Source organism: Molothrus aeneus, chromosome 7 (genome assembly GCF_037042795.1).
Source record: "Molothrus aeneus isolate 106 chromosome 7, BPBGC_Maene_1.0, whole genome shotgun sequence".
Classification (NCBI taxonomy): Eukaryota; Metazoa; Chordata; class Aves; order Passeriformes; family Icteridae; genus Molothrus; species Molothrus aeneus.
This window is the reverse complement of record NC_089652.1, coordinates 38,439,231-38,577,177: the sequence shown is the minus strand read 5'-3', so window position 1 is coordinate 38,577,177 and position 137,947 is coordinate 38,439,231. Positions and strand designations below refer to the sequence as shown.

Here is a 137,947-nt window from a genome sequence, read left to right as displayed (position 1 = left end):
TGCCATCACATGATGTTGTTATTCCTGATCTGTCTCCTGTTAATCTCCTCCCACTGTGTTTCTGATGTTTGCCTGTGGCTGCCCTGGGCAGGACTGGGTGCCCACAGAGCCCTGTGCTCCTGGGAAGCTGCTGAGGGCAGTTTGCAAAGCTCCAAGTGTATTCCTTTGGATTCCTCCAAGGACGCGGTCGCAGCTTCGTGCCTGATCCCCTGGGCTTGAATTGAGGCTTTTGGGAGCAGGGGCTGCAGGGTCCTGCATGGGAGGAGACCATGGACTGATGTGAGAGCTCTGAGATCCATTGAAAGAACCCAACCTACAGCAGCCCAGAACCTCGGCTGCTCAGAGGAGCACGCAGGGCCTCAGCCTGGACGTAACCCGCTCAGCTCGCTGTGTGCTGGTGAGGTCTGGGCTATGTTTGAGACAAGCACTTCTCTCTCAAATCTAGCTGGAATTGTCCAGTGACACCTAAAGTTGCTTGGGGATGGATAACTAGACAAGCAGACAGCTCTTGCCCACAGTGTTTTCTTAGAATGATCTTCATCAGTGAGCAAAGTGGCACCTCAGGCAAGCAAAGCTGCACCAAAATTTTGCAGTTGTAAAGGATCAAAGGAGCTCTCATCCATATGAGAACTCAATGGGTCTGGAACTATATCTAAAGGAAGCAATTTAAATAAGTAGTTGTAAATACAAATGCAGCCTACTTAAGGTTATGCATGTGTGAATATTTAAGCCTGTATAATATTTAGACATGTTAATAAAATGTTGACATTCCCATTGTCAAGAACAGGAAGATGTTCCCAATAATGCTGGATGAGGAAAGAGAGGAACTACAAGGACAAGCTGTGAGAAATAAACTGCTCACACACTGCCTTGAGCAAAGCTGATGTGACGTCCCCAGGGAATTGGCACTGCTCCTGTTCTGGATCCCAAGTTTTACCAGTCCTGATCCCAGCCCTTGTGACCAGTTTCCTCACTGAAATTGGTACCTGGTGTTCCTCCTCAGGTTGTGAGTGAGGGCTGTGCTCAAGTGCTTTTCTTTCATATCCCTTTTTCAGATTTAAACACTTACATAACTAAAGACAATAGTCTGTTAATGATCAAAACAGTTACTTTTAACCCTTTTCTGGTATTTATTTTTTTAGCCTCTTAGAGGTAGCCTGTGGAGCACAAGGATCGTCAAAAATCTATTAGGGATGTGAACCTCCATTGTTTTTCTAACCACAGCCAGAATGACATTATCTTCTGAGATTAGCAAACTTGTAAATGTATTATTTCTTAATTATCCTACTGCCAAATGCTCTAATGCTGCTCTAATTCTTCTCGTAGGTCTTGTGTAGGCCAGGCAGATGCAGAAATTGTTAGCTTTTACCATTTATTTTTTGTCACTCAAGACCCAGTGGAGTCGGGCTGTGGTTCCAGGTGCTGTTCAGAGGTTTTCAGGGTTGAAGAATCCCCAGTTTAGGGAGAAAGGGGCAGATTTTTAGAGCTGAAAGTTACTGGAGCCTTCAGAGCCCAGCTGTTAATACCACACGAGTTTGTTGTTGACGATGTGGATGTCTGTACCTGCTGATGCCAGAGCTTCCCCTCTACTGGGTGGTGTCAGGGCTCTGTCCAGTAACACAAAACACGAGATCTCTGCCAGGACAGGAGAGCTGGGCTGTGCTCCCAGGGACAGGGAGCACCCCTCTCTCTGCTGAGCAGGGTGGAGACAGCCCCTCCATGGGCAGCAGGGCTCTGCATTTACTGCTCGGGGTTTGCAATGCTGGGAGTGTAATGGAGCCCAGAGCTGTAGGCATTGAACCACAGAGCACAGACAGCAGCACATCTCTGGGCCTCTGCCATCAGCATCTCAATGCAACGTGAACAGCAGTGGCTCTTGCTAGGTTGGGGATATCTCGTGTGGAGCCCCTGTGCAAATCTGAACTTGTCCCACCTCCTTCTGCAGCCCCTGACATATTGGCGTTTTAAAAGCTTTGTGGCAGTTCAGGAGGTTACTGGCACCTGAGGAAAGAAAAATGATATGTACCATGCTTTTAAAAAAGCACTCTCTGAATTTAAAAAAAGATGGCTTTTTCATATTGTTTGGATGAACTCCCCCTGCCCTGTAATATTTCAGACTCCAGGGAACTGTTCTTAATATACACTTTAATTTTTTCCCTTTTATAAACTCTAGTATTCACACCCTGAGGCACCCATCTCATTAGCTTTCCATTTAGGAATACACGCATACATTTCCTATTCTTATTGTATTTCCAGAAATAACACTGTTAATATTTTATATTTCAGCGTGTGGTGGCTTTGAATAGCGCACGTCTCTTTTTATTATTATCAGTTAATACAATTACACATCAGTAGCAGGTGTCCCATACATCCCAGTTTCCTTGGCAATGTCAGCTTTGTTGGGACACAATTTGCTTGTGGCTTCTAAAGCCTTGGCAAGCAAGTCCTGCCTGGAGGTGTGAAACCCGTGGGGTGCACAGAGCCCCACCCAGGGCTGGGGGGCTGCGTGTGCCCGGCTGCTGGGGCTCCTGCTCCCTGGCATCAGCTGCAAGTGCCCCCCAATTCCCTGTTTGCCATGGCTGCACACACCCTGTGTGCCTGTGCCCGGCTGCTGGGGCTCCTGCTCCCTGGCATCAGCTGCAAGTGCCCCCCGATTCCCTGTTTGCCATGTCTGCACACACCCTGTGTGCCTGTGCCCGGCTGCTGGGGCTGCTGCTCCCTGGCATCAGCTGCAAGTGCCCCTCAGATCCCTGTTTGCCATGGCTGCCCAACCCCTGTGTGTGTGTGTGTGCCCGGCTGCTGGGGCTCCTGCTCCCTGGCATCAGCTGCCAGCAGGCCCAGTGCCCCTCAGATCCCTGTTTGCCATGGCTGCCCAACCCCTGTGTGTGTGTGTGCCCGGCTGCTGGGGCTGCTGCTCCCTGGTATGTGCTGCCAGCAGGCCCAGTGCCCCCCAGTGCCCTGTTTGCTGTGCCTGCCCAAGCCCTGCGTGTGAGTCCAGTGCTGGGCAGGGCCTGGCAGGGTCACGCTCTGCCCAGAACCAGCTGCAGCAGCTCTGTCCTGCAGATGGGAATGGCTACAACATCCATCCCTTACCCTCTTCCTAGTCCTGGCACACAGGGAAGAGTTTGAGCAGGTGAACTAGAGTTTGTATTGAGAAATTGTGGGTGAATACAAGTATATTTGAGAAAAACCACTTTTTTTCAATAAAAAGTGCACTACTTTTTAGTAGTTGTTGGATAGACATTTCCATACAGTCATTGACTTGAAAAACCCGGTTAGTTTTGTAACACAGACTTCTATGTTCCTGTTGAGTTTGTAAAATATTTAAATCCAAGGGAATTATTATCCTATTAACCCAAATGGGATTTTTGTGTTTAACTTCTATTACTTTTGAGAAAAAATGATTGAATCCTTACTTTTCTGTGGGAGATTGGGTCTTTAACTTTTTTTTTCTTCTACATCTCCCTCCCATTTTCTTTAAAATATTTTCTTTTTTGTGCGTGTCAGAACGGCAGGGAGTTGCTCAGGCAGGAGACACAGATCAGCATGTGCTGCTTCCATCTGAAGTATGAATGGCTGAGTTACTAAAGAGGCTGCCCTGCTGGCATTGAAAGTCACGAGTTTTCTATGTTAATCTTGTAGTGATCTCAGTTTGACTAGTTCTAGAGGAGATAAAAAGCAATGATCTTGTGTGGGGAAATAAAAAGCTTGCCAAATCTAAACAAAATCTTCTTCCTTGTTTGATGATGTGTCTATTAGGAACTGGACTGAGACCAATATCCCTACTGAAGGGCTGGTGTTGCAATCCTGCTGTTTCTTCAGCATGTGACTTCTTATGACTTAATCACCTTTTACATCTGCTTTGCTTTTTCTCTTTTTCAGAACACACTAGAAAGGCATAGCTCTAAAGTGGCCATTTCTCTAGAAACAGAATTACTTTGGTCACCAACTTATTCTCTGGCTGCAGCCCTTATTTTAAAAATGTGAAGGAAAAATGTCATAGTTGACGTGGTTTAAATCCAAATTTGCAATTGAGAGGCATTTTTCCCTCTCTGTGCCTTGTGGCTTCCATCTGGAAGAACCAAGAGGTATCTCTGACTTGCCATAAATGGGATAACTCTCAATTCTATATTCAGCAAGACCCTGAGCAGAGGAGATGGTGATGACGCAGGGAGGGGAAGGAGAGGAGAGGATAGAGCTGGTTTGGGCAGTGGATCAGCGTGGTTATGTGAACATGCCCATTTCTCCGTGTGCTCTGGGGCTGTCTTGGCTCCCAGCTGTCTCCCTCTCCTGAGCAAATGTGAGCAGCTGAGGTGACTGAGCAGTGCTGTGGGCAGGCAGCCCGTGCTGGTCCCGTACAGCGCCGTGCTCATCCTCGCCAGAGCTTGTTTCCTGCTTCCCACTGCCTGCTTGGGCTCTGCCTGGCTGACCCAACAGCTGCTGGGCTTGTCCTGTGGTCCACGGGCACCTTCAGTAGCCTGACATGGAGCTTTGCTAGCCAATGGCAATGTGCTTGGCACTTGTATGGTTTTTGGTGCACATCATGTGCACAGCCTAACACGGAGCTCAGGCAGCCTGTGCTGGCCCCACTGGGAAACGTGGAATGGTGCTTTGTGCCTCTGGCTCACTGGGATCTCCAACCTGCTTTGTACAACAACCTGTGGGAACCGTGGCACAAATGTGGGGAGACTCACTGCGTGTTTTCTTCTTTTATGCCTGAGATTTTGTAAATACTGAATTCCTTTAAATACTATTTGAATCTCTAGTTGTCTCATAATCCCATTTTGCCGTTTGTGATCATGCAGCCCTGACCTGCAGCTGTTGTGTTCCTGTGATCCCACCATGAACGGGCTGGCTCTGTTCTGCTGTGGGCTTCCATGCTAGCCAAATTTTGTGGTTCTTCTTTTTTGTGGCTTTTTTCTACCATGTACAATCTTCACTTGTGATGTTATTTTTCTTGAAGAGACCCCCTAATTTTTTTTCCCAGGGATTATTAGAATCAGTTGTGAACAATTTGAAGAAGAAAACAAAAACTGCAAACCATAGAATAAATAAGGAAAGATGAGCAGAAGTGACTCGGAGATTAATTAAACTCTGTGAGATACCAGAAGAGTATTTAGATTGTGTCATTTTATATGGTTGAAAAAATGAGCTAGAAAACATCAGAGTGGGATCTCAGAGGATTTTCCTTTTATGCCTTCACTTATGACAAACAGTACTGGCTTTATCACACAGTTATTGGGAACTTTAGCTTAGAACTTGGATTCTACAAGCTTAGTATGTCTGTGTGGCACGGAGTGATCTGAGCCCTGGGTAGTCATTTCTGACACCGTTCCTCCCAGGATTTTGTGTCCTTTTGGTTCCTTGTGCACGTTTTCCTCTGTTTCCAAAGCTGAGCCTGCCCCTGCTCGACCTTTGCCAGCACAGCCAGCTGCCCTGTGCTCCTGGTACCCAGCTGAGGAGCTTGATGCCGCCTCTTGTGTCTGTTTATAAAAAGTCATTGCTGCTTCAAGAGGAAAGCTCACATGGTGCTGTGGTATTCTGCATTGTTCTGTCTTTTTAAAAGAGTTGTATCTGTAACATGAGGTGAATGGTAAATACGTTATTGCTATTCAGATGTTACAGTGAAAGAACTAATTTATTACTTTAATTAGTTTCTAGTGCACTGTACATTATTGTAATATTCAATATTGAAAAAATGAACTGAAAAAAGGTGTGTATGCATTCTGTTCAGCACAGCAATTTAATAATTCACTTGGCAAAACCTCCTCTAATAATGCATGAACTGTGAAATGTACTTGAAATGCCATTTGTAATTAAAAACTTTCAGAGCCTCATGTTGGCAGTACTTGTACTGCTAAAATGAAAACGGTTTTGTGGAACAGGCAATGGGAGAGCCAGGTTTCAGTGTATTTTCAATATTAGTTTAACTACTAGGATTTTTTAATACTTAAATAAAATATTTACTGTTGACACAGTAAAATATGCCCTTCTGATTTTGAACTGATAGGAACGGAAGAATGCAATCAAGAACACATTAAATGTTTTTGGTGGAGTTTGTGGTCCCAGATTGCTGCTGTAGTGAAGCAGAATTATTGTTTGGGAGGTTTTGTGCTCTCCAGACCCGCATGATCCCTCCTCTGGAGATAAAATCACGATGAATGCAGCAGGCTTTCTTGGCACTCTTCAATTGTGGGAACGCTGGCAGTTCAGCATCAGGTGGTCCCTCCTGGCCAGCAGAGCCCCAAAGGCCAGGAGCTGCTCCCTGCAGAGCTTGCCCAGCCCTGGCGCTGTCCCAGGGCAGGAAATGCAGGTCAGGCTCTGCTCTGTCCTGTCTGACCTCGAGCCAGAGTGCAGACCCTCATTTCTAACCTGCCACCACCTGGACAGGACTGGTTTGGGAACCTCCTGCCACATCCTGAGGGTGTGGATTCCCCTGCCTGGTGCACAAAGTGATCTGGAGCTGTCAGACTAGAACTGCTCTCTAGCACAGAGGATTTTAATGTTCAAATGTGGTTTAAAAAGTGAAATATGATGGTATTTGAATCACCTGGTTAATGTCTAATTTTTGTTACTTCTTACACTTCACTCTACCTCTGCTCTGTTAAGAACATTTTATCCTATATGATTTCAACTCTTGTTCCTGGAAAAGCCATGGCATAAGGCCAGCCTACAGAATCACAGTCACATATACATATTTTGCATGTATTGCTTTTCTGTTTTTTACCAATGTTCCTTGTTTTGTTTTGTTTTATTGGGTTTTTGGGGGGGGGGTTTCTTGGAATTATGTCCTTTTTTGTCACAATTATAATTTTTTTTTAAGGAAATTATTCTTATTTTGCCCTAATGAAAAGGCATGGAGGGAGCAGGGATAAATCTAAACTAATTTCATGTGCTGAATACAGAAAATAATAAGTGAGTATTGTGAACAAGTATGGTACAGTGAAACTCTCCTCTGGTATCCTTGTTACCCATTTTTCTGATTGGCCTTGGGCTCATACATTTGAAAATGAAAAAGTAGATTCAGAATTGAAATTTGAAAAATGGAAAGCATGTTCTACCCTCTGAGTAAATATATGTGTTAGTAGTGATTTAGGGCAGAGTAGGGAGCATTGTAGGAGTGGAGATACCCACTGAGTTACTGGCCCATCTCTTCTGTCTGGGGAACACTAGTGTGTGATTAATGCTTTGTCAGCTTAGTGAAGTTCTGAATTTGGTGCTTGGTTGTGCTCATTTGTTTGCACATAAGCTGTCAGAAACCTAGATTGTGCCCCAGTATTGATTTCTGACTTGGATCAAAAGGCTGTAAGGAAAGCTCTGCATGGAAGCAGCGCCAGAAGGTGACCATGGCACGCCACAAGGGCAGGGTGTCACACGCACCACGCAGACTGCTGTCAATGAAATGGGTTAACAGGGAGGCTTGAGATCATCTCAGGACAGATTAGTGTCTGTGTCTGCTACTGCTTCAGCGTGGTTTGCTTCCTTCAGTCATTTGCCATCGTCCCACACTCCCTGCAGGCTTTGCTCTGTTCTCCATGGGCATTTCCAGGCACTGGTTTCCCCGAAGCATCAGGGAAATGCAGCTTTTGTTGAGACCAGTTTGTGGCCTTGCCATAATAATGGCTGCAATCAGACCAATCAAACAACCAAACAAGTCCCTGGTTAATAGATAAATGAATGTCCAGGGAAGACCTCTAAAGGATTGGGAGAGTTCTCAGGCATGGGGGGAGCTGAGGCTGCATCATGAACTGCACCCAGCGGCATTGACCTCAGCATTGGAGAGCATTTGAAAGGAGTGGGAAGCAGGATGTAGGGAAATCCAGGCTTACAAAAAGCAATTTTTTTGTTACATAATCTGACTGTTACCTCATATCAGTTGAGAAAATCTGTGCTATTATTACAGAAGTTTAAAGCTCCTTCAAATGCTCCTGCAGCTTATCCCAGCTCCAATCTGAGTATGCTTTTTGCAGATTTCACTTACTGTTTGGTTGTTGTCAGATTTTAAATCCTTTCTCTATATATGGTTTTGCTTCAGCCTGTTTCAAAAGCAAGGTAGAAAAGGATTGCATGTTCTTCTGACTCATTTTCAAAGCATTTCTTTTTGAGTTCATTAGCGTGGCAAGTGAAGGGTAACTGAAACAATTTAGCATTTTATTTTAGATTTTTAAACCACTAAACTGCACGAGCAAGCTGCTGGCAAAATTGCTACATGAAGATTTCAATTTCGACAGCCCTGGTGTCACAAGTTTCAAGTGTGTGGGAAGTTTGATCCGGGTGTTGCAGCAGAGGCTGAAGGGACCTCTCCAGACCCCGAGGTCACCCCCGCCCAGGCAGGGTGAGGTACAGCTGGTGACTGTGTGGAATCCAGTTTAAACAACCTCCTTGGCCAGCATGTTCACCCAGCCTCTCAGCAGGGAAGTGATGAATGCATTGGAACTTCAGGTGTTTCAGTCTGTGCCTGTTTCCCCCCACCGTCACTGGGCACCTCTGGAAGAGCCTGGCTCTGTCCTCTTTGCACCCTCTGCATTTTCAGGTTGTTTTCATGTTATCACTTTGCCTGCACCTCCATGAGAAGCCACAGCATTGTTCAATGTATTGCAAAGAAAAAAGTATAATTGTTATTTTAGCAAGAAGCAGGGCAAGCATGGCATTGTTCAGAGATGCAGCTCTCTGAGAACCTTGGACCATGGGGAGTGCTGGATTTCTAAACAGAACATCTTTTATAAGCACAAACCAGAAGAATTAATAATCTGCACACACAGCCAGTGAAATGCAGTAAAGGTGGAAAAATTATAAGCATTTTCATATTTTTGTATAAAGTGCTGTAGTGTAGAAAACCAGCTGAAAAATGGCTGCAATGCTTGCTCCTTAGAGGAAGGCAGAGTTCTGTTAGTGCTTGACAAATCCATTACAAAAGGAGCTGGCAAGCCAACAAAAAGGAGACATCATTGATCCCGTAGAAAGCATCGTGAAAAGGATGAGCACACAACTGCTTGTGACAGCCCCGAGGTGGATGGGGCCACCCTGGCTGGACACTGCAGATGAGTCCCTGCCCATGGCCAGGAATGGGGACAAGCTGTCTCCTTTAACCAGCACAGTGTGGATGGTGTCAGGAGTGGATTTTTGGCACGCTGGGCTGGGTGGTGTGTGCCACCCCAGTAGGTTTGTTAGGAAGTGTGGCAGGCCCTGCACAGGGGGTGCGGGGAGCGTGGCCCTGTCCTGCTGTGCTGGGCAGCACTGCCTCTCTTCCCATAAAGGAGGGGAGTGTGCAGGACCCCACGGGCTCTGAGCAGGGCTCCCAGACTGGGCTGCACCATCTGTGCTGACAGAGGCGATGTCCCTGTCCCTGCAGTGAGCCCTGGGTGTGAGCAGGGAGCTGTTGCAGGAGTGCCTGTGCTAAGGGCTGCAAATGCACTCTGCCCTGTGACTCTGTCTCCATCCCTTCACAGGTTCTAAGTGCTGAACAGAGATGTGAGTTACTGAGATGGCTTTAGCAATTTTGCCCAAAACCTTTTCATATGTAATTTCATTGCATATTGTGCTATCAATTGGGAGGTGCACATGAACGTGCAGAAAGGTGGTGCTTGCTAAATGGTTGTGTTGCTGATAAGATTATAAAACTTACTTTGTAAGGGGATTGCATGAGTTTCTTCCCAGTCTCAGCTTGGCAGGATCAGTGTTACACAGTCTGCTGCAGGACTGTCTCTTCAACTGTTTCTTCCAGGTTCTACAGTGGAAAGCACAGCAGGAAGAAGCTGCTAAACTAGAAGCTGATGTAGCTGCCAGAAGAAAAGAAAAGGAAGATGAGAGAGAAAGGCTGCAGAGAGAACAGGAAACCATCCGTAGAGCTCAGGATAAAGAGAAAGTATGAGAAACTTTTATACATTTTTGCATATATTAATGTGTACCATTGCTTCTAAAATCTATAGCTGTTCTCATAGCACATGTACTCTTTTAAAGTATTATGTATTGATGTAGAGATGGGCAAATGATTAGTCAGGTCTTTCCCCTGTCCATTTCAGCTCTAAAGCTGCCTGATCTGACACACCAGTTATGTTACTCTATTGCACTTCTTACAAAAAAAGCCTCAGCAAGTCAGAGCGTCTGTGTCACAGAAGAAGCACGGAGGCACGGCAGTCTGGCTGCACGGGTGTGTGCTTCGAGCAGCCCCAGGAACTGCCAGTGCTGCAGCTGTGTGCTGCAATGCAGCAGGGGAGCCCGGCAGCACTGTGCGTGCAGCGCAGCACAGCTGCAGGGGCACCCCTGGGGGACAGTGCTCCCAGGGCTTGGGCGCTGGCTCCTTGGGAAATGGCTGGGATGCGCCTTAACAGAAACTCAGAAATGCCCCGTAGTGAATGGAATGCTTTAGAAAACCAAGCTGTGTCACAAGTATTTGGCTTGGCCTTTTTACCTAAGCGAGATGGCAGAAATCCGTGTGGTTGTTTCACTGAGCTTTTACCTCTGAGTCCAGTGGCACAGCGAGGGACATTTAGTGAGGGTTGCTGCTTAGGTCACCAGTGGCTTTGCTGCTGCTTCTCTTTTTGTTCCAGCTCCTCCTGTGTATTTGTGTATTTGCCTTTGTACACATGGTGTTGTAGTGGCACGTGGCTCTGACACCACAGGGAAGAAAGAGCTTTAGGGAGCCAGTGCTGACCCAACCACCACCAATATTCATTTTATCTGTAAATATTCTGGTTGTGCAAACTTTTCTCTTGCCGTGTGTAATGTCTAGATAGAGCAGCCCTCTGCCTATGCACAGATGGAATAGCAGCTGTTTGGGGTCAGCAGTCATTGGAGTATTTTACATCCTAGATACTTAAAAAGGCTGATAACCTTATACTGCAGCTGCTTTTCTGGGGAATGCAAGCAGAATGGAAGTGGTGGTCTTCAAATTGTGGTGGAAAAATATATTCAAATTAGTGTTCGGAGTCTGATTTTACTACTTTTGTTGTGGGAGCTCCACACCCTATTGCTCTCCTAGTAAATATTCTGTTAGCTTGTAGTGCTCTAAAATAGAAATTTTATTCTAAAAGGATCAAAATTGGAATCTCTAACTTAACGCTTCTCTTGCTTGCTTTGTTCTCACTGTCTGGGCTTTGGAATGAGTGTTATTTTGTTTGCTGTATTTTGTCAAACTCTAGCTGAAAAAATACTGGGCTGAGAAAGAGCTCAAGTGGCAAGAACAGGAGGAAAGAGATCTACAACAACTGGAAGAATTGAGAAAATTAATGGCTGAACAAGCTGCCAAAGACAGAGAAAGGTAAAAGAAATTAAATGTGAATGCCTTTAGTATCAATAGGATCTTCTTATAATCTAATTTGCTTTGATCTTCTGACTTTCATTTTTAGAATAAATTGAGGATAATATATTTTTTTCCTTCCTGTTTGGCAAATGCTTCAAACTATCTAGTAAGGTTGCATCCTAGGTGACTGTATCCTAGATGCAATTTATTTCAGTTTGAATCAATTAATTAACATCCATCAAAATTTCAGACCATTGTAAGCACCAAACTGTCATAAAATGTTGCTGAGTAATAAGACCTTCTATATTTCACTTTGCATAATGATTTATGATCAGGTTTGGTTTGTTTGAGGGGCAAGTGCAAGGAACACATTAACAAACTCAAAGATATTTATTGTTATCTTAGGGAGTCCTAAATTGCTCATCTAGTTGTAGATGCTCTTGACCTGTTTGATGGGATTTAGGACTTGAGCCTGCTCAGGCTTGAATTGCCAAGTCTTTGTTGCACAATGTGACCTTTCACAGCCCGTTGAAGAAATACTGAATTTCATAGAGGAATCCCTCTGGCAGAGGAACATAAAAACCCCTTCATGTAGTCTGGTTATAACTGCTCTTATAAAAGCATAGGCTGACTCTTTTTACATAGAGGAAGCCACCAAGTTGTGTGGACCAAAAGTGCAATTAAAATAGGATTAATGTGCCATTGGCATTAGAATATTAAATTTGGTCATAAGAATTCTGTGGGAAACACTACTTGAGTATTACTTTGTTAGGACACCTTTCTGATAACTTTATTTAAATGTCTGTGTCCTTATGCTACAAATAAGTCTCTACCTTTCCTTAGACATGCCTGCAGTGGTTTTAGCTTGTAGGAGAAGGAACACATGTATTTGAATTACTGGGAGGAAATAATCACCCCTTCAGGCTATTGTGAACGAGAAGTCAGTAAATGTTGTGCATTCTGTCACTCAGAACTGACCTACTGTACAAAATGAAACATTTCACTGTCCAGGCTCAGGTGCACATGTGGCATTGTCATGTCCAGTGCAGCACTGCAAATCTGACAGTGTCCTGGCATGTGCCACCTGCCAGAGCACAGAAACTGGGTCTGAGTCTTTGCAGAACACCCATGAAACATGGCACAGGCTGGTACCACAGTTCTGATCCAACACATTTTCAGGGTCCTTTGGAACAGGAAAAAATGGGCTGACTGACTACTCCAAGTACAGGAGATGGCCTGGATAGTGCATAGAGTTTCTAATACAATAGAATATTTTTTTAAAACTCTGCTATTATCCTGAATTGCTTTTAATCAAACTAAATTAATTTAAAATTAACTAATTTGGTTTGTTTATGAAAAAGAACGCTATTGTCACAGAGTCACTATGGTGTCCTGTTTATTCAGGTCTTAGTTTGTAATTGCAATAGGCAGGGCTCTGACCAGGTCAAAGTAGGGGATTAAAGGCACCTGAAACCAAGTATAAAAAAGTATTGGAAGGGCGTTCCGACTTAGGAACATGATGTGCAGTTGAGGATGTATTTCCAAGGTGTCTGCCTTCCCTGGGTGTGGATTTCATTGCTGTGCCATTGCCTGCTGACAATGAGCTCCATCTTTGATAAGGCTGGCTGTGCTCTCTGCAGCCTGTGGAGGATCACAGCACAGCCTCAGAACAGGAGCCTTGTGGTGCCTGGCTCTGCCCCTGCTCCCTGGCTGCTCCCTGGCTGCAATCAGTCGGGGTCACCTGGACTGGTTCAAACTGGGCACAGAAAGGCCTCAGGATGCTTCAGTTCAGCACTGCTTTGTATTCTCCTGGGCAGGAAAACTGCCAGAGGCACACAAAGTGTTTGACCTTAGGCCTGGCCAAGTGCTCCCCAGTCTTCCTTCTTGGCTTGGCACAAAAGCTTCCAGAGTATTTAATTTTATGTTTGATAACTCTGGAGTATTTTAAAACATGTTATCACAACAGTCAGCTCAAGCAGAGTGAAAGGATTTCAGTATATATAGTTTGTCATTAAAAAAAATAAATGAAGATCTGCTTTTTATTAAATGTTCTCCATATAAAAAGAAGATTAGGCTTTTTCCCTGGCACAGAATGACCACTGAGCACTGCTGCTGTGGCATTTCTCTGCCTAAACTACACTGGATGGTCTGAGAAACTGGAAGCCTCTTGGGGGTACCCTCAGGCAGCCTTGTACCACACTCTTGGGATAAATCTGTTTGTCCTGCTAATTGTGATTGGGTTAAAGACACAGAGGTCTTCACTAGCCACCAGCAGAACTATAGGTTTAGTTCTGATTATTGCAGTTTATAGCAAAAGTTTTATACTCCTTTGAGCTTACTAAAATTTGGAGACTAAAAAAATAACAATACATGTTTTATTGTAGTTGAAGCAGCTGTCTTGTCTCAATTTCTCTAAAGGCAAGTTCAGATCTGAAGGGCAAAAGGAGGGTAATTCTCCAAATTCAAAGCATGGCATTGGCAACTCCTGTAGAAGGACTAAAAGTGACATCCCAACAAAAATCTATAGCTCACATAAGGAACAGACTCTGCACAATAGTCTAAAAATGCCTGCAGTGAAAGTTGGAGCAGCACGGTAGTGCTGTGGGTAAAGTTCTGGAGTTACTGGTGTCAACCTCCGGCTTTTTCCTTTGAAAGAAGGGTGCAAGTCTCAAGTTTTTTTTTTCCTTTTTCCAGTGACAAGACTGGGAGTGAGGTGTTTCTTTTAATGGAAAGGGTTATAGGAAAGATTTCTTCTGCCATACACAGATGTGAGAGAACATTTCTTCTTGGCAAAGAAAATGGGGGAGAAAAAAAGAGTACCAGGGCTATATAAAGCATGCTAGAGAAAATCTGCGGTCTAGACATGGAATCTGAAAGGTTAGCCAAGTTGTTTAAAAGAACAACTGACCAGCCAAAACCCACCCAGAAACAAATCAAAAAGCACAACTCCCCAAACTCCTCTTGCCCAAAGAACCCAAACCAAAGAACTCCAACAAAAAGAACACACTGGAATGAAAAAGCACCCTTGTGTTTCTGAGGTGTCTGGATGAACCAGCACGGCCTCACAAGGTGTGTCTGGAGAAGCTGAGGCAGTTTTTGAGCTGAAGGGCAGCACGGAAAGCGGCACCGTGACTGCCCAGCGTTTCCCTGTGCTCGGCAGGGTGCAGTTCCGACGAGCCCTGCTGGAGAAGCGGCTGCTGCAGAAGAAGGAGCTGGCGCTGCTCCAGGCCCGGCAGCAGCAGCAGAAGGAGAAGCGCCTGGAAGCACTCCGGCAGCAGGTGGGCTGGCCCTGCCCGCGCTGCAGTCAGCGCGGGCAGAGATAAAAGAACAATCTCTCAAAAGCAAGTAAGGGAACAAGGTAAAAGGCACTTTAGGGCTGACCAACAGTAAGCCTCTCCTGTTATAAATCCTGTGTCCTTTCTAGCTCTGACAACAGGAACATTATGACATTAAAGTGTACTGTAGGAGCTGCTGATATCTGAGAGGAGATAGAGGTGGTTTTTTTTCTGGGTTGGATGTGATTTTTCTTCTGTGATTTTTTTTGTGTTTTGTTTGTTTTAATAACCTTAAGTCTGCCTTGAGTCTAAGGCAAGATCTATGAGTAATTTATATTCTTTTTAAATTCTGGAAACTTGCACACCTTGGATGACTTTTCTTTAGAGATATTTGAGTCTCTGAAACTTTTGCACATTACTTTTAAAAAGACACACTTATTTTAGTAAGTAAAATGCTTACTAATGCTTCTAATGTCATAGTAAAAGTAGTGCTAGAGTTATTTTTTTATAGTGCTGATTTTTGAAAGAGTAATTTTGTCTTAATTTACATTTTTGTACGTAATCTCCTTGTTTTTTCCTCCAAAGAGGCTGGTTGGTAGTCATGATCTGTTGAGCTCTTCCCACTGAGTCAATTCTCTTGCCAGAGTAGAAAATGCTTCTAGAGGGGCCTTTGCCTGGATGTTGATGTTCCCACTTCATTATACTTCTCTGATCAACATCTGTTCTTTGTTTCACACTAATGAAATGCTGCTTCATCAAGTATGTACAATGTTTGTATGGGGAGGAGGGAAAGATCTTTACTAAAGTCATTTGGCCTCTAGATTTGGGCAGTAAATAAAATACAGAGGTGGTATTTTATTAAAGAGATGGACAAAAAAATATCGTACGCAATTTAAAGTATTTTTTTCTGGTTTTAGCCATTCTTCATGTGGTCTTCTGACTTTAGCTATTTTGCTCATGCATCTTTCTGTATTTCCAAAGTAGTATTAGCCTGTATCTGAATATTTTAACACAAAGAAAGTAAGCAATGAAAAATATTAACTCTGGCACAATACAGTGTCTGGGAGTCTTTGATATTGATCTAGCCACAGGAAATTGCACAGTTAAAAGAGATGCACTTCAGAAAAAAACAGAGTTGTATTATTTGGGGCATATAACTCAATGCTGTTGCCTGTGACTCTGTAAAATTGTGAATTATCACCTTGAACACCTTTGTTTCCATTGAAAGAAAAAGAAGAAAGTCTGGAATTGTGGGTATTGCAGAATTTTTGAGGCTGCTGGAGCCTTGTGGAGACCAGGTTGGACACTGGAGCTCATGCCAGTGCCTGTTGGAGAGCTCAGGATGCTGTTGCTTCTCCCTCACACACCCTTCTTGTGCCCAGGCTGTCGCTGTGCTGCTGTTACAGGGTCACTGCAGAGACTGTGAATGATGGTGTTGTCAAAGGGTGTGCTCCTGACAGTGACCTTAGCTCTGCACAGACAGAGAAATTGTGACGTTCATACTGTGTCCTCAGGTTGCCATTGTTGCAAAATTAGATCCTGCCAGAGCAGTGGCTGACACGGTGGCGTCAAAAGCTCGGATGGGCATTGGAGCCAAGGAGGAGTTTGAGCTGCAGCAGCCCCTGTTCAGGTTGCACACCTACAGTGAGGAGCAGGTAAGGGTCTGTAACCGTGCTGTGTAAATGAATGAGGAACTGAACTGGCTGTACTCGTGTTTCAGGGCACTCAGGTTGCTGAGGAGGCTGCTCCCTCAATTTCAAATGAACTCAAGGAACATCTTGATATCTTTAAATTCCCTCACTGTTCCCTATCTGCTCAGTCAATGTGTTTGCAATTATTCCCACTCTGGAATTTCAAAATTATTTATGAAAAGAGAAGAGCTGTGGTACAATTCCAATCCCTGTTGCACACCATGCAACAGGGATTGGAAAGAGGCTTACAAATTTTGTCAGATAAACTTCTGACAAATTCCAGAAGTAAATTTCCCTCAGATTAATTGTTGTTCTGACAAATGGAAGTGGCACTGCCATGTAAGCACAAGGCGAGGCGACACTGTGAGAAAAATCACAAAGGCATTTGAAGCACTTGGGTTCTGTAGGAACAGCCAGGAGGAGATTGTGCTTCACTTGGGGCTGTGTGTGTGCAGAACATGGGGAAAGGCAGCAGCTCCTCAGGGAGCTTTTTGGCTTCTATTGATCATTGCTGTGGTTTTTTTAACAGGTCATTTCTGACCCCAGGCTCCGTGTTGAGCTCGCTCTCCGAGAAGCTGGACTGCTTAAAACACTTTATGCGAGAGAGGTTTTGTCAAAACTTCCACCACCGAAGCTTCCAAGAAGAGACATGGAATCTACAGCTTTTAAAATGTAGAGCACGTCTCATCTGAGGGGCAGAGCAGCAGCAGGAGTCTGGTCTGGCCCACGATATGCAAGCCCTAAATTCCCTTTGGCTGTCCTAGAACTGCTCAGTCCCTGTGTGTGCAGCCATTCTAAAGCACGCCCAGCCTTTCTGAGCTGGGAGCACCATGTTACACCTGCCTGGTGTGGGTCTGGAGAGGCTGGGCTGTGTGCTGTTCATGGGATTGCCCATGTCCCTTTGACTGCGAGCTGGGACACCTTGCTCAAGGACTCCTGCACATAGCCCAGACCAATCTGATGTGCAGCACCTCGAGTAGGAATTATTGGGATTTAATTGGCAGCAGAAGTCCAAAATAGCTTAGCACAGCAATTACTTTAGATTTTATTATGTTACATGAATAAATCCCACAATTTTCTTTCCAAGTTTCTTGAGAATTTGATTTTTTTAGTTATAAAATCTTCATTGCCGTGAATGTTTCTAATATTCCTTGATTATGATAAGATGAAACTTTAACCATTGTCTATATTTAGAAGGCAACTTGCTGCATCATATTTTCTGCAAACTATTCATTCAATTTCATATTGCAGATTAGTTTTTCAGAATAAATTATAAATAGAGCTGGGATCTTTCTTTATTTTCTGGTGTGACAGACTCCTGAGAGTGAGCACAGGGGCAGCCCAGGAGCAGCATAATCCCAGTGCTGCAGCTGAGTTTAGTGGGGAAATGCTGCAGAGCCTGCCCTGAGCTGGGGCAGTGATGTCTTCTGGACTCAGCCTTGGTGTGCTTGTGCTAAAATTACAATTCTGTGTATATTTGTGCTTTTTATTTTGGTATCTCCTTTGGGGTAACTCGTTATTTTTAAAGCACACTTGGCCACCTCACAGCTGGCTATTACTGTGGGGATATTCCCTGGATATTCCTGTGGGGAGACCAGCAGTGTTCTGCTGTGGGGAACAGACTGGCTGTGAGACAATTCCCAGAAAGGCATCATCCCAAAACTAGGCAGTTGATTTTTTTTCCCCCTTGCCTTTAAAAGCAGATCTACAAGATAAAAAAATTTGCACCACTGAAATTGAGATTATAGTTGTCATATTTTATAAATACCAAGATGTTAATGAAAAAGAAAGTTTAAAGGGAACAGGCATTGGTTTTGAAATAGTGGGCACAGATTTTTTGGCTGAGACTTGTGGTTGTTTTCATGTCTGTAATGTCTCAGGGTAGAGACTGAGTAGAAGTCTATAGAAGTCTGGGCTACCTCAGTGCAACGGTAAGTCGGGGCCTTTAGTGATACAGTGAGGCCAGAATGAGGATTTTTTGAGGGGAGTTTCACAAAATAGTGGAGCATGGAGAGCATGCAGGTCAGTAAAAGGGTGTTTCACACAGCTGCTCATGCCAGGAGAGCTCTGCAGACCCCTTGGCTGGTCACAAATATGGATTAATTTTCATGTTATTTACCTAGGTTTTGTCTTTCTGCCCAAAGCAAAGGGATCTCCTTCCTGGAAGATGGCTGCTGACAGGAGTGACCCTAACAGGACAGTCCTTTACGGCGGCTGGAGCCAGGGGTGAGGAATCTGCAGCTCTGTTCCACAGCCTGAGCTCGCTGCCAGTGCAGATGGTGTCCGCTGGCCCCGGGCACGCCGGGCCCGCAGCTCTGCCGCTCCGGAGCGGGCGCCGTGAGCCGGGCCGGGCCCCGTGCTGGTGCCGCCACCTCAGTCCGTGCGGGTGAGCCCCAGGCGCTTGCGGATGAAGGCGGCGATCAGGCGCTGCGGCCGCTGCTGGTACTCCCACAGCACTTCGTGGGACGCCCGGATCTGGTCGCCCTCCAGCCGGTCCAGGAGCGTCACGCACACGACAGCGGCTGCGGGGGAACGGAGCACGGTCAGCTCCTGGCCCGGCCCGCCGGGCCCCGGGCGGAGCGGGCCCTCCTGGCCGGCCCTCACGGCCGGAGCCGGGAGCCGCGGCTCCGCTGCCCCCAAACCCTGAGGGGCTGCGGCAGCACGGCCGGGACGGGGCCCGGAGGGGCGTGAAGGGAGCAAGCCGTTGGTTTGTCCGGCACGCACTCAGGTCTCCTAATGCACACCTGGGTTTTACTGAACTATCAAATTTGCTTTAGTGTTCTTTTCTAGATAAAATCATTAAGGATGTGTGTTTGGCCCTCTGACACAGAACAGGACCCTTAGAGGGGGTTTAGCCCATGTGTGGGGAGGAGGTGGAGGCGACAAGACTCACCTTTGAGGCCACACAGTCCACACAGGGCAGCGAATGCACTGGACTCCATCTCAATATTCCTCACACCGGCCTCATAAGCCCTCCTTAAGTACTCCAACTTTTTTTCACTGGAAAAAGAGCATAATGCACCATCTAATCTCCCCTGACCTGGAAAGGAAGCAGAGAACTGTCACTGTTGGCCTTGCATGGTGTCGTGGAGCACAGCTGGAAATGGGAAGTCCAGCAGTGCCCACATTCTATCTGAGGCCCACAAAGCTTTCCTGTGAGCAGCTGGTTAATTTGTATTCCCCTCAGCGTTAAAGCCAGCGAGATGTGTCTCTGTGTACGGGAAAGAATGACTCAGGTTTCAACATTGGTAAAAGGTGGAGTCGGCCCTCAGGTGGGAGGTACCAGCGGATGCTGTGCTCTGTGGGGACAGGCCATTGCTGCATAGGAGCTGTGAAGGTCTGCCAGGTTAAACCCCAAAAATGCCAGCTGGCTGCAGAAGAGGTGCAACAAGCTGTGCAGAATGGGAACACTGAGGAGAGGAGGAAACCCCTTTAATGTGTGTTCAATTTTTCTGCAGGGGCTGCTGTGGATGGAAGCTGGAGCTGCTTGCAGAGGCATTCCTGGTGCGGGCAGCACCGGTGTGGTCGGGGAGCTGGTCCCAGGGCACTGGTGCTCCCCTACTGCAGCTCCAGGTACCGCTGCAGGCAGGACTAACACTGTTCAGTGAGGGCAGCCATCCTGACCTTCTCCTCTAACCCCTGCGGGGGCTCTGGCTGTCCTGCTGTGCGCTCAGAGCAGACCTGTGCCCCGTGCAGCTCCTCCTCTCACACTGTCTGAAGCCCTGGGGCAGGCAAATGCTTACCTATGGCTGGCCAGCCTGGGCCGCCCTTCAGTTTATTGCTGCTCCTACTTTAATCCTCTCAAATGGCTTTTTGTTTAAATAAAATATGGACTTGAGCAATACACAGATGGCTGGATCTGCAAGCAGATCTAAAGGTTTATAAATAGTGCTCAGATTATTAATTCTTCATTTATTACGTTTCATCTACTCTGCAATCAGCATTTAATTTTGCAAAGGAAATGGTTCCAGAGTAACCAAAGTTTGTTTATAGAAATCTCACAGGCAACCTAATGTTTTCCTAGTGTTTGGTAGTTCTGAAGTGACAGTCTTGCTGTAGGGGAGCAGCTTGGCGGCAAACTCAGCAAGGTGCAAGCAGTGGTACTGTGTGTTCTGAGGGTGCCTCCTGCTCTGCCTGGGCCCCCCAGCACCATGTGGGTCTCTGCCTGCAGCCCTTCTGGGGCCTGGGTTCCCTGCACAGCTTTGTCCATGGAAGAGTGGAAAGACTTGGCATTATGTGTGCTGAGGAAGGACAGACAATGCTGGTTTTACCTTCATAGAAGTCGTAGGTGCACATGGTGTGGCCAATGAGTGTGGGGAAGTCGGGAATGTCCCGGCTGCAGGCGAGCAGCTCCTCCGCAAGGTCCTTGTCCAGCTCGGTGCTCCGCACCACCACATCATCCAGCACCACCTGCTCAAAACGTGGCTGGAAGGAGGAGTCCACGGCCGTGTCAGTGATCACAACAGACCCAGCCTCGATCCCTGTGGAAATGGAAGCTGAGCTTGCCAGAGCTCATAACACCTGTGTCCTGCTGCGAAACCTCAGCACGACAGGAACATCTCAATAGATCTATGTGTGCTTGCAGGGTTCTTCTTCTCAGCAAGTAAAAAAGATGTCAGAGAATAATTGAAATTCATGAAGTAGCACAGATGAACAAGTAAAATGTACAGAATCAGCACAAGGTAAGTGATTGTGAGAATGTGCTGAGTGACAGGAGTTTAGCTGCTTCTGGCTTGCAGAGATCCTGTACCCCCTACCAGCTTGTGCAGGGATGGGCAGCACCACTGCCTCAGCAAGAGACATGGATTCATTTGGGTCACCTCTAATCCATGTTTTCTGTTTGGAAAGTGACACATGGCTGTAGTGGAATCAAGGCCTTTGTACACTCTGAGGATGTGCACTCTGCCAAACCAGTCGCCACAAGTTCTCTGGGTTTGACCCAAAACAAAATACCATGATGGATATTTAGAGACCTGGAAAAATGCTAAAGTTCAGAGCTGCATGACCTATTGCTGAGAGTTCTTTTTAATAATAGCTGTTTTGCTCTGGAGAAAGACCATGAATCGCTTACCTAAGCCCCCAGAAGTACCGATGCGTATAATAGTAACGTCCCGGCATTTTGCGTGGTGCAGCAGTTTGATCAGCTCATGAAGCATAATGGAAATGGAAGGGATGCCCATTCCATGCTGTTGGAAGGAGAGAAAAGAGAAACATCAGTCCCCACGAGGCTGTGCAGGTGACAGGTACATGACTGCCACAAGCTCAGGGTTATGCTGTGGTCTCTTCTGCTGCGGCCACTTCTGCTGATGATGACAACAGCAATTTTTTTGAGGGGGAAGAGACATTTTGGGCTCTTTTTAGTCTGTGCAGGTGAGGTGTCTAGCCTCTTTTCCTCCCCTCGATGCTTTAAAGGTTCTTCAATTAGTAGAGCTAGTGTTCATCCCTGGGGACCCTGTGTGGGCACACGGATTGTGCCTGTCCTTCAAGGAAGGTCCACAAATGCATCCCAACATCTGAATGCTCCCAGACCTTCCCCATGCATTGCCAATGCTTACACCATGTAAGTGTGACTTGCACTTTGTTGTGTCCTGCTTATGCTCTAGGAGTAGTGAATTTCAGCAAGAACAACCTGAGCCTTCACTTCTCCATGTGCCTTCCAGCCTCTCCTCTCCCCACACTGGAGCATCTCTGCAACATTGCTGGACACAATGTGCAATGGAAGGGTTTGTGTCCCTTGCTGAGGACAGGCTTCAGGGTCAGGTGTTTGCTGCGTGCCTTGCAGGCTGCCTGTCCCTCTTCCTGGCTGACATTCCCTGCCCTGCTGCCCTTCTGTCCCCAGCCCCTGCCTGGCTCCCCACTGCTGGCCCCGGCTTGTTCCCATCCTCCACAGACAGTGCTGCCCCACTCCCATCTCTTCTGCTGCTCCCCAGAGCTGGCAGATGTTCTGCAGGCCTGGAGCTGCTGGGGCTTCTGCTGCATTTGCCCAGTGCTTGTTGCTTGGTCATCTGTCTTCTGCTCCATTGCTAGACCAACATCCTTTTCTTAGCTTTACTTTTAAGTACAAAAAGTATTTGGTGCTGTGGAGTTTGTTTTTTCCTCTTGAAAGTGCCTCATATTTTTTTGGTTTTGCTATCATCTTCAAAAACCTGAAGGAAGCACGTATGGAAGCACCATTGATTAAGGTACACAGCCTGTTTTTGTGTTGCTTTGTCTCCTTTCTCTTTGCTGTGAGAGCAATGCTCTGTTTGCCTAGTATCATGTTTTAAATATGAGACCTTTTAGCATGTTGTTATTCTGGAACATCAGCCTGGCTTATTCACCGATGCCTAAAAAATTAATTCTCATTGTAAATATTCAGAGCTGGAATCTGTGTTCATGCCCCTGTATGTTTGAGCTCAGTTATGTTTCTAAGCAACTTGCAGAAATGTGATGTTGGCAGCAGCTCTGCATGATGCTTCTCAGGGTGGCCGTGTGCTCTGCCCCGTGTCCCCTTCTGCACTGACCAAAGCTGGTGCATGGCCACAAGCTCGGTGAGGGTTTGCTTCTGGCTGTGTCACTGCTGCTGCCAGGCTGGGGAACAGCAAATCTTGTGGCAGTTCTCCCCCTTGGATCCTCTCAGATTGATTCCCTCGCGCTTCATTCCCTTGGTCAGGATTGGTTTGGTTTTTTCAGAGGGATGAAACACGAGCTTTGTTGTGTGAGTGATTCCATCTGCTGTGAATCACACTTCAGACTAATCTTGTGCCTGAAGAAATGGTGTCAGGACCAAACTTTTGGGTGTGAGTGCTCCCCAGCACAGCCTGTGTTTGCTTTTTCCTTTGTTCAGTGCCAAAAATCCTACTCTGAAAGATTAATTAATAATAAGGCCAGCTATTTCTTTTAGAGCTGGTATCAATGTAATGCTCCCAGCAGCGTTTCATAGTTAGGTGTGGTGAGAAGTGGTTTTGCCTCCCAAACTGAGCTGAGCAGAACATGTGCATGTCTGTTGTTGATGTGGCCCTTTCTCAAGTGGAGAGTGCAGGTGCTGGGGAATGCTATTCAAACAGGAGCAGCTTTGCCACGGCTGAGGTTGCACTGGTGGTAGTGGCTGAACAGTGACGAGAGGAAAAAGCTCTGCTGGTGGGTGCTGGGGGAGGCGAGGGCACGTGAGGGAGAGGTCGTGCCAGCCCCGTCCCTGTGCCGTGGGACCGTGCCAGCAGCAGCCCCGGGGCCCCGAGAGCGCACGGAACTCACGCTGATGGAGAGCACGGGCCCTGCCCGGTACATGGCGTAGCGGTCCGACCCCGCGCAGATGTCAGCCACGTCCTCGCCGGCAGCCGCCAGCCCCAGCTCCCGCTGCATGAACTGCGCAAACGCCCGCATCCTGTTGGGGCTGCCGCCGACGCAGACAAACTGGAACGAAGCACCAGCGTGTTGGTACTTGGCTACAACAGGCACCCCCAGTCAGCCCGAATGTGGCGGTGGTGGCTTGCCAGGAACATCTTCCCAGAGAAAGCAGCAGATGCCACTTCCTCACCATCAATCAAGGGATATTGGAACACCTGAGGGTCATGAAACCCAGGTTTTCACTCTGGCAGGGTGGTGACTACCCTGGGCCGAGGCAGCCATACAGCTGCACATACTTGGGTATCAGTCCTAGACAAGAAAATCTAAAATAATTTCACAAATTTGAGCTGGTAGTATCACCACTGATAGCAAAGCAAACCCAGATGTTGGAGGAGCTCATTGGTTAATTTATTCTATGAACAATGCTGACTGCAATTAGTGAGCACTGCTGATGGCACAGAGGCCATAAAGTCAGGGAGTAAAAAGGACAAATTTTACATATTAAAGGAAAATATGCTCGCTGAGGGTAGGAGGAGGGTGAGAGTGCAGCTGCCAGGGCAGTGCTGATCCTGCTGCCAGGGTGCAGGGCACAGGAGCCCACGCTGTGCAAGGCTGCTCGAGCCCTGGGCACTGAGGCTCTTCTCCCACACAACTAGGGAAAGACTCTGGTTTGAAATTAAAGAGGATGCCATCGTGACAAGTCAGTTTTGACAGCAGGTCTCAGCCAAAACTGATAGGACATTGTCTTTCCCTTGTCTCCAGTAGATGATGATCAAGATTCTTGGACAAATGCCTCTTCTGTCTGTCCTCCAAGACGGGGCCAATATTAAATCAGGTTTTACAGAGCTACAGGTTTTTAAAAGGATAATTTTCTGTTGTGATTTCTGCCCCAAACAAACAAGAAAATCTAAACAAACAAACAAGGACAGACAACCTCCTTGCCCAGACTGCTTTGGCTGCAGAGCCCCTTAGCTGAGCAGCCAGAACCCACCCCACAGGAGCTTTGGCAGCAACGGGGCCCAGCATGGGCTGGTAACACCATGGGATGCACAGCTGCAGAGCCTGTGCAGGGGGGAGCTGCTGCCTTGCTTTTGGACCTGCTCTTTACCTTTATGTCCCCAAACATTGCTGGCAGGTTGTGCGTCTTCGTTCCCAAGTCCAAGTGGTACAGGACATCCTCCTCCATCAGGTCCAGATGTGGGTTTTTAACAAGGACAAGCCCACTCCTGCAGGGAGACAACGAGGAGATAGGTTGGGGCACCAGGCAGTGCCCACAGGGAGGGGGACAGGCAGAAGTGGGGCACAGGGCAGCGTGGAAGCTCCACAGCCCTGGTGTTGGACAAGGGACAAGCCAGCTGTGTGTGGTGTTTGGGGCAGCTGTCTTTCTGCTCCAGGTAACCTCTTTGACATGTCTGTTATTATATCTATGTATTTGGCAAAAAATATGTCTCAGTATTTATCGATTTTTTTCAATGGCTACCTTAGCTCTTTCCTTCATAGGGTTTTGCCAGCAATGCCCAGGGGTGATATACTGTGCTATTTTCTATGTGAAAGTTTATTAAGCTCTTAGCAAATCAGGATTTCACACTTGTCCCAAATAACTGCCTGGCAGGGTGAGTGCAGACACTGCAGGCAGCCAGAGGCCAGCTTGCTGTCCCTTTCCACCTGCTCTAAGAGATGGGAAGCAACTAAAAGTGCAGGTTGCTCTTATGAGGCTTAAATGAAACCCGGAGAACGTTTTTCTTCTCTTATTAAAACAGATTCAGATGTTCCCGCTACTCACCCCGAGTAACCTGTTGTTTCAGTCATAGCGGCTCCGCCAGAGTCAGCTGAAAGCGATACCCTGCCTGTAAAAAGGTAAGGAAAACACTGCCTGTGTTCTCAGCTGTCGAGGTTTAGAGCTCAGAAGAGGTTTCAAGGGGCTCTGCAGGGGGTTAAATACCTCCAGTGCTTTGTGCAGCTCCCAAGGTCAACAGTGGCCAGTCCCCACCGCCCGCTCCTGTGTGCCAAGGTTCCTCCTGGGCTGCGTGGTTCCTCCCAGACTGGCTTTTTGGGCAGGTGCGTCACCAATAACCTTGACTGACAGCCCTGGGGCTGGGCCAGTGACCTGCTGGCCCTCTGGTGATGTTGTGCCCTCTGGCCGGCGGGGAGGGCACCGGGCACGTGGCTGCACATGTGCACCCTGGGGAGATGGTTTGTCCGAGCTGGATGTTGCCGTGCTCCCACCTCGGGCTGTGTTTCCTTGGCCCTGGGGACTGAAGGACACTGATAGCCTGGCCACTGCTGCTGGCCTGGACACTTCTGCCAGCTGAGCCATTCTCTGGCCCCAGTAGGTGCAAATCCAAAACGTCCCTGCATTTCTCTGGGGTGCACAAAACTGGAATTTGGCCTGTAGGCAACCTCCAGTCCTGCTCAGAACAGCTGCTGGACCACCAAGCTGGCCTGGGGAGGCTAATTTCACTCTCAGCAATGCCCAGGCAGCACTCACTGTCGGCTCTCATGGTCCACCCAGCCCTGTCTTGGTGCAGGAGCCTGTCAGAACAGTGCTCTGTGTGCCAGGGACAGCCTTGCACAGCTCCCTGGGACAGGGCAGTCCAGGGCAGCCAGAGTGCTTGTGGCACTGTGGGACGAGCGTGTGATGCTCCTGCAGGAGCAGGAGGACACTGGAGATACTGGTCCTGCTTCCTGTCCCGACGACAGGAGACACTGCCCTGGAAGATATTTCAGGCAGCTGCTGGAGGGGCAGAATCTGGCATTTGGCCAGAGGCCAGGCTGTTGGCCTCTGGGAATTGTCAATGGAAGCTCTGATAATTAGAGAAGTGATAGGTAATTAATTATTGGGTGAAAGCACATTGTGTGGGGCTCACTTGCACCCTGCATTCAGGCAGTGACGCGGTCCTGCTTTCCTAATGGGGAAGGACAGAAATTGTTGTAACTGAGGAAGTCTTTCCCTGAGCAAATGCCCATTTTGCTACCCAAATTTACTTTAAATTGCAAAACCCTGGATAAAAATAAGCAAACACTGCAAGCCAGTGGCCTGGGAACATGCAAACTGGGTACCTTGCCCAAGATAGGGTCAGGATAGCTCTGAGAAGGGGAAGGAACTGAGCTCTCAGGGATATTTCAGGCTTGCTGGAGTCATACCAAGGCCGGCTGGAAGGATTTCTCTGCTCTGATGAAGTTCTCCCTCCTTGGATGCTGTTCACATATGCCTGCCAAAAATGACTCATTACTGATGCTCCATAGCGCTCCTGAAGAATGAGGATCTGGAGACTCTTCTCCCTTTCAGAAAGCACCAGATTTCTGTGAGGGGTACAGAAAAAGATTCCTTGGGGCTGCACACACTTTCTGCCTGCTGAAGTCACTTGGTGTGATTGTGCTGGGGTTTCAGGGGCACAGCAGATTGTGCAGTGGGCTCCATGCAGAGCTTCCAGTCGTGTCCAGTGAGAGTTACCTGATCTGAGGAACAGAAGCAGAAGGTTTGCTGCTGTTTGCCAGAGGTGGCTGTTAGTGCTCTGGGGGAGGTGGGATCAGGCTGAGGCTTCCTGTGGATTCTCCTCCTTCTCTGGTCTTATTTGGTTGGAGGAACATGAGGCCCTGGCCCTGCACCCACCTCCAGCACGGCTGAGCAGGGCTTTCATCAGGGATGAAAGGGTTCAGCAGGGTGGATGGATGTGTGGGCAGATGGACAGACAGCTGGACACCTGAGTGGCTCTGCGGCAGGGCATGAGTGTTCCCACGTGCTGCCTGGGCTGGTAAAGGCAGTGCTTCCATGTCTCCCTTTCTCTGCCTCCCTTCCATGGAAGAGTATTTCTGGGCATACGTGGAAGGTCCACACCTGCATGATTCAAACCATCCCATGATAAAATAATTTTCCCAAGCACGTGGACAAATTCTTAAATATTTTCTTATGAACAATAGTGTTCCAGCACAACCAGCTGGGACATCCCTGCCTGGTGGTGAGCAAAGCCCCTGCCCTGCTGCAGCCTCTGCCCCTGGTGTCCTCTCTGCCAGGCAGGGACCTCCCCTGTGCTGGCAAAAGGGGCTAGATTTTGGAGGGTGCTCCTGCTGAGTGAGCAGGGACAGAGTCCCCTGGCGCCACAGCTCTCTCTGGAGTGTCAGGCTGAGAACTGGTGGGCAAGCAATGTTCCTACAGTGTTTGTCCCTGCTGTGCCCAAGGTAAAAGGAGCCAGGGCGTTCTGTTTAAGTAAACATGATTGCACCAAGGGAAATGGTTGGATTGTGCTTTTGACTTCCCAGAAGTGACGTTTAAGAGAAGGGACAGCAGCCATCACCATGGCCATTCAAGTTTCAGGGCCCAGTCTGTCTGGCTCAGGTCAGCTCCCTGCCTGGCCAGTATGAGCAGTCCTCACCTTTGGTTCCTGTGTCTGTGATTATTTTTCCCATGGTTGTTCTTCTTTGGGATGGCTTTCAGTAAATCCTAAACTGAAGTGTGGCTGTTCTTTTCCTACCTCTCCTGCTTTCCACAGCAGAGGCTGCAGAATGGAATGGAATGGAACAGAATAGAATAGAAAATAGAATAGAATAGAGAATAGAATAGAATAGAATAGAATAGAATAGAATAGAATAGAATAGAATAGAATAGAATAATGGATAGGATAAAATACTAAAATAAAATGCTTTCAGTTGAAAGAGATCTGCAGTACTGACCTAGCTCAGCTGCCTGCCTGTTTCTCTTCCTGTGGGGAGGTGGGGATGGTGAGAAGCAAAGAGCACTGCCCCAAGTGAGTGTTCGTGCCTGATTCAGAGCTAAATCCAGCCTCTCCAAGTGCCAGGCAGTGGAGCTGTTACCATATGTGCTAGAGGATGACAAATAAAGCACGATGAAGTATACGGCAGAATAACATATGGCAGCGTAGACAGGCTCTCGGCAAGGGAAGAGATGGGGAGAGCCAGCGCTCCCCGCGCCCATCCGACGCCTCTTGTCATGTTAAATGCTATTTTAGAGCAGACAGCGATGGCAGCCTGTGCGCGGCAGGGAGCTCGCACCCGCCGTGTCCTGCCAGGCTCTGCAGCCTTGCTCCCTGCGGGCCCCGGCAGCTCCTTCTCCACTCGGCTCGTCTCTGCCTCCCTCCCGCCGTGCTGCTGCTGCTGCTGCAGCTCCCCGGAGCTGCTGCTGGATGAGAAATGCCAGCAGCCCGCAGCTCAGCGCTGGCTGCGGCCGCCGGCTCGGGCTGGGCAGGAGGAGCAGGTGGTGCCCGTCGCAGGAGGGAGCTCCTCCACCGCCACCCCGGCAGGACATGCGAGCCTGTGCTCATATAGCCTCATGGTTCTGCTGCGATAGCAGGGAGCTGAGGAACATTCACAGTCCGGGGAATGTCCTGTGCGTTCCTCTAGCGATGAGTGCTGGCAGTCGGCATGAGGGAGCAGCAGCAGCACCGCGGATTGTTTTACCTGACAGGAGGAAGGCCATGTGCCAGCAGCACAAAGATTTCCTTACCCGGCATGTTCTGTGGAGCCAGGAAAGCAAAATGTGGATTTTTATCAGCTGTTTGCTCTGGCTCCATGTTTTGCATTGTTTATTATTGGTATAAAGCTGCTCTTGGCATTGCGAGCAGACAGTAAAACACTCCCCAAAGGAAGCAGGCTCCTCAAACCCTCGGGGCACTTGAGTAACTGCAGCTTGTCAGGACATGTTTCCCTTGAGGGGAGGCACTACCTCAAAGCCATTTATTTCAGGCAGAAATCAGCTGCCTGACCTGTGTCACTGTTCAGGATTTATTCAGGAGCTGCTGATCTGCCAGTCCGTGTCACTCCACAGGCGGGGCTGAGAGTGCTGTTGCTCCGCTGCAGGAATGTTCCTTAGAGTTGCGGACAAGTCACTCTTCCCACCATTCCCTCTCTGCAGCCCTGCCATGGCAGGTGGGATTCACTCTGGGAGCAGGCAGGGATGTGCCTGCCCTGCCCCAGGGCAGCTGGGGGGCTGTGCCCACGCTCTGGGCGCCCTGCCCTGCTGGGCTGCCCAGGAGGTGAGGACACTAGGCTGTCACACACGTCTGCCCTTGCAGGTTCAAGGAGCACCAGGCTGGCCCCGCACAAGCCTTGGGAAAAGGGTTCTGCTTAGGTTTAAACCCAGTTTTTGGCTGGGATTGGTGCTGGCTTGCTGCTGACTTGCTGCAGGAGCAGCGGTCCTGTCCTGGCTTTGCCTGGCTCCACATGGATTGCTGCTGCCCATCCTGGACAGACACCTTCCCTGGCCCCACATGGATCCACTTCAGCAGGAAATGTTGCTTCTGGCATCTTGCTTCTCCCAAGGCTGAGTTCCTTTTGTGCCTGCAGGCAGGATGAAATGGGTGAGAAGGAAAATGAACAGAGGGGCAGTTTGGCTACAGGGACCTCTCATCCGCTCTGGGGTAGGTTCCCCTTTGCCTTCCTCCATGCTGCTTTTTGTTCCCTTCACACTGCAGGGGTGGGTGAGCTGCTCCAACCCTTCCCACCCCACGGGGATGGGTGAGCTACTGCCTGCTGGGAGTGCGCACAGAGGTTTGTGTGAATGCCCAGTTTGCTGTGACCGAGCAGGGGTGCGGCTCCAGAGACTGGCTGTGGTGGGAGCAGACACAGAATCAGAACCTGCAACCTCTCTGCTTGCCCCCTTCCTGCCCAGTGCTTCTCTGCTCTCCAGATGGTGCCTGGGGTTTTTTCTTAATTTTTCTTTTATTTTTCTTGCACGGGTATTTTTATCCTTTTGTCTTTCACTCTTTGGGCTTGTGGGCGCCTGTTGCAGCCGCTGGTGCCTGTGGGTGCAGGCAGGAGGGAGGGCTGGGAGGAGATTTCGGCCACAATAAGGCAAATGATGCAAGGCCTGAGCACAGTTCATGAAGCCATGCTGCTTGTCAAGCCCAATCACGTCTCAGAAACAGGACAAGGAACAATTTCTCATTAGGAAACATGTGGAGGCTTGTGTGGCTGAGCCCCAGTGCTGTGCCCCCCAAGCTGCCCTCCTTCCCGTGTGCCCCACACGGATGGAGTGCCCACAGCTGGTGCAGGGCTGGAGCATGGCAGGACGTGGTCCTCAGCCCTGGAACTGTGGGGTCTTGGTGGCAGCTGCTGCATCACCTCACGTGCTGGATTTGCCAGGATCTGAGCTCACTGAGCACGGCTGTTCAGACACTTTTCTGCACTCCATGGGGGATTAGGGGCTTCCATGCAAGGGCAGACATACACTGGCCCCACTATTTCAAAATGAAGCATCCAGACCCTACTTTATCCAACTTTATTGTGATGGAAACAGCTAAAGGGAAAAAATGCTGGTTCCAAAGGAGGCACTTAGTTCTGCTGGTGCTGGCTGTGCATCTCAGTGCCCTGTGGAAATACATGGAAGACCCCAGCAAAACCATCCCTGCCTTTCCTCCCTCTTCCCTGCACCCAGGTAAACCAAGAAGGCTTGAAGTCTGGAGTTTTTTTCCTTTTTCAAATGATTCCTTTCCTTTTCCCTGTGATTATCATATTTTTTGTCCCTGTGTCCTTTCTTCTTCTTCTCCAGGAAGGCTGGAGAGGGAGAGTTTGCTCTGCACCCCTCCCTGACGTGCTGTCATGCTCTACCAACATGGGAGACTGAGCCCCCAGGCACTGGGCCAGCACAGGGCAGGCAGAGACCATGGAGCTGGAGACAGGTGGGAGAAGCCTGATAGGGATTAAAAATAATCACATGAAAATCAAAGTGGTCTCTTGCAGCCTTCAAGACAGGTCCCTGCCTTTCTCTGCAGCTCTGAGGACCAAGGACCTTGATGCAAGCAAGGGATCTGGCACCTCTTCACCAAGGTTTTTAAGGTTTAAAACCACCGTGCTCAGGTGTGCACACTGTGGGGCAGGGCTGGCTGGGATGGCACTGCTGGCTGTGCTGCCAGAGGAGATGCTCAGCAGGAGCATCTCTGTGCTGGGCCCCCTCGCTGGGCTGAGGGCTCCTGTGGGTGCCCAGTGGGCTCTGTGTAGGACAGCCCAGCTCCTTCCTTAGCCTGCCAGTGGTGGTACTGCCTCGCTGCTCGATGCCACAGCTGTTCTAGCTACGCTGCATCTCTAATATGCAATAATAGTGTGCATTTTCCTTGTGTGGAAAGGTCAGGATCAGAAGCAAAGCCCTGCAGTGGAAGGCAGGCCTCTCCAGCATCCTGCATGGGAATGCAAAAGCACTTCATGTCAGCAGTGCTTGCACTGGTCTGCAGAGTGTAGGAAGAGATTCTAAAATACCTTAATTGTGATTTAAATTACGGGCACAGCGCATGAATCTCTGTCAGATCTGGAGCACATAAACCTCTGCCCATCGGCAGAGGGATGTGCAGTGCTGCACATGGGGCTGGGCAGGGATCCCCTTCAGCTCCCAGGCCCCTCCTGGTGCCCGGAGGCTCCGGGTGGATGTCTGTGTGTCCCCGAGCCGGGCACTCGGAGGGGAGGCAGCTGCTGTCACCCCATCCCTGCTGCCCAGCCCCAGCGCTGACTGGCAGCAATTCCTGCGGTGCCCGCCTGAGTGCCCAGTGAAAAGCGATGGCTAACGAGGGAATTAATTAATTAATTCTGCATCCCGATTACCGGGAGTTAATTTTCAGAGAATATTTCCAGGCGCCTTTGAGCGTCTCCGGCTCGAGACTGGAAGGAAGGAGACAGGTGCCACCTTGTGTGGAAACGTTTCTCCATGCAGCGGGCACAGACAGAATTCCTTTTCCCCTTTTCTTTTTGGTGGCGTCGTTGCAAACCCCGCCCTCGAGCAGCCCCTGCCAGCTGTTGAAAGGCGCGCAGCAGCTCGGAGCCCTCGCAGGGGGGTGACAGAGGACGCTGCTCGCTCAGTTACAGCCAGCGAAACCCCAAGGAACAGGAGGGGCTGCCAGAGGCTGCACACGACCTGGGAACGTGCGCTGGCGCCCAGAGACCCCGGTGTCCTGGGCTGGTCCCAGTGTGGGCAGCAGGGGAGGGGGGGATTCTGCCCCTGTGCTCAGGTGAGAGCGCACCTGCAGAGCTGCCCCAGCCCTGGGCTCCCACAGCAGAGGGACCTGGAGCTGCTGCAGGGCTGGAGCCCCTCTGCTCTGGGGCCAGGCTGGGAGAGCTGGGAATGCTCCCCTGGAGAAGGGAAGGCTCCAGGCAGAGCTCAGAGCCCCCTCCAGGGCCCAAAGGGGCTTCAAGAGAGCTGGGGACAAACTTTTTAGCAGAGCCTGTTGTTATAGGACAAGGTGTAAACTAAAAGAGGAGAGAGATTCAGATTAGAGATTAGGAAGAAGTTCTTGGCTCTGAGGGTGGGGAGGCCCTGGCACAGGGTGCCCAGAGAAGCTGTGGCTGCCCCATTCCTGGAAATGTTTACACAGACATGTCCCTGGCTCCCATCCCCTCGCCCAGCTCTCCCTGTGCTCTGGAGCTGAGCTGTGGCAGCAGCACCCTGCTATGTGCCACACCACATTCCAGCCATGGCTTATCCCACAGGAGAGCTGTGCTCCCAGAAAGGACCTGCAGGTCAGCAGCCAGCTGGATCGCACTGGGCTCACCCAGGGAGGAGGACACGAGTCAGGCTGTACCTTCAGCTGTGCCAGTCTCAGAAGAGCTGAAGAAATCTGGGCCCTCCCAAAGTGTTTATTTAAATACAACAGCATCTCATGGCGCACTCTGGCTATGCTGGGCTGTCAGCCCTCTGATACACTGCTACGTTATTTTGGTCACTTCCAGTATGGACAGACATTCTCCCCCTGTCCCTTTCCAGCTGTCCAGAAGCATCACAGTGAGCAGTCTTCAGTTCCCTGTCTCGAGTCAGATGATGAAATACTTGTCTTCCCCGAACCAGCCTCTTAATTGCTACTGGAGAGGAAAATAAACTTGATGCCGGCTTTAGGAGAAGAAAATGCTAAGAACTGTCCTCACTACGGCTGCTGTCCTCAGCTTGTCCTCCCTACCAGCTGCTCAGGCCCTGTCTCTTGCTGCTCTGACCCCACTCCGTGTGCTGTGGAGGCATCAGAGTCCTGGTCTCTGCTGGAAGGAATCAGGCTGAGACCATGCATCCAGCACCTCCCTCCTGGGTCTGCAGCCCACTCCTGTCTCCTGTGTCTGCTCTCAGGGTGGAAGAGCACATGTCAAGGCTGCTCCAAAGTACTCAGTATGGTTTTCCAGCTCAGAACCTGGCCACTGTCTCCAAGCAGAAGCAGCCTGTCACAGAGAGGTGCAGGTGATGAGACCCTCCTGAGCCCACATGAGATGGGGAGTCTTGAGAGACAAGTGGAAGATGAAGATGGTGGTGGCTGAGATGGCTGCTGGCCCCTGCTTTGCTCCTGCAGAGGTGAGGGCTCCCTCAGTTCAACTCCAGGAAGAGAGATCTGAAGACTGGCTCAAAAATCTGCAGGCTAAAAAATGGGATTTTTTTCTGTATTGTCTGACTGAGCCTTTGGTGTCAGCATCTCGAGGTGCTTGCTGTGGCGCTAAGGGTCAGAAGCGTCTCTTCGTGTTCTGCACAGCCCCTGAGGTGTCCAGTGTGACCAGGACCTATGGCTTTGGGATAACCCTAAGCCACTGAGGCCAGGCTGGGAGCCGCTGCTGTCCTCCTGCTGTGTCCTGGTGCAGGTGGATCAAAGCAGCCCTCTGAGGTTACCCTGGCAAAGGGCAGATAGAACCGGAGCAGGAGGAAGAGGCTCCTTGGTAACAGCTGAAGGTGCTTTAAGCCTCCTCAAAAGCCAGGAACATCTTTATTGGACAGCTGTGGGGCTGGGGCTTTCTGCCCCCGAATCCTCTCGCCCTTCTCCCTGCTGGGAGCAGGAGCACCCCCGCGCACCGCGGGCTCCGGGGAGGCGGCGAGGGACGGGCGCCGTGCGGCTCCGTGTGGGCACGGCGCGCTGTGCCTGCTCGCCACCTTTCCTCTCGGGCCGCTTTTGTGGGCTGACAGCCGGGGCTGTGGAGGCAGCGGCAGGAGCGTCCACATGCACGCCCTGGCACAGGCGGGACTGAACCGGGCACTTGGAACCACCCTCAGCTGCTGCCGGTGGCTGGAGCCGTGGCAGGCTGGTGACTGAGCCCTGTCCTTCTCTTTCCTCCTCTCCACCACATGGAGAGTTCGACAAACTCTCCACGGCCCTTGGAGTGCCGGCACTCGGGGTGCAGCCGGCAGCGGGAGCCCTCCCGGAGCCCAGCGGGATGTGCCGGTGCCGGTGCCGGTGCCGGCCGCCCCCGAGCTCCTCTGCTCGCCCGCTGCCGCCCAGCCGGGGACGGCGCCCGCTCGCCCGCCCGGCCCCGAGCGAGCCAGGGAAGGCTTTGGGAGCCTGCAGCTGGGGCTGGCAAGGGGACGCGAACAACATGTGTTACAAGCCCTGGAACTAAAATATTTTGCTGCTATAAATGTTAGCAACGAGAGCTCTCGTTACATTTAAATGCCAGATGACAGAAGCAGAGGCCAAAAAAAGCTCCTTCCCAGCCAAGCAGAAGGAGAGGGGGCGAGTGCGCCGCCGGGGCCGGCGGGACACAGGGCTGGCGCTGGGGACACCCGCTGTGGGCAGGAGAGGGCACGGGGACAGCCTGGCTGCCGTGCCTCGATGGAAAAGGGACTGCTGGTGCAGTGCTCAGCGTGATGGGCACGGCACCGGGCAGGGCGCTGAGAGCGGCACCGAGCTGGGGCAGGTGACACCAGGGGAGTCACCAGCACCCAGGGGAGTCACCAGCACCCAGGGGAGTCACCAGCACCCAAGGGAGTCACCAGCACCCAAGGTCGGCGGGAGCCGCCACGGTGGCCCAGGGCACAGCTCCTCCGATCCCGCGTTTGGCGTGTGACATGGAAATGAGCTTGCCAGCATTTCCACCCTGATCCCCCGCGCCTGGTGACTCTGGGGTGAGAGTTCCCATGGGCAGAGCCTTGGCTTGCAAAGGCTCCCCCCTCAGCTGAGGAATATTTTTCATCGTTTATGTTTCAGCATAATTTCAATAAATTCCAGTTGGCTGTTCCTGAATAACACCCAGAGCAGAAAGGAACTGTGCAGCCTTGTGAAGTGAATCTTTGCAATTAGAGAACTCAAGCACTTTTTGGTGGGTGTTTTGCTGAAAACAAAGCGCTCCATGTGATGGGCTTGGAAAGCACAGGACTAATTACCAGTGCTATTTTAAAAAATGGTATGAAAATAAGTTATGCTGCTAATGCTCAGATGCAAGAACATGGTCTGCTTAATTTAATAATACTGTGTAATTTGTGTAGAACCAAATTGGTAGCAATTATACATTATTGTTAATTACTCAGAGCTGGGTTCTCCTCGCTGTGCTGAATTGCACCTGGCTCCCCAATGCCCCCAAGTCCACGGGGTCTGTGATGTAAAGATGCACACAAGGAAAGGACCTGAAAAAGGAGAACTGTGGAAGGTGCTTGGGCTGAGGCCCTCTCCAGAGCTGCTGGGACAGCAGGCATGTCCCGGTGCTGTCCTCACACTCCCGGAGTGTCCTGGGGGAGTCAGTGGGAGCTGTGCATGCCGTGGAGCTGTTGGGACAGGCCTCACCGGCTGCTCCGGCAGCCCCAGCGCGGCTCCGTCTGTTGACTCACACGCCTGACTCACAGACGCCTGATGAAATACATGTACTCCCAGTCACATTCATCACAGCTAAATATTAGAACAAGCTCTTTAATTTCAAACCCGAGTGCTTCCTGGGGTTTTCTCAGCAGCTGTGCTCGGGCCAGTTGCTGCGCTGGGAGGGGCGGTGATGCAACTTCTCTACGCTGCAACTGCCAGGTTTGCTTGTTTGCATGCATATATACAGATATATATTTAGAAATTTCCTCAAGGCAGAAGAAAATAATTCATGACAAGCAGCAGCTTGGAAGGTCACCTGGATTATTATTTCTGTACCACAGCTCACCTCAAGCATATAAGCAAAGTCTTTATGTGCTGATGTTAATAATGCTAAAGAGTTAAAATCCTCAGCAGCTCTGAAGGCAATTATCAGGCTGGCTTTGTCATGCACAGCCTCATTTTGTGTGCTGCAACTAAATTGTATTTTACTGTGTATTTTAGAAGGGATAACAGTGTTTGTTAGAGGTGTTTTTTGCCGTTGGGCTCCATCTGTGCCCAGGGCCCTCCCCATGCGGTGCTGCTGGCCTGGGCCGGACCCCAGCCCCGCCTCTGTTGGTCTGGGGCAGTGCTCACTGCTCAGCAGAGCTGAAAAGGCAGGCCAGAGTGAGATGGTTTTACCAAATGAGGGGCCTGGACTGGAGTCCAGCAGCCCCCTCTTTGAAACCTTTCCTCCATGGCATCTTTCAGCTGCGTGAGCTGTTTCTACACTCCCAAAGCATTGCAAAGTGGTCTGACTTGAAATCCCAGCTGCTCCAGAGAGAGGCAGAATTTATGAAGAACCAAGGCAGTTCAAGTTACCATGGAAATTGTTTCAAAACAGAGAAGCCTGATTTTGCTATGCTTGCTGTCTTGGGAGGGTTTTCTGTGTGGAAGGATGACAGGGTGAACCTGCCCCATAGCTCAAGGTGTGCTCTGTGTGTGCTGTGTTCTGGGGCCCACAGACTTCTGAAGACCACAGTATTTGCATAACATTAATGTGTCTATTCTGATGTCTGTGGGTGGCAATTTGTGCCCGAAGTGCTCCTTTCACATGGACATGCCATTATTACACCCAATTAATGCAAACATTGTCCAGGAAGAAGTTCCAGACTGTTCCCCAGCACGGAAAAAGCCACACGAGGTTCTCCTGCTGGGAACTGGAAGACCCCAAGTTTAACCCCACTCCTTGCAAAGCTGTGCAAAGTCAGCTGTGTATGAATACCCCCATCAGATCCACTCCACCTTTCCTTGGGGGACTGTAAAATACCTGACAAGCCAGATGCTTTACCACCCTCACTGTGCCAGCATGGCATCTGAGGCACAGAGACAGCCCCGTGATCCTCCCCAGATCTCAGAACTGGCACTACTGGCTCTGAGATGGCACTGCCAGCCACTAACCCAAACACTTTGTCATCATATCCCTCTCAGACTGCAGCCTTGGTTTTCTCCCCAAATAACATTATTACAGATAAAATTCTACTTACAGCTGGATTTTCCTATCAACAATCATGTTACCTATAAAAAAGATAATTGAAAAAAACCTGCAGTGTTTGTAAAGCAAATTTATTTGTTGGGATGATGATGATGATAAATAAGAAGTGGCATTCAAAAGAACAGAAAAATAGCCCTGTTTATAGATGATGCTGAGATTACTTCAGTAACTTAATTATTCCCTCTGCTTCACTATTAATTAGAAATCAGTGGCATGTAAACTGTACGTGATCCAGCTACAGGAGGCTGTGGGCAGGAGCTGCCTAATTCCAGTTCCCAGCACTGGTTCTCCTCATGGCTGTGAATGAGCACTTAGCAACAGCTGTCCCTTGGTGAGCCATGCGTGGGTTACTCAATGACAGGTTCCAAAATTCTTATTCTTCTACCAGATGTAAAGCAGAAACTTTTCCATGCAAAGTGCTCCTAACCCATGCGGCTCCTCGTGTCTCCTGGGAGCCCTGCAGGCTTTAGTGAGGGGTGGCTCTCAGCCCAGCAGTGTCACCCTTTCCTGGGAGCTCGGGTAACCACATGGGCTACCACTGTCAAAAGTGCTTTAGGCTGCAAATAAGCAGGTGGGTGTTCAGAAGTGTTGGCTGCCAACACCACCTGTGGGGCCTCAAGGGAAACTTGGCACTTCTGGAAATGTAGCTGTTTGGTTAAATTTTGAAAAGCTGTATTAGATACCCAATCTTTAGTCTTCTCTTTTGGAAAATGGTCCTCGTTAGAGCTGTATTTTCTCCTGAGGAACACCTACACTTGAGCTACTTGAATGTCACATTCAGCTACTTGGCAGTACACTGTGGAAAATCACTGGCCTTGTGCTGTTGAGCCAAATGTAGACCTATTTGTATTTTTAAGGGAATTAGTATTCTTTTCTCTGTTTAAAACGTTCCTATTACTCATAGTGAGTCAAATCCTGGCCCCGTTTGGAGGGCTGTGCATAAATGGGCTGTATGCACAAAGGAGGTTCATTGGGAGCACTTTCCGAACCCTCTGTCCACCTGCCTTTTCCCGAGGGAACGAGCACTCGCCTGCTGCCCTGGCAGCAGCGCTGCGATTGCCACCCGTGCTGTCCCAGCCTGACTGTGCCATGTCTCCATGGCTCCTGTTCTACCCCTCTGAGCTCCTCACCTCCTGCCTTGCAGATGCTCATTCTGCTGCTTGGGAAGCACTGCCTGTGTGGAGGAAAAGCACAGCCACGTCCCTTGGGACATGGGAGCAGAATCAGGTTGGAAAAGACCCCTGAGACCATCGAGTCTGACCTGTGCCCGATGCCCACCTTGTCACTCCAACCAGAGCACTGAGTGCCACGTCCAGCCGTGCCTGGAGCACCTCCAGGGATGGGCCTCCAAACCTCCCTGGGCAGCCCCTGCCAACGTCTAAAGGACTTTGGAGTGGTCTCTCCTAAGGACACCCCTGCCTGGGGCTCCCCAGCTGCAGGAGGTGGTTCGGGCAGTCTTGGGGCTCGCTGCCATCCCTGGGACAGCGCCTGTGGCTGTCCCTGCACAGCCCCTGGTGCCTGGCCAGGAGGAGGCCTGTGCGGGCTGCAGTGGGTGCTGCAGCCTGCAGTGCTCATGAGCATGCACCAGAGCAGAGCAGTGCTGCAGCAGTGCCCAGGAACAGACACAGCCTGGCCCGGGGGCACGGGCAGGGTGAGGCTCAGGGACTGTGAGGACAGCCCTGCTGACCCTGAGGGAACGTGACAGCTGAGAGAGAGGGGCCACCCAGTCTGACCGCTGGGCTATGGCACTTCCCGGTGCCTCCCAGTGCCTCCCAGATTCTCCCCAGAGCCTCCCAGTGCTTCCCAGTGCCTCCCAGAGCCTTCCCAGAGCCTCCCAGTGCCTCCCCAGTGCCTCCCAGAGCCTCCCAGTGCCTCCCAGTGCCGCCTAGAGCCTCCCCAGTGCCTCCCAGAGCCTTCCCAGAGCCTCCCAGTGCCTCCCCAGAACCTCCCAGTGCTTCCCAGAGCCTCCCAGTGCCTCCCAGTGCCTCTCCAGAGCCTCCCAGTGCCTCTCCAAAGCCTCCCAGTGCTTCCCAGAACCTCTCAGTGCCTCCCCAGAGCCTCCCAGTGCCTCCCAGAGCCTCCCAGTGTCTCCCCAGTGCCTCCCAGTGCCGCCTAGAGCCTCCCCAGTGCCTCCCAGTGCCTCCCCAGTGCCTCCCAGTGCCTCCCCAGAGCCTCCCAGTGCTTCCCAGTGCCTCCCACTGCCTCTCCAGAGCCTTCCAGTGCCTCCCAGAGCCTCCCGGGGCATCCCCCAGTGCCCTGGGGAGGCACAGAGCAGTGCTGGGGCGCACAGCCTGGGCCATGGGGCTGGGCAGAACGTACGTGGAGCATCAGGTCAGTCATATTTGGGAATTTCTCATGTACTTGGTCTGTTCAGGATCGTTTGGACTTATTTAAAATGTAGGATGTCATGTCCTTGATCCATCATGTCATAATGTAAGAGCTCTGCTGTCAGTAATTAGATGCAGTTATTCTGGAAATCTGCTTCCTTTTCCTGCTTAGGAAGAATCCTGTGCCTTTCCAGGAACTTCAGTGAGGTTGGCTTGCTGCAGCTGGCACAGGGACACTGGCTCCACCCCGAGTCAATGCGTTTGCATCATGGTGACCTTAACATGCCTGAAGGTGTCCCTGCCCATGGCAGGGGCTGGAACAAGATGGGCTCCAAGATCCCTCCCAACCCAAACCGCTCTGGGATCCTGGGACTTGGAATATGACTGGAGTACCACACTTGGAAGAATAGATGATTTTGGGGAATTAATTCAGGCGGATGAGGGAGGGTTAAAACTTCAAGATGGAAGAAGACACCTTCAACTTTAAAAATTATGATGTGACAATAACTACTTTATGATTAATTTGGTGTGAAAATTGAGGTAAATATTTTTTTAATAAAATTTAGCACATCAGTCTTTTACCAGGATATCTGCAGTCTGGCTCAGCCCTGGAGGCACCTCTGGGTGCTCTGTCCAGCACAGCAGGGCCAGGAGCTCCTGGAGCTGAGCAGGGGCCTGGAGCATCTCTGTGCCCAGGAGAGGCTGAGGGAGCTGGGGCTGCTCAGCCTGGAGAGGAGCCCCAGGGAGAGGGGCCTCAGCCCTGGCTGCCCCTGTCTGTCCCCGTGTGTCCGTCTGTCCCCCTGTCCCCGTCTGTCCCCATGTGCAGGGAGGTTGGAGCAGGCCCAGGCTCTGCTCCGTGCCCAGCTCCGGCCCCAGAGCCGCGGGCAGGGCTGAACCCCGGAGCTCCCGGCACAGCAGGCAGAGCCCCTGCCCCGAGCAGAGCCCGGGCAGGGCTGGAGTCTCCTCCCGGGGCCATCCCAGAGCCAGCCGGACACAGCCCGGACACTGCTGTGCCCCGGGCTCTGGAGTGGCACCGGTGACCCCATGGGCTCTGCCGGCCCGGACCAGCCGGGACCAGGCCCTGAGGGCCGCCCACCATGCCTGGATACTTCTGTGCCTCGGTCCGCTACTCGGGACGGGCTTTCCGTTCCATCGAGCCCGAGCCCGAGCCCGAACCCGAACCCGAACCCGAACCCGAACCCGAACCCGAACCCGACCCCGACCCCGAACCGGACCCCGACCCCGACCCGACTCCGACCCCGAGCCCGAGCCCGAGCCCGAGCCCGAGCCCGAGCCCGAGCCCGAGCCCGAGCCCGAGCCCGAACCCGAACCCGAGCCCGAGCCCGAGCCCGAGCCCGAACCCGCCGTGTCCCCGCGGCGCCGGCAGGGGGCGCTGGGCGGGGCGGCGGGCGGAAGTGACGCTCGGCCATTGCCGGTGCGGGCGCTGCCCCGCCCGCGCTCCTTTGTCAGCGGAGCCGCCGCCGCCCGCGGCCGCCCCCGGCCCCGCCGGCCCGAGCGGGGCAGCGCCGCAGCACGGCCCGCGCCGCCAGCTCCCTACGGCTCCGTCCCGCCCCGTCGCGCCGGCCCAGCGGGTGAGTCCGTGCCGCCGGAGCAGGTCGGTCCCGCCGGCGGGAGGGTTGGCGGGGGCGGCGCCGCGGGGTCCCGGTCCGGGCGGGGGGCGCACAAAGGCCCCGCGGAGCCGCGGCCGCGCTCGGAGGGCGCAGCATCGCCGCGGTGCCGCGCGGCGGGCAGGGCTGCGGCTTCCCTTCTCCCTGCTCTCATTAACGTGCGGTGTTTTGGCCGGGCAGAGTGAATTTCCCTGCCCGTGGCTGCCGTGCGGCTGCGGGAGCTCCCCGGGTGGGCGGCGCGGAGCGCGGCGAGCTCCCCGTGGGTGTGCTGCCGCTGCCCACGGCAGTGCGCTGGAAGCCCGAGGGTTGATGGGCATAGCCGAGGTGCAGGCCAAAGTCCCTGGTGCCGGTCATCTGCTAAAGGGGCTGCTGCCGCGGCCAGAGCCGCCGGAGCGGCTCCTGAGCCCGGGGCCGCAGCCAGCCCGCCCTGGGCCCGGGGGCAGGAGCGGCAGGAGGGGCAGGAGGGGCTGGCTCCTGCCGGGACTCGGCCTGCCCGGCAGCACGGCCCTGGGCACACAGCCGCTCTCAGCCCGCTCAGGTGTGCGTGCTGACCTGGCGGCTCTGGAGCCACATGCTGCTCTGTGAAATCTGGCCGTGAATCTAGGAGGGGAAGCTGCCCAGGCAATTCTATTAAAAGTGCTAAAACAACTTTAGTTTCTCGCAGTATTTTTACATAAATTGAAACTAAGCCGCTTTGTTTTCCAGTAATTGAGAGAGCAGCTCAGCTTCATCCGGTTCTCCAAGAGCTGGGGTTCACGTAGGTGTGCTGGAGGCACCAGTGCCTCAGGATGGTGTTACTGGTGGGAACTTCCACGTTCTGGACTGAGCTGCAGAACTGGCACGTTTGTACAAAACCACGTTTTACAACGATGCATTGAGTTCTCAGAAGAGAACAGATTCTTTTTCCAAATCTCGTGTGTTTTTATGGTCTGCATTGAAGCCCAGCTTCTCCTTGAAGAAGACTCCTGTGGCTATAGCAGTTAGCTGTGGGCAATGACAAGTCTATTTTTAAACTTTCACTTTTCTTTTGTTTCCTGTAATACGATCTTTGCTGTGATCCTCATACTCATCTTCAGAGGGAGGGTGGTGACCTGGAATGCAGCAGGCACTTTGCAAATACTCTCGGAGCCCTGTCCTTGAAGGGCTGGAGCTGTTTGAAGAGTGCTGGGGTGCCTTGCAATTGAAATGGGAAAGCTGGAGTCCTGGCTGTGGAGAGCTCTCAAGTGCACGGCTGGGCCCTTTGATGGCCGAAACCTTTTTTTTTTTTTTGAGGAGGAGGTGTTAGAGATCTGTTTTAAGGGAACAAAAAGTTCCTGTATGCCCTGTGCTCTCCCCAGGAGGTGTTAAGTGTGTGCAGTGGTTTCAGAGGTTTGCCTTCCCTCGGGATTTGTTTGCTGGGATAAGGCCTGCATTCCTCTGTTTCAGGGGGCCATGTGTGCTCCTGGCCCAGTGGCACAGGACTTGGGAGTGGTTCCTGACTGTAACCCTTTGCCTCTTTGTCTCCTCACACTGGGTGAGAGGTGTGTTTTGTTCTGTCTTCGTGATGGGACAAACTTTTAGTTCACACTTCAGCCTCCTCAGTCTGTAAATAATCAGCTCTTACAGGCCTAAATCATGGTTAGGACAGAATTATATCAGGTGAAGCTGTTATTTAAACAAAACAACTCGAGGGGAGGAAAAGCCCCTTCATATGTTTTCACTTTTAAGTCTTATAATGTGTTTCAAAGTTTCAAGCTGGGAAAGGGAAATCCTACTGACCTGGTGCTGATGATGTTTCCAGAGGTGTTGCTGATATTCACTGCCCAGGAACCATTGTTAACTGTTTTCTTATTTTTTATTAGGAAACAAATTTAGAAAATTATTTATTAGAAAAATATTTTAGTTGCAGAGCTGTGAAGTTTGTTGCCTCATGTTTATATTCTGTAGAGAGTAGGATGGCTGTGTTAGTTACTGACAAAATTGGTGAAAACCCAGATAGTGTGTGCAGAGGTTCAGCCTTGCCCTCCATGGGCACCACTCAGAAAGTGATTTTGGGCACATCGTGTTCCTGGAGCTTGCAATTCAACACGCTTTGAGACGTGAGAATTTTATTGTATGCCTTAGTGGCTGAACATTTGATATTCTGGTGGTTGTTCACGCTCTTCTCTTAACACGTATGAAGTTGGTTGCATTCTTTCTGCTGAGGTGACCTGCTGAAGATCACCTCTATCACTGAGTAGAAAGATCCTTTTGCAGGAGAATGCAAGTGTGTGGAGGAGCTGAGGTGAAAGGGGAGGGCTAAATATAGCCATTTCCTGCAGAACTTATCTGCTTTTGAGGCTGGCTTTCCAAATGGAACTGGAGTCCTCCAAGCCCTCGGTGAGGGTAGGAAGGGAACATGGGCGGGGGAAAGAACACCCGTGGGGTGTTGTGAGTGGGTTGTGTTTGTGGTTTTTGTTTTTTCCAGCCAGCTGGTACTCTGAAGTCATGCTTAAATTTAATGAAAGCCCGATGCTAAAATAGGATCTAGGGACAGCCGTTGTGAAATAATTAGGCACCCGTTCAGCCCTTCTTGTCCCTGCCAAAAAAAAAGCTACTTGAATTCATTTAAATTCTTGGTATTGGAACTCTCAAATGGGCATCTTGATACCTGATCTAGTGTGTATAAGCAGGTTGAAAACTTGTCCTGCTCACCTGTGCATCTGTCAGGAGCTACAGCAGATTGCAGTGGTGGTGTTGAACATGGGTGATTGCTGCTCTGTGTGTGAGGATTCAGGGATATCACAGAGCTGGGTGACGGGCTGGCCTCAGCCAGGGTGTGCACGTGGCTCAGGGGATGGATTAGTTACTTTAGGACCTGAAGGTAGTCAAGACTGAGAGTTTAAGAGCATCTTAGGTACAGAGATACCCAGTGCTATCAAGATCCTCACCTTCTGAGCACTGCTATGGACAAGTTCTGTGGCCACATGTTGTGAGTGTAAGGCATTTATATCCTGTACATATCTGTAAAAAAAATCAGGAATGATGGTGTTTTCTAGCAATGTTGGAAAGCTGAATTCACATGTGTTTGAAAACTGTTCTGGGATCATGAATTTATCAAATGTTGTTGACTACAAAATGTAAGGAATTCCATGGAAATGCTTTCAAGGAATTCCTTTTTTCCCCACTATGTTTGCAGCCAGAACATGGTTTTGGAGTAATGCTTTCAAAAGTGTAGCAGTACAGTCCAATAACATTAAGTGGTTGTAGTGCAATAGTTTTCTGTGTTACATTGGACCATGAGTGTGCACCTGACCCAGTCTCAGGTGATGGTTATGCCCTCCTTACCATGTGGTCTTCTGGAATTGCGTGTGTACAGTGCTCGCAGGTTCCTATTTCACAGTGAGTTGCAGCTGTGGATTGAGGTTGTTCAGAGCACACTCCCAGATTTCTGCTCTGGTGAGAAGATCCACAGGGAACGAGCTGCAGTTATGAAGCAGCGTTGGAGCACACCTTTGCCATGAAGTGCATGGTGCTGTTTCCTGGAAGGAGCCTGAGGAGTGTGCCCGTGCTCCCAGTGCAGTAAGTCCGCAGCTCTTCCTTTGTGCGGGAGAAAGCAGCACTGCAGTTCCAGTGCCCGTGTTCTCTGCTGGCAGTTCACATGCTGCTGTTCCCCTGGAAGGCCAGAGCCATGATCCATCTGCTCCTGAATACTGGGCATCAGGAGCTGGGTCAGTGTGGCAGGCGGTGCAGATCCCTCTTTTGCTGTGCTCCTGCCCTCCAGGCAGCGCCTTGCCCTGCTGGCTGCCCCAGTGCTGGCTGTGCCTGGCCCCATGCTGGGCTTCTTGGACACAGGGTTCTGCCAGCGCTGCTGGGAACGTGCCTTGCCTTCCTTGTGCTGCAAACTGGCGTGCCACCAGCTCTGAAACACCTCTCAAGCCCCCCAGATCAAGGTCCCTTATCCCAAGGGATGGACTTCTGTTTGATTACAAAGGCATTGTAAGTCCCTAAGCAATTGGGATAATCAATATCCTTCAGCTCTGCAGTTTCTTCAAGCTTGGCACCTGTTTTAGCTTTACAGGACGTTGGCTCAGCCTGGTTTTGCAAAGCTGGGTGAGGTGGTGTGTAAATAAACTGACTTGCTGAGGGGAGAAATGCTTGAAAGAAGATACTGTAGAGATCTTAAAGTCACAATTGATGTGAGTAAATGGGAAGGGAGGGTGTTCGGTAATTCCTTATTATGCAAGAAATGGGGAATACTGGGTGTAATCAATTGTCAGCAGCTTTAAAGTTAAAAGCAATAGTTTATAGTCTAAGCTATAGACTGATTGCAGTGGGATATTCAGGAGCCTTATTCTTCTTTTGAGGAACAGCTGAATCTGTTGGTAGGCCTGTGGGGGGCCAGAAAATGCAGTGATTCAGGTGCAGCTTTGGGCTTGGGAATTTACCTTTGACTGGGAGGTGTGGGGTTGGAGTGAGAGGAGCATGGAAGAATGACCCTTTTATGCTGTGTCCTTATGCTCTTTCCTGAGCATCTGCTCCTGGCCTCTTGTGGAGTCAGCTTATTGCTGGTTCGGGCTGTGTGTTGTGGGTGGTTCCTCCCTTTGGTGCGCAGAGGCAGTTCAGTGGCTCTCACCCCAGAAGTCCTGTTGTCCCTGCATCCCCCCTTCTGAAACACTCCTGGAGGGTCACACTAAGTCACTGTTCCCTGCCTATGATGCTGCTGGAAAGACGGGTCTGAAAGTGTCTGGAGCCTGTTGTAGAGTAACTCCAGTCTGCTTTAGGGAAAGGAAGGCTTTGGCTTTGTTAAGAAAAACTTATTAAAACCAAGACATCCATTTTGGTGATTGTCCAAGGCTGCCTTTGGAGTAATTTCTGTTGTCTGAAATGACCAAGATGGAGATAGGAGATTGTGAGGGGGAACACCAAAAGCTGTTATCTGGGCCTTTTTACAGAAGATGTGTTGCTGCAGCACTTAGCCTTCTGTCCCGAGTGCCTGGAACGTTCCTTCTCAGCATGCTAAGCTGGTCATGCTGTTGAATGGAAGCTGGTAGGAGGAGCTGTTCCTTGTCTTGCAGAGCAGTCGTAGTGAGCTGTGCTCACTGGAGGTCGGGACTTTGTTGTTCTGACTGCAGACCTTACCTGTGCTAATGAGCTGCAGAGGAGAGGCCAGCAAAGCCCTCTTGTAATCGCGGGCCTGCTGTTCTGCTGGCGAGGCTCCTGTGACAGCAGGAGCGGGCTGGCAGCCCCGCCAGCCCAGCCGCCTTTGGCTGCGCGGATAGCTCCCAGCCTACAAGTGGCTTCCCTTTGAAGTCCTGGAACCTGCTGAGCCCTGCTTTCAGGAGTCGGTGTGCCCCAGCAGGCCCCTCCAGCCCTCCCCGCGAATGCCTTGGGGTTCCTGGCTCCGTGGTTTGAGGCACCTGGGGCTGTGGTTGCGCAAACCTTTTTGCCGGCTACTAATGGCAGGGGAGTGAGTAGTCCTACTTCTCCATGTGCTGTTCTTTTTCCTGTTCTGGCGTCTCTGGCCATCTGATACACTGGATAAGGCATTCATTTGGTTAAAACTTAGTCTGCCTGTGCCAGGTTATTTCTAACCCAGGTTAATTCCCAGGTATTTTTCTTGTGCTGGTGCTAAGGAGGGATTTCTGAGGGCGAGTGGCTGAGCAGATGCAGAGGGCTGTGAGCTGCCTCGGAGTGTTTGTGAAGGCTGGTGCCTTGCTTGGGTGCACCACGGGCGTGTTCGGTGTGCCTTGGACCTGCTGTGCTCTGCTCCCCAGGGAGAGCCCCTGCGGTCTCCTTGCTGCCGGCTTGCTCTTGGCCCTGGCTGTGACACCAGGATGTGCTCGGATGCACGTTTGTGGCGGTCCCACAGGCCTGCCTGCCCTCCCTTCTCCGCAGGACGGCGACAGCAGTGGCCAGCCTGTCCCCCGAGCTGCCACACGTGGAGCCAGAGCTGCCCACGCTGCTCAGCCCGCCGGGCGGGTGGTGTCCTGTGCTGTCAGGTGCTGTGCAACACGAGGGAGAGGAATGAGAGCAAGATCTCCCTAGGAACAAATGTAAAATTAAACAAAATGTGTGTTTGTATTAGTCAGCCTAAACCAGACTGTGCTATTTAGGGCTCTCCATTGCAATAAACTTGTCTCTTGTATTTGTGTGGGAGGACTGCAACAATTAAAGCAATTTTAAGGCTGAATTTTAAAAGTGAAAACAAAATGAAAAGGTAATGGTTTGATTTAAGAGAATATCAATTGTATCATATTATGTTATGATACTCTTATGTTAGAGAAGAGATAGGTGATACGCTGCAGGTTGCTTATTGGTTAAAGCTGTGTCCATGCTGCAGGTTTGTACTGAACATTAAAACTCGTCTTGACTTCATAAGGAGTAATTTTATTTTTTTTTAAATCCATTTAATTGCAGCCCTCACTGCTGCTGGAGAGTAAACTGCTTGCTGCAGCTGCAGTTGTGGGTAGCAGCCTGCTAAAACATCAACTTTGATGGCATGGGCTGGGCAAATCCCAGGCTGGAGTGATAAACAACATAGAGAATAAAAATTTTCCGTTCTCCAGAAGGTGCTGAATAGAACTTAAAGACTAACTGGCAATAAAGATAGAGATATAAAAGTATGTGCACAGAATGATAAATGTAAGTGGAACCAGTGGGGAAAAAAAAGAAGAAGAAAAGGACAAGTCCAGCTGATTTCAGGATCAGGAGGATGATTTGGCAGTGGAGTTTGTGGCAGTCAGTCTTGTAGGATTACACTGTGTTCTACTTCTCATTTTCTGTTGTCAGAGCAAAAACATGTACAACTTGTAGTGCACCAGTCTGAGTGTTAAACTAACAAATTCCTATCTCCTTAGGAGTGGAATTACAATAAGTTGTGCATTTAAAAAAAGACTATTTTTAATTTGACTTCTAAATACTGGCTCAAGTTAAATGATAAAAAAGAGGGTTTGACATGTACCCTTAGCACATGAAAAAAATACTGATCCTTGTGAATTAAAAAAAAAACCACAACAAAACGGAGGGGTGTGTTCTCTTTGGAATTGTGATTATAATAGAAAAATAAATACTTGAAAAACATAGGAAATTCTTTTCTGGACGTGCATTCTTACATATTGAGTGTTGATCTAAGTAACTTTTATTCCACTTGACCTTTATTTTTGGACTGAGTTGCAAAACCTGTCTAGATCCTGAGTCTAAATGAAATGATGATGAAAATTGCCATGCAAGCACCTTTTTACTCCACCCGTTTTCCTTCGTTAGGGGTGGCAAGGTGTGTATGTGGTGTGGGACCATCTCTGCTTATCTCTGGGCTCGGGAGCTGTCCTCCCTGCCAGAGGAGCACAGGATCTCGCTTTGATGTCTTGTTCCCTCCCTTTAGCTCAGCTGGGCAGCGCTTTGTGCCCAGACCAGCTGGCAAACGCCCGTCTGTGAGAGCAGAGGTGCATCTTTGTGGTTGGGATCAAGGTTAAAGCCTTTGAGTCTTGGCTGTCCTCCAGCTTCTTTGCATAATTTGAACCGTCTCTGTCCAGAAAGAAACATTCGAGTTATTTCAAGCCACTGGGATAGAAGAAAAAGCTCCACCTAAGAGGCTGCTCAGCAAGGTGGGCTGTGCTGCCCCACCTCAGCTCCCCAGGCCGTGTGCTGTGACGGCGTGGCTGGGAGGGGGCTGCTGGCTTCCTTGGCCTCTCCTCCATCTCTGCTCTCATGGGGCCTGCCCTTGAGCCTGTGCACTTCTTAAATTCTTCAGCGACTCCTTGGCATGGCTTTTGCTCTCCCACATTAGTTGGTTGTCAGTTGGGCCTTTACAAATGTGCCAGAAATGCCACGTAGACACTTTTGTGTGTGTTTGTGGACCTGGCATGTTTGCATCAACCTCCAGCGGAGAATAATCTGAGTAACATGTCCCAGCTTGCCGAAACAATAGGGTGTTTTTTCTGTCTTGGTGTAGATATTTTGCACATTTGTAAGACTCGTGTCATACCCCTAAAGCAAACCTGGGCATGGTTGTTCTGCAAAACCTGCTCTAAAATCTGAACCTGTTTATTCCTTTCCCTTCATACAGCTTCCTTATGACACGAGTAATATTTTGAAGAATGAGTAAATCAATATGGCTGTTCCTAAATTATGGAAATAAAAACCTAAACACCATCAGAAGTCCGAAAGAAATATGGTATTTCCATGCCTGATGCAAAAATGGCATGTTTTAATGACTGGAAAAGTCCTTGACTTCATCTTTTTGGTTGGGATTTGATCCTGGACATTGTTTAGACATTCAAAGAAAATATGTATTGGACTTTCATGTGGAACAGTGTCCAGGATTTTGAGGGAACTTTGTCTTGTTTCTCCATTAGGAAAGCCAGAATGCCATGCAGTGAGGAGCCAGAACAGCAAACTGGATTTTGAAGCTCAGTTTTCTTACACAGTTGCTGGGCTCTGGGGAGGAATTGGTGTTCCTGAGGCTGCAGTGCGGTTTTATGCCTTCTGTAACAAAGGATCTGTGAGGAGTAAAACCTACTTTATTTCCAGTCTGGGGATTTGTAAAACTTTGACATGCAGCCCAATTATAATTATGTTGGTTTAGTTCCCAAAGTGGACGCTCTTTATTCTAAAAGAGGCCCTACTGTGTGCAACCAGGAGTATTGAAGGCCCTGAAGTGTTAGCGTTTGAATGGTTTTGGCTTAGCTTTAAAATAAATATCTACTGGATATGGAGCTCTGGGGAGTGGACTAAAGCAAATGGAAAAGGTGAATTAACTGGAAGCTGTTCCACAAGGCTGGGTCCATAGAGCCACAGCACAGCAACGCAGTGGCAGATGGAGGCAGAAGAAAGGCATTTTGAGAGTCGCTTGTATTTTGAGCCTGATGTGAAGTGGGTGCAATTCAGAGGCCGCTGTTCCTCTGCACGGGGTTCTGTCACCATTGCTCTTGCTCTGCAGCATCACTCCTGTGTGGCCCCAGCAAGTTTCCGTGACAGCCTGCACTGCTCCTGTGAGGAATAGTGAGAACTGTTCCTGGCAGCTTTGGAAAGTCTGCCGTGTTTGTCTCCTGGTACTTGGTGGCTCTTTTGAGACCCGAGTGAAAACATCAACAGGTTCTCTCCTTGAAGACAGAGATTCACAGTTTTCCTGTCTGTGATGGAAATCTGGGAAGAGGAGCATCTTCAGGGGTGTGTGTGCCACTGGGTGACTGGAGCAAAACAAATTGGCAAATCCTTGTTTTCCTGCGGAGGGAAGGAGCCTCGTGCAGAGCTTTTGGCTGCCTCCTGGTAGGAATTCACATGCCTGTGAGCTGAAAGTGGCCCTGGGGCTGCAAGGTTTATGGGGTGAAGAGCCCCTGTGCTGGGAGTGAAGGTGGTCTCTGCTGTAGGGTCTCCTAAAGGAGAGTTCTGGAGAACCAAGATGGTGTTTGGCCCCCATTACAGGTACAAGTAACTGGGGGTGCAGTGTGGAAGAGGGGCACTCAGGGACACTCTGTGGGGCTCCATCAGAGGAGGGAATGGCAAAGGGCCAGGCGTGTGGCCAAGTGTCTGACAGCGTAAGTTACTGCTGTCAGCTGGTGCTGTTCACCTCTGCACATGCTTCTTGTGCTGAGAGTGGATGAAACAGCGCCTGGAAACACAGCAGTGAGGTCTCGGGTGGGCTGCCTTGCTCGGGTGACCACAGCTCGCTCTCGCTGCGGTGGCAAGCTCCTTGCTGGCAAGCGAGGAGAAGTGTGATGGCAAAGGATTGCTGTGTCTGCCTTGGGATGGCCTGGCCTGAGAAGTTGCCAGGGTGGGACTGTGGTTTCACAGCTGCCCCTGTAGGCAGCGGCAGGGCTCTGCTCCCGGGTGTGGCTTGTCCCAGTGCAGGGACAAGGGCTGGAGAGCACAGAGGGGCAAGGCTCACCCAGACCAGCCGGAGTGGGCCTAGAAAAGGTTTGTTCTGAGCTGCTGGCCAGTGTGGACACGAAGGCATGTGAACCCAGACCAAAGCCACAAACAGCAGTGACCCAGAGGCTGTAAGTGAAGTCTCTGAGGGGTCGGTGTGCCAGCAGTGGGAAAGGATACCAAATGTGGGGCTTTTTCTCCAAGTTCTGAAATAGTCTTCCAAAAATCTTTGGGCTTTTTGACATGGTTGATCTTGTTTCAGTCCCACAGGTGTGTTTGGTTGTATATGAAAGAGGGATTCTTCTGAACTTGAGTTCATAAAGGCATATTAATTAAAAAATGAATGTTGGACAAGCCAAAAACAGTTGAATGTCACAATTGTTTGAAAGGCACCTGTGAGTGTGTTAGCTGACAGCTTGGTGCAGCTTGCAGGTTTTACCCAAATTGTTCTTAGGACCACAGCTGGAGGAAAAAAGTGCTTAATGTGTTACCTTCTTTTTGGGACATAATTATGGGTCTTGAGTAGCTACTGTGTCAAGAAGCAAACCAAGGCCAAAGGAAAGAGGCTTGTATGGCCAATATGAGTTAGAGCTGAGCATGGAGGTGGGTTTTCTGCTGTAATAGCTGGTCAGTTACTTAGACACCAAGGAAATATTTGAGTATCTGATCTTACGGGGAGATTCTGTTGATTCTCTGATCTTGAAAGGCTACTTTCGTACAAAACAAACAAACAAAAAACCCATGAAGAGCATGTCTTCTCTGTTAAAGTAATTTAAGATGTTTAAATACAGTAAAGGAACAAAGTAAATATTTTCCATGTAAAACATGCAAAAAAATAGCATCTGATTTAATTCTGAATTACGAACTAGCAAGCTAAAACTTAGACTAAATTAGACTTAGAACAAATCTTTTTGGAAAGATTTGAGGAATCCATGAGATTTTCATTGCTGAGCTGACTCTCCCCTGAAGGCTGTGCAGAAACAGGCAGCACCTTTGGGGTTGTGCGTCTGGAGTATAAAAGTTAAAATTACTTTAAATGGCTGAACTGTTTTGGGTTGACTTTAATTTGTATTTTTGTTTACTTGTTTTTCATAAAACCCCATAGTAAATGCTAAATAAAGCCTGTTAAATGCTCAGCCCAGCTGCATCATGAGGAGTGTTTAAAGGTGGTTAAACACTCCCTCCCATCTAACAGGTCAGAGATCTTCAGAGGGTGTTTCAGACCTTCCACACTGTCATGGCAGTGCGTGGGCTGGGGGGGCCGTGCCCAGGGGCTCCCAAAAGCAGCACAGCAGATCCAGGAGCTGAGACTCAGGCTGCTCCTGTCTCCCCTGCCCCGGTCACCCCGGCAGGCTCACCGTGCTGGCTCTGCCTGGCTCAGCTCGGGGGCTGCAGCTCCTGTGTCCTTGGCTCGTAATGGGCCTGACTTGCAAAAGGCCTTGATCATTTTTCTTACATTATTAGCACAGTCAGGCCACTGAGACCTGTTCTCCAATTAAAAATAAACATTAAAGTATTGTATTTATAAGAGTGAAGAATCAAAACAAATGTATCCTTTTCCATAAAAAATGGGGACCTGAGTTTCTGGGTGTTGGAGTAGAGGGATGGAGAGGGAAACGGTCTTTAAAGACTATTTAGTTAGTCTTAACAAGATGTTCATTTGTCTTCAACAACAATTAAACCCTTCTTACAAAAGAAAAAAAATAAGTACAAAGTCAGATCTAAAATTGGTTATTTAAATTGTTCTCAACTTCCTGACTTAAATCACCTTGATCAACTTGGAAGCAGCAAAACCTGAAATGAATATTCCACCCATACCAATGTAAAATGCTGTTTTGAAAATTTCAGGTAACCAGGTAAAATTCCGAGTGTGTGGGTTGTGGGGAATTTTTTTGTTTTGTTTGTTTTAAACTTTGAATTTTGAATCATTATGCTCACACAATTACTCAGTTGGGTTTATTTTTCATTTCTGTAGCTGTTTTTTTCCTGGTAGCAGACCAAAGAAAGTTCCATCCCAAGTACATCCCTGCTCAAGTGGAGTGAAATGCTCCAAGCGGTGCTGAAGTCAGTGTGGTGCTCCTTGCTGGGAGCAGCTTGTGCAGCCTGGCCGGATTTTCGGGTGGCCAGGGGGTTGCTTTCTCCCAGGGAGCCGTGCAGACCTGCAGAGAGCTCTGGCTTGTCCAGCCCTCCCTAGAATTGCTAGTTTGGCAACTCTGCCCCTGGGCGGTTTACCACAGAATTATTTTGAAGCTGTTTGATTTCTTTGTAGCCCTGCTGTGGGAACTCGGTGTTTTTGGGGTTTTTCTGTGGCTTGTTCTGCCTGCTCCAAGCTGGTGCTGCTGGTAGCTCTGTCATGGTGCAGTGACATCTCAGGCCTTTGCAGGGGTGACAGCAGAGCTGTCCAAACATCTCCCGCCCTGTCCTCCTCACCTGGTGGCAGGTGAGCTGAGGCTGTGTTGTTTGGTCAAATACAGACCATGGAGCAGAGCCTCTGCTTGGAATTCGTGTTCCAATTTGCGGACAAGACCGGCCTTGTGCTCCAGGCTTTCCCGTGGTGCTGAGAGGAGCTTGCCTGCCCCTGGGTGCGTGGAGGTGGGACAGTGGCAGGGCTCCAGAGCTCGGGAGCAGAGCACTGAGTGCTGCACGGACATGTGGGGTTTATTGCTGCTGGACGAGGTAATGTACAGTAGCAGGTCCAAAAATAGGTGTCTCTGAGCAGCTGCTCCTCTGAGCAGAGGAGTCATCTCTTAGCAGAGTTCTTGGCTAAAGCTCAGTTGTTAGAAGGGTTTCTTGCAGCAGTGTGTTTGTATCAGTAGGTCAGTGTTGACTGGTGTCCAGCAACCCTTGTCTTCCCCAAATGATCACTTTGAGGAGCTTGGAGTGAGTGGAAATGATCATGGTGTTAAGAATGGGAACAGAAAGAGATGAGATGGAAGTGCTTTTCTTGGTTAAGTAGTTCAGTGGTGTAACTCGTGTAGGTAGCTGCAGTTCAGTTTCCTGCATGGTCATGCAATGGGTATTGAGAGAATGCTGCTGCAGTGCTCTTGGGGTTCAGGGAAATGCTAGGCAGAGCGGATTTTGTTTGACTGCATAAATATCTCTTCATGAGAAACAAACCCGACCAATAACCAAGTTCACACAATAGCGACTCACTGGTTTTAGCTTCAAACTCTGCTAGCCCAGATTGTGATTATCTTTGCTCTGGGAAGCCATGGGGACAGATGATCTGTCCTGAAAATGGTGACAGGGACACGAGGGAAGTCCTTGCCATCAGCCCTCAGTGGGAAAGCTCTGGTACAAAGGAACTCGTCCGTGTTGGTGGTGAATGTTCCCAAAGGGCTGTGCACATCAGTAGGGGTGACTTCTGTTTTTACCAGCTCATACTGTCAAGTGAGTTCATATTATTCAGTTAGTTCTGAGGGTTTTGGAGATGATTTAGTAATTTTTTTCAGCCTACTGTCAGAAAAATAATGTATTAAAAACATTGGTAGAGAATTAGTTTATTCAGCTCAGATCTGCTTGTTTGCTGGCACTGCTCAGCTTCCTTTGGAGTGCCTGGCTGCTGCCGGGCAGGCTGGGGACCCGCGGGGACAGGGGCTGGGCAGGCCAAGTGTCATTGCTGCTGAGTACTATTGCTGTGAGTTAATCCTGCTTTTCAGAGGGAAAATGGCTAATATGTGAGTAGGTGCCTTGTGAACAAGCAACAGCTGGGTGCAAAGCAAAAATCTGCTAAAACATGACTAATTTCTGAGTGTTGCACAGAGTTTCTGTCTGTATTCAGCAGCAAATTACCATTTTGAGCTTATGCTGCTGTTGCTTCACTGGAGTTGGCATGAGCTGCGTGTTTGAACTGATGGTCATTGCTATGAGACTGTCAAAGCATTGGTACAATGTGAGGTTGGCTCTCTGTCCTTCCACTTGCAACACGGCCGATTCCGTTCAACGAGAACTATTTTAATTGGGTTCTACTCTGTGTTATGTTAAAACTCTGATGCTAGGCACAGAAACCCATGACACTTGTTTTGTTTGTTCCTGAAAACATACACTTCACTCTGCTTTGGCCATTCAAATTGGTTTTACATGATTGTCAGCTGAAAATAATACTGCGATTGGCAGCAGCACGGCAGCTTCCTGCAGCCCGGACCAGCAGTGGGGTAACTGGTCCAGGGGGGCTGGGAAATGAGAATTCCTGCTCCGAGAGCGTTGGTTGCTTAGCAGGCAGCACAGCAGCGTGGCCGTGGGGCAGGGCTGGCCCAGCAGGCTGGCCGAGGCGGGCGGCTGGGGACACGGAGCTGCTGCCAGCGGAGGAGAGCGGGACAGCGGAGCTGGGCTGCTCTGGAGAGCAACTCGGCCACCATGGCCTGGCCCTGCGGTCCCTGATCTCCGAGCTGGGCCGGGGGCAGCTGTGGGCGAGGCTGTCCCTGATCACCGAGCTGGGCCGGGGGCAGCTGTGGGCGAGGCTGTCCCTGATCACCGAGCTGGGCCGGGGGCAGCTGTGGGCGAGGCTGTCCCTGATCTCCGAGCTGGGCCGGGGGCAGCTGTGGGCGAGGCTGTCCCTGATCTCCGAGCTGGGCCGGGGGCAGCTGTGGGCGAGCCTGTCCCTGATCTCCGAGCTGGGCCGGGGGCAGCTGTGGGCGAGGCTGTCCCTGATCTCCGAGCTGGGCCGGGGGCAGCTGTGGGCGAGGCTGTCCCTGATCACCGAGCTGGGCCGGGGGCAGCTGTGGGCGAGGCTGTCCCTGATCTCCGAGCTGGGCCGGGGGCAGCTGTGGGCGAGGCTGTCCCTGATCACCGAGCTGGGCCGGGGGCAGCTGTGGGCGAGGCTGTCCCTGATCTCCGAGCTGGGCCGGGGGCAGCTGTGGGCGAGGCTGTCCCTGATCTCGGAGCTGGGCCGGGGGCAGCTGTGGGCGAGGCTGGGAGCGCCGGCAGCCGCAGGGCAGAGCTCGGGTGGTGAGCCTGGCGTGTGCAACTGCAGTGGGATGCCTGGTTAGAAAATAACCAGTAGTCATGACTTCTGTTAATTAACTACTAAGAGTTAAATAAATGTTGTTGGAAAAACTAGTCTGTGTTTATTTGGCACGTCCCTCTCCAGCCGAGGCTGGTGCTAGTTGGTACATGCTCCACTGCTGAGCCCGTCTGCAGCGTGGTTTTATGTTTTCCATCTGTATTGATTTTCATGATTCATTGACCATGATCTAAGCAAAAAGCACACTTAAATGACACTGGAGACAGCTGTCTGTTAAAGAAGGACCTTTATGTAGTCTGAAATGGCGCCAGGTTTTTCTTCCATTACTTTATCAAGTAACACACAAAAGTAATATTCTTTGTTTAATTTCCTTTTCTAGGTCACTGGTATGTCACCTCTCTTTTGTGCAAAGAGCAGATGGTAAATTCTTACTCTAAACTTTCCTATCAGTTTTGCTCCTGTTATTTTTCTGATAATCTGAAATGGAAGGGGCCTTACATTGTGTTTGGGAGTCTCTATGAAGGAATCAGTTCTTCTCCCTGTGGAGCTGTTTGGAAGGTACATGTGGGAAGTTCAGATAAAAGCAGAAACGTATAAAGCTTGGGAAGCTGATGTGTAGCTTTTTCCAGTTATAATCTGTCTCTCTTTGTATGGCAGGCTGAAGTTCCAGATGTTGTTTTGGCTTGGAGATTGTGGATAGGGGAAAAATAAGCATTCTAATGTTAACAGAGTCAGCCTGTCTGGATCTGAGCTGACAGGAAAAGGGAGAGATAAAACCCTCATTAATGGAGTGAGCAGTGCTGAGGAGGCAGGGCTGTCCCTGGAAAGCAGTCCTGGGCTGGCAGTGCCCGGTGCCAGCTGTGGGGCACCACCGTGGCCCTGAGCTCTGACTTGAGCAGGGACACCCCCCCTTTTCCTGTGAAAAGTTAATTCTCACCCCTCTTGGCATCCTGCTTGCCCTCAGCAGCTGCCTCTGGGTTTTGGGGATGCAGAGCTGAGGGGCTGTTGGTCAAACACGCTTCTGGGGTTGGGTGGCTCTGTGCCTCTTACCACATTGAGCCTCTGTCTTGGAGCACCAGTGGTTCTTTGAAGCTTGTCCCTGCCAGGAGCTCCATTTATTGTGAGTTGCAGAGTGGTTTTGGGCATGTGTATGCTGGATTTGTTCTGGAGGGAGACTAAGCTGCAAGCTCTGTTCCTGGTGTATGGCAAATGTGCTCTGTCCTGAAATGTGGGTGTCATCTTCTCAGCCTCTGCTGGGCAGCTTGGAGCCATATGTGGTAGCACCTTCCAGTGAGGGGACCCAGGTCAATCCACTCTGAAGTAAGAGTGCTGAAATGCATGTTAGGAGTACATGTGGTGGCCAGAAAAGGGATTTCCTGGATTAGTCCATAGGTTATATGTATAATAGTCTGTCCATTTTCTGTGTTATATTAAGTGCATGAATATACTGTGTCCTGTGTCTCTTTCATACCTGTTTGTCCTGTCAGGCTTATTTCCAAAATGTATGAGCAGATTATTTTTAATTAATCACTGAAGTTCTGCTGACTTCCTCCTTAATCTTTGCTTTTCCCCCTCTTTCATTACTGAGTCTAGGCAGTAACAGTTTTTGGTCAGTGGCCCATCCCTGTCTTTCCCACCGTGGCATAGAGTCCTTTGGGGCTTTCTGGCCTCAGAGAGCAGTTCTGGTGAGAATGCTCCCTTCACTTGCCTCAATGCTGTAAAGCTGAAAGGGAAGAGTGCTGACACTGACTCATTGAGGGACACGGGAGCTGAGCTGCTGCAGTCCTTCTGGTATATGAGGTCTTGGCTGTTTGCTGCTTACAGCTGGGATAATCTTGTCCTCATCAGTTTGTGTAAGTTACTGGGATGAGGGTGGGAGGGGCAGGGGGAGCTGGTGTGTGTTGGTGTAGCAGGGTAAGGGATCCTTGGAGCGTGTACAGTGTTGGCCAGCTGGACATGCGTGCCAGGATTGGAATGGTTTAACCCTTTTTGGCCTTGTTTTTGTCTCAGAAGTGGGAATACGTGCCTGGAGCTGGCTGGCTGACCAGCTGTGGTCGTGTATGCCTTACCTGATGTCCCAGAAATACCATCCTTGGAGATCCCACTGGACTGGGATGTGCAAGACATGTCAGAATAAAGGGTCTGTTGCATGTTTGGTGGAGGAAGATGCAGAAAGGGAATCTGGGTGTGGGAGACTGCTCTGCCTACCTTTGTGCTGCTCACATTCCTCACTTGGGCCCGCAGGCAGCAGTGGGGTGTCTTGCTCATGTGGTTCATGACTCAAGCCAAGCCCAGATGTTTTCATGCCTGGTCTGGCCTATTTTCTGTGAATAATTTTGGATGCCTCAGTCCATTTTATTGTGGTTTTCTTAGTGTCTAGTCCAGCTGAAGTTCAGATGGTTCCTGGCCTAACTGAATGCTCACAGGCAGACATGGCAGCTTCTGCTTTCTCTCTGCAGCTGTGTTCCTGCTAACTTCAGAGCACTCACAATTAGAGCTATGCTGGTGAGAACCTGGGATAGAGTTTTGATGCTGCTTTTTGAGTGGAAAGCTTTAGAGCATGAAACCCAGAAGAGTCTGTCTTGTGGCCAGAAGATGAGTGAAAATGCTGAAGGTTTCTGTGAAGTCAGATCTGGCCTTGTTGGCCAACCTGGCTTTCCATTTTCCACTGAGCCGTGAGTGGTAGGGACATGGAAACCTTTTTGTACTGACTGTTGGTCCTTTCCTTCAGCATTATCTGGCTGACAGGTTGGTGACAGTTACTATCCAGAGTATCCAAAATTTATTTCCTCATGCCTTTGACAGCGCTTCAGTGCTTTTTGACCCTTTGTAGGAACAGTTTGTATAGCAGGTTATTTGTGGGAAGTACATTTACTCCTTAAGGTTGAGTTTTCCTCTGATGAAAATGACTTGATGTTGTTTGAGAAAGAGTGGAATGGTCTGTGTGTGAGCAAGAGCTGCCTTGTGTCCTATTCAGAGTGATCCCTTCCTCCATCACAGCCTAAGGGTGAGGAGGGCTGTTGGCCCAAAGCAGGTTTGGGTGCTTACTGTGTTCAGGAACAGTTGGTGAAGGTGGTCTTTGACTCTCTGTCCTCAGTGTGTCGCATTTCCAGTCGTGGCTGGGTGCTCTGTGCAGAGATGTTGGGCCTTGGAAATAGCCGCTGGATATGTGCCATAAGCTCCCTGGAATGGTGAGTGTGGCCTTGTTCCCAGCTGCTGGTAGGTGTGGTGCTCTCGGGCAGTCTGTGCAGAGCTCCAAAGCCAGACTGGTCCCAAAGGAGAGCTCTAGCTTTCATTGTGCTTCACATCTGCAGCTGAGTGTGCGTGAGGTCAGCCATAGGAATTTAGCTGTTAAACAGGGATGAGACTGGCTGCTGTTGGCTTCTGCAGCAATTAAACCAAAAGCCTGTATGAATCCATGGAATGGTTTTCAGAAGATCTGCGACTACAGTCAAGCTTGGCAAGGCCACGTGAGATGTATGAGTTTGACAGCATACAGCTAAATAGGTGGAAAGGGAATTCTTGAAACAGCTCTGGAAAGAAGAGTCAGAATTGTGTATAATTGTGACACATTTGGTGTTTGGAGAGGTGACCAGGTGCCTGGTGGTTGGACTGAGGGGTGCATAGCAGGCAGGGATGGACATCAGCTGGGACAGTGATGGGGAGCTCCTGTACCGGGGGAACACGAGGGTTGGTTTGCCTGAGAGCTCAAAGTAGACACAGCTGTAAGAGCAGCTGAGGAATGCCAGGACAAAGTGACTTGTGAAGTTCTCGAGCTGTTTTAGGCCTGAATGTTAGATGGATCAGTGTCCGAGGTGAGGCTGCCACAGGTAAGATGTGAGCGGAACAGAGACCTGTGGTGGAGGCTGTGGTGCCGCATGAAGCCTCAGGTGAGAAAGGGGGACAGCTTGCAGGATGCTTTGAGGGAGAGGATCACGGTGGAGGCAGAGAACAGGGTAAAGCTGAGAACTGCAGCACTGAGGGTAATGTTGCTGATGTGGGAAGAACAGAAATACCACTGGAAGGTTCAAGACGGAGAAAAGCCTGAGCTGGTCTTCACCTTACTGTCTTCTTCAAGTCAGCTTTGGGTTACATTGCCCTTAACGGTGGGTGCCCCTCACTGTTGTTGCTGGGTTTCATGAGGCTCTGTACACGCCTGCTGCTGGGAGAGGGGGGAGAGGGGAGGCTGAGGAGCACCAGGGCTGGAGCAGGACCTGCTTTGTTTGTGTGTTGGATTTAAGCACAGAATAATGTGGCTCTGGCCTGTCCAAGCAGGCAAGACCAAACTGTAGAACAGTGCTGCTAAAATTCTGGGGTGGTCTAGTATAATCTCTGAAGATTTGACTTTCTTGTGCAGCAGGGGTTTCCTTCTTCTTGGGATTGCTAATTGCGTTCAGTTTTCTGGACTCCAGAGCAATGGTTAATGAGATGCTCTGCTGAGAGCAAATGCTGTTTCATGCCATGTGCCTATGGAGTGTCAGGAGCTGCTGTTCTCAGTCCGATTGCTCTATAAATGTTGGTTAATTTTCTTTGGCTGGCTGAGGCTAGGAGCAGTTAAGCTGTAAGTGGGGTGCAGAATGAACACCTGACTTTGCCGTGTCCCTTAACCTTTCCGACTTTGTAGCAGCCCATCACTCCTGAAGAATGCTGCTCTAATGCCAGTTTAATCCCTCAGCAGTGAGCTGGAGGTGTGAAGCCAGGCTCTCCTGTCCCTCCTCAGTACCCGTGCCATGTACTGTGTTCCTCTGCCCCTCTCCTGCCCCTGCCCTGCTCAGGTTTATAGATTTATGTATATACACAAATAAAAATATGTATATGTTTATAATATTTCCAGCTTTGATGGTTCTATGTTAACTAGTGGCTGTGTTTGCTGAGTCATGCTACCATTGTATTATTCTGATAATGCAATGAAATGGATTTAAAAAAAAAAAGTTTTGGCTAATTTTTATTAAAATACCCCAAACTGTACTCAGGGTAGGATGCTTGGGCTAAAGGGAAGAAGTAGAATATTCTCGTGGTGATGACCCTGTGAAAATAACTCTGGAGGTTCAGGTTTACCCAGGGTAAATCTGCGAGATCTCTCTGGGATTATTGATGTGCAAATGAGGGTCCTCACTGGAGTGAAATACCAACACAGCTGAGGGGGCACCTGGGGAGTGCTGTGGCCGAGGGAGCGCCTTCACCTCAGCCAGAGTTTGGCTCTGAATGATCTGGCCTGATAGCGTCAGGGACTGCGAAGAAAAAGCATTTGCACCTCTCTAGGCCCCTGCATGTGTGAAAACACTGAGACTGTAGGGAGATGCTGCTTAATTAATGCATTTGTAGGAACTAGACGACGTTGTTACCTTGCAGCAGGGTGTGCCCCAGTGAGGGATGGTCTCTAAAAGCTGTGCACATCATCAGACCCAGGCTTCTCTGCAACCCAGAATAAAGAAATGAGTTTTTAAAATTTGTGTAAAGAAAAACTGGGAGAACCAGGAAAAAAAACACAGTCTTTTTTTTTTTTTTTAAAGGGAAAAAATAGGACTTTTGTTGGTGATAACCAAGCCAAAGATTTGTTTTTGGAAATGTTTGTTTTGGTTGGCTGGAGTGTTCTGCAGAAACTCTGAACAGGCGAGCTATGTAATATTTAACTAGTTGCTGAAAAGCATTTGAAAATGATTAGCAGTCAGTGATCTCACGGAGTTTCTCGCAGAGATTGCGGCGCAGCTCTGGGGCAGAGCGATGTTTATTTGGAGCGCAGGGGGTGCTGCGGGTGCCCCGGGCTGGCGCTGGGCTCTCACTGCGGGCTGGTGGCTTTGGGGACAGGAGCCTGTCCGGTGCCTCTGGCTGTGCCCTTGCTGTGCCCGTGGGAGGGGGCCGAGTGCTGGTGCCCGCGCTCTGTTGCCCTGCCAGGACAGGCCGCAGGAGCAGTGCGAGATGGGCAGCCCCGGAATGCCTGAGCTCCCTCATCACACGCGGCGCAGGTAACAGCTGGAACAGACACGCTGTTGCTGGCTGCACCAAAGCAGGCCGGGGCTCCCAGAGGCAGGCTTTGAGTAAGTCAAAAGGAAGCCACTGTTACTGGGTGCTTTTGGGTTTGTGTGGCTAATTTAATCTTTTTTTACCTAAACTATTCAGAAACAACTTTTACAGGCAATTCCCAATAATCTCTCAGTTGAAAATGTTTGTGCTTTGGGACTTACTCATGGCTGCTGGATAAATCCAGGTGTTCTGTTTGGACAGAGTTTGTATCTTTATTGTCAGTTTTATTGAGATGTGAGAGTATACTGTCCTTGGAAAGAGAACCATTCTAGGGGAAAGTGTGGCAGTCTGGCAGCAGGCTGTGCAGGGTGCTCCCTTTGCCTCCTAAGCCCAAGGCCTCAGCACAGATAAAGTCACCAGACCCTGATGGGGATTTTCCTCACTTTGTGGGCATCTAGAGTGGCCTTGGCAGAGTGGTATTCAAAGTTGTCTATAGCTATGACTTGTGCCTAACAGGGAAAGTGTCCGAGGAACTTTGCAGCTGTGTAATGGAGCCTTTTTCCTGGTAGTTACAGAATGCTCCTCTGGTAGGAGCTGTCTGTGTGCCATGTAAGAGTACCTGTACAGCAAGGAAACGTGTAGCATAATAAAATAACACCTTTGTTTGTATGTGAAATGTGTGAGAAGCCACAGTAATTCATGTGTATCTGAGTGTCTTGAGCAGATACCTGTGCACACCTCGTTCGTGTGAGGTGAAACTGAGCCTGAGCATTCCCCTGAGCAGCTCACGGGCCTGCAAAGCCCCCGTGTTCATTGTGTGCTGCCTCTTGCCCATGTGGAGCTGCACACCTCGCTGTGCAGGTGCTCCCAGCGGTGCTGTGATCGGAGAGCCACAGCCAGGGACTTGGTGAGCGAGGGCTTTTAAGCGATGCTGCTGAACACGGGCTCTGCAGGGGAAGGCTGTTCCACAGGGCAATGCTAATCCTTGCCAGTTGCCTCCCGGTGAATTTATTTACCCCGCAAGGCAGCAAACGATAGGGAAAGATACACATGTGTCTTCAAAGGCACTGGGAACTTGCAGAGCAATTTAAAAGTGTCTGTGCTTGCTTCATTGTTTGAGTAAGCCTTCTGTCAGTGGGTTGCCCAAGACCCCTGTACTGATGCAACAACTACACACAGCCTGAGCTTTTACACTGGGGCAAGTGCCTTCTGCCTCCTGCAGCCACAGGGAGGTTCTGCTGCCCACGTGGAATCTCTGAATGGTTTGTGTTGGAAAAGCCCTCTAAGATCATGAAGTCAAATCATTCTTCCAGCAGTGCCAAGGCCACCGCTAACCCAATGTGCCACATCTGCACAACTTCTAAATCTCTCCAGGGATGGGGACTCCACTACCCTGGCCAGTGCCAGGCAGCCTGTGCCAAGGCTGGACAACCCTTTCTGTGAGGGAATTTTCCCCAGTGTGCAGCCTGAGCCTCCACTGGTACAGCTTGATGCTGAATTCTCTTGTCCTGTCCCTGTTCCCTGGGAGCAGGCTGTTTTTATTTCTATATGGCACTCATGCTCTGCTACCTTTTCTTTTTCTTACAAGAACCAAGGGATTGGCTCTTTGTGAATGTGTCAGAGTTACTGACTGGGAGAAACTTCCAGGACACTTTACACTGTGTAGTTGCCTTTCGTGTAGTGTTTTCATTCTTACTCAGCAGTGCTGTGATTTTGCTTTGTACACGAGTACAGAAGAGCCAGTATCCCATCCTTCACTCTTTCTGTATTGTGGTCACTTGAATCTTAGACATTTGGTCTTTCTGGGTGGCACTTTGACAGATTTTTGGAGCTGCAAAGCATGGATGTGTCCCTTGTGCATTTGCAGGTGGGTACCAAATGGAGTTGGTGGCTGGTTTCAGTCTTCTGAATTCTGGCAGCCAGGTTTAGACCATAAGAAAGGGCTGCCCAAGGTTGTTGCTCTCTGATGCAAGGAATGCCTTTGTGGGGCTGCTTGGGGGCTGCACCTCCTTTGTGTGAGATTCAATTAAAGAGCAAGCTGTGAATTATTGCCTTTAAATGCACATTGCTCCTTCTGAAGACACAGCTGTGGATGAATTCAGCTCGTGTGTGGCTGTTGTGGATGGCACAAGTGTGATCCAGTATTATGGATGTTTTCTTTTGATAGGAATCTGGTGAGGTACATGCAAAATATGTACAGCCCTTGGGCTCTTGGCTGGGGGCCACTGGGACTGTCAGCGATATCTGGGTGCTTCTGATCTCATCTGGAAAGTCTGAGTGCTCTCATGTTCCCATGTCTGTGTCATATGGAGATGAAATGCAACCTGAAGTTCCTGCACTAGTGGCTCAGTGTCTGCTGTGGTCTGTGCTCAGCACTGGCTCTGGGGACTAAAGGCCACTTCCCAGCAGCCAGTGCCTGCAGGGGTCCTTGTGGTGTTTCAGGTTGTCTGGACTGGTTCTTCTCTCCCCTCTGGCTTCTTGGCAGCCGCTGTCCCGACAGTCCCAGTACAGAACTTCAGCACACATTGCTGTAAGGCCATACAGGAATGATTTGGCAGGACACAGTTTTCTTAGGAAGAAAGGAGAGAGCAATATTAGCTGTGAAGGTGGAACAAGCATTGGGGTTTCAGGGTGGATTTTGCAGTGTTGGGACTTTATGACCAGAGAGCATAAGGATTCTGTAGACTCTTACCTGAACCAGTTGTGTTTTATGTTGGGTGTCTTCACCAAGCATCTGATCCGCCTTGCCCTTGGCTTATTGTTCATTTGGGCTTCCAAAGCCAGTTTAAAGGACTTCTCCAGAATCCAAAGCTGGCCTTGGAGCAGATGCTGGCCTGCCCAGGAGCCAGGGTCCCTTCCTTGCCTGCACTGCATGGCAGGTTTGTTTGGAAATCTGGGAGCTGCCACTTTGAAAGAGACTTTTCTATCAATAGCAAGTTCTAGTTTTCCAATAATAATGTGCTTTTGCAGGAGGAGGTTAAACCCAAATGATCCACATTTCCCTGTATGTGGCTGAGGCTCAGACACAGTGTCCTGCCTCCAGCTCTGCCTTGTGGTGTCCAGTAGTGCTGCATCTGGAGCGTGGCATGGGATGCTGGGATCCCTGCATCCCTGTGTGGGTATGGGGTGTGGCACAGGGCACTGGGATCTCTGTGGGTATGGGGTGTGGCACAGGGCACTGGGATCCCTCTGTGGGTATGGGGTGTGTCAGGGAGTGCTAGCAGCTCCATCCATGCAGTGCTGGGATGGCTGGATCCCTGCATCCCTCTGTGGGTATGAGGTGTGGCACAGGGCACTGGGATCCCTGCATCCCTGTGTGGGTATGGAGTGTGGCACAGGGCACTGGGATCCCTGTGTGGGTATGGAGTGTGGCACAGGGCACTGGGATCCCTGCATCCCTCTGTGGGTATGGAGTGGGGCACTGGGATCTCTGTGGGTATGGAGTGGGGCACAGGGCACTGGGATCCCTCTGTGGGTATGGAGTGTGGCACAGGGCACTGGGATCCCTCTGTGGGTATGGAGTGGGGCACAGGGCACTGGGATCCCTCTGTGGGTATGGAGTGGGGCACAGGGCACTGGGATCCCTCTGTGGGTATGGAGTGGGGCACAGGGCACTGGGATCCCTCTGTGGGTATGGGGTGTGTCAGGGAGTGCTGGCAGCTCCATCCATGCCGCGCTGGGATGGCTGGATCCCTGCATCCCTCTGTGGGTATGAGGTGTGGCACAGGGCACTGGGATCTCTGTGGGTATGGAGTGTGGCACAGGGCACTGGGATCCCTCTGTGGGTATGGAGTGTGTCAGGGAGTGCTGGCAGCTCCATCCATGCCGCGCTGGGATGGCTGGATCCCCGCATCCCGAGCGCTGGGATCCCTGCCCATGTTCCCGATGCCCTCTAGTGGCTCTTGCTGCTGTGCTGCGGTTCCACAGGGCACGGCCTGAAGCTCCAATCAAATGGCAAAAGGAAAACACCTTTTGTGTATTTTTGCTGGTTGCTTGTTAATTTCTCTTCATTTATCTGGGTTTAATCCCAACTCTTCCCTTGGGAAAAAAGTTCTTGTGAATTCAGGTACCAGATCATAACTGGATATCTCATTGATCTTTAAATCTATAGCTATTTTCTGTGGGGATTTATTAAAGAATATTTTGTTCCTTACTTTAAAATGTATATTTTCTTTCTCTCTAAACAAGCAGTAACTGGAAGGGGTGTGCTTGCTGGTGTCACTAGAACCAGGCTTTGGTGCTTATGTACATCCATTAATTGCTTTGGGAAAGTAATTTTTTTTAAGCAGTGAGAACAAGATCTTTGAACTCACGCTCTCAAATAATTTTTAAGGGAAAATGAGTGTTTTGTAAAGGTCAGAGGCTCCCTCCCGGCTCCTTCCCTCCTCCAGTCCCCCAGCACGGCTGACCCGGTGTGGCTGGGCTGTGCTGAGGGCTGTGAGCCAAAAGCCCGGAGTGTCCCGGGCTGCCCAGACAGGGTGCAGCCCTTGGTTTGGTGGTGAGGACACTGGGTGGGTGTGTTACAGGCTGCTGCACATGTGCACAGCTCTTCTCAGCAAAGGCAGATGAGATATGCCTTGAGCCTTTTGGGAAAATGAACAGCTGGAAGAGCAGCTTCATAGAAGCAGGGTTTAAATGGAAGTATTGGGCTTTTTTTTCTCCTTGGGAGGACCATGCATGGTATGAATGCATAAAATCTCTTAAAAGTCCAGTATGGTTTGTTTGCCTCTTTGGGGGCGTCGGTCTGATTGCCATCCTCATCCTCCCCCTGAGACATACAGGGCAGGGGCTTACGTGTACAAATATACTTGTGTATATTTGTTTCTTTGTTTTTGTAATTCAGATAAACTGGTTGAAAAGACACCAGGTAAGTCCGTGTAGCGGCAGAGTTTTCCTGGTGTTTGGCCTGCTGCGTGCTTCCCGTGGCTTCAGTCCCACACCGTGGCCAGCTCCCGGTCCGTGTGCTCAGCCTCCTTCCCTGGAGAGCAGAGCTGGGCTCCCCCTCAGCCAGCTCTGGCAGGAGAGGGGCTGGAGCGGCCAAGGGGGGATGCCCTGGTGAGGAGGGTGGAGGCATGGGGGTCTCGGGGCCGCCCCGGGTGTGTCAGAGGAGGGGCAGCTCCCACCAGCACCAAACAACCCATGCTGGTTTTACCTGGGCCGGGGGCTGCAGCCCTGAGTTGCCTGGGAGAGCTGGCTGTGCCCGAGAGCTGCCGGTGCTGCTGGCTAAGCTCTGGAGCTGCCCAGCAGTGCTGAACTCAGGTTTTGTGTTTTTAAAGCACCTTTTCCTTGAGCTGGGTGTCGCTGCTGTCTGAAGGGCTCTCCAGAGGGAGAGCTCCCATCCATGCAGCCCCTGGGGTGGCCTTGGCTCTTTGAGGTGCCCTGTGTGCAAAGGAGGAGGCAGGTGCCAGGAGCTGCCTCTGTCTGGGCTTGCTGAGCTGAGTGAGCGGGCACAGGGCCAGGGCTGCTCCAGGCTGTTCTGCCCGAGGCAGAGCAGGGATCCCAACACCAGCCTGCCTCGGGAGCAGGGCACCGACCCCTTTGAGCTGATCTGGAGCACTGGGCCGCTGATGGTTCCTTGGGATAGCTCTCCTCTGCTTCAGACTGCCTCCATGGATTGCTCCTGCCCCTGCTGCTTAGCCCTGTCTGATCGCGTTCAGCTCGAGTGTTGAGGGTCAGGTATCAGCAGGGGTTACGGGTGCCTGGGTGCATCAAGGACAAGGGGGAAGCTTCCTTGGGGAATGGGTCTTTGGAATGGGAGGTGAGGTGGTCAGCGCTGCCTGGGCCTTTCTGTGAAGGTGAAAACTGAGTACTTGGGTCAGAAATCTCTGATCATTTTAACTGATGACGAATCAATTACTGGAAATAAATACAGAAGTAATGGCTTGGCTTTCATCACTGAGCACTTAAGAAGTGCTGATGATTTGAAAAGGCACAACAGAAGAGATCTGAAAGGAAAATGGCAATATCAGATTTATTTTCAATTTTCATCTGCTTCAATTAGAATTCAATCTGAAAAATGAAGACAAATACCTGCACATAAGGAGCATTTTGTTCCATGTGCCTAGGCCAGAGAGTCCCTGCAGGAGCCAACCAGCACAGGACAGACAAACCATTCTGAGTCACCAGCCAGGTCTGTTGGGCTAAATCCTAAGAAACTGCAGAAGAGTTTCTTTTCAGAAGCCTTGTTTCACAGTAAAAAGTGGAGTAGAGTGGTCTGTACTTTCTTGTGAAGACCAAGTATCATGGCAAAGATTGGAAATACAAAGGCAAATTCACTCCTTTATTTCCTGTTTTAGAGGGAGCATGTGCCTCTGCTTTATGCTGGAATCAGCCAGGACTGTTGCACTAGGTGTAGTTACCTGTCTTCAGAAGCAGGGAAATGGACTTGAGCCATTGAAAGGAAAATCCTGGGAGAGGCAACTTAAACTGTGAAATTGCTCTTCAGAGAGCAGCATCTTCCTTAAATACATCTCAGTCTTTTTCCATTGCCATCCAGCCCTGGTTTTTGCTGGTTAATAGAAGTTATTCTGAGTGGAGATCTTCTCTGTTTCCCTTCAAAGCCCAGATAATGCAGTTTTACAGACCACCTTCTCAGTTTAACAATAATTTAACTTTCTAGGAGCTGGTTCAAAGAATGGATCATCTGTATTGCATGCCTGCTTGATACTGGAGAGTTCATATTTCCCTATTACAAGCTTCTGTACCTACATGGTAGTTGCATGTGATGTCTCTGTGAATCTAAAAAGACGTTGCAGTAAATGCATGAATTTTATAAGTGAAGGAAATTATTTAGGAAACAAGAGTTAAAAAGGAGTCCAATCAACGCTGGGTTGTGTTTTGTGTAAGGAACTGATGAAAGGCTAAACACTGCTTTTGGGGTGGCTGCACTTTTAGACAGCAGTGGAAGCATACAGAACTCTCGTGTCTCTCCTTTCTGCAGCTCCAGGGTGGTTGATGGAGTTATGATTCTCCCTGTACTGATGGTGATGGCGTTCCCATCTCCGAGCTGGCAAGGTGAGTGTTGTGTGGGGTCAGAATTTCCAGTGTGGTGTTTGGTAACTCTTCCATGGTTGCTCCAGTGAGCCGTTGGCTTTGGAAAGTGACTTCTGTATCTGGTTTACACTGCTGTGTGCACGTGGAGCTTTTGTGACATGCAGTGTGTTTAAGGTTTGCTTCAGGAAAAGGAAATACTATTTCCACTGCCATGGAAAGGAAGGAATGGTTCATTTGAAGATCTCTTGGTTGTTCTGTTCACAAACAGCCTTTGGAAAACATTGAGTAAAGGCTTTCTGGGAGTCACTTGGTTTTCTCAGTTTTATATTTTACTTTACTCGAGAGAGATCTCTGTGTCTGCTGTGGCATATCTTTGTCATGCTGAAATAGCTGAATTGGAATCGTTACCTCCTACTTAGTGGTTCTTCAGCACTACCTGAAAACAATATCACTTCCCTTAAGCAGATTTTATTGTCTTATGATTTCGTTACCTCTAACTGAAGCTATTAAGAGCAGGATGATGTTTTTTCCTGGGCTCTTCCCTTTTGCAGATGATGAACGGAAGCTCAAGATGGTCCCCTACGAATGTGTGTGTGAAGGCATCTCCTGTGGGAACGGGGATCGGTGCCAAGGCCAGCGCTGCTTCGCTTCCCTGAGCATTAATGACGGGGCCAAGGTCTACCAGAAGGGCTGCTTCCAGGTCTATGAGCAAAGGAAAATGACCTGCAAAACACCCCCGTCCCCCAACCAGGCCGTGGAGTGCTGCCAGGGGCACCTGTGCAACATGAACATCACTGCCCAGCTGCCCTCTTCCAAAGGTGAGAGCTGAATTCTGCAGGCGTGCATGCTGACAAACGAGGGGGGTTGGCTTTGATCTGCCGTGCTGGGAGAGAGATGGCTCCAGTGCTGGCTGAAGGAAGGCACAGGGTGCCTTTGTGCCCTGCTCCCCACCCTGGGGCCTGCGGCCACCACACCTGATGCCCACGGGTGGACTGGTCTGTGTGGTGGGGCAGTGAGGGGGTGGCACTGTGGGGTTGGGGTCAGGATGGAGGCACTGCCTGTGAGAAGTGGCTCGGTGCAGGTGGGAGCTGTGCTGTTCCACGGGCAGTGCATCCTCCGTGCAGATGTGCTCACACCTGGCTGTGGCACAGCCTCTCTGTCACGCTGGGTGGGCACCAAGGTCAGGGTTGGTGCCAGTCCTAATGGGTTTAAAGACTTTCTCTGGGAATCTGCAAAATTTTTTTTCTCTCTTTTCAAACTTTCTCCCTTCCCCCCTTTTTTTCCAAGGGCAAACCTTTCAAGGAGAAGCTGCAGGTTACAGCATGGAAACACTAATCATCGTTATCCTGGCTCCTGTGGTAGTGTTGATAGTTTTTTCTGCAGTAGCTGTGCTGATCATACGGAGAATACAGAAGAACCACATGGAGAGGCTCAATTCTAGGGATGCAGAGTATGGCACAATCGAGGGCCTCATTGCCTCGAACGTGGGGGACAGCACGCTGGCAGTAAGTGACCCACCTGTGTGCAGGGTGTGAGTTTTCCTCTCTTCCAAACTCCCCTTTCCTCCTTCTGTGTGGCCACAGCACTAAGAGCATGTTTTGCTGCCAGGGATGCCGCTTGGCCTCAGGACTGGAGTGGTGCAGCTCCTGTGCTCCCAAAACTGTAGGATTGATGATTTTTAACCAAAAGATGGGTTTGGCAAGTATGGGTCCTTTGACCTGGGGAATGGCTCTGTACTGTTGCTGTTCCTGGAAACAGTGTCAGCACATCCAAACAGCGTGCCTGGCTGTTGGGTGGCCTCAAGTGATGGGAGAGGTGAAGAGCTGTGCTGCATGTGTGATACACAACAGCCTGAAGGGTTGGAAAAGATGTGATGCTAGGTGAGAAGGAAAATACAGATAATTTTGATGTTTAAAACCTTCAGGCCTGACTGCCATGATCTCAGTAGCAGGACTCTGGGATGGCTGGGATATCAGTGATGTTTTGCTGATGGAGAGCAGTGGGAGTTCTAAGAAATGTGCAATTCTTACTCAAAGCTCAGTTTTCAAAATATGCTCTTGCTTATACGGTCTCTGGAAAATATAATGAGCTGGGAAGTGTTCCCTTTCTGCAGGGTGACTGTCCTTTCCCCCTTCCCTGAGGCCAGAGCACAAATGTCCCAGCAGCTGTCCCTCCCTTTATCTGAGCAGAGCAAGTAAACCTTCGGGCAGATGGAGTGTGTTTCTGAAGCAATGCAGAGTTTTCTTCTCCTTGCATTGCTGAGATAAAATGCCCCCAACATTAAGAGGCTGGAAAACATTTTCTATTTTGGTGCTGTCCCACTGTAATGTGCTTTCACTGCAAGGCTGAAGAGTGCCCTGTGTCTGTTGATATTTGTTTTTCCTTTTTTTTTTTGGCTCTGTAATGCCTTTGGCTCTGTTTAATGAGCCCACAAAGCTTGATTCCATGTTACTGGTTTGAAACAGCCAGTCTTGATGTATCCACCATGGCCCAGGCATGTGTGCAGCTGGTGATCTGTCCTTAAGCACTGATTTCCAGCTTTTACCACCTCCTCTGTCTTATCTGTGCAAGACCATTTCAAGCCATTTGCAGACCTTTTGTACTTCTGGTTATTTAATGTTACTTGGAAATGGTGATAAAACCTGTGAAGAAAAAAAATCAAAATTCTGTTTCAGAGAGCTGGAGAAGCTGGGTGCTGTGAGACCCTGTGAGCCAGTGCTGAACGGTGCCAGCTCTGCTGCTCTGCCTCCCAGTATGGCTGAGGCACAGAACGTAATTGACAGCTCCTGTGCCTAAACGGTCATCTAAGCAGCAAGTCTTCTAGATTCCAGATTTTTCTTGTCCATTGTGTTTTAAGTCACTGGTTTTGTCACACATTAGATAAGTTTACATTTAGGATTAGTCTCTGCAGTGTAGCAAGTGCTTAAAGCCCTAAGCTGCTTAGTGGAAGGAGCTCTGGCCTCTTCAAATCTTGTTTTTACAGTTGCTGTAGATAAGTTTGGGGATGTTTATTTGGTTTTGTTGCTCTTGTTTTGCCTCTGATGCAAGCAGGAAGGAAAATGAGCCCTTAGTTTGGGTTAAAAAGTAAAGTAGTCTCTGTCACTCCCAGATTCTTTTTCTTGAGCACTCGTTAAGAGGTTCGTAGAAGAAATGAGATTTCATGGATATCTGGTCCAAGTGCTGCAATGCAGTTTTCTGGAAATAATAGAAAGTAGATTACACTTAGGCTTTTTTATCCTATTTTCCTTTGTAAATAAAGAGTCCAGCAATAGTTAATGCTTTGAACTAATACAAAACTCCTGGCTGTAAAAGTAGCTGGGCATTAGCATTTTACAAGGCTAATGGGATTTTAACATTCTATCAGTATCTTATTCATGTTTATTATAAGCTTACAGCCCAAAGTCTGCTTTCTATGCACTAAAAATACCAGAAAGTGATAAAGCTTTTAAGAAAGATTTGTTACAGAATTTTTTTTTGGAGTATCAATGGCAGATCTTGTGTAGGTGATGCTGGAAAATCCCTTCACCTCATTTATTTGAAAACTGGTTTTGGTTTTAAATGCCGGCACCAGGCTGGAATAGGTATCAGAAACAGAGCTGAGAGGACATAAGGGTAAGTAAAAGAAGTGCTGAAAAAGGGCAGAATCTCATGACAGAGGATAGCTGGTATGCCAGGAGTGGGCTTCCAGTGCACAGACAGCTGTTGTCATATATTTATTACACTTATTAGAGAAATAATGACTGACTAAACAAATGCTCTGACCCTGAGTGACCAAATGGCATCCCCAGAGCCACAGAGATACCCCTGAGCTTTAACCTAACCTGTCCTTGGTGCATGTAAACAGGGAAAAATGGGGTTTCTCATGGGTCCTAAACTCGTGCTTTTCCTTCTGCACAGGATTTGTTGGACCATTCCTGCACATCTGGAAGTGGCTCTGGACTTCCCTTCTTGGTGCAAAGAACGGTGGCTCGCCAGATCACACTTGTGGAGTGTGTAGGTCAGTGTCTTCTGCCTCTTTAGTTTTTTGTAGAGCTTTAGTGTTACTTTCAAGGATTCATTACATTTTTCTTCAGCATATTTCTGTTATTAATTGAGTTTAGGAGGCATTTGGGTCAAAGATACCTGGGGGCATTGACATTGAGCCAAGATGCTGTACAGGCACTGAAGAGGTGAGGAAGCTATTGGGGTAAAAAGCTTGGCTTGCAGACAGTATGTTCTGCTCTCCACAGGAAAGGGCTTGGTTTTGGTGGGGCTGGTGGTTTTTAATCCTTTTTTTGTTTGTGGATGGGTTTGGGTTTTTGTTTTCTTTAAATCATCATTTTGCAAGGAGTGATGATGGAATAGAAATGTAAGGGCTGTATCCCCAGCATTACATTTCCTTCCTGTCCTCCTTGCTGCAGAATTCACAGCTCTGTGTTGTGCACACTGACCTTGCCATGTGCTGCCTAAGTCCCTTCAGCTGCAAAAGCACTTTGATTGCTGGTGGTGAATGGTGACACCTCCCAGTTCAAACCCCTCGTGCTGCACTGGTGTGCAGGGAGGGGAGATCCACACTCCCAGGGCTTGCAGGCAAAGCAGCCAGGGAAAATGAGGGGTGCTGGAGCACAGCTGGCTCCAGTGGCAAGAAGTGCAGGCAGGGGAGATCAGACACCAGGTGTGGTGCTTGGTTCATGACAGTCGCGTTCTGCCTGCTGAAGGCTGTTTGTTAGTTCACAGCTTCTCCTGTGTTTTTCCCCCACCAGGAAAGGGCCGTTATGGAGAAGTTTGGAGGGGTCAGTGGCAAGGAGAAAATGTTGCTGTGAAGATCTTCTCTTCTAGGGATGAAAAGTCCTGGTTCAGGGAAACTGAGCTGTACAACACTGTACTGCTGCGGCATGAGAATATTTTAGGTAAGTAGGACAAGCACATTCCATATCCTGGTGTGTCTGGTGTAAAGGTGAGTTACCTGGACAGGTCAGCTGTGAAGCACTGCACGCTCACCAGGCAGCTCGCAGTCTCTGGGTTCTTGTGATAAATGGCTGAAGAGAAATTCTCAGGGAGAGACTTGCAGGAGGGGCTGAGTCTCAAATGGGGAATGTGTTGTAGCAGCTGTGACTGGCTGCTCTGCAGTATTCCAGCAGGAAGCACTTAATCAGCCAGATGAGCCAGGTGTTGGCAGCTGAGCACACAGAAAGCAGTGGAGGTGCCACAGAGCCCTGTGGAAGGGACTGACTCCTGCAGCTCTCATGGCAGAGTCCTGCCCAGTGCGTCAGTTCTGGAAGCTCTGGTGGAGCTGTGTCTGGTTCCCTGCAGAAATGGAGGGAGAAAAGGTGGGGAGGAGTTTATAATGAGATTTAGGGATTTGAATACTTTTCCTTATGGCTAAGTACAGTGTAATATGAATCCAGCATTCTCTTCTGTTTAACTGTTCTGCTCAGGTTGAGAGTAAGTGCTTTTGGTGTTTAAACTTCAGTTATAGCTGCATGATGTATCCTTTTCCCTGTAAATAGGAAAGTAAATGAACCTTGTGCATCACTCATACCTCATGTGCTTGGTTCTGAGAACTGGGAAAGTGGCTTTGTTGTGTTGAGCCATGTCTGAGGTTTAAGCAGCCCTTTGATTCCTGATAGATGTGCCCTTCTGTCACTGGTGTGCCACCTCTGCAAATAAAAGCAGCAGCACATTTTGAGTGCTGACACTGCCTCACCCAAGATCTGTCTTCAATCAATTTTCCTTTGGCTCCTTATTCTTGCTTCCTGTCAGAGAACGTTCCCTGGCTCTCTAGCTCACTCTGCTAGACATCTGTGTGTTTCCTGAAGCAGTTCCTTTGTTACTACAAAAATAATTTGGTGGCCTCCTGAAATGTGAATTATTGAACTTCCCTTCCCAAGAGAGCAAGTGACTTGGCTGAAATTACATTGCATATTTTCCTTGGTGCTCTGCCTGTGTTTAGACTTTCTTGATGACTGTCAAATTCATTGGCTATTTTAGGGACGTTTTTTAGATGCAATATTAAACAATATCATAGATTACAGAAACGTCACATTGAGCACAAGGCAGTGGATATTCTTTCTGACAAATGTATGTGAGCTTCTCATAAGCATGATTTGCTCCTTTGACTTGGGAATAAAACTTCTGTTGTTCCCAGCTAAATCTGTTGAGGTCACTGTGGATATATGCAGAGGTGACCGGAAGGGAGCTTGCCCTGAATTTGGGGTTCAGTTTTAAGACATGATGTTTCTGAAGGCAGTTCTTAAGGTCATGAGTTTTGAACAGGAAATTTTCTCTGTTTCTTCATAGAAGATCATTGTGGTTGGGCCACACATTTAACCCTTTTCTCAGCAGCCTGCACTAGCTGCCTGGGGACTCTAAAAATGGAAATGGTTATTCCTGGCTTGAGGTTTGAGGTGTTTCTGCTTTCCAGTGTGACCCTCTCAAGTGGGCAGCAGCAAATGTGCTATGACTTGGGGTCTTTCTGCTTGACTGGGAACTTCCCCACCCCCAGGTCCTTCAAAAAGAAGGAAAAATAAAAATATTTTTAAAGTGTGTGGTCCTAACAAGTAGTTTTTTGATGTGACTGACAAATATGTAAATGGGTTCTTGTGAATAGATGTGGAGTTCCAGCATTTGCTTTCAGCACAGTGGTACCTGCAGTTGTCCGCAGTACAGCTGTAATTAAACAGGCTGTGCATTGCAAGAGGGGCCAGCAGCACTGATCCACCTTGTCACAAATATTCAGAGCTGGAAGGGACCTGCGGGGATCTTTGAGTCCAGCTCCTGGGTGGATGGGCTGTACGGGGCACACCCACCACCTTGGCATTATCAGCACCTGCTCTGCCTAGCTGAGCTGCTTTCCTCGGGAGTCTTGAAGGAGCTCTGTCCGTTCATTTTCTTGTTTCTCCTTCTTCCTCTCCCTGTAGGTTTTATTGCGTCCGATATGACTTCCAGGAACTCGAGCACGCAGCTGTGGCTGATCACACACTACCACGAGATGGGCTCTCTCTATGACTACCTGCAGCTGACCACGCTGGACACGGTGAGCTGCCTGCGCATCGTGCTGTCCATCGCCAGCGGCCTGGCGCACCTGCACATCGAGATCTTTGGCACGCAGGGCAAGCCGGCCATCTCCCACCGCGACCTCAAGAGCAAGAACATCCTCGTCAAGAAGAACGGGCAGTGCTGCATCGCCGACCTGGGTGAGTGCAGCCCTGCTCCTGCCGAGCCAGGGGCCTGGGTGGCTGCGGCTGAGGGAGCGAGGGGTGCTGTGGGCCTGGGGGCAGTGTGTCCGTGTGCCCACAGTGACCCCTGCCCGTGAGCCCTGTCTGAGAGCCCACAGTGACCCCTGTCCGTGAGCTGTGTCTGTGTGCCCACAGTGACCCCTGTCCGTGACCCCTGTCTGTGTGCCCACAGTGACCCCTGTCCGTGTGCCCACAGTGACCCCTGCCCGTGACCCCTGTCTGTGTGCCCACAGTGACCCCTGCCTGTGAGCCTGTCTGAGAGTCTGCAGTGACCCCTATCCGTGTGCCCACAGTGACCCCTGTCCATGACCCCTATCCGTGTGCCCACAGTGACCCCTGTCCGTGACCCGTGTCCGTGTGCCCACAGTGACCCCTGTCCGTGACCCCTGTCTGTGACCCCTGTCCTGTCCCCTGTCTGTGACCCGCAATGACTCCTGTCTGTGTCCCCTGTCCATATGCCCACAGTGACCCCTGTCCTGTCCCTGTCTGCTGCCCTGTCCGTGATCCACAGCGATCCCGGTCCGTGTCCCCTGTCCGTGACCCCCGTCCTGTCCCTGTCCTGTCCCCCGGCGCTGCCGCTCCCTCGCGGGTGCTCCCCGCAGCGCCCGCCGCGGCCGCCAGGTGGCGCCTGCAGCCCAGCCACGCTTTTGGGGCCATTTCCCGGGTTTCCGTTGTTCGATCCCATTCCCGGATCCCTGAGGATGCAGGGGTTAGACCTCATCTCGGAGACAGTGTGTGTGCTCCCACAGACAGCCTGAGCCGTGTGCTCGCTGTCCCCGTGCCGTAGCTCTGTCAGCTCGAGTCGTGCAGAGCGTTCTGTGGGCCCAGAAGCTGGTTTGGAGTTGAAGCACGATGCACGGGTGCTGAGGAGCAGTCACTGCAGGGTGGCTTGTTCCCTTGGAGGGATGTCTGACCATAAATTTTTTTTTGCTTTTCTCTGCAGACAAGGGAGGAAATAGTGGTAGAACTGTATTGGGGCACCATTGCCTAGGCAAAAAGTGTATCAGGAGATGGGAATTTTTACATAATAATTCTACTGCATAGTTTCTGTCACTTGTGCCTGAGGGACTTGAGATGTACAGACAGGGAAAACATAAAAGCCACATACTTGGGCCTCTGGAAGTTTGCTGTGGGAATACTAACAAATGCAGCAGTAAATTGAAAATACAAAGTGTCAGAGACTGACTTTTAAATAAATTTGTAGTTCACTCTGAGGAGGTGCAGCATGTCCAGGCATTGATTGACATGGCACTGGTACAGTGAAATATATTACACTATTTACCTAGAGGTTTCAGAGGTCTGAGAGATTTTTCTAAGAGAGCACAGCAGTAAACACCTCCTGATTAGTTTTTATGGTGGTTAAAATAGCTATTTTTTTAAAATGTGAACTCCTCAGACGTATACCTGTCACATTTTTCCTATCTTCCCCCTTCATAAGGGAAACTGACCAAAGAATTTGTTGCTTCTGGCACGCATTCCTGCCCTTCCTTCTATGAGGCTCTGTCTTGTTTCCCCCCCTGGTCCCTGCCTGTGAGGATCCAGAGCCGGGGGCTGCTGTGGCACCGCAGGGTCAGGAGCTGCAGGAGCAGCAGTGGCTGGCTCAGAGTGCTGTGTGACAGAGCCCAGGGGTGGATGTCACTCATTCCTGCCCAGTTCTGCCTTTGTCCTCCCAAAGCCGTGCAGGTGCCTGGCTGGGCCTGAGCTGGGCAGCTCTGTGGGACAGCACGCAGGGCTGGCTGCTCCACGGGCCCTGTCACAGCACTGGGTCCCTGTTTCTGACAGCAGGAGCTGCTCCACAGGCCCTGTCACACCATGGGTCCCTGTTTCTGACAGCAGGAGCTGCTCCACAGGCCCTGTCACACCCTGGGTCCCTGTTTAGGGCTGGTTCTGACAGCAGGAGCTGTTCCACAGGCCCTGTCACAGCACTGGGCCCCTGTTTAGGGCTGGCTCTGACAGCAGGAGCTGCTCCACAGGCCCTGTCACAGCACTGGGCCCCTGTTTCTGACAGCAGGAGCTGCTCCACGGGCCCTGTCACAGCACTGGGTCCCTGTTTAGGGCTGGCTCTGACAGCAGGAGCTGCTCCATGGCCCTGTCACAGCACTGGGTCCCTGTTTAGGGCTGGCTCTGACAGCAGGAGCTGCTCCACGGGCCCTGTCACAGCACTGGGTCTCTGTTTCTGACAGCAGGAGCTGCTCCACGGGCCCTGTCACAGCACTGGGTCTCTGTTTCTGACAGCAGGAGCTGCTCCATGGCCCTGTCACAGCACTGGGTCCCTATTTAGGGCTGGCTCTGGCAGCAGGAGCTGCTCTGCCGTGGGCTCAGTGCCCCCAGGCCTGCAGAGCCCCTGGTGGGCAGGCTCTGCTGCCCAGCTCCCACGCGGCAGGGATGCCCTGTGATGGTCACAGCACTCTCTCCTGGCCCCCCTGCCTGCCCTGGGTGTGTGGGGTGCTGACTGGCCTCCCTCAGCTGCAAACCTTGACCTGTCAGCCTCTGCAGTCTGTTTTGCTCAGTTTGGGTGAAGTTTTATGATTTTTATCAAAGTGTTCTCTGAAGTCCTGATGTTTTCAGAGTTGGCCAGGAAATGTGGTTTCTGACCTTTGTTTGCTGTTGCAAGCTTTTTTTAAGGAAAAACTATAAACCATACATACTGTATAATATAATCTAATGCGAATTTAAAATAGCACATAAAAGTGTGTGTGGCAGTATTTGACAGAAGTACTTGGATCTGGGAGCAGACTTCTCATCAGTCTGGGGTCATGAGATGGTACATAAGGTGTCCCTAAGAAGGGTGGGGACAAACATTTCAGCAGTGCTTGTGATAGGCCAAGGGGAGGTGGTTTGAAACTGGAAGAAGGTCAGTTTACATTAAATGTAGGCAGTGTTTTACAGTGGGGATGGGCAGGCCCTGGCACAGGGTGCCCAGAGCAGCTGGGGCTGCCCCTGGATCCCTGGCAGTGCCCCAGGCCAGGCTGGACCCTGGGGCTGGGAGCACCTGGGACAGGGGAAGGTGTCCCTGCCACGGCAGGGTGGAACTGGATGAACTCTAAGATCCCTTCCAACCCAAAGTATTCTGTGATCTTTCTAGAGGGGCCATAAGCATATTCTTATCAGCTTGAAATATCTTGAAGTACATTTGAATAGTAGAAAAGTGTTTTTCAAATTTTTATTACGTTAAAGAACAGACTGTTCTTTGGAAAGAAAGGCAAATGAATGATCTGGTGATAGGTTAGTTTTTGTGGGACTGAGGTAAAAAGCCTTTTAAGGTTCACCTAAAATAAACTCCTGTTAAATGTAAATAGTTTATGTCATTCTTAGAAGATTTGTTGAGGAAATTAGGGAGAGTTTGCATTGCCCTCCCTGTCGCTTGGCTCTGCCATGCACCCACTGCTCCTCAATTTGCAGTGCTCTCTGTTTACCGTGGCCAAATGAGTGCTCTGTGTGTTTCCAAATTTACAGTAATTTGGTCCCTCACATAATGTTCTCTGCTTAAATGTTTAGTAATTAGTAGAAACCAGGTAGAGTGGTTTTGTCTGACTCATTTTAGATCTGCTTGAGGATGTTTATTTTTCAAGCTGCTGCAAATACAGTGTTTTTGTTTTCCAGCTTTATTTTTTTAACTTGTGTGTATCCTTCGTGCAGTGTTTTTCTCTGCCTTTCCCCACAGTTCGGGTGCATCCACCTACCCAAAAGGTCTATAAATAAACTTGAATGCTGTGTAAAATTGTTTTGTTCTAAGCAGCAGCTGTTTGGCCTCTGCGTATCCGTGCCCGGAGTGCTGGGGACATCCAGTGGCTGCAAAACACTTCATGACAAGGTTTTGCAAGAGTGCAATAAAATGCTTGATGATAATCCCTTAGGAGATAACGGGCCTGTCTGTGGCCCCAGGGGCTGGTTTTGCTGGCAAGTTTGGAGCTGACCCTGTTGGTCTTTGGCCAGCTGGGCCCTTGGCTCCTCTTTCCCAAACCCTCTGACGGGGTCGCTGCTCCCGGGCCTTTGGGCGTGTGCTGCTGCAGCTGAAGGGGACCTAACAGTGCCTTGTTTTTCCTGTCCTTCAGGCCTTGCAGTGATGCATTCCCAAAGCACAAACCAGCTGGACGTGGGGAACAATCCCCGCGTGGGCACCAAGCGCTACATGGCCCCGGAGGTGCTGGACGAGTCCATCCAGGCCGACTGCTTTGACTCCTACAAGCGCGTGGACATCTGGGCCTTCGGGCTGGTGCTCTGGGAGGTGGCCAGGCGCATGGTCAGCAACGGTGAGTGCTGGGCTGCTGCCCGTGGCTCTGGGAGAGCTCCCCAAGGGGCAGTGCACAGCCAGGCACCTGCCCAGAGCGCACAGGAACGGGCCCCACAGTGCTTCCATCCCTGAAACGCTGGGGAAGCTCTTGCTGTGTTGGGTGCAGTGAGGATTCCTGCTGCCACTGCTGTCAAGGCAGAGAACAGAGTGCCCTGCTCATTCTAAGGCCTGGTGAGACATAATTCATATCAAATAGCTAAGTTAAAATTTTAGATCACCAGGTCTCTATCCTTCCTTGTGTCATTAAACCATAGTGAATATTTGTAGGTTTTAGTTTCTCATGACAAGCCCTATAAAAGACAGAAAGAAAGGCAGTGCAGAAGGTATCAGAATTCAGGATTGCTTTTGCTTTACCAAGTTGGAAAGTAGCACTGGCCTGTGCACAGGTACAGTTCTGGTACTGGACACAGGTACTGTTGCGGCAGCTGCAGCACACAGAGGCTTTACCTGAAGAAATGGTGGAAGGTGCTGGCAGCTTCACCAGGTTGGTATGGATCTCATGGGACTGCAGACCTACCTGCTGATAGGTACCTGCTCTGGGAATTTGATTCTGAGTGAGCTCTGTGCCACCATGGACACACTTAAGGTGGTGCAGATCTGTCCCTGCATTGATCACATCAGGACAGCTGAAGTTTCAGGTGCTGGTGACACTAATTGCACAGAACCAGTTCCTCTGTACGCCTGGCTGTTGCTGTAAGTAATTCCATGCCCTTGCACTGGTTGGGATGGAGTAAACATCTTCCCTGGCCTCTGTGTGTTGAGCTGTGTGGGAATCATTGCTGGTCACTCTGATAACCCTGTTTGCTTTGCAGTGAGACTTTGGCATTGGGAGTGGGCCTGCAGGAGCAAGGCAGGGTGGTATCTTAGGGGGCCAGAGGCACTCATCAGCTCCCTGTGCTCTCCTGGGCTTGTGGACAGCCTTCCAGTGACTCAGCCTGATTTAGTGCTTCAGCTCACAGAAACCTTGAAGTTGTTCTAATGTGACTGCTAAGTCTGGTAGTTCTTAAGTTTTATTTATTTATTCTAATTTAATTTTTTTATTTTTAAAAACTTACCCAATGATCTTCCAGGTGACGCAGTGGTTCTTGGTATTTTCTTGTTTAGTATGAGGAGGAAAATGTGAAAGGAAACTCCTTTGGCACATAGAAGTACTTGTGTGTTGTCTGTGTGCTGCAGTAGGCGCCAGCCAGCATTTTCTCTGTACTCAGAATGTGATTTCAGTCCCCAAAGCTGAGTTTGCCTCTCTTCACATGGAGCAGTGCTGGTTCCCTGGAGAGTGTCCCCTGCTCTTGGAATGTGCTCCCTTGGTTCAGCACTTACCTGGTGCCTGGCACTCACAGCTCACATCCTTGGGAGTTGTCATGGTTGTTCCCAGGGCTCTGCTCTTGTTCCACAGTGACACCAGAAGCTCAGAGGATCCCTGATCGTTGTTCCCTGTGCGAGGCTGGAGCTGCTGCTGTGCTTTGTGTTGGGTTCAGCAGTGAGATTTGTGCATGCACAGGACAGGCTGGGCTTAAAATCACCTCAGGGCTGTGCACATGTCCCAGGGCTGGAGCCCCTCTGCTCTGGAGCCAGGCTGGGGGCTGGGGGTGCTCACCTGGAGAAGGATCCAGGGAGAGCTCAGAGCCCTTGCCAGGGCCTGAAGGGGCTCCAGGAGGGCAGGAGGGTGCTGGGAGTGACAGCAGTCACCTCCAGGCTGTGGGCTGTGCCCAGGCTGTGGGCTGTGCCCAGGCTGTGCCCAGGCTGTGCCCAGGCTGTGGGCTGTGCCCAGGCTGTGCCCAGGCTGTGGGCTGTGCCCAGGCTGTGCCCAGGCTGTGCTGTGGGCTATGCTGTGGGCTGTGCCCAGGCTGTAGGCTGTGCCCAGGCTGTGGGCTGTGCCCAGGCTGTGCCCGGGCTGTGGGCTGTGCCCAGGCTGTAGGCTGTGCCCGGGCTGTGCCCAGGCTGTGCCCAGGCTGTGGGCTGTGCCCGGGCTGTGCCCAGGCTGTGCCCAGGCTGTGGGCTGTGCCCGGGCTGTGCCCAGGCTGTGCCCAGGCTGTGCCCAGGCTGTGCCCAGGCTGTGGGCTGTGCCCAGGCTGTGGGCTGTGCCCGGGCTGTGGGCTGTGCCGAGGCTGTGGGCTGTGCCAAGGCTGTGAGCTGTGCCCAGGCTGTGAGCTGTGCCCAGGCTGTGAGCTGTGCCCAGGCTGTGGGCTGTGCTGGGGGCGCCGGGTCTCCCCGGCAGCAGGCCAGGGCAACGTGTCACGGGGCAGGGACACACTGTGGGACAGAGGTTGAGTGGCCCCTGGCACCGCTGAGGGCTCCCGCCAGGCTGGACAGAGCTCGGGGACTCCACAGGCAGCACTGGAGTAAAGGCCAGCCTGCTTCCTTTGTCTTCAGTACTGCGTGTCTCTGCAGCAGCCAGCTGTGTGCCCCGTGCTTGGGAAAGAGCACATGACAATAGTGAGTGACAGCCAGAAGAGAGAAAGTTCATCTGTGATATCCTCGTGCCCTGGGAGTGCGTTCAGAGCTCTGTGGCAGCCAGATCTGCGTGTTGGTCTCCTGCCAGGCCCTGGCCTTACCTGCAGGACAGGTGTGGCAGCAAGGGCCATGAGGTCTCACACTAGAGTGGATGCTTAAGATAGGAATTCAGCCCAGCAGGTGATATTTGGTAGCTGCAGTTGGGAAGTGCTCTGAGGAGGAGGGTGGGCGATGCTGCTTTATGCAGCACATGTCACTTGTCCTGTGTCCATGTCAGAATAGCACCAGGCAAACTGCAGGCTGGGAACTTGCTTGGGTAGCCAGGTCTCCAAATTACCCTACTGTTCTCCAAGGCACTTGTAATCTCCTGTTTCCCTTTTACAGACTTTTACAGACTTTTGCAGGGTATGCACAGGAATATCTATGGGACTTTGATCTTCATCTCCAATAGAACAGGAAAACTAAAATTCAACTGCTGTAGGAAAGATTGAGAACCTCTTTCCAGTTTCAGGGTATCCAAAGCAGCAGAGATTCTTCTGGATTTCATGTCTGGCTGTGGGACAGCAGATTTCAGTCTGTGGAATTTCTGTCAGCAGCAGCTATTTGATGTTCCTGCTGGACACAGAGGGCCTCATTAGCTCCGGCTTTTTCCACACTGCTGACCCAGATGCCTGTCTTTGAACACCAGTTTGTAAATTGGCTTCCTGAGAAGGCTGGGCTCCCTGCAGGTGGTTGGTGAGCCTGATCCAGTGAGGAATCAGAGCTCCACATGTGTCCTGGGGAGCAGGCAGAGGGGCTCCAGCCTGGCAGTGTTCTGTGGGTGGGTGACGGGCTGGGGCAGCACACACACAAACTCTGGTTTCAGTGCCAAACCCCAGGACATGGCCAGGTTGTGCGTTTCAAGACCAGGCTGGATGGGGCTTGGAGCAACCTGGGACAGTGGAAGGTGTCCCTGCCTATGGCAGGGGTGGAATGAGATGGGCTGGAGGGTGCCTCCAACCCAAACCAGTTTGTGATTTTATGAAGATGCATTGAACTCCTGAATGCCACAGGCTCTTGGGTGCTTGGTTTTGTGATGGCATGTGGTGCCAGTTACCCTGGGGATTTTACTGTTTTCATAGCAGGGAATGAAATGCTTTGAAGCACCAACTTGAGGGTCTGTGGATGCTGACATGCTTACTGGACTCCTTCAGGAATTCCAGAATCACCAAAGTGTGTGTTGAGCCTGTTAGAAACCCCAGTGCAGACCTTACATTTTTCCATCTGCAGAAATCCCAGTTTCTGGTAGGCAGAAAGCTACATGCATGGCCTTTTGGCAAGGGATTTACTTCTCCTCCTTTCAGCTCCAGCATCTGCAAAGTGGGTATAGCCCATACTTTGTGGACTTGCAATATGAGCCAATTAATTAACGTTTTGAGTAGAAAAAGCTGTTTCTGGGGCAGTGAGGGCTGTCCTGTTGTTCGGAGGCTGCATGACACTGTAGGGTTGAGTTCTAAAGTATTTTTGTGCCTTTTAGGTGGGTTTTGTGTTCCCTCTGTCCCTGCAGAAGTGCTGTTCACTGTCACAGTCGTTGAGTGATGTCTGTTTGTGTCTCACCAGGAATCGTGGAAGACTACAAGCCACCCTTTTATGACTTGGTTCCGAACGACCCCAGTTTTGAAGACATGAGGAAAGTGGTCTGTGTGGATCAGCAGAGGCCCAACATTCCCAACAGATGGTTCTCAGACCCGGTCAGTGTGTGCTGGTCTCTCTGGCATTGTCATGGAAGCTTTCCCAGTTGTCAGTCCCTGGGGAGGATCTCGATGGCCTTGTCAGCAGTGTCACCTGGGCAGGGTGGGATGTGCTGGCCTGGCTTGGGGGGCACTGGGCAAACTGACAGCTGCCAGGTCTGAGCCACTCACAGACTGGCCTTTTAGGAACATGGTTTACAAAAAACTTACAGCTGATTTTCCCAGTGGCTGTTCTCCCTCCCAGGGGAGGTGAAGGGGAGAGAAGCTGGTCCAGGGCTTTCTGTGGCCTACAAGCACAGACAACAGAATGCTGGGCTTTCCTGCCTACAAGATAGGGGCTGTTGCTCTTTTTGAAAGACTGATGCTCAAGTTGACTTTTCTTCATCAGTATCAGCCTGGCCTCTCCAGGCTGCCCTTGGAGCTGTGGAAGTCAGTTTGAAATCTGTAGGGTTGGGCAGGCAGAGTGCCCATCTCTGAGGTTTGGGTGTGGAACTGTGCCCTGTAGCCCTGTACTGGGAGCCCAGCCAGTTAAACCTTGCTGGGCATGATGAAATCACAGTCAGAACTTCTGTACCTTCTCAGCTGCCTTCATGGGTCTGCAGGAGTTGGTTTCATTGAAGAGAAATTCTGTGTAGTGTTTGCTTAATTAGAAAATAAACCCCGACGCTGTTGTTTAAAGTTACACTAGTTGGTCACTCCAGTCAGCCCACGGGCCTGTTGTGCTCTTGGTTTAATCAAGTTATCAGACTTCAGGAACTTTTCAAAACATGTAAGCTCTGTGTTTGATAACTAGTGTGAAGCCCTGAAGGTGGAGTGTTCATTAGGCAGTCAGACCTCTCTGTGTGGCTGCTTGGCCCCAGCCGGTGGTTCCTTGGCTTGTTATCTGTGAGTGACCCCTGTGCTGTGTGGTTTCTGTTCCTCCCCAGACGTTGACGTCCCTTGCCAAGCTGATGAAGGAGTGCTGGTACCAGAACCCCTCGGCCAGACTGACAGCCCTGCGCATCAAAAAGACTTTGACCAAAATTGACAATTCCTTAGACAAACTGAAAGCTGACTGTTGACCCTCTCCTCGTGGTGCTCTCCCGGCAGGAAGGCACCTGGCTGGCCCGGAGGGCTCTGGCCAGGCAGTTCCCAGCCCTGGTCCCCGTGGCTGCTCGGAGCAGGAGCTCTGGGGAGCAGCTGGGGACCCCGGGCCCTGCCCGGGCCACGCCGGGGCGGCGCTGGGGACTCAGCCGGACGGGCTGTGGCTGAGCTGGTGGCCTGAAGGAAGACAGAGAAATCCTAAGACAAGATCAGGGCATTAAACAATGGCTTTGAACAGCTTTTTTCTTTTTTCTTTTCTTTTTTTTTTTTTTGTTTGTTTCTTTTTTTTCCCTTTTTTTTAAAATTTTTAATATTTTATTTTAATTCTCCTAATCACTCCCAAGGTGAACACATGGAAGTGGTAAATTTTAATCAGCAATATTGCCTGTGCTTCTCTTCTTTATTGCACTAGGAATTCTTTGCATTCCTTACTTGCACTGTCACTGTTAATTTTAACGACATGACTTGCCAAAAATATGATTGGCTGTATCCTGCATTGATCTATGCCTGAGTAATAGGAAAAGAATTCGGTAAACTGAAAATGTAACTGTCAGACTTTAGCTGCATTTTACATGTGTACTGATGTTTACAATAATGCTGAACATTAGGAATTTCTTGTTTATCCAAAACTTGCAAATTATTTATTACTAGTGCACTTGCCAGTTTTTTAAACTGTAAAATAAGTGCATAAAGTTAAAGCTTATTTTTATGTGGCCTCTTTCATGATTTCTTACACAGACGTTTTTGTAACACAATATAACCTGAAACATGAATTGTTTTCTGTATTATCATATTACAACTTGATAGTCACATTTTAAGTGCTTCACATTTGTAGGTGTGTGGTCTGTACCATATTTTCAGTTGGAATATGGAACGTATATATAGCCATTTCCCACAGGACCTTGCGTCTGGCATCTCACTGATCTGGGAAAGGAAAGCAATGGAGGAGTTAACTAGAATATTAGGTCATGAATGCTGTGGGGAAAATGCATTTTATTTCTTCTAAGCTATATAATATGCATTTAAACTCTGCCAGAAAAATAACTATTTTGTTTTAATCTACTTTTTCTATTTAGTAGTTATTTGTATAAATTAAATAGAATGTTTTCAAGTCAAACGTGGGAGTGTTTTAGTTGTGTTACTGCCTGTCAGTGATCAGGTGTCCCTGTGTGGAGCCTGGGCTGCACCTGCAGGGTCCTGGGGGCTGCTCGTGCCCTGCTGAGGCTCCAGAGGGGCAGCAGGAGGTGCTGGGCTCTCCCTGGCCACGTCCCTGTCCCCCTGTCCCTTGGTCAGGATCCCCAGAGGGGCAGCAGGAGGTGCTGGGCTCTCCCTGGCCACGTCCCTGTCCCCCTGTCCCTTGGTCAGGATCCCCAGAGGGCAGCAGGAGGTGCTGGGCTCTCCCTGGCCACGTCCCTGTCCCCCTGTCCCTTGGTCAGGATCCCCAGAGGGGCAGCAGGAGGTGCTGGGCTCTCCCTGGACATGGCCCTGGCCACGTCCCTGTCCCCCACCCTCCTGTGGTCAGGATCCCCAGCCCTGGGAGGCAGTTGGCTCAGTGGGCACCAAGCCTTCCCTCTGCCTGGACTCTCCATCCACTCCTCTCCTTCCTTACACCCCGTGGAGGAGCCCAGGAGTTCCCTCTTGCCCTTGGAAAAGAGCTCCTTTATTCATAGGATTGGGATGCCCCAGGTGATCCGAGGCTCTGGGCAGGGATCAACCTCTCCACGCTTCCTCTCTGGGGTGAAACACTTCCCTGAGGTTCCCTTCAGCACTTCAGGTCTAGCAGGTTCTGCTCCGCTGCCCCTCTGTAACTGTTCCTGCTCAGCCCCACGCTCCCTGTCCCATTGCAGCCAGGTGCAATGCCTCATTCCCAGTGCAGGAGGAGCAGCAGCAGCCAAGTGTGCGGGGTAGGTGCTATCTGGGGCTGCGAGACAGCTCTGCAGAGCAGCCTGAGCTGGCACCAGCTGCCAGGTCTCTATTATATGTGATGAGAAGAAACCAGGAAAAGTGGGATGCAGTGAGTTTTTCTCTTAGTTTGTAACAGGAATTCAAATGCCTGAATGTGTTTTGGTTTAAATTGGTGTGTGTGTGAGCCGTGCCCTGGGCTGGCTGGGACACGGCTGCCTGTGCCACAGGGGAGCCAGGGCTGCACTGGAGCTGTGGAAGGGGAGTCAGCAGTGCTGGGAGCTGAGAGTGGGCACTGCCTGCAGCTCTGCAGTGCCCCGTGCCTGCTGGGACACCTGCCTTTCTCTAACAGCTGATGGAACAGGCAGCAGCACTTGAGCCTGCCTTGCTTCCCACCTGGTTTTTGTGGCGGTGCTTGGGGTGAGGCCAGCAGGGGTGTCTGGACAGGCTGGGGTGACAGGAGGTGGCACTGCAGAGTGGGGACAGGGCAGAGGTGGCAGTTCAGTGTGCAGTGTGTGGTCAGGTTTTTGGTTGGAGTTTTCACCTCTCCAGTGTTTTCCAGTGCAGGGCTTGGAGGAGAGAGCAGCCTGTTGTGCTGAGGGTTAGTGACAGCTCTGGCCATGCTGGTGGAGGCTGGGCCGTGTCCCTCCAGCCCTGCCACTCTGGGTCACAGCATCTTACTGGGCAGTAGGTCCTGTTAAATACCTGCTCCAGCTCTTCTTTGCCCTGCAGCATCCTCTGCAACGTGCTGTGTCCTAGAACAGCACTGACTGCAGGCTGGGAGCAGCTCTGGGTTGGGTTTGGGTTCCCAGCCCCAGCGCTGGGTACTGGCTGTGAGCTGTGCTGGGGTTGCTTGGGATGCTGCAGGATACGGGGCCTGCAGCAAGAACACCACGGCTCTCTCTCCACCCCCTGTCAGGGAGTTGTGCAGAGCCACAAGTTTCCCCCTGAGCCTCCTTTTCTCCAGACTGAGCCCCTTTCCAGCCCCCTCAGCTGCTCCTGGGGCTCCGTTCCCTTCTCCGAACACACAGGGGATAACTGACAAAGGGATAAAACCACAAGCCATAGGAACACCCCAGTAATACTCTTTATCCTGTGTTAGGTAAAGGAGATTGTCTGGAGAAGCCACTGGCAGAGTAACAGAGTCTGTCAGTGCTGGGAGTCCTGTGCACTCCCGGGTGTGCAGGGCAAGGTCACGGTCACTGCTGCTGCTCCAAGGAGTGCCTTCTGCATAGCAAAGCATCCAGGGTTTATTTTAAACATACTTCACTTTCATCCCTGCTACTGAAGTGCTTTTGGTCCAGGCAATGACTGAACTATTTGAAGTGTTAGCCAGTGTATATGTTGGAATTGGGTCGCTTTTTGGCAAATGTGAATCAAGAAGGTGAAGAGGAAAGTAATCATTGGGAGTTACTTCTTAGCAAGTTCTGGTCCCTTGGCTGGGATAAGTCGTGCCCCACTGTGCTGTCCTGATGTGCAGTTACTGCTGAGGACAGTCAGGCTCTGTGCTGCCCAAAGCCAGCGGGCATAGCTGGGCTCCCCTTGGGAGCTGGAGTGGGGCAGAGAAGGGAGAACTCAGTGACAGCCAGGGAAGTGTTACCTGTGTGATTTAAGCTCGTCTCCAGGTGTCTGGGCAGTCACTGGAGAGCATTCCTTGCTGCTTTTCCCTGGAGGCGTCAGGGCTTGGGCAGTGGGGGAGGTTCCACGTGAAGGGAACACCCCAGCCTCCCATGCGACTTTCCGGCGTGTTCATTAATCAGTGTTCCTCTAGTACCTCCACAAAAATCTAATCTTCTAAAGAGATTTGGAATCCTTATACATAATCTGCTGCAGTGAGGGTGTCGCTGCGTTTATTACTATGGCGATGGCACCGGCAGTCCCTGCTGCTGCTGAATTATTCATGTGTCTGGCGGGTTTGCACTGCACCAGCCAGGACAGAGCTGGGATCTGAGCCTGCTGAGGGGAGGCCCTGCCTGGAAGAAGGGCTCTGATGAGCAGCACTGCCTGTGGGATTCAGCTGTCCTGCTGGTGGGGACAATCCCCAGCAGTTACACCAGGAAGACTGGATGGATCCAAGGGTGTGTCAAATTTTGAGGGGTATGGGAAATGCAGATTTTTGTTTGGATTTCTCTGTTGCCCAGAGAGGCTGTGACTGCCCCTGGATCCCTGGAAGTGTCCAAGACCAGGTTCAATGGGGTTTGAAGCAGCCTGGGATAGTGGAAGGTGTCCCTGCCCATGGCAGGGGAATGGGAATGGGATGGGCCTTCCAACCCAAACCATCCTGTGATTCCACGATAAGCAGAAGGCTGGTTTGTTACTGGTCAGGAATGTGGGGCACTCCAGGGTGTCCTGGGGATGGAGAGCTGCTGGGAGCAGCCTAAGGCCAGGCACTCCAGCTAGTGTTGCTGTAGGGAAGTCACTGAAGGCTTCCTCCCTCTCAGCTGGAACTTCCCTTGTGGGCCTTCTGGGCTGGAATTATCCGTCAAAAATCCATATGAAGCCTTCCAGAATTTTATTTACCTGAATTAAACTGTTTTGATAGGGACAGTTCTCTTCCCTGTGAGGCAAAATGTCTGCTGTACAAAGTGCTGAGCCTTGGCGCAGTGGTTGGCACTGGAGAAAGGAAGCAAAGACATTCCAGGTGCTGTTCCATTTATAGAGAGAGACTCTTAAGCACAGCATACATTTAAAAGATAAGGTTTGTGTGAGAAAAGTGGAAAAGTCGAGCTACTGAGGAACTGTGATGGGTGCTCTCACCTGGGAATAGCACCTGGGCTTTGCATTCCCAGTTAGAAGGGAAAATCCCAGCACCTTCAGAGCCTGGCCCACAGAGCTGTGCCAGGACAGAGCCAGAGCCTGCCAGGGAGGGCTGAGCTCTGCTGGACCCAGCTCGTGTCCAGGCAGCCCCTCCTGGGGGAAAAGGCTGCAGGAGCAGAGCTGGGACCTGCCCCAGGGTGCAGCTTCTCTGTGGCCTTGTCCTGCAGCCCCTGGTGCTGTGGGCGGGATGTGCCAGGGCTTTGGGGCACTGACCCTGGCTCACCCTGCTCTGCACCAGCCCGACTGCGCGGGCTCTGGGGCCAGGACTGGCACCGCAGTGGCTGCCCTGTGTCACGCTTTGTGACCTTCAGCTCTGTGTCAGAACCCAGAGTGCAGCCCTGGGGCTCCCATCCCGTCCTTGGGGCTCTGCTCTCCCAGGTCTGAACCTCTGAGGTGGATTTTAAAAATGATCTAACATCAGTAATTAATAATTTGTCTCTAACTGCAGCCCCCACCCAAGCACTGACCACCTTCTCCAGTGCAGTGACTGTCCACTTCTTCTGTCACCAAACTACCTGATCTCCTAAAACCAGCAGCATTCAGGTACTGGCATCAGTGTCAGCAAGTCCAGGTCTTGGTTTCTGTGCTAAAATATTATCCTCTCAAAAAATGAAAAGCTGATGCTGTGTTCAGCTTCAACACCTGGATTTTTCTTCTTCCTGTGGGTATTGTGGAGAGATTTTTTTAAAGGTTTTTTTGGTTGTTTTTGGTGGCTTTCACAGCATGGAAAAGGCCACGCATACCTTCCTCTCATCCCTGTGTATTGTTCTTCTGTTCAAGCTCAGAGATAAGCCGTGTGTCAACTGTGAAAAACTGTGCCAGAAGGAAATCATACCTAGCAAGGCCAGGGATTTCTTGGTTAAAGACATTAAAACTTGCAGTCAGCTTGCTCTTTGGATCTTAAAAGATGATGACACCCTTAGTGCACTGCCAGCTGGAGTCAAGGACTTTGCATCGCCCCCATCTCCTCCCCCATGGGTCTCTGCAGCAGTTTTCTCAAATTTTCACTACCCAAAAATCCTTTTCCCAAGTTTCAGGGGTATTTCAGATTCACAACATGACTCTCTTTTCATTCTTGGAATGTTCTGGAAAACCTGGAGCCTTAAAATGCGATCCCACTTTAGTGCCTGCAGTGATGCTGGCTTGGCTGTGTCCTGTGCGCAGCGCAGGGAGCTGAGGGCAGCTGGAGCTGGCCGGGAGCTGGGGCAGAGCTGCTCCCTGCCTGGAAGGTCTGGGTGCAGCCCTGGCCTGCCCCAGGCCGGGCACTGACCGATGCTGTGCCCAGAGGGCCTCGGTTGTTTCCCCTCTCCCTGAGAACGCGCTCACACCTGGGCACAGCCGCCCTGTCAGGTCTCTTGTGACGAGATTCTGTGGGAATCCAAAACATGTGAGAGCCCCTCTTCACTGGGAGAAAGGACACTGGCATCAGGAAATAAAAAAGGTATTTTGTTGTTTCTAATTGTTTGCTGAAGTGAGAGAACCTGCAATTGTGTCTCCTCTGCAAGCACTTGAAAAAAAATTTGCATGAGAAACTTGACACAACTCCATGTTCTCAGTGTCTTCTGCTCTGTTTTATGAGGATCTTGAATTCAAATTAAACCCTTAGGAGAAGGGCTCTGGCCCTCTCCCTTATTCCAGTTTGGTGCCTTTGGCCATTCCAGGTGGATGGTTTGGTTTCCCTGTTGCTGTTTCTGGCAAATCTCCTCTCACTCCCCTGGGAGATGGTTCCAAACTGGGCCACTGGAGACTTCCCACTGGAAATATGGTGTGTTGGGCTTAGGTAGAAAGAATGGCCCTGGATCCCTGGCAGTGTCCCAGGCTGGGTTGGACACTGGCCTTGGAGCACCCTGGGACAGTGGGAGGTGTCCCTGCCCATGGCAGGGGTGGAACAGGGTGGCCTTTAAGGTCCTTCCAACCCAACCCATCCATGACGAAATAACTTTAACTACACTAATGCTCCCCCTTTGGACACTTCTTATGCCTGATGCTCAAATACTCCAAGCAGTTCCATTACTACCCTCCTCATCAGAAAGGCTCCCACCCACTGCAATGTGACCTTCCCAGGAGATTTATGGGCTGCTGTGTGCTTGATTTCTGAGCCACAGGAAGCAGCATCTGGGGAGGGGGTGACTAAAGAATTATAAAATGTTTCTTGGAACGGTTTGGGAATTTTCCACCTCTTGTTCTAATTGCCACAGCTAACAATATAATGCTTTTGCCAGAATGTATAATCCTGATCAGAATTTTTTGGTGGTTTTATGGCATTTCTGGATGAGCAGTGTGACTAAGGGAGTGCAAGGCTGCTCTGTAGCCAGGACACTGATGTGGGAGGCAGAGGACCAAGGGGAGGGGTAACTGCTGACCTGCTGCCTGTGACGGGGAGTTTGTGGATTCCCTTTGGGGTTTTTTTGCACAAAATTTCAGTAGATCTTGGTTTTGTTCTGATGTGGAGCAAAACAAATTACGAAACAAAATTCTCAGCTTCTGGCCAACTCAGTAAGTGCTTTCAGTCGGCAGAGGTTTCTCTGGTGGTACCTATTTCCAAAGACTCTTAAATCCCCAGGACAGGCTGTTCCTGTCCCCCATGAGCCATGCCATGCAAGCAGCCAAGGTGGGGAGCACATTTGTCTCACAACAGCCTCAAAGCCTGGTGGGGTTTTTCCCCTCCCATCCCTTTGTTGTTCTTTTGGTTTCTGCTGGTGTTTGCTGTGTCAAATGCCTGAGGAAGATCAGGCAGAGGGTGAAGGCTCAGTGATGATGAATAACCAGGACCCAAACCTTCAGGTCCCTGAGTGTATATATATATATATATATATATATATATATATATATATATATGTGTGTGTGTGTGTGTGTGTGTATATATATATATATATGTATATATATATATTTTTTTTTTATTTAATAAAAGCTTTGATTCTCCTTCTTTACAAGTGCAGGAGATACTCTTTTCATCGCTTCTGCAAAGTGTAAGTAAACATGTTCTGTACATTTTCTTTCTTAAACTGAAGAAAAACTAATTACATAATTCCTACTTTTATCTCTTCCTTTACATGGAAAAGCAGAATAATTCTGTGCTGTGAACCAAAACAGAGTCTGAACAAGTTGTATTCACATTTTCTGGTAGCATTGAGCAAATGAAGTGCATTGTTTGTAAGACTTGGGAAGGAGTGGAAGCGAACACGGATGTGCCAGGACCGGTGCTGCCCTGGTCTGGTCTGACAGCAGGGTGAGCAGTGCCCGGGTGCTGCTGAGGATCCAGTGTTCCCTCCTGGTGTTCCCAGAGCCAGCTGGGATCTCCAGGAAAGTGATACATGGCTTAACAGGTACTTGGCAAGTGATGGGTGGCTGAGCAGGTGCAGGACATGGAGAGCCGTGGGCAGGGAGCAGTCACCGGCTCCAGGCTTCCAGAAAGGAAACAGTGGCAATTCTTCCTCTCCTGTTTTATTGCTCTGACACCCAAACCTTCATATTTTATTGGATCCTCTCAGGTATTTTCTAACCCCCCTGCAGCATTTCCCAAGCAGTGAGGTGTGCAATATCTGCTGTGCTGTGTTTCAGTGCAATAAAACATCAGCCCATAGGGATTGCTGTGTTGGACTTCGCTGCACTAAGATGTTGCAATTCCCATCACAATTAATTAAGGATGGGGTGACATGGAAGTCTTGAGTGTCTTCCCGGGATCTCTTTAAATGAGGATTTTAAAAAGAAAAAAGTACAAGAGCAGCTTTTTCTGGTGCTGTTTAACAGCCACTTGATCCCAATACTTGGGTTTCATCTCTGCTGGGTATGTACTGTGGTGGAGGGCAGTTTGTTTTCTTGCAAAAGGAATTTAGCCAGATGATTTTTGCTTGTGAAGGTGTAATCACAGAATCCTAGAATGGCTTGGGTTGACAGGGACCTTAAAGCTCATCCAGTGCCATGGGCAGGGACACTTCCCACTGTCCCAGGTTGCTCCAAGCCCCGGCCAGCCTGCCCTGGACCACTTCCAGGGATGGAGCAGCCGCAGGTTCTCTGGGCAACCTGTGCCAGTGCTTTTCTTCCTAACATCTAATCTAAATCTCTTTTAATTCAAACCCATTCAGATATTGCAGAAACGCTGCAAACTGTTCAACATGTTACTGTTCGTGGGTGATTCGGTGCAGCCTGATGGAGAAGTCCCGGGGCAGGTGCCAAAAGGCACCGATGGGGATTTGGCAAAACTCCCAAGATTAAAACCCGTCCTTGTCCCAGGGCCGGTTTTGCGCATCTCTGCGGGCAGAAGCCCCGAGGGCGGCGCGGCTGCGGCGCGGAGCGGGGCCGGGCAGCGCCGGGAGCGGGGCCGGGCGGAGCGGGGGCTCGAGGGGCCCCGGCCCGGTCCCCGCTCCGCTGCCGGCGCTGCCCGGGCCCCGCTGCCGGCCCGGGGGGCGGCGGAGCCGAGCGGGGCGGGGGTCCGGGCGGGGCCGGCCCGGGCCCCTCCCCGCCAAAGCCGCTAAAGCCGCGGGCGGCGGGGCCGGTGAGCGGCACCGGCGGGGGAGCGGCACCGGCCCCGGGGCCATGCGGGGCGCGCCCGGCTCCGCGCTGCGGGCGGCGCTGCCGCTGCTGGGCGCCGCCGTGTCCCTGTGCGCAGGTACGGCGGCACCGGGAGCCGGGGAGCGGCGCCGGGAGCCGGGGAGCAGCGCCGGGAGCCGGGGAGGGCGATGGTCGGGGCGCTGCTCTAGAGCCCCGCTTATCCATCCCGGCCGCGCGCCCGTCGCCGTTCGGGGGGTTCGGGCTCTCGGTGCCTCCAATCACGGCCACGGGTACCGGTAACTGGGTCAGCGGGGACTTACCGGAGCGGAATCCCTGATCCCCGGGGCTTCCCGCGGCATCCCGGGCGGATCCGCCCCGGGGCTGCTCGGGGCAGATCCTCGGACGGAGCGGCCCCGGTGCCGGTGCAGGACCCGTCCCGGCGCCCGGCGGTGCCCGTGCCCCAGCGGAGGCGGCCGGGTCCTTCCGCACAGGTAGCACAGCTCCCTCAATCGGCCCTTCACAGCCCCAGCCCGCGCTCCCCGGCAGCGCTCTGCGAACCAGCGGTAAGCGAGGCAGCGTAGCACAGAATATTTTACAGATTTGCTGTTAGGTTTACTGGGTTTTACCTTTCTGTCCGTGTTATCACCAGAGCAATTTCTCTGTGTGGTGCTCGTTAGGACCTTGCAGAGAGGGGAGGTAGAGCCCCAGGTGCGGGAAGACCGCGCCCATCCAGCTGCTCACAGAACCCCTGCTTTTGGCAGGGAGGAGGAACAGAGCCCAGCTGTGGGCTGTGAAGTGCTTCTGTGTAGTACTGCACATCTGGTAACCTCTGGTACCTCCACGGGGTGTAAATCCTGCTCTGCAAGAGCTCTTCTCCTTATTTCTCTGGAGCTGTGCTGTGTTTGGAGTGACCCCAGGGACAGGCAGCCCGGTGTGCCCGAGTTAAACCCGAGCCTTGCAGCGCCGTGGCTGTTGCCAGCTCCCTCTGGAGAGCCTCCAGAGCACTACGGAACCGCGCTGGATTTGATTGTTTTGTGAATCGAAGTCCTGCATTGCTTTGCTCTCCGCAGGTGCAGTGCAGGGTCCTCTCCTCCTGCCCTGCCCCAGAGCCGGGCTCAGGCCTGGGGTGTGCACGGACCAGACAGGCAGATGTGTGCCAATAGGGGGACAGGCAGTGTGACTGTCTGGATGGAAAATTCCTTGTCAAACCCCTCAGACGTGACTTTAGGAGTGCTCCGGGCTGGGGACTCTTGTGCAAGCAATTCCAGCCTTGCCGTGGATCAGAGCTGTCAGCCTGGGTTATCTCAGCTGCTCCCCTGGAGTTTGTACTCTCAGCCCCTCACGGGCTGGGACCAGCAGGTTCTTGTTCAGCTCCGTGCAAGAGCTGCAGGACACAAAATCCCTGCACTCACAGCACTCTGCTCTGACACTCGTGTCCCATAAAACCTTCCCAAGGATACCTCGCCTGCTCAAACCCAAAAATGTCCTTTGGCAGCTTATTCCACCAAAAGTAATTTCCCTGGGTGTTGTAGCCCTTTCCCTGCCCTGTCAGTGTTAATTTCAATGCCTGGACCCAGCTCCTGCCTGCTGGGTTTTGCCTTGGCTGCTGAGCTTTTCCAGAATGGGGATTTTGAGCGTCCAGCATCCTCCTTCCCAAATAATGATACTTGCAAATATTTATAAAATCATTCCCCAGATGTTTATTTAAGAAATCAAAACTCTAGAACTCCGTGATGTCTCTCATTCAAAGATATTTTCTTCTCAATTCTAGAACAAATACTTTTCCTCTGTTCTCTACAACTTTCTAGTTTTTGTCCTGTTTGGTATCAGCCCTTCTTACAGTATATTTATATAGGGAGTGTTTCTTCCAACTATTTTCTTTCAGAGCCCTCTCCAGAGCGGGAACTTCTCCAAATTTTTCATTATAGTCCAAAAAGCAGATTTGTTTTTTTCTAAGACCTCTCATTGCTCAAAATTCTGGTTTTGCCTTCTGAGGAAATGTGTCACAAGAGAATAAATTTGTCACTTCCATGGCTGGGGCTGGATCTGTCCCTGCTGTGCTGAGGGGCCCCTTGGCACCCCCAGCCCCACAGCAGATGCTGGAGGGAGGATGGGCTGCACTGGGGGGCTCTGGGCTGGGAGCTGCTGCCTCTGTTGTACCTGTGGCAGCTGCTGGGAGTCCCCAGCAGGCACAGGTGGGATGGGCTGTGCCTGCTGGGTACACCTGGAGAGGGAGAGGAGGGGTTCCTCCCTCCTGCTCCGTGGAAGTTTGCTGCCCAGGGCTTTTGAGTGCCTGTGAAATGGTGAGCACCCGACCCCATTCATCTTCTAGGCGCGACCTGTGATTTCTTCATAGAACCCTCACACCTCTCCAGAGCTGCCTTTGACATGGCAGCTCAGCTTCTTAATGCCTGATCCCCTTGCTCTCTGTCCTGGAACTCTTCCTGCTTCTCCCGTGCCTTTCTGAGGTGGGTGACAGTGTCTGATCCCACATGGCAGAGCAGGGCTGCATCTTCTCCTGGTGTCTCCTGCTCTCCCCGGGGAGGCACAGCCCTCTGTCCCCAGGGGCTGAGAGTGTGCTGAGTGTGCTGTCCCTGCTCGGGCACAGCTGAGCCCGTGGTTCTGTGTGATGTCGCTGTCCCTGCCTGTTTGTTCTGTGTGATGTCGCTGTCCTCTGGCTGTTGGTGCCACAGCACAGGCAGTGATGGAGTCCCCATCCCTGGAGGGACCCACAGCCCGTGGGTGTGGCACTCGAGGACCCAATGGGTCAGCAGTGACCTCAGCAGAGATGAGGAACAGTTGGATCGGTCTCAGAGGCCTTTCCAATCCAAACAATTCCGTGATTCTGTGGTGAAATTGTTTTGCAGTGCTCTGAAGTCAGTCCCGCTCGTGCCTTCAGCAGCCCCCGTTACCCATTGCCCCTGCAGCTCCCGGGGCTCTCAGCCCGGCCCCGGGGCACAGCCCGGCCACAGCCCGGCAGGATGAGCTGCTGCTCCTTCCAGAGCCCGGCAGGATGAGCTGCTGCTCCTTCCACAGCCCCATGGCCACAGCCTGGCAAGCTGAGCTGCTGCTCCTCCTGCCCCAGCCCCAGCTGCTGCTCCTCTGCCCCAGCCCAGCAGGCTGAGCTTCTCTGCCAGCAGAGTTTCTCTGCCGTGGTCAGTTCCCAGCAATTGTGCAGTTGGAGAGCAAGGGCTGTGCTAGACCCACGCCCTCCCCACAGCACCTTTACTGGGACTTCTTGTCCTGGCTCCGTCACCAGCACGGGGCTGGACCATGGGAAACAGCCAGGCTGTAATTTTTAGGATCTCCTTTGAGCCCCTTTGTCCCACAGTGAAACTTTTGTCAGCTGGGCCCCTTCTGAGCCCGGTCGGTCAGGTCCAGGTGTGTGTCCTGTGGTGAGAAGCATCCCTGCCCAGGGATGGAGGTGCCAGGGGCAGCTGTGTCCTGGCACTGGGGTCTGTGCCTGGGGCAGGGGATCCAGCCTGAGTGGAGAGCCCACAGTCATGGGAGCTCCAGGTCTGTTACTTGGAAATAAAATCAAAGTGTATCTAGAAGGGCACAATAGACAATGACCATAAAAAATGATCAAAGATGGAAATGTTCTGGATATTCAGCATTTCCTCCCATCAGGCCACTTAGATCTTTGCTTTCCAATTTAATTTTGAAATGCTCTACTGCAAGCTGTGGTGAGTAGTGATGGATTATGACTTTGTGGAAGATAAGTGCCCTGTTAATCTGTGTAGTAAAAAGTTTGTGCTGAGATGTAGAACCTTGTGTGGCTCATAAGAGAGGGCAAGTCTGGGCTTTGCTCCCCCAGAGATTTTAGTTAAAAATCTCAGTTAAAAACAGAGTTTTAGCTTTTAGTTTTCTGTTAGCCCCATGGTATGTGGGCTTGTGTTAAGGGTTCAGTTCCTTCCATTTAACTTTTGAAGTTGCACTATGAATGTGTTTCGATTATTTGTTGTCTTCACGAAGCTGGTGTTTGAAGCCCTGTCCTCCCATCCCTTGCTGCCCTGCAGTGTGACTCTCTTGCTCCTCAGCTATCGGTGATTCATGTGCTTGAGGCTGACACTCGGTCGCCAAGGGCTGGAAGCACACAAACCCATCTCCTGTGTTTGCTGGGCATCAGGTGCTGCTCCTGCTGCTCCAAGGCTCACTGCAGGGCGTGTCAGCCTGTCCTCTGTGTTTTCTGGCAGTGGCACTGAGAGCTAACAGGCAGGAAATGTCGCTTTTTGGGGAAGTCAGGCAGATTATTTTCTTCTTTGAACACCAAGTCATCCTGCCCTTGATGCATGGTGGGACTCATCCAAGAATCTGGTGTGTAGTCCCAGCTCCTACTGCAATAACAGCAGGAAAAATGTCCTTGAAAACCATGAATGTGTTAAAAACACCAGAGAAGGGAAACCTCTGCTCCTGGGGTGTGTGTATCCAAAATCTGCTGTCCTTGTGTGCCAGGGTGGGCATCTCCTGTGCCCCTTGTGTGCCAGGGTGGGCATCTCCCGTGCCCCTTGGCTGGCTCCTGTACCCAAAATCTGCTGTCCTTGTGTGCCAGGGTGGGCATCTCCTGTGCCCCTTGTGTGCCAGGGTGGGCATCTCCCGTGCCCCTTGGCTGGCTCCTGTACCCAAAATCTGCTGTCCTTGTGTGCCAGGGTGGGCATCTCCCGTGCCCCTCTGCCAGCTCGTGTTCTCCTGCTGCTGTGGGGCCCTGTGGGTGCCAGCTGCCCTGGGAGGGGTCCCTCTATCCCTCTCCTGTCCGTGGCTCCTGTCCCTGCCAGAGGGAGCCCGTGGGGTCCCTGTCCTGCCCAGCTCTCCAGGCAGTCCTGGTGGGCAGCCCAGGTCCTGCTGGGGTGGGGATGGGCTCTGGGGGGGCTCAGGGCACGCTGGGGAGCGATGCTGCAGAGCTCCATGCTCAGGGAGCTGGCACAGCCTGTGGCCAGGCCTGCATGCCTGCCGTGCTCTCTGCAGCCCTGGCGTGCCTCAGTCGTTCACTTTCTCCTGATTTCTCAACCAGAGAATGGAATGTTTTCAGGGAATTGTTGTGCTAGAGTAAATAAAGGAGTCCTGCTCATTACCAGATTAAAGAGTGCCTCATTTTGAAAGTCTGGGGGCACATTTTCTGCCTGCCTCTTTAATCCTTTGACTCTTTGACAGTCACCTTGTTCCGTTCCTTGGTTTCCAGGGGGTGGGAGTCCTGACTTTTGCCCTGAGACAGAGCATCCCCAATGGCACTGGCAGGACTGTGCTCAGGGATGGCTTTGGGGAGGGAGGAGACATTTCTTGCTGTATAGAGGATTTCAGTCAGTAGTTGCCAATTCTTCCTCTTCTCTCGTGCTCTGGGGGAGGGAAGCAGCTCAAGGGTGGTGCTGCCTTGGGCAGTGGGAGGAGGCTGTCCCATCACTGTGCTGCTCCCCTGTGGCCTGCAGGCCGAGGGGGTGCCTTGCTGGCCCCTCTGGGACAGCACGGGGGAAATCAGAGCAGGAATGATCCAGATGTGTGGGGTGAAACTCGGGACACATGGCCCGTGGCTGTAGATGGGCTGGTCATGGAGCTGACCTGGGCAATCCTCTCCAGTGCAAGGAGTGGTTGTGAATGACCAGGAGCAGCCCTGGGCCGTTCCTGATGGAGCAGAACAGATAAAGCACAAGCTCTGGTGAGTGCTGTGTCCCTGAGGATGTCAGCAGGGCTGGGACACAGCCCCCCTGGAGCAGCAGTGGATGCACAGGTGTCTGTGCACAGGAGGAGCTGTGTGTGAGGCACAGCAGGGCTGTGACACTGGGTTTGTGGAGCAGCAGGGGTTGCACAGGTGTGTGGGGAGCTCTGTGTGAGGCACAGTGGGGCTGTGACACCGGGTTTGTGGAGCAGCAGGGGTTGCACAGGTGTGTGGGGAGCTGTGTGTGAGGCACAGTGGGGCTGTGACACTGGGTTTGTGGAGCAGCAGTGGATGCACAGGTGTGTGGGGAGCTCTGTGTGAGGCACAGTGGGGCTGTGATACCGGGTTTGTGGAGCAGCAGGGGTTGCACAGGTGTGTGGGGAGCTCTGTGTGAGGCACAGTGGGGCTGTGACACTGGGTTTGTCACCCCCTGCCCAGTGGGGTGGCAGTGGGAAACCCCTGGATCTTCCCAAGGGAATGTGCCAAAGGGCCCGGGCTGCTCCCCTAAGTCCACAAGAGCTGAGGCAGCTGAAGTGGCACGGGTGCAAGAAACCTGTGTTTTAATGGCTGTATTCAATCACCTTCCTGCTCTGTTAACAAAGGGTTCTGGATGGACACAAGGGCTCTGGAAACAGGCCCAGGGATTTGCACCACGTTTGTGATTTCTGACAATTTTTCTGCACGAGAAGTCAGCCAGCAGCACAGGCAGGTGTCTGAGCAACCCGAGGCTTCTGCTTTTGTAGAATTACATTTTAAGGGGGTCTCTGACAGTCTTCTGTGAGGAAAGTGTCTTGTCTTTCCCACAGCTCCAACTCTGGTTGTGTCTCTGAGCAGATTCAGTTACAGTTTTCCATTTTCCCCCTGTGTGAGGGCAGGATTGGGTGGTGCAGAGCCCTTGTGGTTGTGGCTGCTGTGGGCAGGTGAAGGGACAGGCAAGGGGTGCCGTGGTTTTGGGAGCCAGCTTTCAGGGGAGCTGCTTTTTGGGGTGGCCATTCTTCTCCACCACAAAAGACAGATGACAACTCTAAAATCCCCTGGGGCCGAGGTTTAGACACTTGTCACCTGTGGGTGCTGGGCCTGTGCTGCTGGGGTGCCCTGGGGCCGGCTGCAGCCCAGCACTGACCCCGTGCCAGAGCTCTCGGGGTGCCCTGGGCAGGCAGCTGGCGCGCTGTGCTGGGCTCTGCGTGCCCCCGACAGCTGTGCCCAGCTGTGCCCCGCTTGCAGGCCTGCAGTGCGTGTGCCAGCTGTGCGAGCACACCAACTTCACGTGCCAGACGGAGGGCGCCTGCTGGGCCTCGGTGATGCTGAGCAACGGGCGCGAGGAGGTGGTCAAGTCCTGCGTGTCCCTGCCCGAGCTGCACGCACAGGTCTTCTGCCACAGCTCCAAGAACATCACCCGGACCGAGTGCTGCTACACCGACTTCTGCAACAACATCACGCTGCGCCTGCCGCTCGGTGAGTGCCCCGCTGGCCTGGGCTGGGGGCACCTCCTGAACCAGGCTGGGGCTGCCCGGGCACACTGTGGGCTGGGGGGCACATTCTGAACCAGGCTGGGGCTGCCTGGGCACACTGTGGGCTGGGGGCACCTTCTGAACCAGGCTGGGGCTGCCTGGGCACACTGCGGGCTGGGGGGCACATTCTGAACCAGGCTGGGGCTGCCCGGGCACACTCTGTCCTGGGCTGGGGCTCCCTGGGCACACTCTGTCCCAGGCTGGGCACACTCTGTCCTGGGCTGGGGCTCCCTGGGCACACTCTGTCCTGGGCTGGGCACACTCTGTCCCGGGCTGGGGCTGCCTGGGCACACTCTGTCCCGGGCTGGGCACACTCTGTCCTGGGCTGGGGCTCCCTGGGCACACTCTGTCCCGGGCTGGGCACACTCTGTCCCGGGCTGGGGCTCCCTGGGCACACTCTGTCCCAGGCTTGGCACACTCTGTCCCGGGCTGGGGCTCCCTGGGCACACTGCAGGCTGCTCCCAGCTGCTTTCACACAGCAAACCACAAACTGCAGCTCTGCGATAAACTGCAGTTTCCTGCCTTTCTAAGGGTGTCCCAGCACTGGCCTTCATGTCCTACAGCGCTGTCCTAGGGCAGAGCAGTGGGGCACCCCAAGGCACTGCTGGGACCCCTTTGGCCCAGGCACTTTCAGCAGCCTGAGCCTGGGGTGGATGTGAGCAGCCTGAGAGGCAGCTGGTCTGTGCTGTCACCCCAGTGTCACCCCAGTGTCACACCGTGTCCTGCTCAGCAGGGCTGGGAAGGAAGCTGTGAGATTCCAGCTCCCCATGAGAGGGAGGAAGAAGGTTGGCACTCCCAGGAGCCCCGTGTGTCACCCGGCTGGTGCAGTGTGTGAGTCTGCCAGGCTCAAAGTTGTGTAACAAAGTTGATTTGGTGCTTTCTAAAAATAAATATTTATACTACTTTTAGCACAATTTTAGTTTAATTTTTTTCTTCTTTCCAAGATTTGGAAAGAAAATCCAAATTTTGCGTTTATTCCAGGCTTTTATAAAAAAAAGGTGTAAAATACACTGTTTTATCAGATAATACCTTTTTGTATACTCACAATAGTGAGATATGTTGCAGGTAAGAAAGAGGCAAATTAGCACACAATCTAAAATTATAGCTTGAATTCAAGAAGCTATCATGTAGTCCTTAATGGAATTTGAAAGGCTGTTGCTGGGCAGACCATGGGGGAGCCTTGGGCACTGTCACCTCCTGGTGAACCCTGGTACCAACCTCACCTGAGCCGTGGGGCAGGAATCAGGATTGTTTAATTGGTGCTAAGGATGATTTGTATGATGCTTACAGATGACTGGGAATACAAGCATCATCAAGTCACCCTAGGACATTGTTTTTCTTTCAGCTGGCCACAGAAGGGACACACAATTGAGGTCATGCTGTAGAAATAAAGTGCCATGGTGGTTTTTCCGAGTTGGGAAGAAAGCTGCTATTTCTAGAGGAGCAGTGGAGGCGCATCTGCTGTTCTAGCACTTGAGCTGGGACTTGCAAAGCCTCTGGTTTCATATTTCCTTTTTTCCCCAAAAAAAGGACTGAATTATTACCCTGAGCCCTTTGCTCCAAAGGTTCAGGGGAACCCATGTGAGTGGGAATTGTGGCAGTGCAGTGAGGTTTCTGTGCTGGAATTGTGGCACTGCCAGGAAGGGGCCTGGGGACAGCTCCGGGGCAGGGCCCTTGTCCCTGACATCTGACAAGTGGCACCTGGGACAGACACCTGGGTAGGGAAGGTCGCTGTGCCTTGTCTGTACGCATCCATGTACCCATCCATGTACCCATCCATGTATCCATCCATGTATCCATCCATCTATCTATCTATCTATCTATCTATCTATCTATCTATCTATCTATCTATCCATCCATCCATCCATCCATCCATCCATCCATCCATGCATATATCCATCCATCCGTCCATCCATCCATCCATCCATCCATCCATCCATCCATCCATCCATCCATCCATCCATCCGTCCATCCATCCGTCCATCCATCCGTCCATCTATCCGTCCATCCATCCATCCATCCGTCCATCCATCCGTCCATCCATCCGTCCATCCATCCGTCCATCCATCATCCATCCATCCATCCATCCATCCATCCATCCATCCATCCATCCATCCATCCATCCATCCATCATCCATCCATCCATCCATCCATATATCTATCTATCCATCCATCTATCCATCCATCTATTATCTATCTCTCTATCTCTGTGCTCTGTACCCGCTGTGAGCCTGTCCTGCACAGTGTCCCCTGCACAGAGCCACTCCTGCTGTCCCACACAGTGTCCCCTGCACACTCTGGGGTGGCAGGGCTGCCTCAGTGAGGTGCCAGAGCTCCCGGGGTAGGGGATCCCTCTGTGTTGCTCTCCATCCCTGTTTCAGGGAAACCTCAGCCCTGTGGAAACAGAATGAAAAGGGTTTAGGAGATGCTTGCCATGTCAGTTAACAAGCAGCAGTTCCAAGGAGGAATCCTGCTCATAAATCCTCTTACAAACTTCCTGGATCACCCCTGGAGCAGCCTCTTGAAGGCCTCAAAGGGAAAACCTGTGAACAAAATGTACCAGCTTTGTGTTCAGGAGGGTTGGGGTTGCTCTGGTGAACAGACGTGTGGTATTGACTGCAGGAAGGAAGCAGTGGGTGCTGAGCCTGTTTGCTGCTGCTCTTTGAGACCCCACATCACCGTGGTCACTCTCAAACTCCAGGTTAAGGTGTACTTGAGGCCCAGCTTCTCCCTGAAGGGAAGGAGTAACCTGGCATGGGGTGGAGTTTGTTATCCTTACATCTGCTGCAGCTCCGAGATCTCATTTGTACTCATGGTTTTGAGTGTTGAGGGTTTTTTTATGGGTCATATTTCTGGTTTGTTTCATTTCAGGGGAAAGCACTGGTTGATTTTTCTTTTAAACTTATTTCAAATTTTGGGGACATGGAAAGAATCATGTGTGTGTGTTCCTGTGCAAGTGAATCCCTCAGCAGTGTCTTCCTAGAGCTTCTTGATATCGCGCTCCTTGGGTGGTGGTCAGAATGCTGGCCTGAGACCAGAACAGAAGGTGTGTGGGGGAAAAGCTCCATCGCTTACAGACGTGTGGTCTGTTCTGTCTGTCCTGTCTCCTGGCCAGGACCATGGTGGGAAAGCATCGAGTGGAGAAAAGGAGACTCAGGGGTGACCTTTTCACTCTCTGCAGCTTTCTGAAAGGAGCTGTGCTCTGGTGGGGTTGGTCTCTTTCTCCAGGCAGCACTGACACAACCAGAGGTCACAGCCTCAAGCTGCACCAAGGGAAATATAGGCTGGATATTTGGAAAGAGTTTTTTACAGAAAGGGTGAAAAACTTCTGGAATGGCTGCCCAGGGAGGTGGTGGGGTCCCCATCCCTGGGTGTGTTTAACAAAGCCTGGGTGTGGCGCTGGGTGCCAGGGTTGAGTTGAGGTGTTGGGTGGGACTCGATGAGCTTGAAGGTCTCTTCCAACCCAGTGATTGTGTAAATCTATGATTGTGTGAATCTGTGATTGTGTGGATCTGTGATTGTGTGATTCTGTATGAATCTGTGGTTCTGTGTGATTCCTTGTGATCCTGTGTGACCCTGTGTGAATCTGATTGTGTGATCCCGTGTGAGCCCGTGACCGTGTGACGGCTGCGGTGTCCCAGCCCAGCGGGTCCCTGTGTCACGCTGCTGTGTCACTGTCCTGGTGTGTCTGTCTGTCTGTCTCAGCAGCAGCGGCGGCAGGGGCTGCGATTCTGTGTGAATCCATGATCCTGTGTGATCCTGTGTGATCCTGTGTGACCTATGTGATTGTGTGATTCTGTAATTGTGTGACTGTGTGACCGCGGCGGTGTCCCACTCTGTAGCCCCTGTGTCATTCTCCCGTGTGTCTGTCTGTCTGTCCCGCAGCAGCAGCGGCGCGGGGCGGTGCCGCTCGGGTCCGTGTGTCACTCTGTCTGTCTGTCTGTCCCGCAGCAGCGGCGGCGCGGGGCGGCTGCGGGCGGTGCCGCTCGGGTCCGTGTGTCACTCTGTCTGTCTGTCTGTCTGTCTGTCCCGCAGCAGCGGCGGCGCGGGGCGGCTGCGGGGCGGTGCCGCTCGGGTCCGTGTGTCACTCTGTCTGTCTGTCTGTCTGTCCCGCAGCAGCAGCAGCAGCGGCGCGGGGCGGTGCCGCTCGGGTCCGTGTGTCACTCTGTCTGTCTGTCTGTCTGTCCCGCAGCAGCAGCGGCGGAGGCTGCGGGCGGCGCGGGGCGGCTGCGGGCGGTGCCGCTCGGGTCCGTGTGTCACTCTGTCTGTCTGTCTGTCTGTCCCGCAGCAGCAGCGGCGGGCGGCGCGGGGCGGCTGCGGGGCGGTGCCGCTCGGGTCCGTGTGTCACTCTGTCTGTCTGTCTGTCTGTCTGTCCCGCAGCAGCAGCAGCAGCGGCGCGGGGCGGTGCCGCTCGGGTCCGTGTGTCACTCTGTCTGTCTGTCTGTCTGTCCCGCAGCAGCAGCAGCGGCGGAGGCTGCGGGGCGGTGCCGCTCGGGTCCGTGTGTCACTCTGTCTGTCTGTCTGTCTGTCCCGCAGCAGCAGCGGCGGAGGCTGCGGGCGGCGCGGGGCGGCTGCGGGCGGTGCCGCTCGGGTCCGTGTGTCACTCTGTCTGTCTGTCTGTCTGTCTGTCCCGCAGCAGCGGCGGCGCGGGGCGGCTGCGGGCGGTGCCGCTCGGGTCCGTGTGTCACTCTGTCTGTCTCTCTGTCTGTCCCGCAGCAGCAGCGGCGCGGGGCGGTGCCGCTCGGGTCCGTGTGTCACTCTGTCTGTCTGTCTGTCCCGCAGCAGCAGCGGCGGAGGCTGCGGGCGGCGCGGGGCGGCTGCGGGCGGTGCCGCTCGGGTCCGTGTGTCACTCTGTCTGTCTGTCTGTCTGTCCCGCAGCAGCAGCAGCAGCGGCGCGGGGCGGTGCCGCTCGGGTCCGTGTGTCACTCTGTCTGTCTGTCTGTCTGTCTGTCCCGCAGCAGCAGCGGCGCGGGGCGGCTGCGGGCGGTGCCGCTCGGGTCCGTGTGTCACTCTGTCTGTCTGTCTGTCTGTCTGTCCCGCAGCAGCAGCAGCGGCGGAGGCTGCGGGGCGGTGCCGCTCGGGTCCGTGTGTCACTCTGTCTGTCTGTCTGTCTGTCCCGCAGCAGCAGCAGCAGCGGCGCGGGGCGGTGCCGCTCGGGTCCGTGTGTCACTCTGTCTGTCTGTCTGTCTGTCTGTCCCGCAGCAGCAGCGGCGCGGGGCGGCTGCGGGCGGTGCCGCTCGGGTCCGTGTGTCACTCTGTCTGTCTGTCTGTCTGTCCCGCAGCAGCAGCGGCGGAGGCTGCGGGCGGCGCGGGGCGGCTGCGGGCGGCGCTGCTGGCGGCCGTGGCGGTGCCGCTCGCGTTGCTGGCGCTGCTGGCCGCGCTGCTCGCCCGCTCGGCCCGGGGCTGCCGCCGCCGCCCGCCCAACGTGGAGGAGCCGCTGTGCGAGGGCAGCCTGGCGGGCACGGGCAAGACGCTCAAGGATCTCATCTCGGACATGACCACCTCCGGCTCCGGCTCCGGTAGGTGCGGGCCCGGCCGCCCCCGCTGCGCCCGTGCGGCTCCGCCTCTGCCCAACCACAAAAATTCGGTTCTCTGTCGGAATGGAGGCGTTAAAAAAGGGAGCTCGGAAATCAGAACCAAGTGTGAAACCCAGCGCTGCCGGCCGATGCAACGTGGCAGATAATGGAAGGTGCTAAGCTCACCTGAGTGGCTCAGGATGCTGCCTCCCAATTTTTGTTTTTGTGTTTCGTAGCAGAATAATGTTCCTCCAAATTCTTGTTTTGAGCAGAACGTTCATATTTTAAACATTTTCCTCATTTCTACTGTGACGCCTCCATTGCTGTTGAGAACTTGTTAAACCAAAGAAACCTATAAATGAGGTGGGAATTCCAGCTCATTTGGCCAGTGATGTACAGCCCAACTTTCCCTAACTAGAGCTTTTATTGAAAAGTATGTAAACTATGCTTGCTTTTATTTGTAAGTGAAAAACGCACAAATGGTGCCTAATTTAATTTATTTCCATGAGCTGCATACCTCTGAGGATTAAGTTGTTCTTCCCTAATGCCTTTTCACAGCTCTAATGAGCAGACTTTGGCGTTATTTATGCTGAAGTTTTTAACTGTTCCCAGCCAGACCTGAGCCAGGAACAGGGCTGGACTCGAGCAGAACCAGAGCCCCATGCACCGGGGTGGTTTGTTGTGATTTCAGCCAAAATAAAGGTTGCAGTTATTAAAAAAAACCCCAAAAAACAAAAAAAACCCAACCCCCCCTTGTTTTAAGTCCCCAACAAATACGGAATTAAATCAAACCAGGCAGAGTGTGTGGCTGGCAAAGCACAGTGGAGCTGCTATAATAATTTATTTTTATTTTCAAAAATTTCAGCTAGAGTAGAGCAACTGATCGACTGCAGGACAGCTGCAGTCTGTATCAAACCAAATGGAGTAGCTTGGGCCAAATTTTAAGATTTTTACTGGGGTTTTAACAAGTTTTTTCTATGTACAGACACTGGGAAGTAACATCAAAAAGTCTGATTTGAGGAGATACTGGTTGGGAGAGGATTTTCCCTTGGCATGGTTGGGAAGCAAAGCCATGGGTGCAGCTCACTGGGAGAGGGCAGTGCTGGGGTTTAAGGTCCCAGCTGAGCCATTTCACAGGCACCTGCCTCTCTTTTTCTCCAGGCCTGCCTCTGCTGGTCCAGAGAACCATCGCCAGGACCATTGTGCTGCAGGAGATTGTGGGCAAAGGACGGTTTGGGGAAGTGTGGCACGGGAAATGGTGCGGGGAGGACGTGGCTGTGAAAATCTTCTCCTCCAGAGACGAGCGGTCGTGGTTCCGGGAGGCAGAGATTTACCAGACGGTGATGCTGAGGCACGAGAACATCCTGGGCTTCATCGCTGCTGACAACAAGGGTGAGCAGCACGGGGGCTGCCTGCCTCCTGCATGGCTCTGTGTCGCAGGCGTCTTGTCATGAAAAAGCCTTTCCGTGGGATTTTTCCTCCTGAGAAGCTGAGAGGCCTCAGGAACAAAATGTACCCAATGGTTATCTGCTGCTGTGGAATGCAACAGGTGCATCTGGGATTGGGCTCATGGGGTTGTTGCTAATTAATGGCCAATCACAGCCCAGCTGGCTGGACTCTTTGTCCGAGACAGAAGCTTTGTTATCATTCCTTTCTATTCTTAGCTTAGCCAGCCTTCTGATGAGAACCTTTCTTCTATTCTTTTAGTATAGTTTTAATATAATATATATCATAAAGTAATAAATCAGCCTTCTGAAACATGGGGTCAGATCCTCGTCTCTTCCCTCATCCTGGGACCCCTGTGAGCACGGTCACAGCTCTGCCAGCCCTAACAGCTCTGATTCTGTGTGCTGGGCTGGGTGATGGTTGGACTCCGTGGTCCTGGAGTGCCTCCCAGCCCCAGTGGTGGCACTCACGGAATCCTGAGTGACTGTCCCAGCACAGCTTCTGCTGCCCCAGCTCCCTCTGAAACACAGCCCTGGGCTCTTCCCTGGCTCACCTCCCTGCTGGCATTCCCCAAAAAGGGGAAGGCTTTCCCTGGCTAACATTTCTGTGAAAAACACCAATCACTTGTTTTTAAAATTTTAAAAGTTTAATAGTAATAAAATGGTTATAAAAATAGTAATACAATTAGGGTAATTATAATTTGGACAATTTGAATTAGGACAATATGAGACAATAAAGACAAAGAGTTATGGACGTCCAAGTACCTTTTTCTGGGCAGCACGAGCCTGAAAAAGGACACAGGTTAACAGAGGATTAACCCTTAAAAGCAATAGCCTGTTGCAGATTCATATACCTCATACATGATGCATAAATTCCATTCAAACACAGGATTCTGTCTGGTCATCATCAACTTCTTCCTCTGAATCCTGACAGTGCCTTCGTGTCCTGTGGCTGCTATCTCGCTGCAAGCCCTTTCTTTGAAAAAAGCATCCTTCATAGCATAGTTTCTACTTTAACATTTTTTTTATAACCTAAAACTATATTTAACACACTATTAAGAGAATTAATACAGCATTACTTTCTAACACAACACATGTAATATTCATTTTAATATTTGCGCAAAGCCAATCATAAAATACATGCATTTTTCACAATTTCTAATACTCCTGCTTCCTCTGGCTAGATAATGGGACGTGGACTCAGCTGTGGCTTGTCTCCGAGTACCACGAGCAGGGCTCTCTGTTTGACTACCTGAACAGGGGCACGGTGACCGTGGAGGGCATGGTCAGGCTGGCACTGTCCGTGGCCAGCGGCCTGGCACACCTCCACATGGAGATCGTCGGCACGCAAGGCAAGTGCTGCCCTCCCACTTTCCTGACAGTGCTTTAAGGAGCCTCGGTGCTCTCAAAAGCGTTCATGGGCGGCGTGGTGTCGTGAAGTGTTTTCCAAGCTGCTGACGCCAGGGGGAACAGTGTGGGTGAGAGTGGGGCAGTGCAGACAGGGGAGAGGGATTCCCTTCCCACGTCCACTGCCTGCGCTTTGTCCATGCCTCCAAAGAGATGCCTACAGAAGTAGCTCTGCCGAAGGTGAGTGAGCGCTAATGAAGGAAAAACTTGGAGAAATTTCTTCATGGGAAGGTTTGTCCAGCCCTGGCACAGGTTGCCCTGGGCAGTGGTGGGGTATAAAGCTGTGTGGATGTGGCACTTGGGAAAATGGGTTAGTGGTGGCCTTGTCAGTGCTGAGGAATGGTGGGACTCAGTGGTCTTAGAGGGCTTTTCTGACCCAATCCATTCAGTGATTCAGTAATTTTCTAAACAAATTTGGATGGTGAACTTCCAGTTTCTCCTTTTGTGCTTTATTCCTGAAATACAGATATTGAAAAAAAAATGCTCCTAAAGTTTTCTTTTGAAGTTGAGAACATTTAGCAGAGATTTGCTTGGTTCAAAATAAGCTTCAATATTTCTATAGGGTACAGTAACAAAAGTGAATAAAACTGTTTTTACATCCTTGCTCCTTGCATTAAAATCCACACTGTTGTTACCAAAACTGGAGGCGGTTTCTCTTGCTGTGAGCAGGGAAGCCAGCGATCGCTCACCGGGATCTGAAATCCAAGAACATCCTGGTGAAGAGGAACGAGACCTGCGCCATCGCCGACCTGGGCCTGGCCGTGAAGCACGACTCGGTGCTGAACACCATCGACATCCCCCAGAACCCCCGCGTGGGCACCCGCAGGTGGGTCAGGCACTGCACCCCCAGACCCCCGGCATGGGCACCAGGAGGTGGGTCAGGCACTGCACCCCCTGAACATCCCACAGAACCCCCACGTGGGCACCTGCAGGTGGGTCAGGCACTGCACCCCCTGAACATCCCACAGAACCCCCACGTGGGCACCTGCAGGTGGGTCAGGCACTGCACCCCCTGAACATCCCACAGAATCCCTGTGTGGGCACCAGGAGGTGGGTCAGGCACTGCACCCCCTGAACATCAGCCAGAACCCCTGCATGGGCACCCGCAGGTGGGTCAGGCACTGCGCCCCCAGAACCCCGGCATGGGCACCAGGAGGTGGGTCAGGCACTGCACCCCCTGAACATCCCCCAGAACCCCCGTGTGGGCACCCGCAGGTGGGTCAGGCACTGCAGTCCCTGGGTATGGGTCAGGCACTGCACCCCCTGAACATCAGCCAGAACCCCCATGTGGGCACCTGGAGGTGGGTCAGGCACTGCACTCCCTGAACCCCTGCATGGGCACCAGGAGGTGGGTCAGGCACTGCAGTCCCTGAACATCCCACAGAACCCCCGTGTGGACACCTGCTGGTGGGTCAGGCCCTGCACTCCCTGAACATCCCACAGAACCCCTGCATGGGCACCAGGAGGTGGGTCAGGCACCGCAGACCCTGGGGATGGGTCAGGCACTGCAGTCCCTGGGCATGGGTCAGGCACTGCAGTCCCTGGGCATGGCCCCTCACAGCCCTGTCCCCATCAGCCACGTCCCCTCTGCCCTGGCACTGGGCAGGGATGGCCACAGCCCCGGTGGGGAGGGAGGGAGGCTGGGTGGGTGGGTGGAGGATGTTGCAGGTCCTGCTGTGGATGGAGCTCTCTGCCTCATGTGAGGCATCATGTGCTGGTCACCCTGGTCACCATGGTACTCTGGGCTGGGCAGGGCACAGCTGCAGCATCACGAGGGCTCACAGGGCTCCCACGGGCACGTGGCAGCACAGCTGTGGCCTTTGGTAGGAGCTGCCCCAGCAAAGTGACCCTGTGTGCCCCAAAGGTACATGGCCCCCGAGATCCTGGACGATGCGATGAACACGAACATCTTTGAGTCCTTCAAGCGGGCAGACATCTACTCCCTGGGGCTGGTGTACTGGGAGATAGCCCGGCGGTGCTCCGTTGGAGGTGAGGCTTTGGCCTTTCACCCAGTCCCAGCTGGGTTTGGGTTGGAAGGGACAGTCGAGCCCTCCTCATTCCACCCCTGCCATGGGCACCCACACAATGATGCATCTTCCCAGGAATCACCGAGGAATACCAGCTGCCTTACTACGACCTTGTGCCTTCTGATCCTTCGATAGAAGATATGAGAAGGGTTGTCTGTGAACAGAAGCTCAGACCAAGTATTCCAAACCAGTGGCAAAGCTGTGAGGTAAAAGCAATTTTCTAGTTTATTCTAGGTTTATTTTGTAGGGTTTTTTTTTTCTAGTTTTATTTTATTATTTACATTTTCAAGTTTAAATCAAGACAGAACTTTTCAGTGAGAGATAGGGCACTCAGTGCCCAGCTTCTCCTGAATTTAGAAGCTTCATATGTCTAGCTGTCCTTCAGATCAATACAGAAAAAAACTCTCTGCACCAAGTGCTTGATGCTGTCCAAGGCAGATCTTAATTGATGCTGCTGCTGTTGTGTCACTGTTTCAGAGCACTGCACTTTATCTCCCTGTATTAAAAATGGAAAGCAGGGGGTGGTGGTTGTATCTCTGGCTGTTGTATGTCCTCCTGCAGACCCTGTTTGTACCTGGGTCCCATTTCTATCCCCCAGCCCCTATCTGTACCCTGGTCCCATTTCTGTCCCCACACACTCTGTTCCCAGGTCCAATTTCTCTCCCCAGTCCCTGTTTGTACCTGGTGCCATTTCTATCCCCCAGTCCCTGTTTGTACCCGGGTCTCTTCTTTGTCCCCAGCCCCTGTCTGCACCCGTTCCCATCTCTGTCCCCCACACCCACTCTGTACCCAGCCTCATCTCTGTCTTCAGCCCCTGTCTGTACCCGGTGCCATCCCTGTCCCCACACCCTGTCTGTACGTGCTCTGTCCCTGTCCCCAGTCCTGGTCTGTACCCATTCCCATTTCTGTCCCCAGCCTGGTCAGTGCCGACTCTGTTCCCATCCCCAGCCCTGGTCAGTACCCATTCCTGTTCCCATCCCCAGCCCTGTCTGTGTCCATTCCCGTTCCCAGCCCCTGTCTGTGTCCATTCCCGTTCCCAGCCCCTGTCTGTGTCCATTCCCATCCCCAGCCCCTGTCTGTGCTCATTCCCGTTCCCATCCCCAGCCCTGTCTGTGCCCATTCCCATCCCCAGCCCCTCTCTGTGCCCATTCCCATCCCCAGCCCTGTCTGTGCCCATTCCCATCCCCAGCCCCTCTCTGTGCCCATTCCCATCCCCAGCCCTGTCTGTGCCCATTCCCATTCCCATCCCCAGCCCTGTCTGTGCCCATTCTCATGCCTAGCCCCTGTCTGTGCCCATTCCCGTTCCCATCCCCAGCCCTGTCTGTGCCCATTCCCATGCCCAGCCCCTCTCTGTGCCCATTCCCATCCCCAGCCCTGTCTGTGCCCATTCCCATCCCCAGCCCTGTCTGTGCCCATTCCCATGCCCAGCCCCTCTCTGTGCCCATTCCCATCCCCAGCCCTGTCTGTGCCCATTCCCATGCCCAGCCCTGTCTGTGCCCATTCCCATGCCCAGCCCTGTCTGTGCCCATTCCCATTCTCATGCCTAGCCCCTGTCTGTGCCCATTCCCGTTGCCATCCCCAGCCCCTCTCTGTGCCCATTCCCATCCCCAGCCTTGTCTGTACCCATTCCCATCCCCAGCCCTGTCTGTACCCATTCCCATGCCCAGCCCTGTCTGTGCCCATTCCCATTCCCATGCCCAGCCCTGTCTGTGCCCATTCCCATGCCCAGCCCCTGTCTGTGCCCATTCCCATTCCCATGCCCAGCCCTGTCTGTGCCCATTCCCATTCCCATCCCCAGCCCTGTCTGTGCCCATTCCCATCCCCAGCCCCTCTCTGTGCCCATTCCCATCCCCAGCCCTGTCTGTACCCATTCCCATCCCCAGCCCTGTCTGTGCCCATTCCCATCCCCAGCCCTGTCTGTGCCCATTCCCATCCCCAGCCCTGTCTGTGCCCATTCCCATCCCCAGCCCTGTCTGTGCCCATTCCCATTGCCATGCCCAGCCCTGTCTGTACCCATTCCCATCCCCAGCCCTGTCTGTGCCCATTCCCATCCCCAGCCCTGTCTGTGCCCATTCCCATGCCCAGCCCCTGTCTGTGCCCATTCCCATGCCCAGCCCTGTCTGTGCCCATTCCCATTCTCATGCCTAGCCCCTGTCTGTGTCCATTCCCGTTCCCATCCCCAGCCCTGTCTGTGCCCATTCCCATCCCCAGCCCTGTCTGTGCCCATTCCCATTTCTGTCCCCAGCCTGGTCAGTGCCGACTCTGTTCCCATCCCCAGCCCTGGTCAGTACCCATTCCTGTTCCCATCCCCAGCCCTGTCTGTGTCCATTCCCGTTCCCAGCCCCTGTCTGTGTCCATTCCCGTTCCCAGCCCCTGTCTGTGTCCATTCCCATCCCCAGCCCCTGTCTGTGCTCATTCCCGTTCCCATCCCCAGCCCTGTCTGTGCCCATTCCCATCCCCAGCCCCTCTCTGTGCCCATTCCCATCCCCAGCCCTGTCTGTGCCCATTCCCATCCCCAGCCCCTCTCTGTGCCCATTCCCATCCCCAGCCCTGTCTGTGCCCATTCCCATTCCCATCCCCAGCCCTGTCTGTGCCCATTCTCATGCCTAGCCCCTGTCTGTGCCCATTCCCGTTCCCATCCCCAGCCCTGTCTGTGCCCATTCCCATGCCCAGCCCCTCTCTGTGCCCATTCCCATCCCCAGCCCTGTCTGTGCCCATTCCCATCCCCAGCCCTGTCTGTGCCCATTCCCATGCCCAGCCCCTCTCTGTGCCCATTCCCATCCCCAGCCCTGTCTGTGCCCATTCCCATGCCCAGCCCTGTCTGTGCCCATTCCCATGCCCAGCCCTGTCTGTGCCCATTCCCATTCTCATGCCTAGCCCCTGTCTGTGCCCATTCCCGTTGCCATCCCCAGCCCCTCTCTGTGCCCATTCCCATCCCCAGCCTTGTCTGTACCCATTCCCATCCCCAGCCCTGTCTGTACCCATTCCCATGCCCAGCCCTGTCTGTGCCCATTCCCATTCCCATGCCCAGCCCTGTCTGTGCCCATTCCCATGCCCAGCCCCTGTCTGTGCCCATTCCCATTCCCATGCCCAGCCCTGTCTGTGCCCATTCCCATTCCCATCCCCAGCCCTGTCTGTGCCCATTCCCATCCCCAGCCCCTCTCTGTGCCCATTCCCATCCCCAGCCCTGTCTGTACCCATTCCCATCCCCAGCCCTGTCTGTGCCCATTCCCATCCCCAGCCCTGTCTGTGCCCATTCCCATCCCCAGCCCTGTCTGTGCCCATTCCCATCCCCAGCCCTGTCTGTGCCCATTCCCATTGCCATGCCCAGCCCTGTCTGTACCCATTCCCATCCCCAGCCCTGTCTGTGCCCATTCCCATCCCCAGCCCTGTCTGTGCCCATTCCCATGCCCAGCCCCTGTCTGTGCCCATTCCCATGCCCAGCCCTGTCTGTGCCCATTCCCATTCTCATGCCTAGCCCCTGTCTGTGTCCATTCCCGTTCCCATCCCCAGCCCTGTCTGTGCCCATTCCCATCCCCAGCCCTGTCTGTGCCCATTCCCATGCCCAGCCCTGTCTGTGCCCATTCCCATTCCCATCCCCAGCCCTGTCTGTGCCCATTCCCATCCCCAGCCCTGTCTGTACCCATTCCCATGCCCAGCCCTGTCTGTGCCCATTCCCATGCCCAGCCCTGTCTGTGCCCATTCCCATGCCCAGCCCTGTCTGTGCCCATTCCCATTCTCATGCCTAGCCCCTGTCTGTGCCCATTCCCATCCCCAGCCCTGTCTGTACCCATTCCCATCCCCAGCCCCTGTCTGTGCCCATTCCCATGCCCAGCCCTGTCTGTGCCCATTCCCATTCTCATGCCTAGCCCCTGTCTGTGCCCATTCCCATCCCCAGCCCCTCTCTGTGCCCATTCCCATCCCCAGCCCCTCTCTGTGCCCATTCCTGTTCCCAGCCCCTGTCTGTGCCCATTCCCATCCCCAGCCCTGTCTGTGCCCATTCCCATGCCCAGCCCTGTCTGTGCCCATTCCCATTCTCATGCCTAGCCCCTGTCTGTGTCCATTCCCGTTCCCATCCCCAGCCCTGTCTGTGCCCATTCCCATGCCCAGCCCTGTCAGTGCCCATTCCCTGCAGTGCCGAGTCCCTGTCCCCAGCCCCTGTTGAGTGCCCGCTGGTGTCCGGCAGGCGCTGCGGGTGCTGGGCCGGCTGATGCGGGAGTGCTGGCGCGCCAGCGGTGCCGCGCGTCTCACGGCGCTGCGCGTCAAGAAAACCATCTCGCAGCTCTGCGCGCCCGAGGACTGCAAGGCCTGAGCCCCCGCGGGACGAAGGGGATGAGGGGCCTCCGCTGGCTCCCCGGCGTGGCTGTGTTGTTGTTTCTGCTCTACCTCAGACGGCGCGGTCAGCGCTGCGGTGCCCGAGGCGGCGCCCAGCTCCGGCGCTGTGTCCGGCCCTGGCACCGGGCAGCTCGGCGCTCACGGTTTGGGTTTGGCACAGCAAGTCCGTGACTTGCTCTGGCTTTTTTCGGTAAATCAGACACCGGTGAATGGCAGGAAGGAGCTTAAATCATCATGGCAGTGTAAAAATACCTTTTGCTGTTGTGCTTTTCATCCTTGTCAGACCCCAAACGTCCTGGAAGTGTCTGGTGTTGGTTAAAGCCTGTTTGTGAGACAAACCTCGTATTCTGTCCTCAAACCAAGTAAAAGACCAAATTAACCCAGCTTCTTTACCTGTTTTTTTTTTTTTCAATTTAATTTCAGGGACCTGAAAAGTGGTTGTCAGTAAATGCATTTTGAATTACTATATTTATAATTACCCAAGCAATTAGAAAAGATGAAAATTCCACTAAGTGTGTACACTGTGAGCAAAACCATTGAGTCAGTTCCCTATTAACATTTATTTTTATTGTCTCAATTTCACATACAATATCATGGTTAAAAATTGAGTTGTTTTACTCTCTCTTTTGTTCATTGAACAGATCAATCAAGGGACAACTTTTCCTTTTAACAGTTGTTAGGAAAAATAATAGAGGCAACACTTTCCTGTTAGCTGTGAAGGGATGAAACAGGAGAAATTCTACCTAAACTGAGAAAATATTTATTTTTAGCAATGTTTTTCCAATCACTGGCAGCATTTTTTTAGTGCCTTTTGATGTATTAAGGGGAAGCTTTAACAAAAGCCAGTGCAGCGTGTTCAGAGGTTTTTTACAGAATTCTGTAACATGAGGCTGGTGATGAATATTTACATTTCTGACCAGGTCTCCATAATATCAGAAGCCAGCAACGTGAGTTGCTATGTTAAAATTCAACAAAGTTCTGGCATTTTGTGAATTTTCGCCCACTCCATGGCCTGCATATTTGAATGTAGTGTTGGAGTATTCTTAATTGGCTATTTACATGTTTCTAACTCCATCTGGCCCATGGGAACTAATCCTGAAGATGTTTCCAGAATAGCAAAGCTTTGCAGAGATCTGCTGTGGCCCCTGCAGCTCCATGGCAGGAGCTGTTGGTGCAAAGTCTCTTCACTGGAGCTGTTGCAGGGAAGGAGGTGTTAAACTTTTACTGAGTGCAGGGTCAGTGGTGCCATCCATTGCTCCGGTTTCACCTGCCGTCCTCGCCCTCAGGAGGCCGTGGGTGGCTTTGGGCACCTTGAGAGCTCAGCCTGCAGGGCTCTGAGAGCTGCAGCCCAGCCCTGCATCCTGCTTCCCTCCACTGCAGCCCAGCCCTGCATCCTGCTCCCCTCCGCTGCAGCCCAGCCCTGCATCCTGCTTCCCTCCTCTGCAGCCCAATGCTCAGCCTTCTTCCCTCCACTGCAGCCCAGCCCTGCAGCCCAGCCCTGCATCCTGCTCCCCTCCGCTGCAGCCCAGCCCTGCATCCTGCTCCCCTCTGCTGCAGCCCAGCCCTGCAGCCCAGCCCTGCATCCTGCTCCCCTCTGCTGCTGCCAGTGCTGCTGCAGGGCGGCTTCTCACACCTAACCAAGGCTGAATGAGGCATCCAGGATCCACGGCAGGCTGGATGGGGCTTGGAGCAGCCTGGTCCAGTGGAAGGTGTCCCTGGGAGGTAAAACGAGGCAAGCTTTAAGGTCTCTGCTGACCCAAACCATTCTGGGGTTCCGTGATTCAATTCTTGTGTGCTTCAAGTGCAGGAACTCCCCGTGGAGCTCAGTGATGTGGCTTTGCAGGCTGTTGGAGGGGTGATCTTGGCAGCTGCAGGATCCAAAGCCTGGTGCTGGCTTGACTATCAAAAAAAAATTGCAAAGCTAAGATCCAGCATCTGTATGTACAAGAACACATTTATCTTAGAAAGGAAGAATCAAACCTTTATTTTTTTTAAGTGGGAAAATAGTTTCAGTTTCTCCCCTGGAGTCTCTGACAATTGTTGACCAGCCCAGTAATTTGAACAAGACCCTGTTGGCGCCTGGCTGGGAAGTGTGGGTGGAGGATGCTCAGGCTCAGCTACTCCTCACACAGGTCACAGCTCCAGCCCCAGAAGTGCTTTAACCTTTTCCCTGGACATAGCTCTTGGTGTCAGACATTACAGTCTGTTTGCCCTGGCTTTTCACCCAACTCAGTATTTTTGCTCTGGTTTTCTTTTCTCTTTTGTTGTTGAGAGGTGAATGTACATTTTGATGAATTGGAGTTGAGCGTAACTGAGCCAAGGGGCTGATGTTGTGTTGAGCTCTGAAATGTTTGTAAACTCTACAGTCCTTCAGAAAAACTCCAAAGAACCCTTGTTTTAGTGGCCTTTCCCCTCCCTGTGGGTTTGTCTTGGTCTAGTTTAAGCACAGAGGTTATGCCAAGACACTTCTGTGCAGTTTAGGGAGGCTTAGGTTTCCTCAGAGGTCACAATGTTCCTGGTAATTTTCACTTAAAGCAAAAGTTCCTAAGGTCATGAAAATTTTCAAGGTCGAGGATGCTCAAAATCTGTTACCACATTCAGCTTCTCCTAATTGATGCTTCTAACTGGGGGGGAATAACCAATATTTTGTAATTTGCTTCTAATAACAATCTAAAGTTTAATGTAGGGATTATGCACTGAAAGAGAAAGTTAATTAATGTTTCCTGTAACACCTATTTTTTTTTGTATTACTTGAACTGCTGCCCCCACACACTCCTTTGGAAACTCAGGCTGTAATCTCCTCTGCACTTCCCTACTTTTATAATTTGCACTTAATCAAGCTCATTCCCTCACATGACACTATGAAGAGTCCTACAATGTTTTAGTAATTGCTGTGCCACTTTGCTTGGTACTAGATTCAGGAATTATGAATAAATGAGTTTAGAAGTGTGCCCAGTCCCCACAGTGGGTCTGGGCTTTGAGCAGGGCAAGTTCTCCTCAGTCCCTCGAGCTCCTGTGCCAGGATGGGCTCAAGGCTGCCCCAGCTCATGGGAAGGAGGAGTTTGGGCTTTGCCTGGGGGCAGCATCACAGGACAGGGCCAGGGTGGCACTGGGGGCTGCAGGTGGGCACACGCTGGGCACCTCCTTTGGGTGCACGGGGACGGGCACAGCCTTTGTGTGTTGGTGAAGGTTATGGCTCAACCCCCTGCTATGGGTCTGTGAGGGTGTCCTGGGGGGTCCTTGAGCCATCCCTGGGAGCCCCCCGCAGCCCTGCATGTCTGTCCCCTCCTCTGTGATCCCAGGGACCGTCCCCACAGGCCGTGGGACCCCAACCCCCAAAGCTTTTAGGGAAAGATGTCCACGTTCTGCTCTAATGGGCAGAGCAACATTTAGGAATGTACAGGGAATAAGCATCGAGGTACAATATATTTCTACAGAATATAAGAAATGTGCAATAAATTGTAACTTACACTGAATGTATTTTTGGCATAAATGGACCAGATGTGTTTTGAATGTAGCTATGACATTGTGTCTAAGCCTGCTGTGATTCTCAGTCCCCAGGAAAAACGTGTCATGTTTTGTCAATCTACAAACCACTTCCTCAGTTGTCTGTTTTTAAAAGAAGTGTGAGTATTTTATCTGGAACACTGTAATATTTCTGAACTAAGTATAGCAGTGCAATGCTCACTTCAACTCTCGTGTTGTGAAATATCTGATCTGTGTACACTTCAGAGTTATTTTTAAAACTATTGCTAAAGTTATTGCTTGATATTGCAGCTGCCTGGATGTAAATAATGGTTTAGCTGTTGTATTTTGTATGCAATTTGGGGAAGACGTGGCAATTTTAATAAATTCGGCATACTCTGCCCTTGTGCTCCCATGGCCTGAAATTGTTCTTATGTTGTTTGTGTGAGGGGAGAAGGGTTGAGCCTGTAGAACCCTTCCCTCGTGGCTCTTGCACCCACAGCAGTGTGAGCTCTCCCTGAGCTCCCTTTCGTGCAGCACTCCCTGATCCTGCTCTTCCCCCAGTGAGATTTTCAGTGGTGCAAATCTGAGTGGGACCAGCTCACCCTGACACTCAATTCTGGAGTGTGAATGCTTGAAAATTCCCCTGACACAGCCATAATCCAGGAATTTAAGTCAGACTTTATTTTAACTTAAGGCACGTCAACATGAAATCTGATGAGCTGTGACCCAAGAAAGCTCAGTGGCTTTTGAAGGATAGTGTGGGGTTTTTTTGGTTTGTTTTTAACCAAAACAGACCTTTGCATTGTAGCCATGACTCGTGGGCTCTCTGCTCCCTGCCCACCTCCAGGGCGGTGTCGCTGTCACGGCGGTGGCCGTGCCCCGGCAGTCGGGGTCCCGCAGAGCTCACGGTGAGCATCGGCTGCCATCCCCCGGCCACGGCTCCGGAGCGCTGCCCTTCCAGCACCGGGGCCATCTCCGCCCCCCGGGACTCATTCTTTTCCAGCACACCTGGGAAGGTGGAGGCGGGTGATGCCTCTGCCCTGGGTGCCCCAGCTGCGCATCCCGGCCCTCGGGGCTGCCACCCGGGGGGACACCGCTCGGTGCTGGGGCTGGCTGGGAAAGAGCAAGGCCTGATTCCCCAGGCTCTTATTGCTGAGTCAATCAACCCCGCAGCAGCCCCCGGTGTGCGCTTGGCAGCTGAGGAGGGGAGCGGCTCCTGGGCCCCCGAGGGCTGTGCCCACCGAGGGAGGATGGCTCCTTCCTTTGTCCGGGTAAGGCGCAGTGGGCAGACACCCTGCGGGCGCTGCAGCCTCGGAGGGATGAGTGCCCCATCCCTGGAAGCGTTCAGGGCCGGGCTGGGCCGGGCAGGAGCAGCCTGATCTGGAGGAGGGCGCCCCACGGCTCCAGCCCTGGCACAGAACCAGCGCCGTGCCCGGGAGGAGGCTGGGGCAGGGCATCCGTGTGTGACCACCGCGGGCACCGTGAGCCCTGCCCGGGCTGCTCTGCCCTAAACCGGGCACCGTGAGCCCTGCCGGGGCTGCTCTGCCCTAAACCGGGCACCGTGAGCCCTGCCCGGGCTGCTCTGCCCCTGAACCGGCACCGTGAGCCCTGCCGGGGCTGCTCTGCCCTGAACCGGGCACCGTGAGCCCTGCCGGGGCTGCTCTGCCCTTGAACCGGGCACCGTGAGCCCTGCCCGGGCTGCTCTGCCCCTGAACCGGGCACCGTGAGCCCTGCCCGGGCTGCTCTGCCCTGAACCGGCCCCGAGCAGCTCCGAGCCCTGCCGGGGAGGAGCAGGCGGGCCGGGAGGGATGGGTGCCGGGGGTGTGGGGGCGTGTGAGGAGCTGAGGGATGCGTGTCGGGGCTGAGGGGCGCTTTCAGGGGCTGAGGGGCGCTTTCAGGGGATGAGAGTGATGCCTGCCGGGGGTCAGGGGTGCCTGCCGGGGATGCAGGGCGCAGAGCAGCACAGGGTAACGGCTCTGCTGGAGCAGCTCGCACCAAGGTCCTGCTTTGTGCTCTGATGAGAGGTGTCGTTTGTTTCTGCCCTCAGCTTGTTTGCAGATGAATCACTGGGTTTCAGGAACGTCAGAAAGGGCTGCCGGAGGAAGCGAAACGCGCTTTGTTTTCAAGCACTCAGCGGGGTGACCGTGAGCAGGAAAAGGGGAAGAGGCTTTGAGTCACCCGCTCCCCGCGCTGGTCACCGTGCCTTGGCAAGTGAGCAGATGACACCCAGGGGTGCAGATATTTTTCTCAGCAAAAGGGAGAGAGCTTTCCCCCTTGCCTGCTGTGCTTTTTGAACATCGTTTTTCTTCCCCTTAGCCCGGAGGGGTTCTCCCAAGGAGCTCGGAGGTGAAGCACAGACATCTGAATCCGTTGTTGTGGTGCTGCTGTGTGCAGCACTTCCCTGTCGCTGTCTGTCCGCCAGGAGAGGCACAGGGACCGCAGCCACCAGCCCTCCTCCAGGTGGGAGGAGCAGATGTTTCCTGACAGGCTGTTTCTCTGCCCTGAGATGCTGGGTTTTTGAGGGATGAACCTTTAGGATGGGTTTGTACTGACACTTCAGCCATCCAGGGCAATGAGGGGATCCCCTGGCACTAAGAGCTCATCTGCACCAGCCAGTGTAGGCACCTCCTCCATGGTGACCCATCCCTGTCCCTCGTCCATGGACACCCATCCTGCAGCTCCTCCGCTGCAGCTGGCAGAGGCAGGGCCCTTACAGAAGGTGCAGAGCAGCTCTGCCTTGATCTGCTGTGCCAGCCTGCACTGAGCTTCCACACAGCTGGCAGGCCAAGCCAGCACCCTCAGCCCCCAGTCCTGGCTGCCCCCTCTCCTGCCTGGGCCCTGCCAGCCTTTCCTCCTGGAGCTGGCAGTCCCAGGTGTGTGTGGCAATACTTCGTCGAGGCACATAAAAGGTCTCTACTCAGAAAAATGACAGTAACCTGTATGTTTTTATTACTTCTCTGTTTTGATACAGGAACCCTGCTTTTCCCCTTGCAGGCTCACATCCCAGCCAGGGTTACTTGTGTCCAGGTCTGGCTGCTCTGTGCAGTTACTGCCCCTGGTGTTTGTCCCAACAAGAGCTGTCCCAGTGAGTGTCTGTCAGGATGGCCAGCCTGTGGCAGCAGCTGCTGCAGGTCACTGCCAGCCAGCAGTGCCAGCAGTGGGGACACAGGGCCGTGTCCAGCAGCGGGGACACAGGGCCATGTCCAGGAACAGGGACACAGGGCTCCAGCTGTGGCTGCAGGGCTGGTGCCAGGGCTCCGTGGGTGTTTAGGGCTTGGCTGGTGGCTGCCAGGGCTGGCAAACTGCTCTGCCCAGGGCTCGCCTGCCCTCCTGCACTGCTGACCTGTGACTGAGGGGCAGCAGGGACAGGCACCCACTTCAGTGACCCCCCAGCCCAGGGCTGCTGCCTGTGCTTCTCCATCACGTCCAGGAGCAGAAAATCTGAAGGCTCTTCAAAGCCACGCTGAAGTAACAACAGGTCAGGTAATAAGTGGAGAGAAAAACCAACGCAGCCAGAAGCTGTCAGAGCCATCGATCTTCTTCGAGCCCTGGCCATGCAGGAAAGGTGCAGGGATGGCATCTGGCCAGGGCTGTCCCTGGCACCGTGCCTGTCCCTGGCAGCCCTCTGTGCCCCGGGGGCTCTGCAGGGGTTTGCTGTGTGCTCCCAGAGCTGCTGTGCCTCGGTCCCCACTGAGACCCGAGTGCTGGCTGAGGGCACTGTCCTGCCCTGCCCTGCCACGCCTCAGCCTCTGCTCCTGGCCTGCAGCTCCTGCTTCCCTCTGCAGCTGGAGGAACTGCGCTGACACCATCAGCCGAGGGCGGGATAACTTTCCCATCCTTGCCAAAAGGTGAGTGCAGGGATGCCAGGGATGCCGAGCAAGTCAGAGTGTGAACAGGTTGAGGTCAGGTGAGTGCCCGAGGCGGGCAGGGCTGTGAGGACAAACCCTGGCAGAGCAGCAGCTGCTGGTGAGAACTGTGCGCAGGAATGGAAAAATTAAGCAGATTTCCGTAACTGCCAAGCCCGATTCTTAACTCCCGTGTGAGCACAAGGCGCACCGAGAGCCTGGGGCTCTGCTAGGAGGAATTTGAGTAAGTCGCACCTAAACCACAGATCACGTGGAGGCCCTTCCGCCCTCGCCCTGCTCGGAGCGGGGCAGCGGGGCCCGGCACAGCGCTCACCCTGAGCCCGGCACAGCACTGCTCATCCTGAGCCCGGCACAGCACTGCTCATCCTGAGCCCAGCACTGCTCACCCCGAGCACGGCACTGCGCTCACCCTGAGCCCGGCACTGCGCTCACCCTGAGCCCGGCACAGCACAGCGCTCACCCTGAGCCCCGGGAGCTGCCCTGAGCCCGGCCATGGAACAGCGCTCACCCTGAGCCCGGCACAGCGCTCACCCTGAGCCCAGCACTGCTCTCACCCTGAGCCCAGCACAGCGCTCACCCCGAGCCCGGCACTGCTCACCCCGAGCCCAGCACTGCTCACCCTGAGCCCTGCAGCGCTCACCCTGAGCCCGGCACAGCGCCCACCCTGAGCCCAGCACTGCTCACCCTGAGCCCTGCAGCGCTCACCCTGAGCCCTGCAGCGCTCACCCTGAGCCCAGCACTGCTCACCCTGAGCCCGGCACTGCTCACCCCGAGCCCAGCACTGCTCACCCTGAGCCCGGCACTGCTCACCCTGAGCCCTGCAGCGCTCACCCTGAGCCCAGCACTGCTCACCCCGAGCCCGGCACTGCTCACCCTGAGCCCTGCAGCGCTCACCCTGAGCCCTGCAGCGCTCACCCTGAGCCCAGCACTGCTCACCCCGAGCCCGGCACTGCTCACCCCGAGCCCGGCACTGCTCACCCCGAGCCCGGCGCTGCCCCGAGACCCGCATGGCCCTGCGGCGGCTCCTGCAGCCCAGCTCCAGCCTCAGCTCCTGCGAGGAGCAGCCCGCGGACGGCAGGAGGATGCAGCACCTGGCCAGCACGGTGGGCACGCTGCCCCGTGGGCGCAGGCAGGTACGGGCTGAGCCCCCGGCCCGGGACGGACCCCCGGGCTCCCCGTGCTCCCGGGCTGGGCTGGGCGGCTGGGAGGGCGGCCGCGGGCTGGTTTGGGGTGGCCGGGGAGCTTTGGCAGCGCTGGCAGAGCGAGGGATGCTCGGGCTGTGAAGGGCGGTGGCAGCTGAGCCCGGCCCAGCTGAACTCTCAATTTCCAGCCCTGCTGGCAGCCAGGGAGGGTTTGTGGTGTCTGGGCGCTCCTTCAAAAGTGCATTTACCTGGGCCAGGCGGCCTGGCTGCCCTGTCCCGCAAGGCTGCCAGCAATAACACCACGAGCCATTTCCGTGTGGATCCGGGGAGTTCCTGTACCGCTGCCGGGGCTGACTCTGCCGCTGGGCTTTTCCCCAGAGCAGCACCGGGCAGCACAATTCCCTGGGTTCCCACAGAACCGTGCTGCTGTGGCTGTCAGTCGCTGGCTGAGCAGCTCAGCTCAGGGCTGTTTGTCTGACACGAGCGAGCCCGAACAGAAAGTGCCTGTGGGGGCGTGAGGATCTGAAAGTATAACCAGAAACTCCACTGCGATAGCTGTGCTCTCCAGGCTTTGCTTTGCTCGGCTGCAGAAGGGCCCTGAGCCTTCCCTTGGTTCGTATGTGAGGGGACGAGGCAGAGCCAGAGCCGGTGCTGGAGGCGCTGCCCCGGGGGCAGCAGCTCCTGCAGCCCCTCCAGAGCCCTCGGTGGCCGGGAGTGGCGAGGGGATGGTGGTGGCTGGGCTGGGCTGTGGCTGGCCAAGCTGAGCTAGGGCCACGGTCACACTGCAGGGCCTGTGCCCAGGGCAGGGGTGCCTCGCCAGGCCCTCTCATCTCCCCCCAGAAGGATTATGCAGCCTCCCTCTCCTCCCCCTGTCCCTCAGTGGTGAATGCACCACGTCCGGGAAGGGGCTGTTTCTGCAGCAGCTCACACCGTGGCACCATTTCATCCTGCTGAAGAGACATCATCTCTGCTCACTGTTATTCCTGTCCCTCTTTTAGGGGAAAACCCCACGTTTGACCTGGCTCTTCCCAGAGACCTCTCCAGGCACACGCGTCCCTGGCCTGAGCAGGGGCCTGGCTGGGAGATGCTGTGCAGACACTGCAGGCCTCAGGGCGTGCACTCCCTGCCTTGGTGGTGCCTTGTGCCTCTCCTGGCAGTGCTCAGTTTGTAAACACCCACAGAATTTTAGAGGAAAGGGAGTAAAGTGAGATGAGCTCTTGGCACAACAGAGATGTGATCTGTGCTCTGAGCTTGCTGCCAGCATCTGACAGGAGGATTTGACCTCCAGATGCTTTTCCTCCTGGTCAGAAAGTTCAAGCTCTCCTCTGACCAAGGCAGAGGTGTTGGTGGGATGCAGCAGCTGTTTTTGGTTCTTCTCTAAGCTGCTGGTTTTATCTGTGTGCCTCAAAGAACCACAAACCTACTGATGCCTTTCCTCTCCTGTTTCACAGCTCGCCTTGGCCAGATCCAGCTCCTTGGGCGACCCCACCAAGCCACAGAGGTATGATTCTATGATTCTGTGATTCTAGAGTCACTGTTCCTGGCTTGTTCTGCATGAAAGGTGTGTCTGGGGAACTGTGCAAGCCCAAGTGGGATCGGGGTGCAAGGCAGAGAGTGGTACCCAGCATTTGGGATGGGCAGGTGCAGCTGTGACCTTTGCCTTGGGCATGGGAACAGGCAGCACCACCGTGGGAGGGACAGTGTGGTGACACCGCACGGTGTGGTGACACCCTGCAGGCACAGGAGGGATGGTGTGGTGACACCCCACAGTGTGGTGACACCCTGGAGGCACAGGAGGGACTGTGGTGGCACCCCAGGGTGTGGTGACACCCTGCAGGCACAGGAGGGACTGTGGTGGCACCCCAGGGTGTGGTGAACACCCCATGGGCACAGAGAGGGCACAGTGTGGTGACACCCCACGGTGTGGTGACACCCTGGAGGCACAGGGAGGGACAGTGTGGTGACACCCCACAGTGTGGTGACACCCTGCAGGCACAGGGAGGGACAGTGTGGTGACACTCCACAGTGTGGTGACACCCTGCAGGCACAGGGAGGGACAATGGGGGGACACCTCTGTTTTGGGTGGAAATGAGGCAGCCCCCCACACTCCCATGAATTCTGTGTGCTCCTCCTGCAGGCACCTCGTTTCTATATTGAAAGAAGACAAAGAGACGTTTGGCTTTGAAATCCAGGTAAGACCTAAGTGACAAGTTGTTTCACTAACACCAAAATGTGGTGCAGAGTCTGACGTGTCATATCCCCCAAAGCAGCTAAGGCAGGCCAGAGCAGAGGAAGGGGTCTGCCAGAGCCTGTGAAATCCGAAGGGCTTGCAGCACTCATACAAGACAGGGATGTCTCGCCAAGGATTATTTCGTAGTGAAGGTCATAGATAAGAATTTCTGGTCTTCTCACAAGTCAAAGTGTTGAATGTAGGAGAAATCCCATCCAAATCCAAATAAGAGGCAATGACAGTGCCTTCTTACCTCGATAAGTGAATGTTTTTGGGAGAATTGTATATGAGAATATTTTCAAACAAGATCAAAAAACTCTCTTAAAATTACCTTATGCTGGCTTTTTTCTACCTCCTTTAATATGCACAGAGAGATATGTACTTTTCAAGATGTACAATTTTTTTCCATAAATACATGCTAAGCATGACTTTGGGGCAGGAGTGAAATCATATAGGAAGAGATTCTGTTTGGTGTAGAAGTCAGTAAGTCATTAAGTAGGAGAACCAGAATGTTACCAGGAGTACTGCTAGTGGGAGATTCTGTGTTTGTGGGTTTTTGTGAGAAAGGAAACTCCTGATCAGCAGGGCTGCTAAAATCCTGGGTAAAGCTAGAAAATGATCCCAGCAATGAAGAGATGGACTTTGGGAGCAGAGGGATCTGCCTGCCAGCAGTAGGACGCTTTCAAAGTGCTTTCCTCTCTCTGCACACAAAGGGAAAAAGTGTTTTCTGTGAAATTAGTGTATTAGGAAAAGCTTAACTTTGCCCAATTTGGGTCTGTGACTAATGAGGGGGTCAGCACTCAGCTCATGAACAGAGGAGAGCTTTCAGAAGGGAGGATAATTGAGTCAATTATTGGGCCCTTGTGTAAATTGTCAGGGCAGATTTTCATTAAATGTGGCATTCTGATTAAAAATAATTGTTCTTGGCACGTTTTCTTCCTGAACATACATTCAGTGTGAGCACTTCATAGGAAGTGCGGGCTGCAGAAAGACAGCACCCGTCAGCTACTGAGGATGTTTAGAAGCTGCAGTTCCATCACCAGGAGATAAATTCAGGCAAAGCAGAACAAGATGATGTGAAGCTTTAGGCCTACATCTGCAGGGGGCTCATGCTTCACTCGTCACTCCTAGCTTGGGCACCAATTTTACTGCTAGTCCAAAGGCTGGAATCACCAAGGCACGGGGGGATTTGGCCAGAGGAGCTCTGAGCTTCCCCGGCCTCCATCCCTTTGTTCCACCCTGCCTGAGAAATGTGGGTCTCCAGTGTGAGCTGTCTCTGGGTTAGAAGTGGCAGTCGCAGGTTTCCAGGAAACAGATGTGGTATTTGCATGTCACAGAAAAGGTTTCCTGCTGCCGCGGGATCCGGACAGGCCGCGGCACCGCATTTTGCATTTTTCTGAATTCATGTCAGCACCCACAACCACAAGAGGGATTTAGAGTAATTAGAGTTACTAAATGTTCAGTTAAATGTGCAAGTCAAGAATAAAAAGCATTTTGAGGAGTGTGGGGATGTGTGTGGGTGACAAGTTCCAGAGGCCAGAAGAGCAAAATTAAGTTTAAATCTTCCATCTTTTCTGTTCCAATGCACACTGAGCTGTCTGGTAGCAGCAGCTGACTCCACACAGCATTCCCAATGAATAGGAGTCAATCTCTTGGAAAGCCCCAGTCCCATCCTGTCATGTTCCCCTGGGAACATGAGACATCTTTCCAGAAAGCTATTCCCACCCATGCTGACATAATCTTGGTTGAAGTTACAAGAGTTTTTAATGCTGAATAACCAGCTTGCTGTAAAACTTTTTGTTTAAAAAAAAACAAAAACAAAAAACCAAACCAAAACAAAAAACCAGGCATCAGCCTGTTTTTAAAACTTATTTGTTGTTTTTCTTCCCCCAAACCCTGTCTACAGGCACATGTTAAGTGTCTACTGTTTTCTGCTGCACAAATGCATTTTTAATTGTTGGGTTTATAGCATTTTGATCTCACTTACATGAAATGCACTCATTGAAAAAGTACTGAATTTTAACTGGTTTTTGTGGCTCCAGGATTGGTAACTCTGTCCCTTTGGCTTTCACAGACTATTAGGTTCCCACACCAGAATGATTTCTCCGTGGAGGTGTGCACTTGTGTCTGCAGGATCCAAGAGGAGAGCCCTGCCCACCTCTCTGGCCTCCAGACTGGTAACTGTCCCTGGGTGTTCCTGACCCTCCTGTGTGCCTGTGGCTGCTCCCGTGGGGCAGGGGAGGTGGGCAGGGGCTGCTGATGCCCACTCTGGCCTCTGTGTGTGTCTGGCAGGTGACATCCTCACCTGCATCAACGGCGTGAACGTCGAGGGCTTTGGCCACAAGCAAATAGTGGACTTGATAAAGTCTTCAGGGAACTACTTGAGGTGGGTGTCTCTCCTTTGGATGGGGTTTGGCCTCATTTCCTCTGCCACTGAAGGCAGGACCTTGCTGCCCCACAGCCCTGCAGTGCCTGAGGGGCAGAAATCCCAAGGCTGGGCTGGGCAGAGCCTCTGTGCCTCAGGGCAGCATCACCCTTCCCACAGGTTAGAGACTGTCAACGGGGCCTTGTTCCTGAGGAAAATGGAGCTGGAGACCAAACTGCGGGCTCTCAAGGTAATAGGATTAATTGTTTGCTCCCCTGTCAAATGGAGATGGCTGTGGGCTCACTGCTGATGGGGGCAGTGGGTGCCCATGGGACAGGGGGTCCTGGCAAGGGCTGACGCCTGTGAGTTCCCTGCTGGCAGCACCCCCAGCCACCCCAGCCCTGGTGCCCCTGATATTATTTTTTGGAAACCAGGAATAGAGAAGAAATGTGGTCACAATCCCAGGACTGGGTGGGTGAGCTGAGGCTGGTCAGAATCTGCAGAGAGCTCACTGGACTGGTGGGGAGGTGCCTCCTGTGGCTGTCCCCAGGCACAGCCTCGCCTGTTTGGCGATTTTAATCAGCTCTGCAGTGGTTTATTTCACCCCCAGAGCTGACCTGCAGCACAGGGATAGAAGCGTTGCTGGGTGTTGGGTGGCTGGTGGTGCTGGGCCTGCCAGGATTTCCAGGTGTGCTCCCAGGGCAGGCAGGGGTGGCTGTGCCATTCCCACACTGTGAGGAGAGGCGGGGTGCCTGCTCTGGTGGGTGCTCCAGAGCTGGGAAGGGCTGCAGACGGATGCTGGCATTGCCTCAGCTGGGTGAAGGTGGGTCCATGCTCTCCAGGCAGGTTCCAGGCTGCTCCTTTCCCAAACGGGACCTGGCAGCGCTTCGGCCCGAGCGCCTCAGCCATGAGCCAACCCCTGTTTTCTGGGAGAAATTTGCCGAACTCTGGCACACCCGGGTGTTTCCTGAGTGTGACCTGCATGTGCACAGACTGTTCAGTTTCCCGGGAGTGACGGAGCTGTTCCCTGTCCCACAGCAGGCGCTGCACCAGCGGTGGGGGGAGCTGCGGGCGCTGCTGGCCCGGGAGCGGCTCCTGCTGCACGGTACGTGTGGGGCCCTTCTGGGCAGCCCTTCTGCCATCTCCGGCTTCCCTTCCCTCCTCAGGAGGGCAAGGGCCTGGCCTGGGAACGCTTTTCTGCCAAGGGGAATGACCTTGGCTGCTGCTTGACCAAGGGCTCTTTGCATCACTCCTGGGCTAGGAGTTTATGTGGGTGGGAAAACTTTTTCCATTCTTATTTTGGTTATACCGGGGAAGGGGCTGGGTTGGGTTTTGTATGGACTGCCCAGGGTGCAGGGAGCACCTCACAAGCAGGAGCAGCTGCCCACGTGGGAAGGGGCAGCTCCCTGTGCCAAGGGGCAGGGCAGGACACTCCTGGTGCTGCCAGGGCACGGTCAGGGTGCTCCAGGAGAGGGGCAGGCTGGCCAAGCTGCTCTGTGGGCAAAGCTGTTCTTTGGGCAAGCTGCTTTCTGGGCAAGGCTGCTCTCTGGTTAACGCTGCTCTCTGGGCAAGGCTGCTCTCTGGCCAACGCTGCTCTCTGGCCAATGCTGCTCTCTGGGTAACGCTGCTCTCTGGGTAACACTGCTCTCTGGGTAACGCTGCACTCTGGTTAACTCTTCTCTCTGGCCAATGCTGCTCTCTGGCTAACGCTGCTCTCTGACCAATGCTGCTCTCTGGCCAACGCTGCTCTCTGGTTAACGCTGCTCTCTGGGTAACACTGCTCTCTGGGTAACGCTGCTCTCTGGGTAACGCTGCTCTCTGGTTAACGCTGCTCTCTGGGTAACGCTGCTCTCTGGGTAACGCTGCTCTCTGGCCAATGCTGCTCTCTGGGTAACGCTGCTCTCTGGGTAACGCTGCTCTCTGACCAATGCTGCTCTCTGGCCAACGCTGCTCTCTGGTTAACGCTGCTCTCTGGGTAACACTGCTCTCTGGGTAACGCTGCTCTCTGGGTAACGCTGCTCTCTGGTTAACGCTGCTCTCTGGGTAACGCTGCTCTCTGGGCAAGGCTGCTCTCTGGCCAACGCTGCTCTCTGGCTCACGCTGCTCTCTGGTTAACGCTGCTCTCTGGGTAACGCTGCTCTCTGGCCAATGCTGCTCTCTGGTTAACGCTGCTCTCTGGTTAACGCTGCTCTCTGGCTCACGCTGCTCTCTGGTTAACGCTGCTCTCTGGCCAATGCTGCTCTCTGGGTAACGCTGCTCTCTGGTTAACGCTGCTCTCTGGTTAACGCTGCTCTCTGGTTAACGCTGCTCTCTGGCCAATGCTGCTCTCTGGCTCACGCTGCTCTCTGGCCAACGCTGCTCTCTGGCTCACGCTGCTCTCTGGTTAACGCTGCTCTCTGGTTAACGCTGCTCTCTGGCCAACGCTGCTCTCTGGCTCACGCTGCTCTCTGGTTAACTCTTCTCTCTGGCTAACGCTGCTCTCTGGTTAACGCTGCTCTCTGGTTAACGCTGCTCTCTGGGTAATGCTGCTCTCTGGCCAATGCTGCTCTCTGGTTAACGCTGCTCTCTGGCTCACGCTGCTCTCTGGTTAACGCTGCTCTCTGGGTAACGCTGCTCTCTGGTTAACTCTTCTCTCTGGCCAATGCTGCTCTCTGGGTAACGCTGCTCTCTGGTTAACGCTGCCCTCTGGCTCACGTTGCTCTCTGGTTTCCAGGAGAGGTGAACGACAACGCCCTGCTGGGTTCGCTGGAGCCGGGAGAGCCCGGCTCGGTTGGCGGCTGCAGTTCCCCGGGGCCCTTCTCCCCAGGCAAGCCGCGCTTCTCCAGCGAGAGCAGCTCCCGCAGCCGGCTGAGCTCCATGACGGTGGGCAGCGAGGACAGCTTCTACCAGGGCAGCGCCTGCGAGGACTGGGCCGCGGAGAGCCTGAGCCGGCAGTCCAGCCTGGACGATGACTGCGTGTTCCCCAGGGACGGGGCTGTGCGCAGGGGCTCCGTGCGCCGGCACCGCAGCATCAGCCTGGCCAGCAGCAGCATCAGCCTGGCCAGCAGCGGCTCCGCGTCCCCGCTCTGGGACAGCGGCAGCTGCTCCAGCAGCTTCGGCACCCTCCCGCGCAAGAGCCGCAGAGCCAGCGTCCGGCAGCACCTCCTGAAGTTCATCCCGGGCTTCCACCGCGCAGTGGAAGAGGAAGAGAGCCGGGTCTGATGTCACCGTGTCACCCTCGACGGCCTGAGGCTGCCCCGCTGGGGCACACCGCGGTGGCACCGCCGGGCCCTGCCCCAGACAGCAGCTCTGATCAGAGTCACACGGCTCTGGGGCTTTAATTATTTTCATTTTCAATCAGAGCACGCTGCGGACCTCTTCATTAACGTGAAAAATGAGTGACTCCAAAATGTGAAGAACCTTTGCAGAACTTCCTCAGCGAACTTTACTGTTAATAACAGTTTTAAATTGAATGTGAAGTTGATAGCTATTTATTTCCTGTTACCGGAGTCAGTGTCTTCCAAAGGTCTTTAATAAAATGAGTGCTTCTACTAAAATCAGTTACAGAGTCTCACGGGAAGAGGATGGAGCCTGGAGCGTGTGGCAGAGAGAGCCCGGGCAGGGTGTTCTGGAATGAAACTGCTCTGCCAGGTTTGCATCCCTTGCACAAACGGTGCAGTAACCCAGAGCTGGCTTGGTCTGACCAGCTGCAGCCTCTGCCAGGTGCTGATATCCCATGTCTTGCCAAATGTCCCATTCCAGGGCATGTGGAGTGGAAAGGACCCTCCCGAGGTGCACATGTCCCCAGGTGCTCTGCAGAGCCCCGAGGGGTGTCTGTGACACTGCCCGGAGCAGCTCTGTGTGCCCAGCAGGGCTGGCCTCCCTGGGGCAGGAGAGAACAAATGCAGAGGGCTGTCCTGCAGGGCCGAGCAAGATTGGTGGCACTGGCAGGTTGGTGACATCCCTGGGGCAGGAGAGAACAAATGCAGAGGGCTGTCCTGCAGGGACGAGCAGGATTGGTGGCACTGGCAGGTTGGTGACATCCCTGGGGCAGGAGAGAACAAATGCAGAGGGCTGTCCTGCAGGGACGAGCAGGATTGGTGGCACTGGCAGGTTGGTGACATCCCTGGGGCAGGAGAGAACAAATGCAGAGGGCTGTCCTGCAGGGACGAGCAGGATTGGTGGCACTGGCAGGTTGGTGACATCCCTGGGGCAGGAGAGAACAAATGCAGAGGGCTGTCCTGCAGGGACGAGCAGGATTGGTGGCACTGGTGGCACTGGCAGGTTGGTGACATCCCTGGGGCAGGAGAGAACAAATGCAGAGGGCTGTCCTGCAGGGACGAGCAGGATTGGTGGCACTGGTGGCACTGGCAGGTTGGTGGCATCCCGGGACCCCCCTGGAGTGCTGTGCTGGGGACCCTGCCCACCCACCAGAGCAGGAGCTGCCCCTCGGTCCCGCGTTCCCCCTGCTCTCTCTCTCTCCACACCTGCTCACATTGATTTCAGCTGAGGCTTCAGGCAGCAGGGATCACACGAGAGTGTGTGTGAAGTGGGGATTAATAACCATGGGCACAGAGGTGAACAAAAATAGGTTTTTTGCTCCCTCTCAGTACACAGAAAAGGCTGTTTGTTCAGCCCAAGCAGCCTAATGATGTTTTTCAAGTACAACTGGAAGCACTTTAAATATAATTCAAGACCTTGTGTGACTCATTCAGGCAGCCTGTGCAGTTGTACCCTCAGGTGCTGCTGTGCCAGGGTTCTCTGGGCTTCTCAGAGACCACAGGCTAAATCCAGCATCTGCCCTGCGAGATGAGCTCCAAACAAAAACAATCTGTTCCCAAAACTCCTCTGATTCACCAGCGTTGCTGAGACAGAAGAGTCAGCACTGGCCTCTGTAATTGCTGTGGAACAGATTGAGTAGGTGGAAATATGGCACAGCTCCTGGACAGATGAGGGGCACTCAGGGGATATGGGGGACAGTCAGGGGGATGGGGGACAGTCAGGGGATATGGGGGACAGTCAGGGGGATGGGGGACAGTCAGGGGATATGGGGGACAGTCAGGGGACACTGGGGGACAGTCAGGGATATGGGGGACAGTCAGGGGACACTGGGGGACAGTCAGGGGGATGGGGGACAGTCAGGGATATGGGAGACAGTCAGGGGACACTGGGGGACAGTCAGGGGATACGAGGGACAGTCAGGGGACACTGGGGGACAGTCGGGGAGATGGGGGACAGTCAGGGGACACTGGGGGACAGTCAGGGGGCTGGGGGACAGTCAGGGGAGATGGGGGACAATCAGGGGGATGTGGGGGACTGTCAGGGGGCTGGGGGACAGTCAGGTGACACTGGGGGACAGTCAGGGATATGGGGGACAATCAGGGATACGGGGGACAGTCAGGGGGCTGGGGGACAGTCAGGTGACACTGGGGGACAGTCAGGGATACGGGGGACAGTCAGGGGAGATGGGGGACAGTCAGGGGACACTGGGGTACAGTCGGGGGGATGTGGGACAGTCAGGGGAGATGGGGACAGTCAGGGGACACTGGGGGACAGTCAGGGGAGGAGCTCCCATGGTGTGTACATGGTTGATGCCCTGTCCATGCTGCTGCACCGAGTGCCTGCAGTTCAGCCTGGGAGCCCCTCTGCTCTGGGTCCAATATTATGACCCATGATTTTCTGCCTCAAAATAGAGTTTTACTTTTCATTGCCAGTAGCACCAGCTGAAAGGAGAAAAAAAAAATCAGAGTCTGGTTCTATTTGACCAAAACGTTGCATTAAAGGCAGATGTGGGGGTGTGCAAAAGCAACCAGGGGCAGAAAAACCAGAACATCTGGTGAGAGTCGTCGTAGGGCCCAAAGGGAATGGACAGCTCCAGCAATGAGAAAGGGACCCTGAAGTATTGCAGAGTCCAAAGGTGAGATTCCTTCAGGTATGAAGGGTTAAATTGCCACAGTTTGGGACACAGGCACTCCCTGTGAGTGTGGAAAGGCTGGGGGAGCCTGAGCACCCCAGAGGCTCAGGGCAGGCTGAACAAGTGATGCTCTCCCAGCAGGGTGGGGGCACGCTTTGGGTGCCTCCGGATGACAGCTGACACGTTCTCACCACAGTCACAAACAGGATGTGGGTGACAGCACCGAGCCCTGCTGAGCCCCAGCCTGGGGAAGGAAGGAGCTCACGGCAGCCAGAGTGCTCAGAAAGAAAACCAACTGAAACAGCTTTTGAGCAAGGCATTTCTCCTCGCAGAGAGCACTTTGGGTGGAGCAGGGTGGGTGTACAGGCAGCATGGGACAGTGACACCAGGGCTTGGGGCTGGGCTCCCTGGGCCTCCAGCAGCAGAGTTCCCACTGATCACAGGGGTGATCACAGAGCTCCCAGCAGCCAATGGATCTTTGCTTATCCCCCGGGGGCTGAGGGGGTAACACGAGTTTACTGCAGCTGGTCCTCGACAAGTGCAATTGGATTTTAAGCTGAACATTTCAATTTATTTGATGAATGCTACAGAGCCTGACCTTCTCAGGGGACTTAACTGCTCAGCTGAGTGTTGCCCACTGTCCAGACCCTCCCACCAGGTCCTGACTCCAGGGTTCCATCCTGCCCTACACTCAGGGATGTGGTGCTGCCCTTTGGGTTCCATCCTGCCCCACCGCCAGGGATGAGGTGCTGCCCCCCTGGCTCCATCCTGCCCCACATTCAGGGATGTGGAGCTGCCTCCCTCCTGCTGCTCTGCCGGGCTGGTTCCCGCAGCCCCACCCCGCGCTTCCTTTCCCCATGGCTGTGGGGCCCCGTTCCCCTGTTCCCCTGTGCTGGTCACACCAGCTCTCTGGGCTCAGAGCAGAGGATGGCACAGGTGGTTATCAGGGGCAGCTGAGCCTGGCCTGCCAGCACCCCCAGGCAAAGGGGACTCACTCTTTATCCACAGACAGAGCCAGGAGTGAGTCCTGGTGCTCCCGGCATGCACCAGCTGCTGTGAGTGGTGTCACATCCAGCTGTGGCTGTGCCACACCAGATTGGACAGAACAAAGCTTTTTCATTTTTAAAAGCTTGAAGAGGCAGAAATCCACCCCGTGGGGGTTGTGGAGAAAGAATTGTTCCCTGCCCTTGAGGGGTGGTTTTGCCCAGCTGTTCACAAGCAGCTGCCTGCGGTGGGAAGAACCCACAGCTGCCTTTTCCTTCTGCAATCCTACAGCCCAAATGGTTCTGTGATCCTGTGACAATAGGAAAGAACCTTCTCCTCTCCAGTCACCAGACCTTGCTGGGTGCTCAGCCTCTCCTCCTGAGGGCACCAACAGCTGCCCATTGTCAGCTCACATTCAAACCTTATCGTTTGCTTTTCTTGGACAACATTTTCCAGCAAAGGATGGGTTTTATAAATCATTCACACCAAATTAATTTCAAAACAATAATGAAAACTTGTTGATTTAAAGACACAAACTCAAGAGATGAATAGAAGCAGTGGAAAGTGTTTGGGTCCATTTCTAACCAGGGGCTGAACTTGTCAAGAGGATTTCCAAACCCTAAAGCCCAAAGATACCAGAAATGCTGTATTGCACAAACACAGAATGTCATTCACAGCAGGAGATTACACTGTTATGTAAACCTGGCTTTGGGCACCAGGGTTGAGACGAGTTCAGCTGCGGTCAGAAATGCTTGGGTGACTCTCCAGCTTCCCTCTGCAAACCTCCCTCTGAATCCTGCCAGCCTTAGGGGTGACTGAGAGTCACTGAGAGACTCATGGAATGTCTTGGGTTGGGAGGGGCCTTAAAGCTCTCAC

The 137,947-nt window shown here is 52.2% G+C and overlaps 5 protein-coding genes across 8 annotated transcripts in view; 4 read left to right on the top strand and 1 right to left on the bottom strand.

Moving 5' to 3' along the window:
* CCDC148 (coiled-coil domain containing 148) overlaps positions 1-17,489 on the top strand; it is a 49,189-nt gene extending 31,700 nt beyond the window's left edge. For 2 of the 3 annotated variants that reach the window (XM_066553512.1, XM_066553511.1), the window contains 5 exons: positions 9,725-9,865; positions 11,142-11,260; positions 14,403-14,520; positions 16,032-16,172; positions 16,738-17,489. In XM_066553512.1, the coding sequence (XP_066409609.1) occupies positions 9,725-9,865; positions 11,142-11,260; positions 14,403-14,520; positions 16,032-16,172; positions 16,738-16,884 (666 nt within the window). In that variant the 3' untranslated portion in view covers positions 16,885-17,489. Of the gene's footprint in view, positions 1-9,724; positions 9,866-11,141; positions 11,261-13,936; positions 14,313-14,402; positions 14,521-16,031; positions 16,173-16,737 lie in introns of those variants that run through there. The other variant, XM_066553513.1, reaches the window with a different exon arrangement.
* A 1,092-nt stretch (positions 17,490-18,581) lies between these two features.
* On the bottom strand, positions 18,582-25,343 carry UPP2 (uridine phosphorylase 2). Its single transcript, XM_066554052.1, has 7 exons — positions 25,318-25,343; positions 24,643-24,760; positions 23,442-23,600; positions 21,280-21,394; positions 20,480-20,689; positions 19,102-19,248; positions 18,582-18,730 (listed from the first exon to the last, which is right to left on the bottom strand). The coding sequence occupies exons 1-7, from the start codon at positions 25,341-25,343 to the stop codon at positions 18,582-18,584; spliced, it is 924 nt and encodes a 307-aa protein (XP_066410149.1).
* A 16,017-nt stretch (positions 25,344-41,360) lies between these two features.
* On the top strand, positions 41,361-87,139 carry ACVR1 (activin A receptor type 1). Of its 2 annotated transcripts, none has more exons than XM_066553515.1 (10): positions 41,361-41,460; positions 69,192-69,265; positions 69,796-70,062; positions 70,532-70,749; positions 73,142-73,241; positions 73,987-74,133; positions 76,144-76,419; positions 80,517-80,714; positions 84,809-84,939; positions 85,866-87,139. In XM_066553515.1, the coding sequence occupies exons 2-10, from the start codon at positions 69,214-69,216 to the stop codon at positions 85,998-86,000; spliced, it is 1,524 nt and encodes a 507-aa protein (XP_066409612.1). In that variant the 5' UTR covers positions 41,361-41,460; positions 69,192-69,213; the 3' UTR covers positions 86,001-87,139. The 2 variants fall into 2 exon arrangements, with proteins under 2 accessions (XP_066409612.1, XP_066409613.1); XM_066553516.1 differs by having other exon boundaries at positions 41,448-41,483.
* Positions 87,140-95,269: 8,130 nt separating this feature from the next.
* On the top strand, positions 95,270-121,003 carry ACVR1C (activin A receptor type 1C). The gene is made up of 9 exons (XM_066553206.1): positions 95,270-95,350; positions 102,107-102,337; positions 107,682-107,912; positions 109,071-109,301; positions 110,539-110,706; positions 111,431-111,587; positions 112,626-112,750; positions 112,864-112,994; positions 116,975-121,003. The coding sequence occupies exons 1-9, from the start codon at positions 95,278-95,280 to the stop codon at positions 117,098-117,100; spliced, it is 1,473 nt and encodes a 490-aa protein (XP_066409303.1). The 5' UTR covers positions 95,270-95,277; the 3' UTR covers positions 117,101-121,003.
* Positions 121,004-125,464: 4,461 nt separating this feature from the next.
* Positions 125,465-133,482, top strand: CYTIP (cytohesin 1 interacting protein). Its single transcript, XM_066553828.1, has 8 exons — positions 125,465-125,590; positions 127,051-127,100; positions 127,737-127,791; positions 129,904-130,006; positions 130,122-130,215; positions 130,375-130,444; positions 131,233-131,299; positions 132,908-133,482. Exons 1-8 carry the CDS (start codon positions 125,465-125,467, stop codon positions 133,393-133,395), a joined length of 1,053 nt encoding a protein of 350 aa, XP_066409925.1. The 3' UTR covers positions 133,396-133,482.
* The last annotated feature ends 4,465 nt before the right edge of the window (positions 133,483-137,947 follow it).

What these genes read in the sequence shown, in the direction of transcription:
- ACVR1 (XM_066553515.1), top strand. Translation starts at nt 69,214, where the DNA reads ATGATTCTCCCTGTACTGATGGTGATGGCGTTCCCATCTCCGAGCTGG. An exon ending in CCCATCTCCGAGCTGGCAAG is followed by an intron (nt 69,266 to 69,795) that starts GTGAGTGTTGTG and finishes TCCCTTTTGCAG; the next exon opens with ATGATGAACGGAAGCTCAAG. An exon ending in CCAGCTGCCCTCTTCCAAAG is followed by an intron (nt 70,063 to 70,531) that starts GTGAGAGCTGAA and finishes TTTTTTTCCAAG; the next exon opens with GGCAAACCTTTCAAGGAGAA.
- UPP2 (XM_066554052.1), bottom strand. Translation starts at nt 25,343, where the DNA reads ATGACTGAAACAACAGGTTACTCGGG. An exon ending in GAAACAACAGGTTACTCGGG is followed by an intron (nt 24,761 to 25,317) that starts GTGAGTAGCGGG and finishes GTCTCCCTGCAG; the next exon opens with GAGTGGGCTTGTCCTTGTTA. An exon ending in CACCTACGACTTCTATGAAG is followed by an intron (nt 19,249 to 20,479) that starts GTAAAACCAGCA and finishes CTTCCTTTCCAG; the next exon opens with GTCAGGGGAGATTAGATGGT.
- ACVR1C (XM_066553206.1), top strand. Translation starts at nt 95,278, where the DNA reads ATGCGGGGCGCGCCCGGCTCCGCGCTGCGGGCGGCGCTGCCGCTGCTG. An exon ending in CATCGCTGCTGACAACAAGG is followed by an intron (nt 109,302 to 110,538) that starts GTGAGCAGCACG and finishes TCCTCTGGCTAG; the next exon opens with ATAATGGGACGTGGACTCAG. An exon ending in CCGGCGGTGCTCCGTTGGAG is followed by an intron (nt 112,751 to 112,863) that starts GTGAGGCTTTGG and finishes GCATCTTCCCAG; the next exon opens with GAATCACCGAGGAATACCAG.
- CYTIP (XM_066553828.1), top strand. Translation starts at nt 125,465, where the DNA reads ATGGCCCTGCGGCGGCTCCTGCAGCCCAGCTCCAGCCTCAGCTCCTGC. An exon ending in TGCCCCGTGGGCGCAGGCAG is followed by an intron (nt 125,591 to 127,050) that starts GTACGGGCTGAG and finishes CCTGTTTCACAG; the next exon opens with CTCGCCTTGGCCAGATCCAG. An exon ending in GACCCCACCAAGCCACAGAG is followed by an intron (nt 127,101 to 127,736) that starts GTATGATTCTAT and finishes CTCCTCCTGCAG; the next exon opens with GCACCTCGTTTCTATATTGA.